Source organism: Anopheles merus, chromosome 2R (genome assembly GCF_017562075.2).
Source record: "Anopheles merus strain MAF chromosome 2R, AmerM5.1, whole genome shotgun sequence".
Classification (NCBI taxonomy): domain Eukaryota; kingdom Metazoa; phylum Arthropoda; class Insecta; order Diptera; family Culicidae; genus Anopheles; species Anopheles merus.
In genome coordinates, this window is record NC_054082.1 from 32,587,647 (window position 1) to 32,724,695 (window position 137,049).

The 137,049-nt window shown below is 41.4% G+C and overlaps 1 protein-coding gene and 1 pseudogene across 1 annotated transcript; one reads left to right on the top strand and one right to left on the bottom strand.

The window, feature by feature from the left end:
- Nucleotides 1-1,822: 1,822 nt before the first annotated feature.
- LOC121601398 (allatostatin-A receptor-like) lies at nt 1,823-64,420 on the bottom strand. The gene is made up of 5 exons (XM_041930218.1): nt 63,375-64,420; nt 25,638-25,907; nt 21,712-21,870; nt 12,353-12,588; nt 1,823-5,260 (listed from the first exon to the last, which is right to left on the bottom strand). Exons 1-4 carry the CDS (start codon nt 63,921-63,923, stop codon nt 12,487-12,489), a joined length of 1,080 nt encoding a protein of 359 aa, XP_041786152.1. The 5' UTR covers nt 63,924-64,420; the 3' UTR covers nt 1,823-5,260; nt 12,353-12,486.
- Nucleotides 64,421-65,286: 866 nt separating this feature from the next.
- Nucleotides 65,287-117,009, top strand: LOC121590664 (annotated as a pseudogene).
- Nucleotides 117,010-137,049: the final 20,040 nt, after the last annotated feature.

The window sequence follows — 137,049 nt, forward strand, 5'->3', positions numbered from 1 at the left end:
GGAGCATCCAGCGATTTTTGTACCAGGTACACTGGTAAAGTTCGCTCCACAAAGCTTTGAGTTTTTCAGTTTGTTTGGCGTGAGATGAGTGTTTTGAAGTTTATTGTGTTTGTTTGCAGCATTGAAATCACTGATTGATTGCTGTTTATTTATGATTACGAATGATAAGTGTCTGATTGAATGCTTCGAACGAAATTATTGTAACTCTTCATGTAAACAGCATATTTCCCTCTTGTTTGATAGTAAAACAACTCTTAAGTGACTTCATGACGCATACAATGACAAACAATTTCATCTCTCCATTCCATCATTTTAGCAATGGAAACACATGCATTTGAATAAAAGAATAGGCAGTACACAAAACAGTATTTTGCTATTGAATTTATTACAAAAATTTTCTCACCCATAAAGCATCCACACACGGTACAGCACAGCCAAACTCTTATATCGTGAGTGTACACCCACAGATTAACCCCCAAAATAGACCGGCGGCATTAACAACGTTTTCTCTACCGATGCTGAAGATTTATCTCAACACTTTGACCCAGCCTAGGGCAAACATCTTCCAATACTATTCGATCCGTTCTTGTACTCAATGGCTAGAGAAGAGAGCTCGACTAAACGCAGCACACCAAACACTACTCCGGAAGGTGCTGAGCCGGTGTGGAAAACGACGCGCTCACAGTTCTTGTTTGATATATTTGATCCGTTTTCGTATGCAACTTTGGTTTGAATTTTGTGTCCGGATGCTGAAATAAAGAAGGAAATTGACCTTGGAAAAAGTTTGCCTCCGTAGTCAGTTGATGGAACGGGGTGCACTGAAACATACAGCACTGTGTGCATGGAGGGGAGAATGCGGTTATGCTCATAAATAATCTTGTACGGCTGGCAGTTTACGTGGGACAGGTGAAGGGTAGGCGGCCCGCTGCGATTGGCGAAGTATGTGATCGTGAGAATTTCACTCTTTCAACTTCACGTACACATTCCCATAAGATGGTGCTATGTGTACCACGATAGCAACGCTGGCGCAAAACGTTTGCCTTGAGATGTGCGGGATGGAGACGCCTGGTGCTGGTTGGTGTTAAATTATGGATAAAACTTGTGATAAGCAAATGCGGCAAAAATCTATATCTAGTGAGGAGAAGTTTACTGTACCAGATCAAAAGCTTGTCTTGTGTGAAACTAGTTAGAAATCAATTAAATACTATAGTTGAACACCGTACCCCAACTAAATCTAAACACGTAACAGTCCCAACGATTTAAATGCTATCATTATTTTGTAGTGACAAGTGAATTATACGAATAGGTTCAGTACAAAAGGGTACAGTTACATCTACGGTTGAAAGTAAAAACAAAATAATACCATATCAATCGTCTTGCACAAATAAGCGAATTTTTCATTTTATTTATTTATTTATTCATTTCATTTATAACCGACGGACCATCCGACCGTGTCTAATCGGCAACCTTGTAATTAAATTAAGGAGCATATATACAGAACTCTAGTTATAAGCATAATTAAATATGACTTTGACGCAATTTTTCTTGAGCGTAGATGTAGACATACTAAATTCGAACAGATCTAACATTTCATAAAACTCGAGGGACATACGTATAATAGGATGTCCCTGGCTATGATTGTTGCGGGTGCATGGTACACGGAGATGTAAATTGGATAGTTATGCCTGGGAATTGATCTCTCCATTAAGGAGCCGGAATATGAAAATTTAAAATTTACAAATTACCTTCTATTTCTCCATCAATACTTTACCTTGTTCCTGGAAGATGACCCGAAATAAAAATGCAATATAAAAACCGACCGTGATGCTTTTTGGGCAAAGTTTTATTGTATCAACTGTTTGATAGACTTTAAAAATTGTTTATCGTACACTATTCAATCAATGAGCGATCTCTCTGATCGCGTTAGTTAATTTGACTTGGCTAAGAAAAGATTTTGTTTCTCTATCGAATCGGTTGTCCAATTTTTCAGACCCTGTACGGTTGCATTTGTTAATAGTTTGGTTGAATTGTTATTTCATTAGATCTAAAAAAAATCACTTTTTCCTTACAGCACGCGCAAATGGTTTCATTGAATGGTTGCATGCTGTTCTTGGGTCAACGCCTTGTCCCTTGTTTCATGGTTTGTTAGGAAATTTTCATTTCGATGATTAATTGAATTCAAACTTAAAAAGAGTCCCTGCGACTGGGCAAATTTGATATTGATTTTTGTATTTCTCGTTCAATTTTTACATCACATACTCATACGTTCACTGGAGCTACCGTACATTGGATTAAACAGGAGTGTATGTGCTGTTTAGTTTCCTCGCTTGCTGTTCACTCCCTGTATGAAAGTCGTTGAAGCGCTTCAACCGCAAAACCCAACAGCTGCCAGCTATGTTACATGCTAACCTAACGATAAATTGATAAAGTTTTGCTATACTGACTCGCATCAAACACACATTCGCCCATAATCCTCGACTCTGATCGTCCTGTATCATTTTTACAATCATTGCGGGAAGTGGGTACTGCTTTCGGGGTTTTTGTTTTATCTTCTATGTTTCGTACTACCAGTGCGTAAAAATAGCTTCAATAACCATGTCAAATTTCATTCAACTGTTTATAGTACGTTTATTTGTTTGTTAAAAGCCATGACCGATGTTTCATGATACTTTAACTTGGACTTTGTATGTTTGTTTTATTTTACATTTGTATTCTACTATGATTCCGCAACCTTACCTTTTTGCATGCTTTGAGACACTATACTATACTTAATATTATTCAAATTACAATTTTCGTTCGGATACATTTTCACAAAAGTTCTCCAACTCTACCAATAGAGACGGATCTCTTGATATCTAGCTGAACGTATTTACTGAAGTTTTATCACTCCGTCCACACGCACGCGCTGCTTTTTACCTCTAACGCTGTAATCAGTAGCTTCGTGTACAGCAGTGTAATTTACGTACAGCGCTAACAAAACATTGGCATTCGGCTCGGATACTGTAGATACTTTTGTACACACTCGTTTGCCGCATCAGGTTATTTTCTGCTAGGCTTTCCATTTGAAAAGCGTAACAAAAACACTAATTAGTACTTTTACCGGACGCTTACCAACTACAGCACTGATAAATCTACCCCGTTGATATCAGTGTGGATTTTGCTTTCAACCGGAGGCTTAAAGAGTGGTGTTCTGTGAAAAGGAGTTCATTGAAATGGTTTGCTGATTAGACTTTGCTATAAAAGGAAGTACCATGCAGCAGCTAGCCAGGGGATGGCAAAACAAACGACAAAACGACAGGAAAGCACATGGTTATTTGGAGTTTGCTTTTTTGAGTCGTGCAGTGCAGGAATTTCACGTATATTCCTTTTTTGTTCATCGAAGGACAATTATTTACGCCAATTTTTGGTTGGTTGATGGACGGGAAAGCTCACACTGCTACAAGTGCAGAAATACAAGCCCGGGTCCACGTCATGGAAGCTGCTTTCGGTGCCATTTTCCATTTTCGGGACGCACATGATGTTGTGTTGATATGGGTATTTTTGAGTACAGTGAGGAGTGATTTATGGCGTTCGGGAAACTCTGAACCACGCGTACATTAGAACCCAGCATGGCTTTTTTTCGATGCGTCCGTTACCCTTATGTGCGCCAGAATGGTGAGAAGGAACTTTGATAGCAAACTGTCACCGAAGTTTCCAAAATCCCTCATTTTGCAAAACCAAACGGCAAACAGTATGCGGACGATGATGATGATCATTTTGACGATGGCGATGTTGATGAAAATAGCTTTGCGACAGCTTTTGCTTAGCGAGCATGCACATATCGGGGCGCGTTTTAGAGACATAAACGTGGTGCCGGCCAAATTTCAGCATTAACTTTGCACAAATGCGGAATGCAGAGAGCATCAGCATACAATCTGGTACCCCTTTTTGGCTGGCGTTGTTTGCGACACTATTCTCTGTCCATACAGCGAGGCTGTACAAAGTGGTTTATCACGGATCAACGCGCCAACACGTGTACCGGAATGGTGTTGTGATCCGCTAGTACGCTTGGTTTGATTGATGTCACGTACTTAACTCAAACGGTGGCCTGAAACAAATCCGAATCGATGTTTGGTAGTCATCACGAGCAAAACATGGAGTAAGCGGCACAGGTGCTCCTACAAGAGTGCCAGACGCGAACGAAACATGGGAAATCACGGTATCCTTCACTTTTACGTCTCTGTTAGGTATTTTCATACGTAAACACAAACCATTGCTGCACTGGATCTTCGCAGAACACCGGTGGGGCTCATTTTTCCAGCCTCAGTCGATTGAAAGCAAAGTCACACCACAAGCAACGAACCACCAGTGCCTGTTACGCTATACATGCACAGAATAATTTTACCACGCAGTTCGTCGGATGTATGACGCTCTGCTCAGTAACTCATATTTGAGTCTTTAGTCTAGGAATTATGTTTTACTGAAATGGTAAATTTGAAACCAACTATCAATTATTTTCCTAACACCACGTCATTTCATGTACTGTACTGCGAGAAACAAGTCCGTACAGTGTTTTTTCATATTATGTTTTGGTTTTGTTCCCTGGCGCACGTACCAACCACTGCCGTTCAATATTGTTTGTCAAGCATTAGTTGCAATTATTTACACATAGAAATGTTCTATTTTACTTCGTTTCTGGTTGTTAGTCGAATGAATCGTAATTACTACTCATTAGTGGCGCTTCTAAATGGCTAACACCACTCACAATAGCCATAGCTCGATTTAGCTCTCATCGTTTCCCGACCCCAATGTATCCTGTATCAGGACTGAATATGTTCAGTTCGTTGCTTAACGTTTAATAACAATAGGAAACATCTCGGATAAAGTGGCTGATTTGTTTAATCTGCAACCATAAACTGCTTTCGAGTTATTGTAAATCGTTGTGCTTGTTTGCCGCAGCCGAACGGAACCCTATCATTTACACGCTTTTGATAGATCATTGCTAGCAGAAGGTAAAGTATCGCTTAAAAAAATAGTTGTAAACTTGTAAACAGTATCGTATTGTAACGATCAAGCGCATCATCATACAATACAGCTGAAAGTGAATAAAGTAAGACATTGGGCATGATATTGTGCTCATTTTGCCGATAACTATTAACGCATCATACGGTACCAAACGATCTGTTAATTACTACCGCTCATAATGAAGGTGATGATAAGAGTGATTATGGTAACGATTGGTTGGTTCGGTTTGCATTACTATTAAGCCATCGGTTTGAACCTGTAATTGAGATAGGAAAAATACAAAAGCAAGATTAATTATCTTTCAGCATTGATTATGCGACTTCACATGTTCAATGTTCTATCTCTTTTTTCGTTCTGAGAAAACACTCGCAAATATTTAATTTTTATTTCCGTGGAGTGTCAAAATTTAAACTTTCACCAACCAATTACTATTGCATTTGTTTTAGTGTCTTACTTTTACCTTATGTTTACCTTAGTTATTTCTACCAACCGGTTTATATCTTTACAGGGTTTACCTAGCCATTCCGGCAAGGTCAAAGCGTAATCGGTTACCGTAAATACATTCTCGGGCGACGTAAACTCTCAGTTGGACACTGTCATTTGTATTCGTGTCTTGTGAAGTTTGAATCGGGCATATTGCAGAATGAATGCGGCATACTCTGGATTATCTTGTTTTGGAGCCGTTAAAAAAACTTTATGGTTTGACTAATTTGTACGAATATTGACTATTTTTAAGTTAATCTACAAATAAAAAATAATTTAAGTACCTTATTACAAATCTTTTTGTGTTTTGTATCTTTATGTCAAGCCCATACACTGCAATATAACTTTATGTTTTTTTAAATAAATAATATTTTTGGTGCATAACTTAGGTGAAAATTTTAAAATAATGCATACTTAGTAAAACAGCACACAAACTACGTATTTTTAAATAACTTAATGGATCAATCCCATTGGAGCCACCGGTTTGATACCTTCAAATGCAGAACGCATTCTTACTGTACTTTGCCCGATTCGTACTTCACAAGGCCCGAATAGAAATCACAGTGCCCAACTCAAGATTTACGTCGTCCAAAAATTATTAACGGTAACCGATAACGCTTTGACGATGCCGGATTGGCTAGATAAACGCTGTGTTCGCACCCAAACGGTTCGCTCCGACAGTGAACTAGTTGCAGCGCGTGTGAAAACACGCAGCAGAAGAGAGAGAGAAAGAGAGAGAGAGAAAGAGAGATGGAGAGAGAGAGAGAGAGAGAGAGAGAGAGAGAGAGAGAGAAGTTCTAGACAAGTAACGGTTCTAGAACGTTTTGCATTTCTCTCGTGCGCTATCGAGTTAATGCTCTCACACCCACACATGTGAATTCTTAACAATTCTCTCGCGTGCGCGACCGGTCAAAAGCGCAAGCCAACGCAGAGAGGGTTATTGCTGGTTTAGGACTATCAAAGCAGACAGAAGTGCTGAGAAAGAATAAACACAACCAAAAAAAGCCCATCCCGTTTGGTACCCAATTCCTAGTGTTCAAGGAAAGAAAATCGGTCCTCCGTCAGGCTGAAGCCTCTACAAGCTTCAGCTCTTTTCCACCGGTTGTTTTCCATGAGGTGGAGGCCTTACAACCCTCCACTCTTCTTCTCATCCCTATTGGGGCAGTGCAGTCCCAACACCCTGTAAACATAACAACTCATTTTTAATACAAACCATGTCGATACAGCCAACTTCCATTACGTTGTGCTACTGCCATAACATTGTGGTGAAAGCTAACGACAAACTTTTTTCTGCTTATAGCACCCGGGGGAATGTTCCTTTGTTGATTTTGGAAGGACCACCAGCATCAAATTACTGAACTTTTATGGAACATTCTTCACTTGTTATATAAGCAATAGAATGGAGATGATTTAGCTAGAATAATATATAGAATAATTCTCTTACATTGCTATGATTATTTCATATTATTGTAATTTTAAATAAAATGCAAATGTGAGTTAAACTATCTTATGCTTTGCGTTTGACAAAAAAAGCAGAAAACGTTGATCTTTTGTTGCTGAAATCAACTCGTACTTATTTCAAATTGCATTCTACCAATGCAGCAATCAACGTTATCAATTCACTCAAAATAACTATAAGTTGTTTTCAATGTATAGTTGTGATTGTTTCAATTTTACAGAATTTTTTTTGAAAATTGTTTTCTGTTCTTTTGTTCGTTTTTATCTCGGGAGGATGAATCTTGTTGAAACACTGTCAGCAAATACTAGTGACACATTTACCAGAGAACAAAGCACACTGTACAGCTGGTTTGATATTGCCAGGTATCTGAGAAAACATTGACCATTACTCTTTGTATTGCCGGTTGAGTTCGTCGGATGCAAGCAGATGCAGAAGACATGAGTTTGCAGGCAAGCGAAAAGAAAGTAATAACTTCCGTCCGGTTGTTGATTTATATTCAACTTTCACTGTGCGGAACGTTTCATTTAAGGATAAGTTCCTGTTGATTTAATTAGACGAGTCATTTTTATAAAATACACGTCCAACCTGGCTTATTGCGTTAACTTTGTTTTTCTCCACACTTGATACGGTATAGAATGATTGAAGTTATTGCTTCACATAAAGGTATCGTCTGAACTAAAAAGTAATAAATTCTATTTCATAACACAACTCAACAGCATTGAAAACTTTCAACTTCGCTTGGTGATCCATCAGGATCTAGGTACGAGTGAGCTTTTCCACTCTTTGCCATGATGAGAGTGTTTGCTGCAGATAGTTTTCCACATACATGCCAGTAATGAACGGATGCAGTGGATCCATGGTTAAACTTTCTGATTTAATGAACTTGTCAATTTCTCTGTGAAATCGTTGAAAAAAAACCAAGAGAAAAGTGCTGTTAGCGAAAACCCTGTCGAAATCAATAATAAACAATAAAGTTGCTTAAAAAAAAAAAAATATATATATATATATATATATATATATATTTTTTTTTTTCTTCTACCATTTGATCGACGTCGTTGTTGTTCCTGGATGGTGCGTGTGATTCATTTGCCCGCAAAATAAAAAGCTTATGTAGCGTAACGTTGTGGGAGATGGAACTTCCTAGCTATCAAGCACGATTGCATATTTACTTAGCCTCATAGACCGCAGAAGCAAATGCGTAACCAGATCATGGACCGAAATTGGACTGTGCTTCGTATCTGCCCGGCAACGCCAGTTCATAAACTTTGATAAAGGAACACACAATTTCACTTACGTGCCATGTAGCCAGTAATCTTGCTCTCATCTCAAACCGGTTATCCATCCATATTAATCTAAGCCGGAGATGGAACTCACCAGTCGACCAGCTAAACGCCAGAAAAGTCCCGTGTCCCAAAACCAAACAGAAAAAAGAAAAGGGTCAATCATTACTGGAAGGGAAAAAGGCATCCTGTCTTCTCTTTATTACCAATACGCTTTCTTCACATTGCCGTTCCGTACGTGCGTCACTCTCGGCATTCCGACGACCTACCCTTCATCCTGCAGGCTACATCCTAGTAGCGTGCGTTCTGGTACAGCCAACGGCAACCTGAGCAACGGTATATCGCTACTCAAAGTATTGGAACTGAAATGTACCCAGCTCCTGACTGCTCCTTGCGTCAGTTTGTCTATTTTTATTTTGCTATAAACTTTTATCCAGTTCCGTTTGGTCACAAATTTTTCGTTTTAGTTTTTCATGTTTATGAGGGTCGACACTCTGATATTTCCGTCAGAGAGGGCAGACAGTAAAACTCCTAACATAAAACTGTCAAAAATAAGAACCACGAACCACATACCATTGGGAAATATTATTAAATAAAAAAATACAACATGGAAAATGGGAAAAATGTTTAAATATGAAGAAACTGTCGAGGAAAACTGTCTGCACGATGTGCTTTCTTTGGGGCGAATTCCATTTTTACACAATTTCTTTGAAGTTTTTTGACGTTCTTGATAAAAACGGAGTAAAAAGTGAGATGATTTTCCTCTACTTAGCTTTATAAATCACCGGATACACTCTTTAAACTATGGTTGAGTGATAGTTGAAAAGTCGCAGCATTTCTCAAGTCTACGCTTCTGCTTGTGAAAGCGTGAAATTTCTCTTGCCGTAATAGATAAAATGCTAGCCTGAAATGAAACCAGTCGTGCGTTTGTGTAAGTAAAACTTTATCCTGCCATCGAGTACACTGTACTAGGCCAAAAATACAATTTAATTTCAAGAGGTTGATTTCTTGAGAGCGGTGAATCACAGAGCAGGATAGAGCTATTGTTGATTAATTTGTCTCGTGTTATACCTTCTTCTTCTTTGGCTCAACAACCGATGCCGGTCAAGGCCTGCCAACACATTTGTGGGGTTGGCTTTCAGTGACTTATTGATTTCCCCCCATAGCAGGATAGTCAGTCCTACGTATGGCGGCACGGTCTATTTGGGGCTTGAACCCAAGACGGGCATGTTGCTAAGTCGTACGAGTTGACGACTGTACCATGAGACCGGCTATTATTATACCTTAATTTACGTTAATTACTTATACCTTAATTTACCTTAAAACCACTTTTATTTAAAATAACTTTCCAAGTTTACGTGTTTGAATTGTTTGCACTGACTCTCGCTTCTGATGCCTTCTATAAATGTCACTTTAAAATTAAAAATATCATGCACTAAACCTAACGACACTTACACATCAACTGAATTTGAAGTTTCATTTGTCGTAGTACACTCGACACATCTCATTGAAAAAATCTCAAAAATACCATTAAACTGCACCCAACAGTATGTTCAACACAAAACGTACTGCTCCCTGACAATTCAATCTATATTTAACTCACAAAACAACGAACACCACATGGAGATTTATGTGGATTGATAAAGCAGCTTTTATAGCAGCGTCAATAATATAGATACAATGCAGGCAATATTTTCATGAAGATGTTACTCTTGGAGCAAACTGTGCAGTTTCATTTCACAAACACACAATCACATTCAACCTATGAAACAATCGCAGTCAAAAGAATTATGGTTGTTTTGTGTCGATGGAATGCACTATAAAATTTGCCCGTATACGTATTTTATACACACAAAGCACGTTTTCATGAAATATTAATCAAAAATATAAATAAGCACCAAGTTTGGAGGTGATCTATGATTGTATGAATTGCTCTTTCGAGAACATGGTTTAAAAATCACAGTTATATCACATAAATCATAAGAATAAGTTTTAAAAGACCATAACCAAATGTTTACTCTTTTTGAATGGTCTAGAAAATGTTTGCCAAAAACTAAACAACTTTTTTCAGATAAACATTTGAATTGACTAAATTTTCCTTCACATGCATTTTGTCCCTTTCCCGTATGTTGAATGTTTGGATAGATGCTAGCAGAATGACCCTTTCTTAACAAAGCTCTTTCTCAAACGAATATCTGATGAAAAGCCTTGGGAATTTCCTTGCAAACATTATATTTTTTCTTGCCACAAGTGTATTAAACCACCGCATTGGCCATCCGGCCATCTACTGCCAACGGGGATGAGCCGGAGATGAGCAACCAAGAAAAAGAGACTTTCAACTTTTTTCTTTTTCTCCATAGTCCGCTTTCTATTTGTTGTAAGTAGCTTTGTCAGCTCTCGTTCAACGTTCATTTGGTTCCAGGAACTAAATGTTCCCACCACCCGCCAGCTCCGGTGAACCAGCTTATGACCGGAAATGAGAAAATGCTTTTAATTAAAGGACGGTCCAACCTGTGCACCAGTTCAATTAAGTTTCACAAAGCATTGTGACAGTGGAAAGTGCTGTGTCATTTGTCGACTGTGCCACTAAATGCATTGTGCATTAAGCTGTTGCATTCAAGCGTAATGTCCACGGGTAGCTTACCAGCTTTACTTGATAAATCGTACCATATTTGTATTGCTTATCCAACGTGCTCTATGGTTTGCTTCATTTATTATAATTAAAGAAAACATTTTATATTTCAGAAGAAATCACATAATAAAAAAATACATTCAATGTCAAACTTATCAGTCTTTAGTAGCTCACTCTCAGCAATAGAGCACAAAAAAGTAACAGTAAACAAGCCTTAAACCCTGATTAAAAATTAACTTTGAAATTGTTGTATTTACTTAGCTTAAACCTAATCTTACACAACCTCTAGTATTCACCAGAGTCGAAAGGAATGGACCTAACGTGCTTCCAGCACTTGACCATAGAGAGTTTATTTAATTTTGCCGATTTCTTGCTTGCTGCCTCACGCAACAGGGCACGAGAAAAGCAGTGCAAACATTTCTAGTCTTTACCAACTGTACCCCGAGTTCCATCACCCATGGGAATGGTCCCAAAGCACGGCTTGAATTTCTTAACAAAATTTCAGTCAGTGCGTTCCCGAGAGGGCTTTGTCACGCGTAAGGAGGAATGAAAGGGGACCTGATTTTCCCCTGAACTTCAAGCCTTGGACATGCATGTGGCTGCTACGAGTACTGTACAATAGATACCTGTCCTGGACTGAAACCCTCACCAGTTTCCCCTGGCACACCGTCCGTTGGTAAGTTGGTAAGAGGGCGTTCTAGATTTTTTAGACGTAATCAATTTTGACTGGCTAAGCAAAATGAAGAAACGGTTTAGGTGTTGCTAAAGTTTACATCGCAAAGTATTTACAATTTACTGGAAGGGAAACCTCAATACTATGCCAAAAACAGCAAAGGAGAAAAAACAATCACACACTTAATTGCAAACCTTGGGCTGGATCGCGTTAGGCCAAATCCGATTAATGGGTTTTCAAGGCGAGTTGATAATGAGCTTTCGTGTTTGGTTTGAAAAGTGGGTTCGTTTCTTTTTCCTGAGGCCCTATCCTAATTTTGATCCTAACCATAACTCACCCTCACAGCCAATCTGTTTTTCTGTTGTGTTTTTCCCCGGTCGATAGCGGTGGAAAGGTTAAATTGCTAAAATTTAACCGCTATGTTGGATGATTTATTGGATGCCGTATCGTTCAATTTACTTTGCGTGTAATTCATTTATGCTTCAACAGCTCTGCAAATATTTAGAAATTGGGCATAAATTCCATTTCATCTGTCTATTAGGCTAATCAAACAGTTTTATGCTCCGAATTTCGGAAGGAATCTTTATTTTCATTGGTTCGCATAGCTAATGATATGCACAAAATTCTTACTATTAATTAGACGATCCGTTTGATGTTCTGTATTTACGGATGCAGCATTAATTGAAGTCAAATTTCCTATGATGTTTCAGGCTTAAAACGTTATTTAAAGCTCCTCTCTTTACACTCTTCATGCTGATATAATCCAACACTGTAGCAACATATTGTGTTTCCAGCAATGAGCCAAACCCATAGAGGCTTACCGTTTCGTAGAAGCTTGTGCCGCTGTGCTGATGATCCGTCGAGGACAGGATAAAACGGAGACAGTGGGCTGCACTGTGCGAAAACAAAGAGTGTATTAAACGAAGGTGACGGACGTTTCCTCCATTGTTTCCGGTTATAAAATGTCTGGACAGCTGCCGGTTCGCGTCGTTTTCGTTGGCAGTGGCATATGTCGCTGGCTGCCCTGGCGGCGGCTCCCCGGTCCACAGTAAACAATCTGAAAATGGTACAAAAAAGACAGAACAAACACATGCACACAATAAAAAGTATAGTAAATCTCTCATGAGAGCTAGATAAACGAAAAGACGGCCGTTCGTCGAATGGTGGATGATCCCTTCCTGCACTCTTGAGAGGGATCCCATCAGTCAACAACAATGGTGGGTGACGTGATGGCGGTGATGCTCCCGGCGGATGGTACGTGATGGTTGTTTATTGCTGAATACTTTGCCGAAACAATAATCCATAATCTTGCGTGCCAGATCGTGCCCATGTGCCGCCTGCCTTACAAATCCCCCGAGCGTATGCCAGGGTGCGTTGGCAGAGTTAAGGGAATGGAGTGTGTGTGTGTGTGTGTGTGTGTGTGTGTGTGTGTGTGTGTGTGTGTGTGTGTGTGTGTGTGTGTGTGTGTGGTGTGTGTGTGTGTGTGTGTTTGTGTGTGTGTGTGTGTGTGTGTGTGTGTGTGTGTGTGTGTGTGTGTGTGTGTGTGTGTGTGTGTGTGTGTGTGTGTGTGTGTGTGTGTGTGTGTGTGTGTGTGTGTGTGTGTGTGTGTGTGTGTGTGTGTGTGTGTGTGTGTGTGTGTGTGTGTGTGTGTTTGTGTGTGGATGTATGTGTGTGTGTGTGTGTGAGTTTGTTTTATTTTTTGAAAGAAAAAAAGTATTACAGGTTGAAGATACATAGATTAAGAATTTCAATTGTAATATTCGTGCAAAAAGTAAAGAATCGAGGAGTCTATATCCTTAAGAGTCTAGTGTTTGTCGATCTGCATGTTTGGTGAAAGAATAATCTTAGTAAATACTGCCTTTCATTCAAGGACAAGAAAAGGTTACAGAAAAGTCAGTCAGTAAATGTTAAAAAACGAAGCGGGAAAATAATTTAATGCCGAACACGTTAAAGCCTTTTGGTTGTACTTTAGCTGTTGCCAAAAAATAAGTCCTTTTATTCCGCCAGTTCGTTTGTTAAAATCCCTCTGGCTAATCTTGCGAGTATTTTTATCCTACAACTATTCTCTTTTACAACTATTCTCTCTTTTTTCATCTCTTTTCCTCTCTCACCATGGTCGTTGGTCGTTGGAACCATCCTATTTTACTGTTGTAAGGGTCCAACAGTAAACATTGCGAAATTTAAAATGCATACAGGGTTTACACGATTATGAGTCAGTTCCCATAAATCAGTTTTTCAGTCAGCTCCCAACAGCTCATCACATGATTTATTCTACGTATCCCACATATTTTTGGTTCGTTCCCATAATTTATTGGTATTGTCCAATTGGATATCAATACAATTGAACCAAAAAATTCCGGGAAACGGTTAAACAACTGTGGGAACGCACCAAAAAATATGAGAACCTACCAAAAATTGATGGGAACCAACCAATATATTGTGGAAAACCCTGTATTACACAAAGAGGTAAAAACGATAAATGGTACGCAGCTAAAGCCTTTGCAAGAGCACAGCAATTTTGGTTTAAGCAATAACCGAACCGATTTTTACTATCGTTTCAGTCAAGTTTCATTTCAAATCAAACCTTCTCCCTCCAACTATCCATCACAATGCTGGTGCCGTCATTTTCTTAGAGTAAATCTATGTTCGCACAAGGTTGTTGGTTAAAGCAATGTTGAGCCTTGATGCATCCGGCCCATTCCAACAGAATAACCAGCAAAAGAAAAAGGCTGCAGCAAAATATTATTACATTCTCACGTCGAGAGTGTTGTTCTGAGAATTGTACTTCGTCGACTGTTTGTGGATGGCTCTCTAGTGGCATTCCGATGGGAAAAATGAAGACAAACCGCAAAAAACCACTGTCCCTAGCACAGAAGGATACAGTAGCAGAAGAATACAGGGTTTCCCACGATTTATTGGTTGGATCCCATCAATTTTTAGTGAGTTCCCATATTTTTTTGGTGCGTTCCCACGATTTTTTGGCCGTTTCCCAGAATTTTTTGGTCCCATTGTATTGATATCCAAGCGGAAAATACCAATTTATTATGGGAACGAACCAAAAATCTATGGGATACGACCAAAATATCGTGGGAACGCACCAAAAAATCATGGGATCTGACCAATAAATCGTGGGAAACCCTGTAATGATGATGGTGCAAAGGGTTTATAAGCAAGTATGCAATTAACTATGATGAGCATGGGCATGCGTAGAATGATGATGGTTGTGGTTGTGGTAATAGTATAAAATTAAATGTTTGAGAGCTTTTTGAATCTATACAATTGTTATGTTGATATTGTAGCTTGCACTGTAAGTGCGTACAACCATCCCTTGAATCATGAAAGCTTTTGATTTGGTTGCTCTTTTTTAAATTTATTTTGCTCTTCTTGTACTGTACGAAGCGCTTAGCCCTCAGCCAAACTATCGTTTCAAATAGAGACCGCAATTTTTTATGTTTACTTTTCAGACGATTTGCCAATTGTCGTTAAACTTTCTCCTGTGGCCGCTAATTACACCTCACCGTACCAAATTAACGACTAACAGTGTTAGTAGTCAAAGAGCGTACTTAGTTCCCAACGGAAGTACGATAAATAAATTTTCTTTTCAGAATTACTGCGGCATGTTCTGGTGCGAACTCAAATCGTAATAGTTGCCGCAGTGCACGCGTGCAGCATACAACAAAAACATTTGGACAAAGCATCCCACACTCATTCTGCCGCAGCAATCTGTTCCGTCGCAATCCATCCACCATTCCCACCGATGCTTTCTTTCACTCGATATAACACAAGGACGCCTTTTACCAGCGCTGCGTGTGCTATTTCATGTTGTGCGCCAATTGCATGTTAAGATGTGAAGACCGGTATAAAAGCAGCCACCACACAATCACAACCAACAACCAGGAACGCCAGCAGCTCGTGCAGCACACGTGTAAAGTAGAAGCCGCAGCAAGCGCAGCTGCAATTAGTTCACTGGAGCACAGGAGCCAACATTCTCATCAACGCGACCCTTTCCTCGTGTGACGGGTGTGCTCCTCATCAGACCAGTATACATATGCACATGTCCCAACGGGGGAAGTTTATTGTGTTGCGTTACAATAGGCAACAATTTTCTCGTGGGGAGCAAACAATAAATTTAGTCAGAGTACACTCATGCGTTCGAGTGCGCTGAGATACAAATTCACGTCGCTACGAAGAAACGGGAATGAGAAGCTTTAAAAATAAGTATCTCGAAGAAGATGCAGCAAGAAAACCACGGAACTCATTTTACGTGAACCGCGACCTTCTTTGTCAACTCGCGCAGTGTGGAAACTTATCATGAAAAGCACATGCACCAAGCGTATCAGTCTGCTTTACATTCCGATACCCTCACCGCAACAACTTGCTCTGGATCCTTCTTTATCTTTCTTGAAAGAGTTTCATTCGCCATCTGTTTGGCGAGCTTGAAACAAGCAACGAGATTGTGTAAAATTACCAGTACTCAACACCCAAGCTCGTAGTGCAAAATGGGAACGATGTGTTTTCGATACGATGTTTGCTGAGAAAGCTGCGCGCTTCTTGTTTGATACAATGTTATGAACTTTGTCATCTGCGCACGAACACATACATAGGAATCTGGTTCATCGTATGTTTAGCGGCGTAAAGGAGCTGTTCCATTTCGATTGAACGAGCGTGATGCGTGGTCTGGGGAACGGACGAGAAGGGCAGGCTGAGGAAGGAGCGAGAGGTGCGGTGTGAGAAGCAAACGGAAGGCTGTCCGAGTGGCATCTGTTTGGCGACAATTGTCTGGAACGGCGGCACCCGCAATTGTTGTTCGATCTCATCGACACCGGCCAGAATTCCGCGAAACCCACCGTAGAATGCAAGCGGGCGGCTTGTGTGGTCGGACGGACCAGAGAAGCGAGGCAAGCGAGTTGCTGCTGTTCGCCGGACCACGTTAAGGGGAAACAGAGAGGGAATGAAGAGATAAGGAGAGAGTGAGAGAAGAGAGGGAATTATGAAATTTATTTTGTGACCGAGTGGAGTGAGCAGTCTGATGAAAAACTCGAAAGTGTTAAGACGCAATTAATAAACATTGTGCGTACAGTTGAAACCGTGTCCACTGAGTTGAAACATCCGCTGAGATATCACAGGAGCGTTGAAACTAAATTGTTTTCTCATTGTTTGTGGAAAGTTAATAGGAAGACGAACCGGAATGAAAAAAAGTAAAATAAATCGCCACGATCCCAGACACATCATGGAGCATGTAACAAACTATTACAACTGATATTAACTTCACTCGTAGATGCATTTACAACTCCGGAGTAATCCGGAGTAATCCGGACTGATTCGGACTCGGAGTCGATGAGTCCGAGGGTTTTTCCGTGCGCACACCCTCACCCCCCCCCCCCCCCCCCCTGCTAAACAGTCCGGAGTAACTCCGAGTCCAACTCCGAGGGGTGCCGGAGTCGGATCAATCCGACTCCGGAAAAAATTGTATTTGCCCATCACTACTGCGGTCATCTTGAGGTAGATCTACGGCTGCATCACAAAACAAGCCAAATTGAAACCATCTTTCGGCAGGTTGTAGACACCCTGGAGCCTTTCCTACACTACTCAAACCACCAAAGTCCCTGACACACCACCGTCTACTCGTAAATAATCCAAACGATGCTGGTCTTTCCCCGCTGAGTGTGCCGGAGCACTTTAGTCGAGTTTTCCGACCGAGTGTGAAGGATAAATTCATTCCGATGAAAACGATTTAGCGAACCATCGCCACTTCCCACAACGCTCGAGCGACCTAAGCGACGGTCAAACCGTGAGGTCTCGTTTCGGCATTGTGTCACTACCGTTCTACGGTGGTTTTGAGCCGTGAGTGGTTGCAAGCTGCACACACACTGGCACTCGCAACCTACGTTTTGCCTGTCTGCCTTTTCTCGGGGCCTGCCGTTCTGCAGCAAAATGTCACGCCAACGCCACTTCAAGCAGCCCATTCGCCATGGTTTTAACATGATGGGCTCAGAAATGAGTCTCGTATTAAATATTTATCAGGTTAAACATCGGGTCCCACCAGTGTGGTTCAACGGTGTGCTCTGGGAGGCGGCCAGGCGGACAACGGTAGTCCGGGGTTGGTATGCAGGCAAGTGTCGGAAATGTGTCTTGCAGCAGCGGTGTGATGATGGTGATGGTGCTGGTGGTAGTGAGGATGATGAACAGATGGCCCTGCCTGTCGCTGTGCCTATCAACCCAAGCCCTCCGGCGACAGAGTAGACCAACTAATGGGAGAAACATTGACGGCGCAAGGTAATGACTCTCGAGAATGAGAAATAGCTTATCGGAAAGTAGGTCACTCAAAGACCACCATAACGTACGGGCGATCGCTTCGTGCCGGTGGAGTGCTTGCGATGCTTGTCTGTGTCACTTGGTCATAAAATCAAGTTCAAGTATGTTAAACATTCTCGAAACAGCTAACCACCAAGGGTCACTTGACAGCCAAAAAATAGTACACGTTCTGTTTTTTCCCACCTCTCATCCTAAACGATAATATTGCGAGTGGCTTTTATTGAAGTGGGAAAAATTCTGTAGCGTAACAACCACAAAAGTGTCGTCTTTTATTGCATGCCTTGGTAAGGGCTCATGGGTAACTTAAACTTTACCTCATTTGGCTGTAGCCATAATTGTTGAATTTTAGGAAACAAAGTACTAAACATAGCCTCACCGTTTCATTTCAACGTGTACATCTTTTCAGTGACATTGTTTTGGAAATATGTATTTCTTTTCGTGCGGGATACAAATTCACTCAAGTTTTGTGCTTATTTGACGGCTTTAAATGGCATGTGAGAAAAGGAACGAGCCCCTTGGTAGCATTCATCCATTTGACATTTTATTGCGAAAACGATCATACACTTCAGAACGTTGCCAACAAACTTTCCCTTCGATCTGGTGCGTAAGCTGTCTCGCAAGTTATATCAAGCTCCAACACATCGTGACATAGAAGTGTGACATTGAAACGCTAGCAAACGTATGGTATGGAAATCAAAGGTATATTTCAGTTGTGGAATGAATTTTGCCACGGATGTTTGCGTTGACATGGCTGCCACTTAAATGCTATGGAGTTTGGTAATGTGTCAGATAATTGAACGGGTTATTATTTTGGCCACAATCTTCCTCTGTATTTATTTGAAAGTCTGTAGATGTATGAAAAAATGATGTTTTTGAAAGCAATTTCATAATACACTCGATATATAACTTCAAAGGGTTATTTATGCTTCACAAAGGCTGTTGATTATTCGTCAGGGGTTATTCATCAGATGGGTAGGTTGAAAATCCTCTTGCAACTAGCTACGCACGGTATGAAACGAATGATCTTCGCCTACTCGCTGCATTAAACACAGCACTGCGCTCTTCGCTTTGCAACACGGCATTGCACACATTGTCACAGCTTTTCTACCATCATACGAATATTTCTCATTTGCCTTTTTCCTGGCACACAAAGACTTTGACCTTGGCTGGGAGCTCCCATGGTGTTGTGAGTAACGATAAAAGCGGCGCAGAACCTCCATCCCTTACCGTGGACGAAGAACATTTCGTTTTATCCTGTTCGTCGTTTGCATTAACCTTTAATCGTTCGGGAAATCGTTTCAAAACAGAAAGTGAGCTTGCACGACAATTTGCTTCGGGCTGGTACACCTCGATCCTGGATTTCCTTTGGGTGTGCGTCTGTATGCTTTGCCTTTTCTCACCTGACTGGACGCTCGCTGTTGTGCACTGAAAAGGTCTTCATCGTTTGTCCGTTGGATCGTTTCCCATTTTCCTAACACAAAATAAAATCGTACTCTCATCGTGTGGCAACGATTGCACAAATGCAACTGTTTCGAATTCCACGCCAATGCTGATGCATACTGTGCGGTGTCGGTGCGAGCAGTATGAATACACAAGCCTCTTTAGCCTTGGGTTGGCCGTCAGCCATGAATGCACATGACATCAGATGCATTGCATAATCTCATTCACATTCTGAAGTTGAAATATCTTGCAGATGAGCAGTGGTGACGCGTGCGGTTTACGAGATCCACACACGCTCGCTGTAAGGCAGAATATTGATGTCCAAAGTGATGGTACAGCGACTTTGTGACCTTTTGAATTGAAAAGAGGACCTTAGCAACTGGTTTGTGACTTTTGAACTTTATATGGAACTATGACCCATCAAAAACACACCGAACGGCAAACTATTCTGTTTATTATTCTATTATTTACCCCATTTTTATTTATCGTCTTCTAGGAACTTACCAGGCAAGCGTTTAGTACCTCAGCGCCCAGCTAAATTGCATCATATATCAACTCTGTACAATGACAGGCAGTAGCTGTTATCTGCTGTGGCCAATCGATAGCAACACGTGTGACTAACAATGAGATCAGGTCACACTTTTACGCACAAAGCGCTCTAATAAATGGAAATGGAAGCAAAAATGCCATACTGAATAGCTCAATTGAGATGGTGACAGAAACGATGATCAAAATCAAAGCCATTGCCAACTCGGCACCGACTCGAAGAAGTTTCACCGTCTGGTTGCAATCGTTTGATGTTTCGACTCTATTTACCCTCTCTCTCTCTAGCGCACATAAACAAAACGTTCGTTACACGGGCACCATCCGTAAGTTCGCACCTCGCAATGCCGTCCTCTTCCGCTGACCGTTTAGCAGTTTTCAAATAAACAATTTCCAACGGCCAGAAATACCGCAGAACCACTACGTGCGGGTAAGTGTACGACGTTCGTATGGTTTTTTTTTACTTTTCCCCTTAGCCATGTGGCAATCGTTCTAGATCACGTGCCAAAAATAGTATTTGGGAAATGATGATCAACTGAATCGGAATCGATGGAAAGCCATTGAGAGTAAAGCCAAATAATGAAGCCGAAAGAAAATTGCTTCTCCACTGCTGCACACTATCAATGGTACGTTAGTTTGTTTTGTTTCTAAACTTGAAAGTGCAATACGGTTTGAAAAGATAGACAGGCTGTGGAGGGGAGCGAAAGGTTGATAGGAATGTGTTGAGCTGTACACGGTGCAGAGATAATGATACAGAGCAAATCCAGTGCGGATAAGTCCAAACATAATATGATTGAGATGAGATGCCTTTCATCGATGCGAACTGCCATGAGCATACGTAATCAGAATGTCACCTCACACAACAGGACCGGAAATGAAATCACAAATGAAGCACTCTGCAGATGCATCCGCTCTATTCTTGCATGAAACAAACTACCGCTTTTCACATGTTCCACTCTCAGCAGGGAGCTCTAAGCTGACAATTGTTCTGACAAGCCATCCAATGAAAATCAGTCCACATTTCTACGAAGGAAAGCTACATAATTTCATTGGACATACGTTGCGATTCTATATGTCAGGCACTGCGATTTCCGCAATTTGTCATTCAAACACAACAGTCAACAGTTCGTGGCAAGTGTGTTGGATGCAAACATGATTGGAATTCGTCGTAAATTTAATATTTGCACAAGTTCTGGTGAATCTGAATGTATGCCAAGAACAGCTATTAGGATTTTGTATGTTTGTTCTATCTTTTTGAAGTAAAGATAAAGATTTTCATAAAAACCAATCGAACGGCTTGTTTCAGATGCTATCTAAAACTAAAAACCCTTTGTTCATTGTTGAAAACCATCGTGTTTACTTTTTCAGCTCCATTTGATACGGTTTGTGTTTTTTCGGCTAATGTAACATATCATTCCTTCAACTTAATTTAAAAAAAATCCAAGAAGCAAAGTAACATGAACATGATTGTCTATATTAACACAGTAAAAATCTTATGTACCTAGCATCTCATTCTTAAAGCAAATAAAACACGCCAGAAGTTTGTCACCGTTCGTTGTTGATAAAAAATATTTTTTAATGTTTGGCTTATTTTGGGTTTCATTTGATGGTAAAACTATGATCTATCATGACATGTTTAGTATGGGAAAAGGAATAGGATGAAGCACCACCAAAACATAATTGAATGACAAATGGCTCCCCGCGGTGAGATGACTAGTCACGACAACAAAATCACAGACAATGAATTTAACGATGAAAACACCACAGCTCTCTATGCCCAGTGCCTAATGCGAAGGGGAACCAACTGAACAAATCAGATCGATAGCGTGAACTAACAAAAAATAACCACTTTAACCTCAGGGTACCTTACATGTAAACCTACCTTACGAAATGCTTTCCGAAAGTTTTCGGACAGGAACGCATACAGCAGCGGGTTTATACAGGAGCTCGTGTATGCCAGCACGTGCGAGACGATTTGTAGTGAAATTTTAAAATGGGTGTCGGGTTTAAAGATGTCCACACTCTTTAGGACCAGGATGACCTGTAAACATGAAACAGAAAAAAGAGAATGAGAGAAAATTAATGAAGAGAAATTCAGACCCTTTAACAGAGAAGATGTCTTCTCATATGACGCCACGTGGAGAATTGCACAGAAATAAGGAGTGTCGTAAAAGTTGTTTTAAAGCTTCTCAATTCCACTTCCAACTGATGCTGAACATCAAACGATAACCGTTGATAGGGAACAGCCATGTCTGGTGTCGGTACGTCCGCTTTTTGGACAAATTACCATCTGCATACAGTTGTGTTGCGTTATCAAAAGCAAACCAACGTCCATAAAATAACACTCCGAACTATTCCAACCGCCCTTAGTGTAAGCTGCAAAGCAATTATCATTTTAATGAGATTGAATTTACAGCGCGATATGCAGTAACATGCTGACCCCATTTTTACATGGTGTCCGATGCATCTCGTTCTTACGAAGCATAAAATTGGGAAATTGGGATAATGTACTCTGGTACGGTAGAGAGCCGTCCCCCATGTCGAGAACTGCTCATGACGAGCCGGGATTGCCGCCTTACTATGTAACATGGCACGTGCACACAACGGCGATCGGTTTGCCAGACGGACAATACACACTCATGACACACATTAGGTCGTGCTAATTTACAGTATGAAAATGAAATGAAATGGGTTGCATAAATGCATGACCTGATTTCTGTCGTGACTGTAAAAAACTGGTAAAAACTAGTGTTTGTCCTAAGCTAAATTGATTCGTTCCTCGCACAGAAATAGTTCAAAGTGCAATATTTGGCTGGCTGGAGAAATAGCATGGAATATATAAATACTAAATGCAGTGCACTGACGGCTGCCTCTAAACCCAACAACAATAACCATACACACATACACACACAACCGTATGCAGATTATTGTGCCCATTTTGCAAAGCTGTTAATGGATCTCTGGTGCTCTTCCGTGCTATGATATCAAACGGAGTGTGCTACGGTGTCGTTTCGGAGCTGCATTTCGGATGGTGGTGATCATCCCGATGGTACCAGAACAAAAGAGAAAGCGGAACACCGTTTCACGGGGGCTGCATCCATTAGTTTACTTTGGGTTCAGCGAATCTTCTGAATACGTACCATTTCATTTTGTGGTCGAATGGTTGTTCATAGCCGAAATCAAATTTGTTTACAAGCTGTTTGCAAGTGGCGAGTCAGAACACACAGTACATCTAGCTGTTTTGCGATATAGGCAGTGATAACTTCGCTTTTATCGCAGCGTTAGAGCGTTCGACCATTGATTACAGCTTAGCAGCTCATGGCACAGATTTGTAATGATTTAGCTTAACGTTGCGATAACAAAGGGTTTCAAAGCTACTTTAATGGTTTTTCTTTATAATAGTTCAATAACGTTGATTTATTCCAAACTATTTAACAAGAATTCAAATTGATTGTGTTCTAAAACACCAACACGTTTGCTATATTAATTAACTTTATTTCAACGATCAAAGCACGTTTAAATCGACATTTGCAATTGATCATCGTTTGTAGTTGCATTTCTATTTGTGAAACATAAATATTCACCCTTCAACCATGGTAAGTAAATCATTCAATCAAACGCAAGTAAATCCCTTTGTAAATCATTAATAATGCAGACAACAATCGGTTACACAATTCACCGAACCTCCGCTGAATGATTATGAATTTTGCATCCCTTTTCGCTTTGTTCGTTCGCCTAACCTCGCCCACTGAGCAGTATCAATCAAATGAAATCGGGGTCAGTTCATACGTATGCCAGCACAGCTCGCCTGTCAGCATTTTGGGTCATCCATCAATCACGGCACCCTGATTTGATTCGAACCGTCACGCTACAGAGTCCCCCTTGATTTGATTTGTTACAATTTATTAAACACATTGCGTACGCGTTTCGTATCAACTGACCAACGGCCAGAGGGTCAGAGACGGGTTGGGGTATACACGCATCAAATAATGGGTAATGGTACGTCCCAAAGGTTGAGCCGACCCGACTGGTCAGCTACGGAATGTAGAACACATACCGGTTCCTGATACGGCCTACCGTTTTAGTATCCTACATTACTGACCCACACACACAAACGCACAGGGATGTAGGCTATTGAGCAATTGCATTGCGGTGCTGGTACTGGTGGTCTCGATGGTAGTGGTGACGTTCCTCGTTTGGGATAATGTTTGTAAAAACGACCCATTAAACGATGAGCTCAATAATTCCTATTCGCTAGGAATTCGGTACACTCGATAGTTCGTGAGGGGGGAATTTATGGCGTCATGTACGATCGAGCAACGATGCCAGCCATTTCATGGGTCAGTTTTTTTGTTGTACTGAAACCATGTTGATGACCCAAAGCCGGTTGTTCTGGTTTATGGATATGGCTGCAAGGAAAAGGGCACTGGAATGATGATACGGATTGCCGGCGTGCTGGAGTTGGTTGATAGAATGATGTAAAAGAATATTTTACATGATTGGCTTTTAAAGCAGCAGCACCGCGAGTGTGTACTGATAAGGTCTTTATGCTGCATGCATAATATGCATGAGCATATATGCAAGACAACAGAAACATATACAGATCAAGGTTAAAGTTGAAATATTTTAATTTGATGTTCGATAAATATTTTTATTGTCTTAATTATTTATTTATTTATTTATTTAGTCACCACAGTTATCTAGCCATGCTTGCTTCCATAACTTAATACTAGATTCCTAAATAATATAAAGTGGACTCATGAAAAAATAAATAAAAGCTGATTACAAAAATAAATTGTTAAAAATAATGAGAATTTCACTCGTCAGTAAAGGCTTCGCAAAGTTTGATTTAGTACATTTACGCTTACGCTAATATCGACAATGCTGGTAACAGAGCTATACGAGTTAATCATTCTCAAAAGTGGATCATTAGAACCAAATATCGTAGACCTAAAATCAGTACTAAATAAGACACGTTGCCTTAAATTACTACTAGGTGCCTAAAAATTAATTTGTTCTAGAATAAACGGGTCGTCAATGTAACCGTTGGTAAGCTTATGTATTAATGTACACTGTGCCGTCATTCGTCTATGCTGTAGTGAAACTAGTCCGAATGGTAGGTGTCTGCACGACACGATACAAAAATTTAGTTGAAATAGAAATGCCAATAAAACAAACACTTGCAAAGTTAAGCTATTTCTACATCCTAATAGTATTGCGATGCTTAAAACTAACGATATGGATTCTGGCAACGCAATATTCTAAAAAATTTAAAACAGTACGATGCAGAAGCCAGTGGCAATCGTGAATTGTTGATTGCTTGCTTGTAAAATGTTCAAGATTTCAATGCCCCTGTTTAATCCAATCTCCCCTTAGATAGAAACTCGCCCACAGCTTACCAAGCTTTGAAATAATTCGATACAACCCGATTCCACTGCTATTTTTCTTTCTTTCGCTTGCTATCACTTCGAATGTTTGTGACAGCATTGGATGGAAAATTCACGCCACAATTTACAGAACTATTTTGAAAATATACCTTCCAACCACTCCACGTTCAATGCTTTCTCTCGACTTTATCTTTGTAGGCAGTAATGCGGTAGCTGCTTGCAGGCAAAATCTTTAACAAAAGCTCTTTCTTCGCCTATTTTCATTCTATTGTCCAAAGCTGTGTAAGAGTGTTTGTGTTTCTACTGCCACCATTATGCTTCATTCTGCCTCCCCAAATTATCTAACGCCATGGCAACCTTCACACAATTGAAACCCCTTTCCACGTCCCTCTTGACCCTCCCATCAATCGCCCTCACTTACCTGTATGGGAAACCATAATGAAGCAAACGCTGCCACCACAATCACCACAAGACGGGTAACGCGCTTTTTGCCCTTCTTCGATTCGGCTGAGCGACCGCCGACCGAACTTCGCCACAGCCGGGACAGCATCCACATGTACAGGACGCTGATCAGTATGAGCGGGACCACGTACGAGCTAAGGAAGAACGCGATGTGGAAGGCGGCCCAGGAGGGACTATCTTTTTCGAGGAAGCCGCATGTCTCTATCTCCCGGTCGTGGTATTTGAACTTCTGCAATGGAAAAATGGCAAATGGAAAAGGGGAAACGATGAAAATGCGCATAACCATGATTTTGTATTACATATCTAAGAAAGCGCCATCATTCAATATGTTTCTTGGTAATTCCACACGAATCATTTGTAGTGAGCTATCTTCATCCCACCGGAGACATTGTGTATGCATTTTTTTTGTGTTTCAAACCACTGTGCTCCTCAGAAATTGCTATGTCGAGTTAAGATTCCGTAAAGAGAATTGAAACACGATTCATCCAGCTCAACCCATACTACTGCGAGCAATGCTTGTGAGCCTTTTCCTTTGTTTAACCCAGCGCTTCAACTTCAGGACCGCGATCCTAAAGACCACTTGGCTCTGAAAATACATTTGTCACGGCCCATATCCATAGAGAGCATATATTTTTTTTAATTTAGTTCTAAGTTTTTGTTAAAAAAATATGTTTGAATCTTATTCTACACATGCTTGTCAACTTTTCAATCTTGATTTTGGGGGAACAAATACACAAAATGTTTAATAAAAAGCTTTTCTTTTTCAAAAATAATTTTTTTTGCGTACCACGTCTTTCCACGCCATGAACTCTAAATGGTCCGCAGACCACAGGTTGGACAATACTGGTGTAACCCACGCAATTGACATGATCAACAATTTCTTTCGTAATACTCGTTGTTGTTTGCAAAAAGGAAGTGACACTACCAACGTGTTCCACAAGACGCATGGGCACATAACGATGATCTCAGCTGCGTGTGGTAACCATGCAATGTTTCGGTATTCGGTTGCTCTGACCTTTTTTTCTATATTTTACTCCTTTTTTCTCTGCTTTCAGTATTGCTGATGACGTGTTGCACAACAATAAACGTTATTATTTAACTATTTTGGACGCATAAACTCGAGTCGCGTGGATAATATATTATTATTATTATTATTATTATTATAATGATTATTATTATTATTATTACTATTATTATTATTATTATTTTTATTATTATTATTATTATTATTATAATTATTATTATAATTATTATTATTATTATTATTATTATTATTATTATTTTTATTGTTATTATTATTATTATTATTATTATTATTATTATTGTTATTATTATTATTATTATTATGATTATTATGATTATTATGATTATTATGATTATTATGATTATTATTATTATTATTATTATTATCATTATTATTATCATTATTATTTTTATTATTAATATTATTATTATTATTATTATTATTATTATTATTATTATTATTATTATTATTATTATTATTATTATTATTATTATTAAATCTGTACTCAATGGACAGTTTCTTAGATGTAAACTTAACTTAGCTTACAAACTAACAGCTTACAAATAACTCGACTATATCCTTGCGCAAATTTTATCTGTAAACGACTTTAGACACGCATCAAAATCGGAAAATTATAGACTTCGTTAAAAGCCCTGCACATAGAGATTATAGAGTCTCCTGAGCCATAGTTAGTTCGACGACGAGGGACATTAAGCAGAGGTCGCGGGCGTAGAGGGCCCGTTGGAGCATAGATGCCCAGTCGATGGAGTAGGAATGGACAGCCGATGTTCCCCGTTAGGAGACCTTTAACAAACATTTGCTGCGCTATACGACGCCTGTAGCTGAGTTTTTTTTAACTCAAGAATCTTTAGGCGTTCTTCATACGATGGATATTGACTGCCTGGTTGCCATGGGAGAAGACGCAAAGCATAACGGATGAGTATGTGTTGTATTGACTCGTTGTTGTCAACTCAACAAGATTGGTTACGGTGGATCGCTACAGAACAAAACCATGCTGCTGCTGGCTTACGCAGTGCTGTGACAATGCGAGTAGGTTAACATAAACTATTTTTTAGAATACTTTTGCACCTGCTCAAAGCGATGTGACGCCTCTGTAGTTAGATGCCCGTGTTTTATCATGTTTGCTCAAGGCTGTTTCGAAATGTGTCATCCCTTTTTTTCCTTTTTAGCGTTTGAATTTATTCTCGTATCCCTTCAGATATTTATTCCCAAATGCATCCTGCTTGTTTACTATCGTATAGACACCATGATACATTCATCCCATCTCTTTACCTCGGTTTAATAACTACAATCATCATCATTATCGTCATTATCCTCATCGTCATTACCATCGCTCAACCGGTGGACCGAATGGACTCGGGCCGGACTAGTCCCGGGCTGAAGGTCATGCCGGCGTAAATTAATCAATCAACACTTAATATATTTAATTATGGAGCAGTAGCTACGTTACCCCTAAAACTCAATCTTTATCACTTTGGAAGCAAACACATCTTTTCTCATTGGTAGCGGCCGCTCGATACCACCAGCAAAGGTCAGACAGCCATTGCCAGCTTTGGTTTTGGGTCGTTAATAAAAAGGGGACAGTCATAAATTTTAGCACTGTATTTAATATCTAGATCTGTTGTGGCAGTGCCCAAAGAGTCAATTCACTACGCATCTATTAGACTAAGACAGAGACTAAGCAGATAATGCGGTTATATAGAGGTGGTGGTTTAGTTTTCAATCTTCGCATATTGACTCGTCTAACCGGTTGAAATGGTTCGTTGAGGAAAATGCCTCGATAATAAATTCACCAATGAAATTTGGTCCAATTCTTATGTTAATTTTATAAATGAACCAGCTATTACAAATGGAAGAAGCTTCACTTCTTGACAGAATATAATGTATTTAACCAATAACTCCTAAACCCAGGTTAAGTATTACTCTATCATCCTCATTGGTCCCCAGGAAGCTGGTTCAAATGATTTGCGTCAGCTAGTATCCTTCTAGGGATTTCTTTGTATCAGAACGCATGTTTGCCTTCTATTCCCTTATTCCAGAACGTTTGGATGTTTTACAAAAAAAATGAAATGATATGCAAAATAACAAAGGTTCGTAGGATTTGCCATATGGTTTAAAGATATCCCAATCACGCAAACACAAACACGATAAACCCTAAGGTTTTCACTTCCGTTTATATGCTCAATCTCAAAGCAATGCATTGAATTTATGTGTCTCTTGTATGGGTAGGGTTTTTAAGATACGCAAATACAACATAAGCAATAATATTGCTAAGATCTCAATAAAGCCCTGATCACGTGAACTAAAAGCGTGTTCTGGGAAAGATGATCTGAGTCAGTGACTAGATTGAAATTGATTGTAAAATTTGTATTTCTTCTACCACAAGTTTCAAGTTATTAGTGCCTGACTGATAAGGTTTTCGCAGAATAAAAAACCTTATTCCTTAAACTAAAAAACAGTTTTTAAATTAAAGTCAATGAAGAACTTGAAAACAGTTTGATTTTATTTTTATAATTAACACATTAAAGACACATCGTGTTGCGGTCGTAATGTGTGAATATATTAATATCAAGGCTTATGATCTATTGGTATGTTCATTGTTTGCATAACTTTCTTCATGTAATTGCTTTTAATTTGATTGCATATTCAAGATTTCCAATAATTGGGTACCTAACTGAGTGAAAATGATGCATGTAAAATTATTTGCTTCGCTGTAAAAGCGTTTGATGATTTATTCAAAGGAATGATCACGGTCGGTTAGGCACCACGCATTTTTCATTTCCACGAAAAAACTTCCTCGTTTTATAAAATGGAAAAGAGTGGCTTTGAGGTCGTGTTGATAGTGCCTGCGAAAACCTCACCTACACAACAAACCCTCTACATGTTAAAAGGAAATGTGGTAAAATATGTAGGAAGTAAACGAACACTCATAATGGTCACTCGCTATCAATGGGCAGACAGACATTCTTCAAGTATTATTTAAGAATTGCTTAAAAACAAGAAAATGATGGTAGAAAATGGAATATAAACTGTTGTACTGTGATTTGTCAAACCGTTATTTTATTTTATCGCATCTAACAATAAAAATTCAACTATCGATTTGTTTGTAAAAACATGTTTGATCGAATTCTAATTGTTTACTACAAGTATTTTTCTTATATCTCATTAAATTGTTTCGATTGGTTGATTATCTAAACAGCCTTTTGTTTTGAATTATCACCAAATTGTTTCCCAAAACTCGTGATCACTTCAAAAAACGAATCTTTATTTCAAAATCATAATTCTTACTACACATTTCCAACACTGTCTCGATTTGGCTCAACCTGTTAAGACTATGGCATTCGATGGCACGAGTTCGTGCAGATTATCAGTCGTATTATTTACAAAGCAACAAGCGCTCAAGGACAGCTCGAATAATTCATACAAGAAACCCCAGATCACAATGTTAGTAAGATAAGGACGGACAGATATCCCCAATATGAGACAACTGCGTGAGCTGCCAAATAGGGCCAGTAAGGGAAAAGTTCGGCAAAGCTCGCTAAGCGAGGTCAAATAGGGTCAAGTAGATCAGCTGAATAGAAACAAAGCGCCATTGAAGACGTCGCTAAATTGCAAATTATTTACGAGAAAAGACAGACCAATTTTTCAACTGATCGGCGAAACCCTAAAAACGCGAGCAAAATTTACAAAAAATCTGTAACAGCAATTAAAATTAACATCTAGCCACACCCGTGGCAACAGCATTAGTAAACTATAATCATTATCATTATCTCACATTTCTTCATCAGTCGTTCACCAACCCTGAAGCAGAAACATTGCAAGAAGAAAAGAAGCAAATTCCACGAACATTTCTCGCTTCTGCCACGATCCGTATCGTCACGGAATTTCGAAACAGGTTTGATACTGCCCGTGTTAGTGCGAATCACGGAATTGAAAGCGAGATTCTTTTGTTGTGCTCCTCCTTTCAGCCAGATCCATCGATTCCGCACCGAATACGTATTGGAATGCTGAAACTTCATCAAATCGACACGTAATAACGTAACTTCATGGTGGTTCAAGGTGCCAAGATTCCTGCTGCCCCCACACCAAGGATGCCGACTCATTCAATTAACAAACACTCGCAATCTATTGTATGCTCCGAGCTCTTGGAAAATTGAATCTTTGGTTTTGGTCCCGTTTCATGTTTAGGCTTTGAAAACACTTCAAAACACACACAAACCAACCCTTAGCCATCAAAATAATAATTTCTAAGGGGATTGATTTTCAATTTCCCGTAAAATGGAAGCGGTTCACTGGGACCAATGAAGGTAGGATGCGCCATTTTTTTCCTGAACTCCATACAAAATACCCTTCCCGAACCTATACAGACCGATCCCAAAACAACAAAAACAAGGATGAAATAGGTGTGAAGCATACAGGAAGGAGCATTCGAAAACATCAGCAAACCTGAAACAGTTCATCTGGTCAGTGTCTTGTGTGTGGCAAAGAGCTTGCAGCTTGTAATCCTTTTTTCGAAGCTTGTGTGAAATGAAAGAAACAACATGAACCACAAACTTTCTGTTGTGTGTGATGCAATAGCAAAAACTCATCCATCCTCATACAATGCCCTTGAATGATTCGCTCGAATTCGAATGCTAACACCGATAAGTGAGGAATAGCTCAGCGCAAACACGATGAGTGCAGTGCCATGCACAACAGCATCCATGGTAACTGACACCGGGGTTCGATTTCACAACAAATACTCCTTTACAGTATGATACAACGAATCTCTTACGAAATAAATCACCCAGCTTACGATCGCGCACCTTCCCGGGCTGCTCCTGCATGTTACGGCTGTTCCAAGAGCGTTTCAGACTTATGAAGCGCAACTTGCTGGATGTGGAAGAGACCGGGAAAATACATACATGTTCGAAAACGAGCACACTCATCGAACGTTACCAACCCGGGGCCGGCGTAAATCCAATACTTCGACACGTCGCAACTATCAACGCAGGCGGATCCAGCAGTTGCGCTTAAAGTGAATGATGAGAAAATGAGAGGATTGTGGCTTGGTTACGCATAGCAAAGCGAAAAGATACACCGAGTAAAATACAGTTCATTCTCCGAACCGCAGAATTCAATCTTGTGCATTCTATGTGTGGATTGTTTGTTCTCTCTTTTTGTGCCATAGAAGATGGAATGAAACAGTGTTTGCAAAGCAGTAAAATAAAAACAATAATTTTACTCTACCAAGATGTGCCTAGAATGGGGCCTTTCAGCATCACTCAGCCCGTCATTTATAAACGCTCAACACACTCCCGAAAGATACATGGAACTAGAGAATTGTAACACGGACACTGGAGGCGTTGCTGAAGCTTACATTTATGGCGTTACACAAGATGCTTTCTGTCACGGTGTGTTGGCGTAGCAAGCGGTCGATGATGATTTTCCATTTAAATCGTATCCAACGTACTATGGAAAGACTTACCGCTTTACTGTAATTGGTTTCACACGAGTTTTTATTCCTGCTTGTCATACCTGCCTCAATAAACTATTTTCTTCTGACGTTTATCCATTGGCTAATTAGTATTTGCGGGCAGCTGAACCGGATCCCCGGGCGGATGTTTATTTACTACGTACACACCACAGGCCACACATGCAAGTCCTCAAGATGAGTGCCGTTTACGAACGTCATTACCATTGGGTGTATTGGATAAACTAATTGAAGCACCAGCAGCAACCAACTGGCTTCCTGTGTGCGCTGTACATTCCGAATGATGGCAGGTTACTGCTAGGTTGGAATGTCTATGAAATATTTGTGCTACTACTCAACGGTGAAAGTGTATTTACCTTCGAAGGATGATGTTATAGTGCTGATGATATTAATTGATACTTTACGGCTTCGAATCAAATATAACAGAGCGTATTTATGGGCGAATCTGGATGCGTCCGCTAGTTGCCAACCAGCCGGCATTGCTGCCAGTGCAATGAGTTCACATTGTTTCGTATAATTTGTGCAACATTTAAAATAACCTTTTCAAAAAATAATCTATCTTCATATTTCATATCACTCACGTAATCTGTACACATTTTTTTCAACCTCAAATAAAAACCATTGAAAGCTCTCCTTGCATTGGCTTCATTAATATTTTGCATTTTCACTGCAAGGTTCATAATGTATGCGAACATCAAATGAGCTTACCACTAAACTTATGCTCTCAAACAAATGTTCGCAAAAGTTTCCTCTCCAGCAGACGTAAGCTAAGGATGCACCGAACGTCTTCACAAGACCAAAGAGCCCTTTTGAGAAAACCGATGCCAAAGGTAGCAGGGTAACCGGCCTTAGCTAACATGCCAGGTAATATACCCTTCTAAAGTGTGGGTAACTCCTTCATTATCGCTTGGCACTCGCCAGAACTTGGCATTGTTTCTTAAAACACACTACCTGGCCTGTATAGGGCACATAAAGAGCATGTGCTGGTTACCGCTGTTCGTTCAGCTCATTCAACACGACACAACTGTGAAAGTGAGCACCATAAGAAGGCGCAAGTGTACGGATATTTGCAATGCAGATTAGCTAAACTCCATTTGTGCTCAAAGTATAAACGCAGTCATAAGTGAATTTTACAGCCCAACGTGTCCTTCAGCTAGAATACTTAGGGGACCGCATGGCTGAACGATAAAAGGAGTAACACGCGACAGCTCGGTAGCTTGGAAGCTTTAATAGAATTCACCATAATTTACTTGTGAAGAGCTTTCTCATAAATAACATACATCAACACCATCACCAAAGCATGCAGCAGGCGTACTTGAGACGCCGACGAACAGTGTTGGTGAAAACGCATCCTTTAGTAATCTCAACAACAACAAAATGGGCGTTTGTAAGGGTATGCAATGAAATGGAGAAAACTATGATAAGGCAGTCTCAGGCCGAATAGCCCTTTTAGTGATCATATCATCACACTTGACGACATAATGTCAATGGTAGACCGTTTATGAAGGCTAGTACAATTATGAGGCATTGAGTATATGTCTGACAGCATCACGATGAAGCAGTCATCGCGGTTCGAGCTGCTTATCGATTTACACTACTCATCACTTCTCGAAACTGTATCTACACAAGGCACAACTCACAGCACAAGATATGAAAAAATAAAAAAGAAGGCAAAACATTGTAGAAGGATTATAGAAGGCAGTGGTTTCTCCTACTTGTTTAACTTCAATTCTATCATTACCGAGCTATGCATAAGTGCGCCCAAACGATAGCCCTCTGGAGAGTTAGAAAATCGATCGAAATTAAATCTAACTACTCCAAAACTGAAGCCCCTCTTCCCTTCTTGGCCCTTAATTGTATCGATTAAATGAATATCACATTAGTGTCTACGCATTCCCTCGAAAACGGATAATAAATAATGGAGTAGGCGCAACACATTGTTGCGTGAGTGTCGCTCGTTTCGATCGCACCTCACATGCAACAGCACAGGTGAGGTGGTGGTTTAGATTGCATACCTCAAGCCGGCACTAATCACTAACTGTTGAGGTTCGCCATCAGACGCGTTTCGACTCATCGCATACGCCAACAGGACGCACGAAGCGAACGGCAATCGATACTAATTAACACAACGGCAGAATGAATGGGCCAAGGCATGTCCGAGTTAAGCCTCAAATTATACGTCGCTCCGGCCCCCTCCTCATGATACGGTGCTCGAACGTGCTCTATGGAAAATCAATTACCTTTTCTGTCGTGCACCTTCCCAGGATGACATTAATCGTTTCGTGTGACATCTCCAATTTAATAACCAGGGCAACAACGCTGCTATCTTGCCACGGCTTAAGCAACCACTCGGCAACAACGCACAATGTGATCGTGGGAAATACTCGTCCATCCTCTCACCCACCTCGGGAGACAAAAGATTGTTTCATTTCACTCTTGACATTTTGCTTGCTATGACCTTACTTAGTTACTTAGTTGCAAATCTGTGGTTTTTGCAGCCGGTCTTGACATTTCCCAGTCGGTTAGAAATCCCAAACTGCTTGAGGCATTGTGTAGGCCAGTAAATCACGCGAACTGAGAAAACACTCACTGTCCAATTTCCGGCCAGGATACTTCTACGCAGAATTTCCCCAATGGCCATTAGAACTGTTTCTTTCCGTCGTTACGTTCGTTAGTCCTTGTTAGCGTCGAGTTAAAAGTGAAGAAACAACCCCGAGTACATCAAGTTCGTCTCAGCCCTAGAGGGTCCCTCCCTTCCAATTTACGGCGTAATGGTGCAGAAATTCTATATCTCAGAGGCTGATACAAACAAACGATGCATTAGCTGGTGCGCTATGAAGCAAGAGAATCTCTAATGCATTCTCGCTTAGACTGTTTGTAGATAAACGATTACTTGTTACAAATCCCACACCCCATAGCTAGCCGTTGTCGGCCCTCAATAACAGCTCAGCATCTTATCAACCCTACCATGGCTGAAAGCCATCCATTACGGTAACTTTTGCCACCGCTATTGACAGTAGCCGGCCAAACTGTCGAAAGCTTTTTCCAATTAGCAAACACCTGTTGTAAGCACTTTCCGCTTAGCTCCAGCTCACCAGCAAGCTTAAACAAACCTTCCGCAGCTGATGCCTCGTCGTCGTCAAACTCTACTCTACACGTACTTACGATATTACTCGTCATCTTTGTGTTTTTCACTAATCTGTTTTCCCGAACCGAATCCCGCTTCTCCCAAAATGGATGGTTAATGCACCCATTTCTCAACCCGAAGCCTTTTTCACTAATAATCTGCTCGACCAATTTTCTGTAGTCTCTTTCGAACGCACCTTCAGCGCCTTCTGACCTCTTTCCCGATTCCACCCACCTCACACAAGTAAAATAAAAAAAAATCTTCCAAACGCCCTTACCCAACATTACGTCCATCGAGAACCAGGCCGCTTTTTATCATAGCCACACCTCTGTTTGCTTCCACGAGTTTGCATGCCACCTTTTTCATGTGGTTTTTTACTCTTTTTGTGTGTTCGTGTGTTGCTGTTACCAAGGGGATCTAACCAGCGTCTACTACTTAACCTTCCCAACACCTCTACCACTACCACGTCAGTCCGTTTCGACCCATTGTAACCTGCGAGTAAAGTACCTGCAACGGAAACAAAAAGCAGCAACGAAACCTTCGAATTTGATTACATTATGCCTAATTTATCTTGTCCCTGTTTTATTAGACGAACCACCCATTAATGCCAAGGGAGGGAAGAAAGAAGTGGTGCCAATCGTCTTTTTTTACCCGATTGGATGAAAATAAATGCGTTTCATTTTGGAAACAAAAAAGGCTTATTCTTTACGAGCATTATTGATGCTGTAGATGCTGCACGTGGTCCTGCAGAGCCAAACCTGTGCCTTGGGTTCTCGTTTCGAATGAAATTACTTACAGTAATCATTGAACCATCCCAGACAGATTTCCATTGAAGCGTAAACCAACCAATTGAGAGGCAGTTCGAATCAAATCGACTTTAATTGCGTTTCATGTTGTAAATTATACATCAATTTCGTTCGTGAGCTTTCACCAAATCGAAGCATGGGAATTAATAGTATAGCCGTGGGTTAATTTTCCAATGATATTGAATTAAATAACATAATTTTTTGTCCCAATGATTTAATCGTTTAGTGCTATCATTCCTATTCCTGGGCAAGTTGAGCACAAATTATTCGTCATGACAAGCATTTCCGGATTGGCTAGCGATCGCTACTATTTTTATCATGAAAAAAAGGACAAATGCTTTACTTCCGCGATCGCTAGCAGCTCAAACGCGTCCTTGGTGTGCAGATTCACGGTCCAAATGATAATGATCATGAACCGTGATTACGCGTCGGAAGCGCGTGCCTCGTTCAATCTCATTACCTTTCCAGAATGTGGTTCAATTTAATCAGCATCAGCGTTTCAGTTTTTCATCTACTGCACCGATAGTGCAAAGGCCGGTAAGTTCCGCGAAAGGCAGGCAGTGGTACAGGAGGATATTTTCAATTAAGATTCGCATCCATTCAAATCGAGCAGCAAAGAAATTTCCAGTAACACTCCCGGAGCAGATGTTTCAATCGACGGCGGGTTCTAATGGTAGTGCGATGGTGCCTTAGTAGATATCCGTACACAGCTTTTGATAAACTAATTAAATGCGTCTCAGTAATCAGACGGACGGTGGCTTCGGTAGTGTAAGTTCGCGAGAGCTGCTGTCGCTGGCAGCCGTACTTGATGAAAGGAAAGTCACCTACGTAGCACTCGTTCACGCCAGCGAGCATCACTTCACTTGCGAGGTATGTGTCAAGCGGGATACCACTACCACTTCATCAGCGCAATAGTAGCGAGGAAGAAGCCAATTTTGAAGTACGGAGAAGTATAGCCACGAGCTTAGAGCCATCGTCCCCGTTTTTGATCGTTCGTTTGAGTTGATTTTTTCCTTTCTTCTCTCTTTTCAATCTGCTATTGGATGTATTTAAATTAATGAAAAATTATAAAATTAATGAAATACTATCGCCAACCACCAATGAGTGGCGCAATCTTCATTGAATTCCAAAGAATTTCCAAACTCCCCCACTCAGCCAGGAAAATCAATAAATGCTCATTCAAATATAATTTCATTTGCCCGTCCAAACAACATCCGATCGCTCCGCTGGCGATGACAAACCGCGCTGTGACATTCAAAATATAGCAAGGCCCCTTCCGTTCATTCCATCCCCCAATGAGTGACATCACTACTTTGCGTAGCAAATATTTGTGATCATAAATCATTAATATACTATCTATTATTGTTCCAATGGCGTGACGACGGATGAGTGCCAAACGAGCGAGAAACACTATTCCCAGCCACATCAAACATCCTCGGAATAAATCGGCCATGGAAATGGGTTAATCGCATTATGAATGACGGAGCCAGAGCGAGTCGATCGTCTGCAGTGAAAGTTACGGTAACTTTTAGCGCGAAACTCCAGAGGGCAGGATTACTTATGCCCGCTATAATGAACTCATTTGCATGGTTTTTCCATACCGACTTCGAAGGCTATGAGCTGGTTGCTGCTGCCTTTGGCCGGTGCTTGCATCAGTGTACGGTGAACGGGTGAAACATTATGCAATTATTGGTGGAACCACTCTTTCATTTACTGGGAACGGAAAAAATACTCGAATGGATTTAAAGTGTTTCGGTGTCACGGGGAAAGGAGTAACTTTTTGATTATGTTTGTGCGGAAAATGTTATAAAAGAAGTTACGTATAATTTTCCACGTAAGTCTTTGCTATCAGGAGAAAACGTTAACTAATTCTATAAACTCACTACCAAAACGAATAGCGCAATGAGCTGATAACAGCCATTCTGTTAGCAAAATATGCTTAGCAACGCTTGTCTGACAGCATGAAACGATCGTGCCTTAATCATGTTTTCCTTTTTCCGGCGTAAAACCGTCATAAGCCAAACACGTGACTGACATTCAAATGGCGCTTTTCGTTTTCCGCTTTAGCTGCTGCGGCAAGTGTTGAGGATAAACCCTGATTCAAGCGAAACACAAGGCACAAAAATGGAGCTCTCGCAACAACCACCAACCGACTGGGTGGTCTGTTTTGTGCAGTGAAAAAAAGAAAAGCTCCCTCAGAAACGTAGACCAGTTTAATGCTGGTAAGAGACATTTTGTGCACCTTCAGCAAGCAGTAGAAAGCAAAAGCAGAAAAAGTGGCTTGAAAGTGCCATTTGCTTAAAACGCGAAGTAAAACATTTTCGTCCGATTTTACAAAAAAAGCAGGCAAGCAAACAAAAAGAGAGTGAACCGGAAAGCAACACAAAAAGTTCCCACGCTAAATGGTACAACGCTGTTTGGGCGCAGAAAGGCTTCCGTCTGTACTTGTCTCGTACAAACGCAATGAAACCCGGCGATAAAAAGTGCCGTAATTTATAATTTTATTGCCCCGGAAGTAAGCCGAAACCTTCGAAACGATTCTTAATCCTAATGCCACCGGCAGACGGCCAGGAAGTAAGATGTTTGCTGGATGATCCCACCCCACACCATACAGTCGACAGAAGAATCTATCGCCCCTTCTTTACGTGGATAGAAGGACAAAAGCGTAAAGAAATAGAAGGCTTCAGTGTGTTTTTTAGCTTTCTTTTCATGAGAAGCTTGGTTTTTCTTATTTCGGCGATGGAGAGATGGATGTCGAAACACCTGGTAATGGGGATCACAGTTGGTAAACACCAACACGCTCCAACCTCGTGCAAATTTTCCCTCGGGGAGTCATCAACGTGTATCGGATATGAATCAGCAATGTGGTGTGAAAACGATCCAAACGATTCTACCAGCCAGTGACCATAAAGATGCGATTTCCATTAGACGCATTTATTGGCCTCCTAATGCGGCTGCCGCTATCTAGTCGGAGCGTGAATCCGCTGACCAATCATCGATAGACTGATACGGCATTCTAGACACGTAAGCCACGTTCAGCAGAAAACAGAACAGGGCTCGTGAGGCGAACCGGGAAAACCTGTTGGATTAAGATTGTGTCGTGGAACGCTGCGTGGGGGTTTTGCTAAAGCTGATGAAAATCACTTTTGCTCGTTAAAAACTCTGGTCGAAGGTTGTACGGCCGTGGCTACGGGGAATGATGAATGTTACGCCGTTTGAATACTGAAAGCATAATAGGATTATGAGCTGTTTATGTGCGACACCGAAGCGAAGGTGTCGACCGCTGTACGACATTCTTTTGGTGGCTTAAAATATCAGCTTTAATCCCCAAGCGATGTTTAAATTTCGGTCTCTTGTTTACTTTTCAAATGGTCACAAAGTTTGGCAGACTCAACTGCTGCTCTTGAATTCCACGTTCTTTTGCCCGCTGCGGCTCTCTCTCTAACTTTTGCGATCTCTATGGTAGGCTAATCTCTCGTCGGCATCATCTCTTCGTTTTGGCGTTTTGCCGCATCCTATGATAATGCCATATTGCATGCTGTTTTGTAGTCGAGATCGCTTTCCGCCAACAGCCTTTTTCCTGGTCTTTTCCTGGTTAGCGACTCCAGCCACCAAATGATCACAAAGTCCTTTTTTTTAAAGAACGCCTCAAAATTGCACTGTTGCGCTGCAGCCTTCAATTCGATGACATAACCGTTCATCGATAAATTTCGTTGGTAGACCAAGCGAAAATTATATCAACCGCTCAATATCTTTATCGCTATCATTGAAACGTTCTGAACTTGGAAAACGAAAATCAGATTGAGGTCATCCACATGCACGCATGGTATCATGATGTATTAATTCTCCTAGATAACAGTGGTGCATAATTCAACTCGTCTGTTTTTGGGATGCAGAGAGGTTGTATAACGCCCCTACCACTATAACAACGCAAAATACCTTATCATCATTGTTACATCGTGCCTGTCTGCTAGCATGTAATATTTATTAGAATCTTAATTGCTTATCCTGTATCTGTCGGATATTCACAACTACACAACTTGAGTATTGCGTAGAGCTGTTCCGTGCTGGTAGAAAATACATAAAAGAAAAAAGTCTTAAATTCAGTTCACGTACGCCCCAAGCGCGCCTATTCTCTCGAGAAGACTAACAACGCACACTGCGAGCGAACAGTTCATTTCCTTGTGGCTTTATTGTTTGAACTGTGTAAAGTGTGTAGGACCGCCTCCCTGTGCTGGTGAAAAAAAAAAGTTTTTCTCATACTTACAGTTGATCTTGATCAGTAACGGTTGGGAGAGAGAGAGAATATTTGCAAATTTAATCCAAACCACTGGACACACTCTTTGTTATGGATGTTTGTTTTGGATTTACATCACCTACCACCGTATGCTGCTGATTGCTAGGGATCGTTCCTGCGCAATAAATGTCTGTCCGATATGAGCACACCAAGTTTGTTCAGCTTCGTGCAGGTTGAGCCCTTTATCGTTCGACACTGGCCATGGGGGTTGGGAACCATTTTCTGCACGATTTTTCTCCCTTGTAAAGTAAACTATTCCAACCAAGTTTCCTGTGCTGCATGCTGTCTCCGCCAGAGTAAACACTGAACGCTGCCTTGTGATAAAGTTACGGGAGGAGAGGCGCATCGGCGTGATGTGATCATGAAAGCACATGCTTAAAGCCTGTATTATGGCACGTTTATTTCTACTCACTGCATGAGAAGAAGATTGAGTGTAATTGAATACTTCTGGTAGCAAGAGTTCCCTGTATAACAGGCAACCATGTGAAGAATGTTGTCGTGCTTGAAATAGTTTTTTTTTTTTACTGCTTCCACATACTTTGTACTTCATAGTGTAAGCGTACCGCATAACTGCAACCATGTATCGTACAGGTTTATGCAGTGCAGTTGCAAGGCGTTGCGGACCATAATTATGAGGACGTGCGTGGTCGTTAAACTGCACGAGTTATAGAAAGGAGATTTGCATGGCATGATTGTTGTTTAATAGTTAACACACTTAGCAGTGCACAATTTCAATGCAGATTGCGAGAATACATGTTCAATTCGCATATTACACAGTTTGCTGCGCTTAGGATAATCAAACCACTTCTGATTATATTTTAATTCTTGACATTCAAGTTTAATTTTGCGATTTTTTTTATTGATGGCATTATTATGCCATAGCGGTAGCGAAGTTTTACCGATCAAAACTATCTGTATAGTGAACACTTTTCAAAAATATGTTCCCTTTGCCTTACCTCAAGGAATCATGTTTGTGCAGAGCTCTGATCAACACTGTAGCGACTCACGGTGAATCATTTATATCTAAATTGGCAAACTTTAATATTTTTTACAAATTCAGCGCAAAACTGTCATGGGAATTCACTCGAACTCACAAAGCACCATGCGCCTCCATGCATAGTACAAATCATTTTCATTTGCATAAGTTGGAAAATCAAAAAGAAAATAAAATTGAATTATGTTACTCTAATTGTAGTTGTCTTCAACCAATTTTCAAACTATATCTTTCATAACATAAATTAAAAACGGCAAAAGCAAAATAATCAACCATGAATGTTTTATGTAGCATCCATTCTTTGTTTTGCGCTATTAACAAACCATCGAGATACCATTCCATCGTTCCTTACCAAGTAAAAAACACAATACAATTTATAGCAAACTCCATAACAACGAACGCCAGTCGCTGAACGATAAATCAGCATAAAATTTAAACCAAACCAAACGATGATGAATTTACGATCGCACCCGTTCGCTTCCATTCGGGCATGGTATACCTTTACTTGTTAGATATGCTGTAAAATGTAACTGTCACGCTACACCACACGGCACATTGTATCGCAGCACTTTCACTCGACCATAAATCGGAAGGTGTACGGAATATTCTTCATTCTTGCATCGTCATCTTCGCAAAGCAATCAAAGTCACGTTTAGCTGTCTACCGGAGCGCTGGCTGTTGTTCTGGTGTCCTGTTCTAACGATTCTGCCACCCAACCAAAAACGATGACAATCAACAAGCAAGCACACGGAAGCTAAGTGCTTGGGCAAGGAAATGGAGCCACCACCAGCGAACGCTGTAGCTGTAGACCAAGAAGCAAAAACTCATCATTATTCTGCCAGGCTAGAGAGCAAATTGATTCCAATGCCTCACACCCCGTGCCACCAATCAAACGCTTCATTGAAAGCGCACCCAGTTTGCTTCATGCCGAGCCTTGACGTACTAAAACTGGAAGCAATTTTGAACACTCGTTTCTACATTCAAGCAAATACAGGCAAACATTGCTCATTTACTGCACCACCAACCCTAACCAATGATTTCTCAACGCAAAGCATAATTCTCATTACACGGTCACGAACAGTTTCTAGGCAAGAGAGAGGGACAGAGAAAGAAGGTAAAAGCGATAGGACAGCATCAACTGCCTGTTCCAACCAAGCAATTCATTTGATGTTGTTTGTTTTCTCTATTTCGTGGACCACATTTTGCAACATCATTCCGTCACCACTGACGCCACCACCACAACCACCAGCAAATACAAAATCCCATGCTCATGAGGGGTGTCTGAAAAAGGGCGTTCTGGGAGAAGGATCGGTGGTAAGTGGCAGCGTCCGCAGCGTCGCGTAACCGTAGCAGTCAAAATTAACAGCTTCGGTACACATAAATACCCCTCCGTTTTGCGTCCTCCGATCTGTGTCTACCTCTAGTCCACCGCATCAAATTTTTCCACATTTTGGAACGGAAACCGTAAAGGTTAATCTTCCGTTACGCTCGCTACGCTTCCGGTTGTGCTAACGAGCTGAAAATGTTCCATCAAATGACCGGATGAACTGGCTTTTTCCAAAGATGTGATTCAAGGCGCGAAGGGAGCAGAGTGTGAAAAACAACGCAGCACACAATCGTCGCAGAAAATTCTCCGCTGATGGATGTTTTCGTGCTCGCGCTCTTCGGGAGCTTATCACGCGGCGCTAGGATCAATTTCGATTGAAATATACTCGAGCGTAAAGAGAAAATCGGAATAAAACGAAATTTGTGCCCAGCGTCCCCCCGTCCGTACCGAGGTTGTAGGAATTTATGTTTATGCAAACGGATTTTGTGCCAGAACTCTCCACTGAACTGACAGCTCAGCAATACCGGCGAAACGAAAAGAACGTGTAAGATGCTGCGCTTCAAATACAAACAGATAAAATGTAGTACTTTGTGGATTATTGAAAAAAAAATCGATCCAACTTGGTGGTTACACACTCACAGCGCCATTCATCATTAAAGAAAACAAGGAACTTCAACCAATCTTTCAATCGCAACCCGGAGCCACTCGAAAAACACGATGCCTATTGACATCACAAAACAACGAATGCCAGCAAATTGAAAAATAGCGGAATGCAAATAACATGTCAACTGAGGTAAGTGCAAGTGTTCGCTCACAACAAAATATCACTGAAAAAGGGTAAAAGCATTATCCGGGCAAACATTAACCCAACCAGTTGAAGGGGTATGGAAAAAAAGTTATTTTTACAGATCGGGTCGAGAGTGGCCAACAAGGTTACAAACCGAGTCGAAAAATATGATACAAAACCGACACGCCAAAGGTTCTCGAGGTGGTTGGCCTCGAGTTGGTTGGCCTTATTTCTATCTATGGGTTAGGATTTCAGCGGCCGTTATTTTTTGTTTCATTCAGCCCAACACAGGCGCGGTAAGGCAATTTGACCAAGCGACACGCGTACCTTCAGGCGGGTGAAGGATTGGCCCCGTTTATCCGTCAGACCTATTACGGTTAGATGGAATCATGCATATCAGCTAGTTCAAAGGAATGCTGAAATATGCCCCAAAGGCTCAACGATTAAGAGAGAGGATGGCCAGCTTCTTTGAATCTGGGGCCACTTTCGTACGCACGCATCACACTCAAGCGAAGGAGAAGCAACAATAAAAAAAGGAAAGGAAAGGTCCCCAAAATGGCCGTCTTGAGTGTGTCAAGTTTTCAATCACCGACCCATTACCTTACCTTTTTTGTGATTCTTCGGTATCGACTGGGTGGAATGTTGTGTGTATGAGCGTCCGAAAACTGGTGACGACTTAACAGATTGCAACCTTCTGGCGTAACATACGGTCCAAACATATTCATGTCCCGTGTCCGTGCAACATTCACATTTACGCGTCAAGTGGCATCGACCGATCGACTCACCATTCACTCGGCAATCGAATCAGCATGTTCCAGATGGTTGAGTTTTGGGGGAAGTCACAGTGATTCGCCCCCATCATCCTCTTTAGGACCGTCTGTTAAACGTTTTCGCGTCAAGGTAGGTTTTTTTTCGTCTGGATGTGTGTGTCTTATTGTATGATATTTTCCTTTTGGCTTTGACAACTATAAGCTTTCTTCGGCTAACTGGGACACGGTTTCAATATATTTGGTATTTACATTTTCACTTGTCCAGCCAGCGAACCATAAATCAGAAAGCGTCCAATATGTGTCCCGCACATTCGCAAACAAACCATTTTGAGCGGTGTATTGCTACCAATTGGATTTTTTTTACGAAACTAGGAGGTGAGGGAACGTTTCCAGCGTCCTGAGTTATGAAATATTGGCTAGCAGCTCGGGGCGTTTTGTGTACCATTGAATATTCAAAGGCCGTTCTTATTTATTGCGACGTTTCTTGCGGAGAGCAAAAAAGTGCAATCGTCTCCACAAGAGACACAATAAAAAGACAACTTAAAGTTGAAAAAGCTGAAGATTATTCGCTTAAAGTATTTTGTATCTGTTACTCGCATGAATTCAATAAATGTTTCTCATATATAATGTGTTTTCATAAGATTTCGTTTGCTTGTATTGATTTCGGAGGCAAAGTTACAGTTCATGACAATGAATAATGGATCGGTTTTGTGGTACAGTCGTCCAATTGAAAGGCTTTAATAACGCGCCCGTCGTGCGTTCAAGCCTAGAATTAGCCATCCGTGGTAATCCATGGTGATTGTGGTGATCATGGTAATGAATTATACCTCGAAAGCCTAAATAGGTCGGCATGCCCGCGTTGTACGTGCATAATGTTAGTTAAGTAAGTTATATAAGTTGTACAAATCTGTTGAGACGATATCAATAGCACTCTTTTTTTCTCCCGCAGTAAATTATTGTTAATAAAAACAAGCGTTTTTTAAGCTATCTTTAAGTTAGAATTTTATTGAGAGACGCTAAAAATCCGCCACTTGTCTCGGGCTAAGGCGAAAGAGTGAACTTTGTTCTCTCCCGTAGCCCCAATCGTGAGCCTTCGGGAGTACTCGGCCCGATCTGTATTGGACGTTGTCCACACTAAGCATTTACCGCGCGGCCCTCTGTCGGCAATTACAGGGAACAACACCTTCTGTGCGAATCGGTTGTTAATAATTACATCATTTTACAAGAATAAGGTTTACATAAAAATATACAATCTAAAACATTATTTTGGTTATTAACCTTCTTCTTCTTTGACTCAACAACCGTTGTCGGTCAAGGCCTGCCTGTACCACTTGTGGGCTTGGCTTTCAATGGCTAATTGATTTCCCCCATAGCAGGATAATCAGTCCTACGAATGGCGGCACGGTCCATTTGGGGATTGAACTCATGACGGGCAAGTTGTTAAGTCGTACGAGTTGACGACTGTACTATGAGACCGGCTTAACCACTTTAATTAATAACCTTTTATTTAATTATTTAATGGATTTGGACCACCTTTCATTAAGCTCATGAGTATCCACTGTTGATGAACTACAGTTTATGATCAAATATGATAAATTTACTCTATTTTGTTGTAGCATTCTTTGCATCCAGGGACGTAGGCATTTATTAAACCCTCGCTTCTAGTATTTGCGTAACTCAAGAATAATGAAGCGCTACGCCGAAATCTTCACAATTCCAATAAGGATTATCTGTCATGTGCCTTTCGTGTGCAAGCATTCCTATTTGTTGATTGTTGTTTGCTGTGCAATCTTTTCTGAAGCGCACAGTACCCGCTACACTTGAACGGAAAAAAACAACACACACAACAAAAAACAATTTGGGAAAAGATTGACGATTTCCTCAGAACGGTACCACCATTATCTTTGCTTTCTCATCGTGGGAGCGCCGTTTAAGACTGGAACCGGCGTCTTCAAAAAAATTTCCAGCCACCTCCTCAACTAATCCCTCACACGCCTTGTTGCTTAAGGAATAACATCAAAAAACAGCAAGCAAACATTAACCTCGGTCCTGTATTTACCATTACACGCTGCCGTGCGCTTGCATTTACATTCACAGACGTCATTGGGAACGTCGTTGTTGTGGCGCATTAGTTCCTTTGAGACATCGTCGTAGATTTGATCGTGGGCAAATTAAAAACAAGAATAAGACCGAAAAATCTGCATTTGATTGCCCCAAGATAGTCCGTAACATGTTCCCAGAGACGGACGTGGGAGAGGAACGACAAAGCCAGGTAAGTGCGCCAAATTATTGGATTGTTTAAGGGTGGGAGACAGAACTTTCAAAACAAAATATGCACAAAACACACACAAACAAACAGCAATGGCAAAGCGCACAAGACGTTTAGGAAAACTCATTTCACATTTCCCCCTTTTGGAAAAGGATCCCTTTATGTTTGATGAGGATTTGCTACATAACATATCAAAAAGGGATTTGGTTTTGATCCGTTAAATCGAAATACCACAACCCATCGCTGGGAATGATCTGTAGAGGGGAAAGAGTGCAATCATTTCCCCGGTGTCACTTGGGAAAGCCCATAAAAGCTGCGACCAAGCATTGCCAGCAAATCGTCATGCACGCTGACGGAGTTTTGCGATAATTCGCAATGACAGCCGGTTGTCGACGACGAGCTGGCCAACGACGGGTAAGGGGTTCTTTTGACAGCCCGAGAATCGTCTGCGTATGTGTGTTTAGTTTAGTTTATTAAGTATTAGTTTAGTGTATGTGAGCGAGCTTTGAATAGGTTCGACTGAAAGTGAATTATCATAAATTTCAAATGTCTGTAAGCTGCGTTAGTGTGTTGACATTGTGATACGATTTGCGCTCCTACGCTGGTACAGGAACCAACACGCCGCCGTTACTGCTCAATTTGTCTAAGCGATGTATAAGTTCAAATGGATGGCTCTAGCTACTTGCAAAAGTCCGCGTGTTGCACACTGCAACAGGATTATTTCTTTCAGTCAAAGTAAATTGTTTTTATTAAAACAAGCGTTTTTTAATCATCGATATTTTTATTTGCGAAGCTAAAAATCCGTCGCTTGTCTCGGGCTTAGGAGAAAGAATGAAGTTTGTTCTCTCCTGCAGATTCGATCGTAAGCGTTAGGGAATACTCGGCCCGATCAGTGTTGAACGTTGACCACACTAAACGCGGGCCGTGTCGCCCTCTATTGATAATTACTGGGAACAACACCTTACGAGCGAATCGGTCGTTAATAATAATTAACACCGCGTAAAAGTTTTCTTCAGTGGCTTCAGTTTAAGCTCCTGTATGACACAAGAAATGACATCTTTCGATCTCAATATCACAAAAGGTTATAAATACGAATTGCAAATACTGAACAAATACTGAATATCTCAAAAGTATTTATTTTTATAGTATTAAAGTCTGTTTTGTAGATTAAAACGGTGCATTTCATAATAAAACGTAAACATCTTTTGTCAAATTTTAATAGCCTCTTCACAAAACCTCTAGGCCTTTTTGTTTCGTTTTGGTGCGCTCCTGGTGCGTGGGAACCGAAAATTCATTCCTCAAAAAATGGCTCTAATATTCAAATAACTTCGAACAACGGGACGCAACACCCACAGGGGTCATTCCTTCCACGCACACAGTCCTCACCGCATCGAGGCCGATGCTCGTCCCAAGTTCAGGCGATTGGGACGAGAGGTTTGCTTGTATTTGTTGTTTGTCCTGTTTGTGTTTTTTGCTTCTTTTATTATTTATGCTTGCTTCATGCTGCTTGCTGGTCAAAATGAAAATTTTTCATCGTTCAATGATCTGATCAGTTGGAGAAAGGCTCAATAGCAAAAACACGTTTCTGATCGTTTTACGCACCACTGCTTCCACAGTGCAAGTCATTCTGGGAATCATCATTTATTTGCAATGGAAAATTGACGTTTCACTAGCTTGCTTCCCACACCACGGCAGTGGCGACTGACCGATAATGCTTGTTTTCGTCTCAATTCAATTCGGCTGGGGAATGTTGCAAATTGGAAACATATAACTGCTTTATTGGAACCTTCCCGAATCACCTGAACCATTAAACGGATCAACGGATTGGTTTTGGATGATACTCGTTTTTAGTTCACGACCATTTTGAAATTTCCACCGATTGAGTTACAAATTTATCTCTGCGTTTGTTCCCTCTAGGATTTCATTTTTTTTTTGTTTCTCTTTTTTGCACTACAAAATGCAACTCATGCTGGCAATAATGCAAGAGAAGGTATTGGATTGGGGTCTGCTTTTGAAAAATGCAACCATCACTATATCCGCATCCTGCGTCCTACTTAGTTGACCTAGTTTGCACTCCCTCTCACTTACTCTAGGTATCTCTTTCTTTCATGCAGTGTAAGCACCAAGGATCATCGGCTTCCGCATATCGAACGCCACACCTTCTTCCGCCCGATTGACGACAGACTTATCGTGGTATGTCCTCTGACCTCAACGCCGACACACCCAGTCCAATGGAAAAAAAGAAAGAAAGATGGAGAGAGAAAGAGAGCAATGCCGAAAGCGTGTGTGAAGGGTGTTTGATTACTCGCACACGATGACGCTCATCCTGCTCACGTCCTAATGTCTTCCTAGGCCAACTCCGCAAAGTGTAAGTCAATACAGAGGCGATCTGAACTGTCGTTTCTTCCTGCGTATCCCCCGCTGCATAGGAAAGCGTAAAACTTCATCAACTCCGCACTGGGTCATGGACGCCGGGGCGAATCCAGTTAACGACAGTGCCAGGTCTCGGGACAAAAAATGAAGAATACAAATAGCAGCCAGCGTCAGAAAATAGCATATGTTGTCACCTGGTTGTGCTCCAATATCCCCTTTTCTCGTTGCTGGGTAACTTCCAGGTCGTGGTCTTCGTGTTCAAGCTGCTCCAAAAATTCAAACTTTGACGAACGTTATGTTTTGTTCAATTTTTCTATATTTCAATTTTTGGGCACGTTATATCAAAATGTGAAACGCCGTACATATCAGTAATGAATGATATTTCTCCCCAGAAGCGCTTGGTAATGATGTTTTAACAAGTTTAGTTATACACACGATAACTTAAGAGTAAGTAGGGGAAACAACTTGAGAGCTAACTTTTGAATTGCAATATATATTTAAAAAAGGGAAACATAGGAAATTAATAAAAATAATATGATAGCAACCACATCTATCCACGGTGATGATGAATATCGATTGCCCTTCCTCGTTCGCACTAACTATATAAATTAAGCTCGTATCGTCGAGCGTATCGGAAAACTCATTATCCGGGATTGGTTGTATCGACCGCGAGGGTTTTCTCCCCTTTTTTCTATTTTTTTTCCAGGTGATTTTATATCGAATTCTCTCGCCTTTCACCTAAAATGAATGATGGCCAATCGATGGGAAACGATTTGCTGCGCACTTTTTTGTTCCACTTTTCTGCACTCACTTTCTCTCTCTCTCTCCGTATCCTTCGCTCTCAACATTCGACATCTTTTCGAGAATGTGAAAACATACACTCATACATACACTTACTTTCGATTCCATCGGGATCCATTTTCAACAGCCAAACGTTTTTCAGCATTTGACCCAATACGTGGAAAATTGTGAAAAATATTTGCTTTTCCTAATGGTATCGAAACGAATGGCTGCCGTACCATGCCTACGTTTCCTTGGTTACCTTTTTTCTCCAATCATCATACGAACACGCTATATCACAGGAAAATGGTTTATCATGAAAAGGAATGAACCGAATAGACATACTGCCGGAAGGTGAGTCGACAACGAAACGGGGAAAGCCATCATGGACCAATACACGGTACTCGATTGCTAGAAACTTTCTGCCCTGTACTCTCGCAGTCATTAATAATATATTTCATCCTTCTTCTCGAATCGATACTGGCTGCATGCGGTGTTCACAAACCGATGCCGTTTGTGTTCAATTTTTAATAATACCTTGGTGTTTAATGTTTCTTTAAAAAAAACCTTCCTCCCAACATAACGGTACCAAAAGCACCTCAAATAATCTTTCTTCGCGCCGGAGACGGTTCAACGCTTTCTGTGCATTATTGAAAGATAATATTGCAATTTTCAATCTTGTTGCACCCGCGTCACCAAAATAAGTGCTTACGTTTTCCAGGCTGAACTTTCCCCCGGGGGTTTTAATGCTGCACATCATTGCTGCATAACATGAACGAGGCAACGCGGGGCCAGCGTGACGTCAATGCATCAAGCAGTCATAATTTGAACTAAAGGAAGTATTGTTGGCTCAAACATACACTTAACATACGCTCAAACATGCTTACTAGACGTTGAAATTTAAAAGTGGTTAAGCAATATGTTGATGATAAGTAACCTACCGAGTGACCGCACCCTCCACACAGTCTTCGGAAGGTGGGTCCAACCAACACTATCCAGAGCCGTCTGCAGTCGTACCAGGTCTGAGTTATCCGCAGTTGCGGAGACGAAGTTGTGCAGCTACGGAATTGGAGATGGAATCAAAGTTTACTGGAATCGACTGGAGTCGACGGGAGTCAGTGTGTCGGGGTAGAGACGGCCGGTGCAAGGATGCTACCGCAAAGTATTGCTGTCATCGCTGAGCGATATTCTTGGAAACAAAGGTCTGTTTCCAACAAAGGAGAACGCGCAAAGAAAAAGACAATAAGAAATGCCGCACTGTGGGCGAGTCCTACTTTGCACGACTTCGACTCTGTATAATTTCGACTTTGAATGAATCAGACTCCTGACGGACCTGATGGTTCTGATTTTGCTTAAGCCAGAAAGGGACTTACAATTATCGGAATTAATTTCCGGATTTTTAAGTAATTTACGCTCTGCCCGCCAGCTTTTTGAATGAGTATGTAACGCACGGCAAGAGAGCGATGCGAGCCACAATGTCTGGTGTGATTGATATCACTCTTTTGTTGGATTGCGATAAGTGGCATAGCACATATCGATCACGTTCTCTCTTGCTTGTCTGATTAGTTCTCAAGAGAATTATTTAGCGTCAGATACAAAGGTGATCGGAGAAAGAAATCGTTTAACGCAGCACTCCAATAGTAAAACACACACAGCCACACACACACACACACACCATCACTTCCGTTCATGGAACCATGTGGTTCCGTTCTATTCCTCTGCTACGTATAATCATCTTCCTCACGTGGTCTTTTCTCATTTCACCACCTTCTAGAACACGTCGAGTGATAATGAAACAATAAGCTCTTTAATCCAAAGATAACCATTCTCCTCCCCCTGAACAAACGAACGAGCCTGCCCAAATAATAATCACCCATCCTCTCGTTTTGATGCTTATCGTAGCACTTTAACCGTCCTCAATACTGCCAGTGGAAATTATGATTTCGGTATTACAAAACAATCCCCACACATACACACGTAGACGAGAGAGTGTTAACTGAGGTGTATGGATGGGACCATGTATGGGGTAGCGAAAGTTTATGGCCCTTTTCAATCGCGGAGTTTAATTAAAATAAGAGCTTCTTTATTAACCGCACAATATCGAAAGGGGGGACGCCATAAACGAAGCAAGTAATATTGTGTCAAGCAAGAACAAAAAATAAATTATGAGGCTTTATGAAGATGAAAAATGAGTCCCTCCACCTGCAATCTACTACCACCATCACTTAAAAGTCGCTGACTGGTTTTTTTTTTGAGCGCGGGTTTCGTGTCGATAGCGATTTTATATGTTTGCACCTACCGTGCATTGGGGAAGTTGGTTTTACTACCATCGTCACCACCACCACTGGCTGCCAGCACACTGGAAGTGAATTCAATATTGTGTAACAATAACGCCAAAAGGCATTTCCATTATTGCCCGCACCACGCTGTCAGAACTTGCCCGACTTTGCCTACTTGGGTCTTGTCGGCTAATTGAGGTCGCAATGTGCGCGTTCACGCTTGCACAAGTATTTTTAAAGCAGCATGAGTGCACCAATAACCGGTAATCGAAATTAATTCACTGCTATGCTCGTCCACAACCGCTTTTCCTCGGCAAAGACTTACTTCACTTCGGCAAGGAGATTTAGCGAGCGGAACCAACGAAGGAGTAACCAACCAAAAGCGTTCTCGCGCACAACGAGAAGCTACGATCGCATCTATTCTATGGAGCAATTTTCATGGCAGCAGGTGGCTCACATTGTCTATGAAAGCTTTGAAGTGAGAGAAAATGTGAGTTTTTTCCCTGATTTGTAAGCGATTTTAATAGAGTTTATTTCATTTCAATTTGTTGTTCGATAAGATAAAATAACAACGTCGTGTTGCTTTTGAACTCAACCGTTTTGATGCTTCCTCATAGCCACCACACTACCTATTCCTTTTGTTTGGCTGCATCGTTTTCAAACCTCATACAACCAAACCCATGAGGCACCTTAATGTGGAAATATAATACAATCCAATGCTTCCATCCGGAACCTCTGTTTCCCAATGGAGAAGGGACGCCGCCGTCAAGGCCAATGCAAGCAACGGTAGTTCACCGGCTGTTATGCTGATTACGGCACGATTACGATTCCCAATTGGCCAATTTTAGGTGAGGCTCAAAACAGTGGAACTAAACCAACCACCGCCACCTTCGACAACATCCGGAGAAACCAGCAAACCGACACAAAAATTAGGTTAATTTAACGACTCACCCTTCCGCGCCCATTGAAGGTAACGGTTCGCTTCGATACTATTTACAGTGGAAATGGGAAACAAAATAAAAACAGGCTTCCTCTTTCCACAAACGGATAAAAACACCCCACAATGACAGGCTGGAAAAGCGAACACACACCGCTCTTGGTTAAAAAAACTCTCTATCTCTTCATTCACGGCAAAAACTCAGCCCCGATGGCCCTTCTGAACCGACTCCTTTCCACAGTCCGCCTTACGTAATTCGCTAAAAAATGGAGGCGCCCCATGTTATTCAGACCTTTCTATTCCTTCGTTGCAAAGTTTGGTAACGGCTACTGTTATTTCATATTCTATCATAGCACACCTGTCTGGGATGAAATGATGGAAACTAAAAGCGAAGAAACAGCAAACCGAAAAAACGCGTCAACTATTAACAACGTAATCAGAGAACCACATTTGCCTGTGTACATCTTACTGCAATAATCTCGGACCCTCGTCCGAACTCAGGGATACGTTTTGGCCTCAATTCAACAGAGAGAAGGAAAACAAATAGCAAAGTAACGACAACTGAAAAGAGGCGCTCACAACTTAACTAAAAAGGATTCAGATTAAATCAACAATGGCAAACGTAGTGTGGGTAGAACGAGGAGGATGAGTTTTCAAAATGGATGTTTTTAAGAAATTTAAATGAAACCTACAAAAGGCTACAATACCGAACCAACAACCTTGCTACTATGATTTCAAAACGATTTTATTTCCTTGTAGATAAGTTATGGTCTGTTGACTTATGCAGCTTCATTATTAACAATGTGAAGTCGTAGTAAGGAGGTTTGAAGGTAATTAATAGACGACACAGACAGCATCTCGGTGAGCCAGATTCCAATGATATATAATCTGGCTTATGAGAATTTAAGGCAGAATATTGTCCAGCAAGGAAGTCGTTGCGATCTACAAATGCTACTTTCATACCATGTCCGCCTCGTATTGCACATCTCTTAAGGAAGGAGGGTTTTATTCACACAGCTGTCTCCGTCGGCCTTTTCGACAATTAGTACCATCTAATTAAGGGCTCTTATGGGTAGGTCAGGTCCAATGTACATTGTGCTCCTAAGATAGGTCTAATTTAAAAAAAATTGTAAAGGCGTAGGATGTATAGGTTGTAAAAATGTGTTCAGACGATGATGACTATGTAGGTTTGTTACAAAGAAACTAATACTGTGCACCTAAGCTGAATATAGTTAATGACTCGGAATAGCAAAAATGCAACAAAATATAACATGAATAAAAAAAGCCATATATGCACCAAATATTTCTATAAAAATAAAAACTTATCACGTGCTTTCGAAGGGAATTCCATTGATTCGTAACTTACGTTAAAATATGTACTGAACGATATGATATTTCTACAAGAAATTACAAAAAAATGTGTTGATTTATGTTCAATTAAATCATCAATCGTTCGATGCATTCAATTTTATATTATAGATTGTTTCGTAGTAAAAAAAAACATTTTCAACTCAGAAATCGAAATCAAACAAGCTCTCTCCGTTTACGCAAACACTCCAAATGAAATTGTCGTAACATAAAACCACGTGCTACTAAAATCTCAACATTACATTTAAAAACCCATCCAAATCTGCACACATACCATTTACGGAAATAGATTACCCTTTTCTGCCTAGTGCTGCCTCCTACCGCAACACATCGACAAGGACGCACACTGGTTTGGGATTGATTGAAGGTGCTTATTTATTTGTTTATCTGTAGAACACGCCGCCAAAATCGTGAAGCCGTATACCGGCGCCGCTCAAAAATGGCTCAATTTCCGGAGTATCGCCTACATCGCCAGCAAGCGGCCAAAATCCTCCTTCCGCGCCACCCTGCCAAACCGTGTCACATGCAATGGACGAAGCGAATAAATCACACCGATTAGAAAACTAGCGGCCAGAAACCAGTGCACTGAAACAACCGGCGTCGGCAACAATGGAGATTTATGGATGCTGAGCAAATAATAACTCACTCCGCTTGTAAAAGCAGAGTAAAGCACTGCCAGACACACACGCACTGACACACGCACTACTATGGAAAGCTGATTAAATTATTTGCTTGCTGTTAACCGTACATATCGATCGGTTGGAGAGCGTATGTGGAAGTGAGGAAGCAATCGTAATAGACAAATTGGCGAAAACAGCCCAAAAACAGCCATCCGGCAGACACATCTGCCGCTAGCCGGTTCATGGAAATAAACCCAGCAATTGGTACCATCGCTGAAAATGGAAAATGGAATCGGGTGAGAGTGAAGCGATCCATCGTGAGCTCTGATTTCCATGTATGTCGGGTGTATCGATTTCCTATCTAGTCGACGAACAGCAGAAGCTAACAAGCTCACCAGCCAAGATAACGGCCTGATGATGCAGCGCATTTTCACCCGAACTCGATCGTGCGTAGGTTACCGGCGTCTGGATGCTATTCCTAAACCATCAGCGCTGCCTCGTCAAAACACTCGCACTAACATGAACAATGCCATTGAAGCCCTAACATGAGCCTTGAAACCAGCTCAAACAAAGCAGAAGTGCCGGTTCGTCAGGGCGAATTAAGAATTATTATTTCATTATATCATTCCCAAGGCTTCACGCGATCGGCTGAGCCCAAATCCTACTAAGCCATACACCCAGGCTCTTTTTCTCCCCTTCTTCTCTCCCGGTACACTTGCTGAGCGGAAATTGCCCGGCCAACAAAAAAACTTGATTCTGAAGCAACTCGAGAAAGGCAACAGACCGAGAATAATGATTTCCGCTTCGTCCGATGGAGAGGAGGCGAGTTTAAGCGCAGATTCCTCCCCACCCGTGGGACGAAGAAGAAGTTTGTCCAGTTGTCGATGCCAAGATAATTCAACCGCCGGCCCCTTTTCCCATTCTCCAATGCGAAAAGATAAACATCCGGCTAATGGTAAGTTGATGCAAAGCCTGCAGAACAGAGAGTAAGATACCGAGAGAGTCAGCAACAGAAGCGGGGACACGCGTGGTAAGGGGAAAGAAAATATACACAGGAACAAAAAAAGGGAACCTAATTATTCGACAAGTTTTCTCAGCTTCCGGCCGAGCAAAGGGAAACATGCTGCCCAGAATTGCTTAGAGAGTGTAGCAAAGTGTTTAAGTTTCTACTTGCCGATATTAATTATACCCAGGAATAGAGAAAATGATAGAGTGATAGTGAGAGAGAGTAGGGCCTACCGGAAACTGGACCTTATAAGCAGCTTCGCGTGGGTAATATATTTTAAGGTCCTTCGTCGTCTCCCGCACCAGAACAGAGAAGATGAGGAAAAATAAAAAAACCAACATGGCATGATCAACGAAGTCAAAGGATAAACGTTAAAAATAAGCACCAATATAAACAAACTCATGCGCATACCATGCTAATGGAGCAAGTGACGGGCGGCAAGCGGCGTAAATTAAATCAAACTTTGCTTACTCACGCCACCGACACAAGCACGCAGTTTGGCGTTCTTTTCCGTCATTTTTATCCACACCACATAACACAGGGAGGGAGCAAAAAATATGACCACCACCGAGGGTCAACTGGTGTGTGTGAGGAGTAAATTTACCAAATTGTGAGCAGAATAATTGGAAGTTTCGGCACTGCCGGATGAACGCCAATTCCATGCAGAAAACGTTCGCCGAATTGAAGATTTTTGACCATCCTACGGCAGGGGTTTGGATTTTCCAGTCTTCTTCGTTATCTTCTTCGTTCTATTTATTTATTCCAGATTCTATTCAAGGGGCCATTTCACGACAGAACAGTGCTTGTCTATTGACAAGTCTGGCATGTATTTTGGTCGGGTAGGAGGACTCTCTTTGGATTGCATCTCAGCGAGTAACAAAAAATGGCGATACGATCCTGCAAAATGGTACATTCTGACGCCGGAAGGCATTAGGGCAGTAAAAGCTCACCGAAAAGAAGAGAAAAAACACGCACATTCACACACTCAAGCAAATACCAACCCAGCAATGAGCCCAAGGTCGGCCAGTGGTAGAGCGTTTTATTATCATCATTTTGTTTCTTGCACTGTTTCTCTTTCAGCAACATTAGGCATTACGCGCAAGCTTCCATAGTCCGTTGGTGGATGATATAAATACGGGGCAGGCTGGAACAATTTCCCGTTCTGGGTGGATGTAAAAAGCGTAAGCCTGCAAAGTGATCGAACGAGTCCAGGCTCATGTTGGATGAACGGAATTGTGAAACTGTCGCTGACATTTTGCTGGTTTTTTTTTTTTTTTTTTGGGAGTTGGGCCTTTCTTTTCTTTTTGGGTAATTTTATTTCGTAGATTCTTGAATCGTGTCTTCCCAAGGGTTCGAAAAGCCTTCGGATGTATAGCTCCATGAAGCATTTTAATGCGATCAAAACTAGCGAATTATCCTGCAGGATCGTTTCTCCTTCCCGCTCAGACTTAGTTGGCGAGCAGTTGGCGTACCTTGCCGCCTTGATGTATCGTCTCGATGATATACATCTTGGAAAAACCGTTTAAGATGATTTGGGACGCAATTCATTTGGTGTCAGTGGCTTACTAATAGCGAGGTAGGTATTACTATGTTTCAGTTAGATGCAATATAAAGATCTAGATCATAAAATAAGGATTCAATGAATCTTCTTATCAAAACTGTCAGGCTTGCAACACTGTATCTGCCCAAACAAAACAATTCCTCAAAAATTGGGAACCCTGCTAATGCTAACTCAATCATTCGGTATCATTACCGATCTAGAATAGAGTCGGACTGCAAACTTTTAGCAAACAGTTCGATAGAAAATTCAGAAATGTTTTGCGCGTTGGCTTGTATGCTCTGAAAGCTCATTTGATACTACAGGGAAGCTTAATAAGACGGGGGATGGTAAATCACTCTAAGCGTTCGATCGAGTCTTGCTGACAGTTTACGGCGTTCGCAATTATCATTCCACATTCCTTCGATCTGCGCTCGACCGAATCGCCGTCTCGGTTAGTTAGGGGACTGGATGATAACGGAATGGTCTTCCCGCCCACACTCTGCCCATTTCTGCTTGTTGAGAAGCGCCTTATGCCTTTCGATTCTGCACACGGACACTGTACGAACAGTTACCTTTGATCTAAAAGAAGACTCCTTAAGAAAAAAAACCATTCAAATCGGATTATAATCGCTACACTTACTTGAGCCCGGCCCTATCGAAAGAGCCACGGAGTGAATAACATTTGTTGGCCTAGAAAATGAACTACTGAACAAAGTTTCAATTTCGCCATTTGGATCGATACACTTTTCGTTTGGTTTTTGCTTCTGTTAAGTTTCTTGCTGTCTCTTGCTCCTAATCGCTGGCGATTTAAGCTCGATGTGAAATAAGGTGATTTCGCATAGCTTTCGCCGGTGCCTTTTCTATCCACCAAATTAAACAGCTAATTAGTATTCGCCCATCGAACAATAGCCGGCCGGTGCAGGATGTCAACGATTTTTCTACGATTTTCTCGTGTAAGATGGGGTGGTAGCTTTTTTGAAATGTTGTTGCTTGGCTGAGATTTAAATAAGCTTGACTGTCCATCAGTCTGGCTTTCTTCTCGCACCTGCGCACGGTGGGGCGGCCGGAAGTGTTCATGCTGCTAATCTGTGGACAACGGATGCCCCGGTGTTGACAAATTTCAATACACTTGGGTTTGTTCTCTGCCTCTTATTCTCATTAAAGACAACAACGTCCATCGCATCCAACCGTTGCAAGAAGATGGATTATGTTAATTATGATTGACTGGTAACAGGCGAATGTCGACATAATTTCATCAAACCAATCTCAATAAGCTGTGTGGCCGGTGAACGGAAATCAAATTATGTTCATGTTACGTGAGCACACGATGAGACGTAATATTGTACTTCTTCTGATCGATTTCGATAATACCACGCCTAATCATTCTCGGTCAGATGGAGTTTTGGGAGAATTTTGTCCTGTTGGTGGGGGGAAGGGTAGCATAGATAAGTTAAGATTTTGTTTATTGTATAATAATGTTATTCAAATCCCGTTGTACTGTCGTTAACTCGCACGAAATGCCCGTCATGGGTGCATAAGCTAAATGAATCGTGCTCCTAGTACGTAGGATCTATCTTTTCATACGATAGACCAATATCATCAACGTATCCAGATATTGTAGCATTTTATTTCAGTCAAACCGTTACCTTGAGTGAGCCACCTAACAAGCACAGCATGGCGAACTATTTCCAGCGGTTCCTGCACACAGCACCACTCCTTTTCCCACGCAATAACGCACCTGCACTTTCTCTATGCAAATCCAGCCAGCAAACTGTCGGTTTATGCAAACAATTTGCATTAATTGCAATACCTCAACTATTCCATATTCACCATCCCGGATGGTGCAAGGTCGCTCTCTCCCGCCATTAGATAAATTGTATTTCACAAGCCGAGTCCATCCGCAGAGCAGAGAACGTTTGATTCGTATTGTTTACTCATTCCTTAGTGGGTCCGGACAAGGGAACGAGCCGTTTATTGATACAACAACAGCAAAACAAATGGCCAGTCGCCACCTGCTGTTTCTTCTCTTTCGTGGAATATTTCTTCAACTGCATGCCAAGGATGCATGTGCAAGGTGCTTGAATCGAACAAGTTTTCCCTCGAATGGTATGGAAATTATACTTCACATAGTCACACACACAAAGAGACTATTCAGCAATACAAGAGCCGAGAGAAAAAGCGAATACAATCAAGCAAATGCAATTTCCATCACGATATCACCATTGATGGACCTGATTGAACCGAACAAAGCTCGCGTACATAGATGCGCCCGGTGTTTGTGGTTCTGTTTTCCTTGTGCAAATAGCCAAAGTGGATCAGTTATTTCTCACTCTCGTCCTGTTGTTGTCTGTGTTACCTCCTTTCTCATGTGACATAGCTTCCAGCAACAGAATATAATCCCATTAACACTTGAGCGACTAATGGTGCTGGTGTGTTACTCAGAAACAACTCTATTTCCCATGTACTTCAGGTGTTCGTTGACAGTGTGTGTTTGAGTGTGCCCGCCAATACGTGAAAAAGTACCAAAAAAAAAGTCACCGTTGAAGCTTGAACCAAATTCAATTATTTTGTAGCGAACGAGTTCATTTCGCGCGAGCTGGATAAACGAAAGCGAAGCACTGCATCGAAGCATACCCATTGCGCAAATGGCTCACCAGGCAGAGAATGCACAGATCGATAGGCGATGGGAATGAATTCAAAATAGAGTTCTCTCAGTGTACATGGCTGCTCTCCTTTCCAGGGATGCCTAAATCGCTCAACATCTTTTCGTCATGTCATATCTGTGCCTCCATCACGCTGTGTGTGCCCAAGTATGTAAATGCAGTCTTTTTGCGTTTGCCAGCCAGAACTAATTGGGTTGCCGCCCGTGCAGGAAGAGCTACACACACTCACACTCGAGCCATGCGTTCCTTAGCCTCGGCGAAGCACACGTATCCTGGAAACAGGGGAGTCTTTGATCTTGGAGCTCGAACTCGAATGTGACACGTGTGTGCATTATTTTTGGCGGGAAGACAGCGAGGCAGCGACTTCGTGCAGAGAAATTTGTTTTTTACTAGGTCTAACAAAATTAGACGTAAGCAGCAGGGCCAGCAGCATCGCGAAATACATCACATCAACAAAAAAAAAAATAAAAAAACCAAACGTTGTTGATTCGACTCGCATTAAAAACACGAGCATAGAATGCCATTAGTATCAGGCTAAGAGGAGAAAAACGAAGCAGAGATAAAAACCGCCCCTTGAATGTGTTCACATCTTATAGCACACATCGATTCAACAAAGTGTTTGTGCGCCACGCTAAGTGACGAATGGAGATTCAATAGCTTTTGCAGACACAAATCTCCATTCCGTTTTTTTTCACTTGTGTGATTCGTCTTCTTCTTTGTGCAACCTGCCAGTCAGCAAACCAAGAAAATACAACTTCGTTTTTGTGGGACGCGCTTAAGTGGAATTGTATTTTTCATTTGGAAGGGTATTTTCATCTTCTCAAAAGGGCGGCGAGAAGAAAGTAGTTTCAATGCATTATCTTAACGATCGTTTAAATAAACATTAAAATATTTGTATGTTTAAATAAACGTTTGTTTTATCAGCTCTGGCTAGTGTAATCACCGTGCAAAGTTTGGTTAATATTGAAAAACACCTAGGTACCTTCCCTTCTCTCCTCCATAAATTTGTCCCTAGTCACAGCCTCGGTTCCCGCCCACCTCTGCACAAACCAACTCACGTTACTGCGTATGGTCAAAACGATCGTCAATTCGTACGGCCAGTTCTTTGTGCATTGAAATCATTAAGTTACTATGCCGATTCGTTCGATTTTAATATATCCATATCTATATTTCCCCTATGATCCCTATCCCCTGTTTGTATAGTCTATAAGATTATATTATTAAGATTTTTTTTGTTAAGTCCTGGAGACGGACATCTTAATGAAATACAAATACAAAAAAAGTTAAGCAGATAGCTTTTGACGTCACCTCGAAACGGGTGAAAATGCTGCTGCTGCATTTATTTGATAAGTAAATGAATCCTTTTCGATCACTTTCGTATTATTCTCTTCCACACAACATAGACCTATAATAACATTTCATACTTGACCAGAATTGAGAATTGACCAGACATCAACAAATTGATCTGAATTGTGTCACTGACACCGAAAAGCGGCGGTTGAAACCAGAAATCGAACACTATTTTCACCCGACGCCGATACTCGGTACGGATTAATTTGTTGTTTTAATTATGCATAGTCTCACCGAGGACGAACCGGTGTGGGAAACGAAATGGCATACATATTTAAACAGATAATTAACATACCTCCGACCACACCACACCAGATAGCAAACGCATCAAAACAGGTGAGGTCAGAGAGGATCTTGTTTTGTGCTTGGCAGAGCAATTCATAATACTGACACGGCTTCAGAGGCTAAAGTAAGAATGGCGCAAATGCGATGCAAAAATTGCGTTGATGCAGTTGTACTAAAAAGGGTTATGACGCAGTTTGCGCACCGTTGGAACAAACAAATTGAACAACATTAAATCTCTGTTCTGGTGCATGCGGGCAATTAGTTGGATTGTCTTTTTCTATAAGCTTCTGCGTCTAGTCACAGCACATAACTCGTAAGTCGTGACATAACTCAACAAAATATATGAAGCTTCCTGTTTCCTAGATCAACAGAACCAAATACTAAGGTTGGAAAGTGCATTGCATCTAAATATTCTAGTAATTTTCTGCTGAATGTTTACTTTTTGCTCATCCCTACCATCACCACGCTTGAAGTGTAATGAGATTAGATTTTACCTCTTTTTTTTTGTTTCATTAGTACTTGCACACCGTGTCAATATGATATATTCCCTACCAGTACAATAACACTTTTTCCCAGCTCATATCGCTAATCAATGGCTGGTTTATGGCATCCTAAAACACGCCAAAAGTATTGTGACACGTTCGGTCAGCCATCCGTGCCAGATGGCATTACGACTTTTCCGTCTCCCGAGCTATCAGCGGTCGACGCGGTGACGGAATGGTGTCGTTTTTCTGGCGAATTAATGGATGGCAGCAGGAGGGCTGACAGTGATATAAAACACAAAACAAACCTGTTGTACGCAACCATCAACGATATGACGATATGTTGTGTCAGAGTGTGTGTTTTTGATGTATAGAAATAGAGAGAGAGACAGAGAGAGAGAGAGAGAGAGAGAGAGAACAAAACAAAGTTAAAGAGAGAGAGCGAGAGAGAGAGAGAGAGAGGGAGAAAAAGAAAGACAGAGCGAGAGAGAGAGAGAGAGAAACAGAGGGAGAAAATACGCACATTCCACAAATTGCATTCCATAAAAGACTGAGGTGTTCTGGTGCGTTGTTAGGTGTTGACCAGAGCGTAGCTATAACAAAGATTCAATCGTACGAAGTAAGTGAGAAAAAAGAGCGAACAAAAACACAAGCATCATTGATAAACAAACAAGTGGATTCCCATATTGCAGTCCTTGAGAGGGCGCGTAAACAAACATCACGAGACGAAATCAAGAATACACATAGAATGTGAATGATTGGCACACGCTTGAGGTCTGGCGTTATCGATTCACATGGAATCCGGATCGGGTGGTGGATTGTTGTGGAAGTCTCCTTTCCATGTTCGAATTGTAGTGTTTTTGTTTTGTTTTATCGTATGCCCCTTGCTAAATTGTGTGCCTGGTTCATTGCTCTTATCGGCTCCCTCTTGCGGTATCGGGATATGAAATTACAGGCCAATAAAAAAAATCGTTCCCCTATCGTAGCCACTTTGCTTTGCACAAATTCTTAAATCGCTAAATGCAAACTCTTCTATCCTTCTTGGTAGATGAATTGTGGTTATTTCGGGCTGACGATAGATCAAATATAAACGAGGAAAAGAGGGCCACTCTACTTACATTGATCCCGTGCGCAAACGACACTGGCAGTCCGGTGGTAATGATCAGCACCCAGAGGATCGTTATCGCCAGCACGGTATTTCGCTCCGTGCGTATGACCATGCTCGCGATCGGATGAACCACGGCCAGAAATCGGTCCAGGGACATCAGCACGAGCGTGTAGATGCTAGCGTGTGCCGTCACGACGATCAGGTACTGGACGCTCTTGCACCATAGCTCGCCGAACGGCCAGGACGCAAGCACGTAGTCGGTGGCAGTGAACGGAATACAGAACACGACAAACAGCAGATCCGCGATGGCCAGATTGATGATAAGCAGGTTGGTCGTCGAGCGCATCTGTGGGTTGGACAGCACAACCAGCACGACGAGCGCATTCCCCAGCAGCCCAGTAATACCGATAAAGCCGAAGAAGATCGCCACTATCGTGGAGACGATCATTTCCGTCTCGTCCTCGTGCGACATGGTTGGACCGGCGTCGGTACTGAACGCAGACAGATTGTACCGATTCGTCGCATCCATCAGCATCAGCGTGTAGTTTTCGCTTACCATTGTGATTGAGTTGTCGGTTCGATTCGATTTGTTTGTTTTCTTCTCACCTTACACTACACAGCTACAGACGCTCACACAGGCACGCACACACACACACACACACCCCACTCAAACACACGGCCAATTTCCCTAGCTCATTTTAGCTTCCAGTATTCTCCAAGAGTAAGCTCCACATAACATAAGCGATCACTCTATTGGCTTTAATATTACATTCAACGAACATCGGAAAAACCACCTAGAGCACATGAAGCAGCAGATGCAACAGGTTGAAAGTTAAACAAACCTCCCCATGCACCATAAATCACAAACAATGGTCGTAAAATTTTTGCTCCATATTTCATATTTCCACTTCACGCACACTTACACACTTACTATCACCATGTTGCATGTCGTTTGAACGAACGAACTCAACAAACTGCCACTTATAGGACCGCGGTTGGTGGAAATCACACTCGCACTAAAAATCACCGCAACCACTAGCAGCAGCGGATGTCAACCATGAACTGAAGCAGTCCCGTCTCGGAAAACCACCTTGAACCCGAACAGTGGGTACGCACGGGAGGAAAAACATCGCCGCCGACTCGGACTCTCTTGGTGAGTGAGAACCGTAGCACGATGAGAGAGCGCTTGGTGGTTCCAGCACGAATGGAAATTCTCATTTTACGCTCCGAAATGGAAACGCGTTTCCACCCTCCAGATCAACTGGTAGCGAATGTGATGCTCTTTCGTGGTTGCTTTGACGACACTGATACGGTGGTCGTTTTCATGAATGAAATCGTCAACACGCACACACACACACATGCGTTCACATGTACATGTAACTTTTTTTCGGTGGTGTCCGTGTCTATCGCACGCGTGACTAGCTATAGCAGTGGCATGTCAATCATCAGCATGTGGTATTTCCTTTTGGCTGATGACACCGTTATAGGTTCCAAAAGAGGTGTGAACGTACTCGACTAGACTCGTACTTTCGCAATCGATCTAAAATGCCTTTTTATGGAACGTTTCCGAAGGTGCCACAAAATGTGATTGATTGATAAGACGTTTTAATTGGGTATAACAACACTAAAAGGTGTTTAAAGAGTGCGGTAAATGTGTTGTTCTTAAAAGCAAATAATAATTATAATATTCGCATAACACAAGATTCTAAAAAAAGCTGTTCTATATACCTTTATTTTACGCCAAAAATCTAATGTTCTAGACGCCTCCATCACGTTACGTCCTGGTTTTATTGCCCTTTACTAAAATTTACAATAATCATTTGATAAAATAGATCACTAAACTAAATTATGTTATGGACAACGATTCAACAACATGAGACTAAATTTAAAATTACTAGTCATATTGGCCCGCTTACAGGGCTATGCATCAGATCTTCGGTAGCTTACACAATGTCAAGGGAGTACACAGCTATGACAGGTTGTGCTAGGTTTGAGAGACTGAGAAATAGTTTAAATAATTAATTCCAGCTGATACCATCAGTAGTTTTGCAATTTCAATAGCATCCAGATTTTTTTTTGCATACAACCACAAATACAAAAAAACACCGTAACGAAAACAAAATGACAATTAGAAAATGATGCTTTTTAGAGTCAAAAATTTATGAATTTGTGTACCAAAATTGAAGAACTGCAGTATATATTTCCAGTATATAGTATATACTGTAGTATAGAAACACAGTGCTGGCGATAACGATCCTCTGGGTGCTGATCATCACCACCGGACTGCCGGTGTCGTTTGCTCACGGAATCAATGTGAGTAGTGTGGGATTCGCCCTCTTATATTCTATCGTCTTTCCGACACAAACAACAATTCAGCACCCAGAGCACGGCCATTTAACCTAGTAGGTATTTGTGCAAAGCTGAGTGGCAAGATAGTGGAACGATATTTTAATTGGCCTGTAATTTAATATCAGGATTCCGATACCGCAAGAGGGACCCGATAAAAGCAAAAAACCATGGATATCATTAGGAAAGGGGTATAAGATAAGATAACAAAAACACTACAATTCAAACAAGGAAAGAAGACAGTCACAGTAATCAACAGCCCGATCCGAATTCCATGTAAATCGATACCGTCAACACCCGTGCGTGTTGCAATCATACCCTTTCTACGTGTGTCTATCTCGTGATGTTTGCTTCTACGGACACGGACCGGCCACGATATGGGGCTGCAAGGACTGAGTTTCGCTTGGGCTGTTTATTAATGATTCTTATGTTTTTGTTCGTTCATTTTTTTCTCATTTACTTTGTACGATTGTATCATTGCTATCGCTTTCCTTCGGCCAGATCACAATACCACGCACCACAACACCTCAGTCCAGCACGCCGACACGTCCGTGGTTGCGTACAGCAGGTTTGTTTTGTGCTTTATATCACTGTCAGCCCTCCTGCTGCCATCCATTAATTTGCCAGAAAAACGACACCATTCCGTCACCGCGTCGTCCGCTGATAGCTCGGGAGACGGAAAAGTCGTAATGCCATCTGGCACGGATGGCTGACCGAACGTGTCACAATACTTTTGGCGTGTTTTAGGATGCCATAAACCAGCTCATTAACATTGAGAGCTGGGAAAAGGGGGCGTCAGAGCAGAACGCGTGTTACGTTTGTTGCCAATTCTCGGAATGCAGGGCACGCATTACGAGTGTTATTGTACTGGCAAGCGTTTTATTTTATTGACACGCTGTACTAGAGAAACAAAATACAACGAAAAGAGATACAATCAAATTACACATGAAGGGTGGTGATGTTAAGGCAAATGGAAACATTCAGCAGAAAATCAGTAGAACATTTAGATTCGATGCACTTTCCAACCTTGGGATTTGCTTCTGTTGATCCAAAAAATAGGAAGCTTCATATATTTTGTTGATTTATGGGGCAAATTACGAGTTGTCTGCTGTGACTAGACGCAGAAGCTTATAGACAATGCCAATCCTACTAAATGCCTGCACGCACCAGAACGGGTTGAACCGACCAATAATCGGCTTTATTGGTAATTAATTTTGTTTAATTTGTTTGTTCTAACGATGCGCAAACTGCGTCAAAATCCTTTTTAGTACAACTGCATCAACGCAATTTTTGCATCGCATTAGCGCCATTCTTACTTTAGCCTCTGATGCCGTGACAGTATTATGAATTGCATTTCCGAGCACAAAACAACATCCAGTCTTATTTTACCTGTTTTGATGTGTTTTCAATATGGTGTGGTCTGGTCGGAGGTATGTTAATTAGCTGTTTAAATATGTATGCAAATTCCTTTTCCGCTCCGACTCGTGTTCGGTCAGACTATGCATAATTAAAATAGCAAATTGATCCGTACCGGCGATAGTAGTGTTCGAGTTTTGGTTTCAACCGCCGCTTTTCATTTGCAGGGTGTCAGTGACACAATTCAGATCAATTTATTTAATTTATTGATGGTCAATTCTGGCTATGTATCAAATGTTATTATTGGTTTATGTTTTTTGGAAGAGAATAATACGAAAGTCGATAAAAAAAAGGATTCATTTGATTATCAAATTACTGCAGCGAGGCATTTTTACCCGACAGTAAGTACCATCAAAAGCTATTTGCTCATCCCTTTTTTATGTTAAAAATGATCGTTAAGGTAATGCAATTGAAACACCTTCTCCCAACCGCCCTTTTGAGAAGATGCGAATAACCTTTAGGGTGCGGAATGGAAAATTCAATTCCACTTAAGAGCGTCCCACAGAAAAGGAGTTGTATTTTTTCTGTATACTGACTGGTAGATTTCCCGCAGACGAGGGCGAATGAGACAGCCAAAAGAGCAATGATTGAAAATTTGTGTCTGCAAAAGCTATTGAATCTCCATTCGTCACTTAGCGTGGCGCACAAACACTTTGTTCAATCGATGTGTGCTATAGGATGTGAACACATTCCAGGGGCGGTTTTTTCTCTCTGCGTCGTTTTCCTCTTAGCCTGATACTTTTACCGCGGCCCCTGTGCTAATGACACTTTCTTTTGCCGGTGCAGAACTCAAACTCTCGTCGGCTAATGATATTCTATGCTCGTGTTTTTAATGCGAGTCAAATCAAGAACACTTGTTATATGTTTTTTTTTTTTTCGTTGATTAGATGAATGAAGCGACCCTGCTGGCCCTGCGGCTTGCGTCTAATTTTGTTAGTCCTAGTAAGCAACAAATTTCGCTGCACAAAGTCGCTGCCCTACTGTCTTCCGCCAAAAATAATGTACACACACGTGCCACATTCGAGTTCGAGCTCCAAGATCAAAGACTCCCCTGTTTCCAGGATACGTGTGCTTCGCCGAGGCTAAGGAACGCATGGCTCGAGTGTGAGTGTGTGTAGCTCTTCCTGCACGGGCGGCAACCCAATTAGTTCTGGCTGGCAAACGCAAAAAGACTGCATTTACATACTTGGGCACACACAGCGTGATGGAGGCACAGATATGACATGACGAAAAGATGTTGAGCGATTTAGGCATCCCTGGAAAGGAGAGCAGCCATGTACACTGAGAGAACTCTATTTTGAATTCATTCCCATCGCCTATCGATCTGTGCATTCTCTGCCTGATGAGCCATTTGCGCAATTGGTATGCTTTGACGCAGTGCTTCGCTTCGTTTATCCAGCTCGCGCGAAATGAACTCGTTCGCTACAAAATAATTGAATTTGGTTCAAGCTTCAACGGTGACATTTTTTTTGGTACTTTTTCACGTATTGGCGGGCACACTCAAACACACACTGTCAACGAACACCTGAAGCACATGGGAAATAGAGTTGTTTCTGAGTAACACACCAGCACCATTAGTCGCTCAAGTGTTAATGGGATTATATTCTGTTGCTGGAAGCTATGTCACATGAGAATGGAGGAAACACAGACAACAACAGGACGAGAGTGAGAAAAAAAATCCCACTGGCTATTTGCACAAGGAAAACAGAACCACAAACACCGGGCGCATCGATGTACGGTTTGTTCGGTTCAATCAGAATCATCAATGGTGATATCGTGATGGAAATTGCATTTGCTTGATTGTATTCGCTTTTTCTCTCGGCTTTTGTATTGCTGTATAGTCTCTTTGTGTGTGTGACTGTGTGAAGTATAATTTCCATACAATTCGAGGGTCGACTTGCTCGATTCAAACACCTTGCACATGCATCCTTGGCATGCAGTTGAAGAAACAGTCCGCTAAAGAGAAGAAGCAGCAGTTGGCAACTAGCCGTTTGTTATGTTGCTGTTGTATCAATAAACGGCTCGTTCCCTTGTCCGGACGCACTAAGGAATGAGTAAACAATACAAATCAAACGTTCTCTGCTCTGCGGATGGACTCGGCTTGTGAAATGCAATTTATCTAATGGCGGGAGAGAGCGACCTTGCACCATCCGGGATGATGAATATGGAATAGTTGAGGTATTGCAATTAATACAAATTGTTTGCATAAACCGACAGTTTGCTGGCTGAATTTGCATTGAGAAAGTGCAGGTGCGTTATTGCGTGGGAAGAGGAGAAGTGCTGTGTGCAGGAACCGCTGGAAATAGTTCGCCATGCTGTGCTTGTTGGGTGGCTCGCTTCATTTGTCAGTCGTTTTGACAGCGTTGAAATTAGTTGTCTGAAGGCGGAACCGAAAGTCATATGGAGTGAAATGGTCATTCAAGGAAGCGGTTTTACTAAAATGCAATACTATAATATCTGGATGCGTTGATGTTAATCCATACAAGGATAGGATAGGTACTTCGTACTTCGAGCAAGATTAATAAAAGGTATGGACCCATGACGGGCATTTCGTGCGAGTTGACCACTGTACAATGGAATTGGTATTACATTGTTTTACAATAAACATAATCCTAATTTATCTATGCTGTCCTTCCTCCAACTGTCAGAATGAAATCTGCCCAAAACTCCATCTGACCGCGAATGATTGAGCGTAGTTTTATCGAACTCGATCAGAAGAAAAATAACATCTCGTCTAGTCGTGTGCTACGACAATGTGCCTGTAATTTCATTTCTGTTCACCGGCCACACCGATTATTGAGATTGTATCGATGAAATTATCTCGACATTCGCCTGTTACCAGTCAATCATAATTAACATAATCCACCATCTTCCACCGATCGGACTTTGTTCGCAAGCTCATACAGACAAGAGGAAAATAACAAGAAATTTGTCAAAACCGGGGCCCCAGATTAGCAACATCAACAGCGTACGCTTCCGGCCGGTTCAGTGTGCGCAGGTGCGAGAAGAAAGCCAGACTGTTGGACAGTCAAGCTTATTTAAATCTCAGCCAAGCAACAACATTTCAAAAAAGCTACCACCCCATCTTACACGAGAAAATCGTTGAAAAATCGTTGACATCCTGCACAGACCATCTATTGTTCGAAGAGCGAATGCTAATTAGCTGTTTAATTTGTTGGATGGGGATGGAAATGGCACACTCGCATAACAGAAGAATTAAAAAAACAACAAGTGTATCTATTCAAAGGCACAGTGTTCAGCGGTTCATTTTCTTGGCCGACAAATGTTAATTACTAGGGAGTATCGTCGATGGGACCGTGCTCAAGTAAGCGTAGCGGTTATAATCAGATTTTAATGGCTTTTTCCGATGGAATCTGCTTCTAGATCAAAGCTAATTGTTCGTACAGTCTTGGTGTGCTCAACGGAAAGGCTTAAACGCAGAAATGGGCAGATTGTGGGCGGGAAGACCATTCCGTTATCAGCTAACCCCCTAACTAAGCAAGACGACGAAGCGGTCGAGCGTAGATCGAAGCAATGTGGAATGATAAATGCGAACGCCGAAAACTGTCAGCACCGCACGTTCGGTCGAGCGTAAAGCTGCCTGAAGAAGCCATTTACCTTGAAATATTTTGCACAATAACTCATTCCAAGAAATGGTGGGTTGATGACTGTGGAAGCTGTATGGGTGACCCGATCATACCCTCTGAACGGTTTATCTTCCCTTATTTTCCTTGTACCATCAAATGAGTTGTGTAGCATCATAGCGAACGCGTGAAACGGTTCTCAATTTTCTACCAAATTGTTTGTCAAAATCATAGTTCTCTTGAATTTTGTTCTGTTCTTTCGAGTGATTGGATTTATTGGATTTCGAGTGTGCGGAATATTAGATGAATCATTAGTGTGGGCTGATAAAAAAAGATTCATTGAATCCTTAATTTATGATGTCTATTTTACTGATGCTTCAAAATGAACACCAACACGCTATTAGTTTGTCATATTATCACCACAAAATGATAGCAACTAGAACAAAACAAATAAAACAATGTGTCCCAAATTATCTTAAACGGTTTCTCCAAGAAGCACATCATCGTGTGAAAGCGACAACCTTCCTCGGCCTTTCGACTGAGACACAAAGAGAAACGATCCTTCAGAACAACTCGCCGGTTTTAATCGCATCAAAATGCTTCATTGAGCGGTCTATCCGAAGGCTTTTTGAACTCTTGGGAAGCCACGAGACAAGGTTCTACGTAATTATATTAACCAAAAAAGGAAGGCCAAACTCCCTAACAAAACCTCACCGCCCAGCAAAATGTCAGCGACAGTTTCACCATACCGTTCGTCCAACGACAACATTGTTACAGCGAGCCTCGTATTTACCTCATTCATCAAAGAACTGTGGAAGCTTGCGCCAAATGCCTTATATTGCTGAAAGAGAAACAGTGCAAGAAACAAAATGATAATAATAAAACGTTGTGCCACTGGCCGACCTTGAACTCATTGCTGGGTTGGGATTTGCTCTTGTGCGTGTGCGAGCTTTTTTCTCTACTTTTCGGTGAGCTTTTACTGCCCTAATGCCTTCCGGCGTAAGTATGTTCCATTTTCTCGGATCGTATCGCCATTTTTTGTTGCTTGCTTAGATGCAATCCATTGAGAAGGAGAACCCGACCAAAAGACATGCCTGACTTGTCAATAGACAAGCACTGTTCTGTCGCGAACGGCCCACTGAGTAGAATCTGGAATGAATAAATTTTCGACACGGTATTGGCGTTCATCCGGCAGTGCCTAAACTTCCAATGATTCTGCTCACAATTTACTCCTGACACACACCAGTTGACCCTCGGTGGTGCTTCCTTCCTCTCCTTCATATTTTTTGCTTCCTTCCTCTGTTGTGTGGTGGCACGTGATAAAAATGGCGGAAAAGAACGCTGAACTGCGTGCGTGGGTCGGAGGCGTGAGTAAGCAAAGTTTGAATTAATTTACGCCGCTTTCCGCCCGTCACTTGCTCCGTTTGCAAGGTATGCGCATGAGTTTGTTTATATTGGTGCTTATTTTTAACGTTTATCCTTTGACTTCGTTGATCATGCCATGTTGGTTTTTTTATTTTTCCTCATCTTCTCTGTTCTGGTGCGGGAGACGACGAAGGACCTTAAAATATATTACCCACGCGAAGCTGCTGATAACGACCAGTTTCCGATACACCCAACTCTCTCTCTCACTATCACTCTATCATTTTCTCTCTCTCTGAGAACAATTGATATCAGCAAGTAGAAACTTACACACTTTGCTACTCACTCTAAGTAATTCTGGACAGCATGTTTCCCTTTGCTCAGCCGGAAGCTGAGAAAACTTGTCGGATAATTAGGTTCCCTTTATCCTGTGTTTTTCTTCCCTCTTACCGCGCGTGTCCCTGCTTCTGTTGCTGACTCTCTCGGTATCTTACTCTCTGTTCTGCAGGCTTTGCATCATCTTACCATTAGCCGGATGTTTGTCTTTTCGGAAGAGAGCAATGGAGAAAGAGCCGACGGTTGAATTATCTTGGCATCGACAACTAGACAAACTTCTTCTCCGTCCCACGGGTGGGGAGGAGTCTGAGCTTAAACTCGCCTCCTCTCCATCGGACGAAGCGGTAATCATTATTCTCGGTCTGTTGCCTTTCTCGAGTTGTTCGGAATCAAGATCTTTTTTGTGGACCGGGGAATTTCCGCTCAGAAAGTGAACCGGGAAAGAAGCAGGGAAGGAATAGAGCCTGGGTGTATGGCTAAGCTGGATTTTAGATCAGCCGATCGCATGAAGCCTTGGGAGTGATATAATGAAATAATAATTCTTAATTCGCCCTGACGAACCGGCACTTCTGCTTCGTTTGAGCTGTTTTCAAGGCTCATGTTCGGCCTTCAATGGCATTGTTCATGTTAGTTCGAGTGTTTTGACGAGGCAGCGCTGATGGTTTAGGAATAGCATCCAGACGCCGGTAACCTACGCACGATCGAGTTCGGGTGAAAATGCGCTGCATCATCAGGCCGTTATCTTGGCTGGTGAGCTTGTTAGCTTCTGCTGTTCGTCGACTAGATAGGAAATCGATACACCCGACATACATGGAAATCAGAGCTCACGATGGATCGCTTCACTCTCCGCCACTTCCAAGATGGAACCAATTGCTGGGTTTATTTCCTTGAACCGGCTAGCAGCAGATGTGTCCGCTTTCCTCCCTTCCACATACGACCACTTACCTAACGATTGATATGCAGGACTAGCAGCAAGCAAATAATTGAATCAGTTTTCCCTAGTAGTGCGTGTGTGTATGGCAGTGCTTTACTTTACTTTCACAGCCGGAGTGAGTTATTATTTGCTCAGCATCCATAAATCTCCATTATTGCCGATGTCGGTTGTTTCAGTGCACTAGTATCTAGGCCGCTAGATTTCTAATCGGTGTGATTTATTCGCTTCGTCCATTGCATCTGACACAGTTTGGCAGGGTGGCGCGGAAGAAGGGGGGAGGTCGCGAGCTGGCGATGTAGGTGATACTCTGGAAATTCGGCTGTTTTTGAGCAGCGTCGCAGTGCGAAGACTGGAAGGTTTTGGCTTTGACTGCGTTTGCTACAGATAAATAAATAAATAACCACCTATAATCGATCACAATTCAGTGTGCGTGTGTGTCGATGTGTTGTGGTAAGAGGCCAAAAAGGGCAATCCATTACCGTTAAACGGTTTGCGTGAAGATTTTGATGATTTGTCAAGTCGAAACGAGATGTAATGTTACCGACGAAGGTCCGATATTATAGCAGTGAGATGTACGCAGGCAAATGTGGTTCTCTGATAATGTTGTTAATAGATGAAGCGTGTTTTGCTGGTGGTCTTTCACTATAAATTTCTACCATTTCAACCCTGGCAAGGATGTGTTGGTAGGCAAAAAAACAATTGCCTTTCCCAAACTTTGCATCCGTCCCATCCCTTGAAGGGATGGAAAGGATGGTTAGACATGGGGCGTTTAAATTATATCTTCATTTTTTTGCTAATAATGTACGACAGACCGACAAGGACTCTGTTCGGAAGAGCCTCCGAAGCTTTGTTTGGTGCCTTTTCCAGCCTTTCGTTGACGAGTGTTTTCAGCCGTTTGTGAAAAGAGGAAGCTTTTTTAGTTTTGTTTCGCTTTTCCTCTGTAAATAGTAGCGATACGAACCGTAACGTCACGGGCACGACAGGGATAGTCGTTGAATTAACCTAATTGTTGTGTGAGTTTTCGGGTTTCTCCGGATGTTGTCGAAAGTGGCGGTGGTTGGGTTGGGTTCCGCTGTGTTAGGCCTCTCCTCAAATGGGCCAATTGGGAATCGTAATCGTGCCTTAATCAGCATAACAGCCGGTGAACTACCGTTGCTCGCGTTGGCCTTGACGGTAGCGTCCCTTCTCCATTGGGAAACAGAGGTGCAGGATGGAAGCATTGGATTGTATTATATTTCCACATGAAGGTGCCTCATGAGGATTGAGAACGATGCAGCCAAACAAAAGAATTAGGTAGTGTGGTGGTTATGAGGAAGCATCAAAACGGTTGAGTTCAAAAGCAACACGACGTTGTTATTTTATCTGATAGTTAAACAAATTTGATAATGAAATAAACTCTATTAAAATTGCTTACAAATCAGGGAAAAAACTCACATTTTCTCTCACTTCAAAGCTTTCATAGACAATGTGAGCCACCTGCTGCCATGTTAATTGCTCCATAGAATAGATGCGATCGTAGCTTCTCGTTGTGCGCGAGAACGCTTTTGGTTGGTTACTGCTTCGTTGGTGCTGCTCGCTAAATCTCCTCGAGCAGGTGCTCCTGCATGAGGCAACGGGTTGGGAGTACAGTAAAATACTATTTGTTTTTCCGATTTTGTGTCTCGTTTGTGTTCCTTTGTTTGCTTGAAAGCATCTTACGCGCGTGTTATTTTTGCTGCCTACCGTTTGATGTGCCCACCAAGTCTTAGACGAAGGAGCTGTGGACGAGCATAAGATAAAATTAATTTCGATTACCGGTTACCGGCATATCCATGCTGCTCGAACAATGCTTAAGCAAGCGTGAACGCGCACATTGCAACCTCGATTAGAAGGCAAGACCCAGGCAGGCAAAGTCGGGCAAGACCAGGTCTGACAGCGTGGTGCGGGCAATGATGAAAATGGTTTTGGCGTTATTGTTACACAATATTGACTTTACTTCCAGTGTACTGGCAGCCTATCGTGGTGGTGGTGACGATGGTAGTAAAACTAACTTCCCCATTGCACGGTAGGTGCCAACATATAAAATCGCTATCGACACGAAACCCGCGCTCAAAGAAACCAGTCAACGACTTTTAAGTTACGGTGGTGGTAGATTGCAGGTGGAGGGACTCATTTTTCAACTTCATAAAGCCTCAGGATTTATTCTTTGTTCTTGCTTGCCGCAATATTACTTCCACCGTATATGGCGCCTTCCGGTTCGATACGGTGCGGTTAATAAAGAAGCTCTTATTTTAATTAAACTCCGCTATTGAAAAGGGCCTCAAACTTTCGCTATCCCATACATGCCTTTGACAGTGGCTGCTTATCGTATAATGGCTGCCGTGATATATTTAATCTTACGTTCATACACTTTAGCTAACACATTCTCGTTTACGTGTCTATGTATGGGTAGTCTTTTGAGAAACATAAATCATATTTTCTACTCGCAGTATTGAGGGTTAGTGTTTAAAGATAAACTTCACAACGAGAGGATGGGTGATTATTCTTTGGGCAGTCTCGTTCGTTTGTTCAGGGGGAGGAGAATGATTGTCTTTGGATAAAAGAACTTATTGTTTGTTATCACTCGACGGTTGCCAGCCCAGCCGACTCTGACTCCCGTCTAATTCGCTCGATTCCGGTCGACCTCAATTTCAAAACACTTTAACTCCGAATCTAACTCCACGTTGGAATGATTTCGATTCCGACTCCAACTTGGACTACAACTTAAACTCCAACTCAGACTCCGACTCCAGCTCGGATTTTGACTCCGGACTTCTCCAGATGGCTCCGGAAGAATCTGGAATGTTTGAAATCAGCCTGGAGTCAACTTCGGATTTTTGCCAACTTTATCCATCACTAAGCTAGTCAGTGTGCAGAGTGATTTTTTTTTTTTTTCAATATTTTCATTTTTCAATTTTGACGTCTAGCGACAAACATACACAAGCAAGTATGAATTTGTATGTGTGTGTGCCTCCTTCCCAGCGCACCATCTCTACAGGAACCTAGCCGAACAAACCAAATTTTTCTTTTGCCATCGGAAAGCAGCAGCTTGTTGATTTATGAAGTAACACTGTCGATGCAGAGTGAAGCAGGAACGCCTTTGCCTGCCTGCCAACCTGTTCGCAAACTTCATGAACTGTCCAAACACCATCCCAGAACGTGACCACGACCGGTTTTTGTGAAACTTTAAACGCTGGTGCTTTGTGGAACTGACTGCTCAATAAGTGCTTGATGCATTGACGTCACGCTGGCCCCGTATTGCCTAGTTCTGCTTATGCTGCAATGTTCTGCAGCAAACAAACTCCCCGGGAAAATATCAGCCTGGAAAACTTATGCACTTATTTTAATGCTCAGCACAGCACGATTGGGAACATTTAAATATTTTCTTTCAATAATGCACAGAAAGCGTTGAACCGTCTCCGGTGAGAAGAAGAATTATTTATGGCGCTTTTGGTACCGTTTGGTGGGGAGGACGGTTTTTTCTTCCAAACGAAACATTAAACACCGAGCTAATATTGAAAATTGAACACAAACGCCATCAGTTTGCGAGAACAGGAATTCGAATAGAGAAGAAGGAGTTGGTGCATTATTATTGTTTGCGAGAGTAGATACCAGAAAGTTTTAAGCAATTTTTAAGCTAGGCTTTTCCCCCTAGCTTTATAGACTCACCTTCTGGTAGTTTGGCTATAAGGTTTTTTTGTTCTCTTTTCCTGTCAAAGCATTTTTCCATAAGGAAACCAAGGAAACATTGGCATGATACAGAAGCCATCCGTTTCGATAGCATTAGGAAAAGCAAATATTTTTCACAATTTTCCTCGGAATGGGTCCAATTCTAAAAATCGTTTGGCTGTTGAAAATTGATACTGATGGAATGGGAAGTGTGTATGTGAGAGTAGGCACGTTTTAACATGCTAGAAAAGATGCCGTATGTTGCCAGAGAAAGAGAGAGAGAGAGAGAGAGAGAGAGAGATAGAGAGGGATAGAGATAAATAGTAAGGAAGAGCAATAGAGTACAGGAAAGCGAAACAAAACATACGCAGCTAATGGTTTCCCATCGATTGGCCATCAATCATTCTAGGTGAAAGGCTAGAGAATGTTTGTTTGGATTCGATACAAAATTACCTGGAAAAGAATAGAAAAAAAACGTGAAAAAACTCTTGCTGTCAATAAAGCTAGCTCCGGGTAATGAGTTTTCTTATACGCTCAACGATACGTGTGAAGCAACCAACCTGAGATTAATTGATGTAGTTAATGCTAGCGAGATTTGTGGCCACGTAGCGTAGATTGATAAAACTTTTTTTCGTATTTTTTATAAATCTTATGTTTCCTTTTTCTAAAAATATAATTCAATTTAAAAGTTTGCTCTCAAACAGTTTCACCTACTTTCTCGCATATACTATAAAATCAATCAAAAACACCATTACCATGCGCTTCCGACAAAAAGTTTCCCTCATAACAGATAAGTACGGAGCAATGCGTTTCACCTTTTGATGTAACGTGCAGGAAAAATGAAACGTTAAAAAATCTAACAAAAGTATAGCGTTCGTCAAAAGCTTGTTAGTCGGCGTCATAGCTTAAATGCAAAGGCCACGACCCGGAAGTTTCCTAGTAACGGAAAAAAGTGAGGTAAGGGCTCAACCCAGCGGCAACATATGCTATTTTCTGAAGCTTTCTGCACTTTTGATTGTATTTTTTCGTCCTGATAGCTGACACTGTCATTAACTGAAATCACTCCGGCGTCCGTGACCCAGTGCAGAGTTGATGAAGTTTTGCATTTTCCTGTAAGGTGCCCCAGGGGAAACGCAGGAAGAAACGACGGTTCGGATCACCTCTGCATTGACTTACCCTCTGCGGGTTAGTCTGAGAAAACATTCCTACGCGAGTAGGATGAGCGTCATCGTGTGCGAGTAATCAGACACCCTTCACACAAGCTTTTGTTCTCGTTCATGATCTTTCTGTGTCTCTTTCTTCCATAGGACGGGGTGTGTCGGCGTTGAGGTCAGAGGACACACCACGATAAGTCTGTCGTCAATCGAGCGGAAGAATATGTGGCGTTCGATATGCGGAAGCCGATGATCCTTGGTACCTACACTGATTGAGAGAAAAAGAGACCGAGAGTGAGTGAGAGGTAGCAAAAACTAGGTCAACAAAGCAGGATGCAGGATGCGGATACAGTGATGATTGCATTTTTCAAAACCAGACCCCAATCCAATGTTTTCTCTTGCATTACTGCTAAGATAAGTTGCATTTTGTAGCGCAAAAAAGCAAAAGAAAGAAGTGAAACCCTAGCTGCAAACCCTAGCTGCAAAAAAAAAAAAAAAAAAAACAAAATAAATTTGCTACTCAATCGGTTAAAATTTCAAAATGGTCGTGAACTAAAAGCGAGTATCATCCAAAACCAATCCGTTGATCCGTTTGGTCAGGTCGGTTCGGGATATAAGCTAGTGAAACGTCCATTTTCCATTGCAAATAAATGATGATTCCCAGAATGACTTGCCCTATGGAAGCAGTGGTGCGTAAAACGATCAGAAACGTGTTTTTGTTTTTGCTTTTTGAGCCATTCTCCTGCTCGTTATCAGATCATTGAACGATGGAAAACTTTTCGTTTTGACCAGCAAGCAGCAAGCAAGCAAAGATAATAAAAAAAGGAAAACACAAACAGGACTAACAACAAAAAAGCAATCGCCTGAAATTTGCTCGGAACCGGTGAGGACAGTGTGCGTGGATTGAATGACCTCTGTGGGTGTTGCGCCCCGTTGGTCGAAGTTTTTTGAATATTAGAGCCATTTTCTGAGTAATGAATTTTTCAGCTACCACGCACCAGGGGCGCACCAAAACAAAACGAAAGGGCTTCGGTTGAGTAAATGTGGCGCTTGAGGTTTTGTGAGGATCAGAGTCTGTGTTTTTGCTCTATCTCCTACACTGCATCTGATACAGCTTCTCGCCAAAAAGGATAACGCAGAAAAATGTTCCAAATGCTGTTTGGGGTAAATTTAGGGTAAAAAAGCATTAAATCGATTAAAAACATTTGTGCTGTTTCTTACTGCGCACACACAACCCATTTGTCCGATTACTGCTCTTGAAGAGACTATTAAACTTTGGCAAATGATGTGTACTTCTCAACATGAAACGCACCGTATTCGTCGCTGACAAAAAAGACGGATGAATATTTTCAAACAACAAAATCATTCCTTGAATAAAATAAAAAAAAGTTTTCCTTTGAGTCGTTGCTTGCTGCTTAAGTGCACGATAAGCACATTCGAGAAGTTCAATATTTACTCGTACATTCGAGATCATAAAGCACTGTGATATTGAAATCGAAAAAGTCATTTCTTGTGCTATTCGTTGCTTCAATTGATCCTACTGAACTAGGCTTTTAGGCGGGTATTTACGCAAGCTGCGGTGTTCCGGCTTCTATACCTGCGTACGAGCTCAAATCCTATCGCAATGTCAACACACTAACGCCAGATACACATTTTCAAAATTTATAATGATTTACTTTTGCTCAAACCCATTCAAAGGTCTCTCACACAGTCGCACACACACACAGACGATTCCCTGGCTGCCAACAAACTCCGTTGGCTCGCTCATCGTCAACAACCGACTGTCTTTGCGAATTATCGCAATACTCTGTCAGCGTGCATGACGATTTACTGGAAACGCTTCGCTGCAGCTTTTCTATGCTTTCCCAAGTGACATCAGGAAAATGATAGCCCTCCTGCCCTTCGTCCCCAGATCATTCCAAATGATGGGTTGTGGGATTTCGATTTAACGGATCAAAACCAAATCCCCGTTTGATATGCTGTTCCCCACATCAAACATCAAAGCGATCCTTTTCCGAAAAGGGAAAATGTGAAATGAGTTTTCTTAAACGTCTTGTGCTCTTTGCCATCGCTGTGTTTGTGTGTGTTTTGTGCATATTTTCTTTCCAAAGCTCTACCTAACCCCTAAACAATACAATCCTTCGGCGTGCTTATCTGGCTTTCTCGTTCCTCTCCCATCCCGTCTTCTGAAACATTTTATAGACCATCTTGGGGCAATCAAATGCAGAGCTTTTGGTAGCATTATTTCGGTCGTTTTCCTGTTTTTAATTTGCTCACGAATAAATCTACGACGATGTCTCAAAGGGTCTAATGCGCCACAACAACGACGTTCGCGATGTCGAATGTAAGTGCAAGCTCACGGCAGCTCAGGACTGAAGCTAATGTTTGCTTGCTGTTTTTTTTTCTTATTTTGTCCCTCAAGCAACAAGGCGTGTGAGGGATTAGTTGAGGAGGAGGATGGAGAGCTTTTTGAAGACGCCGGTTGCAGTCTTTAGCGGCGCTCCCACGATGAGAATGCAAAGATAATGATGGTACCGTTCTGAGGAAATCGTCAATCTTTTCCCAAATTGTTTTTTTTGTTGTGCGTGTTGTTTTTTCCTTTCAAGTGTAGCGAGTACCGTGCGCTCAAGAAAAGATTGCACAGCAAACAACAATCAACAAACTGGAATTATTTCAAATGAAAGGCACATGGATGTTTATCGTAATCGGAACGGTGAGATTATGGCGTAGCGCTTCATTGTGCTTGAGTTACGCCAATACTAGAAGCGAAGGTCTAGGAAATGTTAATGTCCTACAATGAAGAGAAGTTTACTACAAAAATGGAACATTAATCATATTTCAAGCATTAATTTTAGACTTTCATCAGTGAGCACTCATTAGCTTAATGAATGGTGGTTCAAATTTATTGAGTCACTAATTAAAAGGTTAGTCATTAAAATGGAAAATATTGAGAATGTTGTGGCCTATTTATATTTATGGAAACGTATTTAAAAAAAAATAATGTTTCTGTATCACTAGCAGCTTTACCTTGACAACCATACTAGAAAACGAAACCTTCCGAAAATACTTTGTAAATGAGAGAAATTCATAGTATTTCTGCGAGTTACCGACAAAAGATATTAACGCAAATAATCTTCAGCTTTTTTAATTTGTAACTCATATATTTCTTGGAGAAGATTGCACTTTTTTGCTCTCCGAAAGATATATCGCAATAAATAAGAACGGCCTTTTCAATATTGATTTGTGTAGAAATTGCCCTGAGCGGCTAGCACATATTTAATAACGCAGGACGCTGGCAAGGCTCCCGCCACTCCCAGTTGCGTAAAAACCCCAATTGAAAGCAATAAACCTACCGCCCGAAACGGTTTGTTGGGGAATGTGCGGGACACATATTGTGCGTTTTCTGATTTATGGTTCGCTGGCTGGACAAGTGAAAATGTAAATATCAAATATATTGAAACCGTGTCCCAGTTAGCAGAGGAAAGCTTATAGTTGTCACAGCCAAAAGGAAAATATCATACAAAAACACAAACTCATACAACCTCACCAAAGAAAAGCCAACCTCGAAGTGGAAACGTTTAACGAACGATTGTCTGCCCTGATGGGCAGCTGGGGATGAATCACTATAAAAGCCTCCAAAACTCAACCATCTGGACCTTGCTGATTCGATTGCCGAGTGAATGGTGCGTCGATCGGTCGATGCCACTTGACGCGTGAATGTGAATGTTGCACGGACACGGGACATGAATGTTACGCCGGAAGGTTGCAATCTGCTAAGTCGTCACCAGTTTTCGAACGCACACTCACATAACATTCCACCCAGTCGACACCGAAGAATCACATAAAAAGGGAAGGTAATTGAAGGAAAGGTCGGTGATTGAAAAGTTGACACACTCGAGACGGCCATTTTGGGGACCTTTCTTTTCCTTTTTTGTTGCTTTTCCTTCGCTTGAGTGTAATGCGTGCGTACGAAAGTGGCCCCAGATTCGAAAAAGCTGGCCCTCCTCTACTCTCCCTAGAATCATAGAGCCTTTGGGGTATATTTCAGCATTCCTTTGAACTGGCTGATATGCATGATTCCATCTAACCGTAACAGGTCTGACGGATAAACGGGGCCAATCTTCCCCCGTTCGTAGGTACGCGTGTCGCTTGGTCAAATTGCTATAACGCGCCTCTATTGGGCTGAATGAAACAAAAATAACGGCTGCTTAAATCCCAACCCATAGGTAGACCGGCCAACCGACTTGAGAGCCCTTGGTGTGTCGGTTTTGTATCATATTTTTCGACTCGGTTTGTAACCTTGTAACCTTGGCAGCTCTCGACCCGATTTTTATAAATAACTTTTTCGCATACCTGTCCAACTGGCTGTCCTGTTATTTGCCCGGGTAAAGCTTTTACCCTTTATCAGTGACATTTTGTTGTAAGCGAACACTTACACTTACCTCAGGTGACATGTTGCTTTGTAATGTCAAAGAGCAACGTGTTTTTCGAGTGGCTACAGATTGCTATTGAAGGATTGTTTAAAATTCCTTGTTACCTTTAATGATGAATGGCACTGAGAGTGTGTAACCTCCAAGTTGGACGGGGACTTAAGGTTCAACCGATTTTTTTATAAAGTTCAAAGTTCTACGTTTAATTTGTTTTTATTCGAAACGCAGCTTCCTACACTTTATTTTCGTTTCGTTGTCTTTGCTGCTGCACTTTCTGTTTAGTGGTAAACTCAGGCACAAAATCCGTTTGCATAATCAGAAATTCCCACGACCTTTATATGGGTGGGAGGACCGGTTGGCGTCAGCATCTTGTTGCACACTGGGCGGAAATTTCTTTTTTTCCGCTTTTCTCTATACGCTCCAGCACATTTCAATCGAAATTGATCCCACCGTATTGAGATACGCCCGAGAGAACGCGGGTACAAAACCAGCAAGAAGAGAACGGTCTCGCTATAGACCAAGCTTACCGCGTATCGTTCCGCGACGAATTGTGAGCCACCTTGTTTTTCGCGCTCGGCTTCCTTCGAACCCAGACTCATAAATTTTCAGCTCGTTAGCACAACCGGAAGCGAGCGAGCGCAACGGAAGATTAACCTTCCCGGTTTTCGTTCCTAAATGATGGTGCGGTCTACTAGAGATAGACACAGGTCGAAGGACGCAAAATGGAGGGGTATTGATGTGTACCGAAACTGTTAATTTTGACAGCTACGCTACAGTCTTGCCACTTACCACTAATCCTTCCTCCAGGACGCCCTCTTCCAGACACCCCTCACGAACCTGGGTTTGTGTATTTGCTAGAGGCTCTGGTGGTGGTGATGGTGTCAGTGGTGATGGAATGATGTTGCAAAATGTGGTCACCGAAATAGCGAAAACAAACAACATCAAATGAATTGCTCGGTCGGAAAAAGCAGTTCATGCCACTTTCTCTCCCTCTCTCTCTCTCTCTCTCTCTCTCTCTCTCTCTCTCTCTCTCTCTCTCTCTCGTTTACTTTCTCGCTTTGCTTAAAACTGCTTGTCACCGTGTAATAAGAATTTCACATCGCGTAGAGAAACCACTGTTTTGTGTGTAGTGCAGTAAATGAGCAATGTTTGCCTGTTTTTATATAAATATAAAAACAAGTGTTCAAAATCGCATCGCAATCAATTTGCTCACCAGACCGACAGAAAAATGATGAATTGTTGCTTCTGGGTCTGCACCTGCTGCGTTCGCTGTCGGTGGTTTCATATCCTTGCACAGGCACTCAAGCTTCCGTGTACTTCCTCAACAGATTGTCATCGTTCTTCATCTGGCACAGGTAGAACGGCAGTATCGTTAGAACAGTACACCGTCACAAGGCTTCCAGCGCTGCTCCAGTGGACAGCTAAACGTGACTTTGATTGCATTGCGAAGATGACGATGCAGAAATGTAGAATCTTCTGTACACCTTCCGATTTATGGTCGAGTGAAAGTGCTTCAATATACCTTGCTGTGTAAACTTGCGTGACAGTTAGAGGTAAAGGTAGACCACGCGCAAAAGGAAACGAACGGGTCGTAAATCGTAAAAAAATTACGAACGGATCGTAAATCATCATCGTTGGGTTTGATAAGCATTTTATGTTGATTTATCATACAGTGACCGGCGTTTGTAGTTACAGATTTTGCTATAAATTGTAATGTATAAATTGTATGGGATGGAAAGGTAGGATGGTGGCTCTGGAAGCAATAAAAAGAATGCATTTACACTTTACATTCATGGTAGATTTCTATTGCATTTCGTTCCAAATTTTGTATACTTTTTAAATTTTGTAGTCATGAAATCAGTAAATAAAGCGCCAATTAGAAGAAAGTAATTCAAAGTCATTTAAATCATGATTGTCTCAACCTTTGCAAATAAAATATGTTGGTGCATTACGGAGCCGCATGGTACTTTTCAACTGTTGGTGGAGACGCATGATACTTTGTTACTGTTGTTGGCGACATTTTGGTTTGTGAGTTTAGGTGAATCCACATGACAATTCTGTGCTTATTTTGTCAAATATATTGAGAGAATGCCATATTTGATACAAATTATTCACCATTGAATCTAAACTGCAGATAACAGCTTCACACTAAGATGAATTCTTAAGATAAAGTAAAGGGAAAATATTTTGTAAAAAGTATTTTCCATTTAGATTATTTAGATTTATAAAACATTGCTTGCAGCGTAGTGACATAGTAATAAAATCTATCAGCAAATCACAACCTTGAATATCAAGAATAACAAACTAATCGGTAGTCGTTAGCTTATCCAAAGCGCAGCAAATTGTGTAATATGCTAATTGAAATTGTGCACTGCTAAGTGTGTTAACCATTAAACAACAATAACGCCATTCAAATTTCCAGTCCGATACTCGTGCTATTCAACGACCACGCACGTCCACATAATTATAGTCCACAACGCCTTGCAATTGCACTGCAAAAACCTACTCGATACATGGTTGCAGTACTGCAGTACGCTGTTGAAGTACTATGAAGTACGAAGTAAGTGGAAGCAGTATAGAAAAAAAAACCATTTCAAGCACGACAACATTCTTCAAGGGGTTGCTTGTTGTACAAGAAACTGTCGCTGCTAGAAAAAATTCAATTACACTCAATTTTTTCCTCCCAGTGCTGGTTCGTTTCTCTTCCTTTATCACATGCAGTGAGTAGGCATAAACGTGCCATAATACAGGCTTTAAGCATGTGCTTCCATGATCACATCATGCCGATGCGCCTCTCCTCCCATTACTTTATTACATGGCAGCGTGCAGTGTTTACTCTGGTGGAGACAGCATGTAGCACAGGAAACTTGGTTGGAATAGTTTACTTTGCAAGTGGAGAAAAATCGTGCTGAAAATGGTTCCCAACCCCGATGCTCAGTGTCTACCGGTAAAGGGCTCAGCCTGCACGAGGCTGAACAAACTTGGTGAGCCTATACCGGACAGACATGTATTGCGCAGAAACGATCCCTAGCATTCAGCAACATACGGCGGTAGGTGATGTTTAGCCAAAACAAACATCCGTAACAAAGAGGTTGTCCAGTGGTTTGGATTAAATTTGCAAATATTCTCTTTCTATCAACAATCGAGCCCAACTGTAGGTAAGGGAAAGCTTACTTTACACCACCACAGGCGGTGGCTCTACACACTTTGCAGTTCAAACATGGAAGCTACGAGGAAATGAACTGTACGTTCGCAGCGTGCAATGTTTGGTCTCTCCAGAGGAAAGACGCGCTTGTGGTGTACGGGCTCACGTGAATTGGTATCACTTGAAATGTGTAAAACTTAATTCAGGACTTTTTTCTTCATCCCTCTTCTGCCAGCACGGGAAAGCTGTTCAAAAAGCTCGATTTGTTTAGTTGGGAACGCTCCACAGGTACAGGATAAGCAATTAAAATTCAAATGAATATTAGATGCAACCGGGCAGGAACAAAGCTACAATGATGATAAGGTATTTGGCGTTGTTATAGTGACGGGTCCGAGTTATGCACCCCAGTTATGTAGGGATTTTATACCTCATAATACCATGCGTGCTTGTGGGCGGCTCTGATCCATTTCGGGATTCCCTTGTGCATAACGTTCTATTTCTAATGATAAAAAATTCAATTAATAGATATCAGTTCGGCCATCACACCTGTTTCACAGTGGTTTCTACAGTACTCGATGGAACTCGCACTCGATTACTATCGTATCACCGCTACCATCAACCGTTCCTGACCATCCGACTACGCAGAACAACCACGTGCTCCGTATTTCCTATGCATGTTTGCATTTTGCACCCAACAAATTGGGCCGCAGCACCCTACTTCCTACATGGGAATGGCGGTGAAAGATGAGGCCAAAACAAAAGGTGCAGGCAATTTGTTGCAGCGCTGCAGCTGGCAGGGTGGAAATAATTAATTCGAAAAACAACATAAGCGGCACGCGGTGGCAGACAAACCACATAGGTGGTTTACATTCTGTTGCATAATTGCAGTAAAATGCAGTGCGGAACAAGCGTTGAGACGACGCTGTTTGGCTGACCTCATTTCTGCTGGCCAGAACGGAAGAGGGGTTGTCTCAGAGGAACTGTGTTCGCTTGCTTCGTTCGCTTGTTTTTATCAGTGCAACAGGAGGTTTGTGTTTCCTGACTCGTGAACAAGCGCACCGGTTCCGATCCGGCTGGTGGCGATGAATAACGGGTTCACATGCGTTAGCAAATTGTTATTGTTGATATGTGAATTTTTACTATGCAATCATTAGAAAAGAAATTAAGAGACCGAAATTTAAACATCGCTTGGGAATTGAAGCTGCTATTTGAGCTCCCAAAGCTATGGCATACAGCAGTCGATATCTTCGCTTCAGTGTCGCACATAAACAGCTCATAATCCTATTGCGCTTTCAGTATTCCAACGGCGTAACATTAACAATTCCCCGTGGGCTCGGCCGTACAGCCTTCGACCAGAGTTTTTAACGAGCAAAAGTGATTTTCATCAGCTTTAGCAAAACCCTCACGCAGCATTACACGGCACAATCTTAATCCAACAGGTTTGCCCGGTTCGCCACACGAGCCCTGTTCTGTTTTCTGCTGAACGTGGCTTACGTGTCTAGAATGCCGTATCGGTCTATCGATGATTGGCCAGCGGATTCACGCTCCGACTAGATAGCGGCAGCCGCATTAGGAGGCCAATAAATACGTCTAATGGAAATCGCATCTTTATGGTCACTGGCTGGTAGAATCGTTTGGATCGTTTTCGTACCACATTTCTGATTCATATCCGATACACGTTGATGACTCCCCGAGGGACACTTTGCACGAGGTTGGAGCGAGTTGGTGTTTACCGAGAAAGATACCCAATGCCCGGTGTTTCGACATTCATCCTACCATCGCCGAGGCAAACAAGGGGAAAACGGAGGCAAAAAGAAAGTAAATTTCTCAATAGCAAAAACAGCTCAAAACAACACACTGAAGCCTTCTATTTCTTTACGCTTTTGTCCTTCTGCCCACATTATAAAAGGACAATGGATTCTTCAGTCGACAGTACGGCGGAGGGTGGGATCATCCAGCAAACATCTTCCTTCCTAGCCGTCTGCCGGTGGCATTAGGATTAAGAATCGTTTCGAAGGTCGGCTTACTCCCGGGGCAATAAAATTATAAATTACGGCACTTTGTGTCGCCGGGTTTCGTAGCGTTTGTACGGGCAAAGTACGGACGGAAGCCTTTCTGCGCCCGAACTCTTTGTACCGTTTAGCGTGGGAACTTTTTTTTGTTGCTCTTTGGCCCACTCTCTTTTCGTTTGCTTGCCTGCTTTTTTTGTAAAATCGTACGAAAATGTTTTACTTCGTGTTTTAAGCAAATGGCACATTCAAGCCACCGCATCCTTCCGCGTGAAATTATTTTCTTTTGTTTTAGCGTTTAGCATTCTTTGCTTCTTCTGCTTTTGTTTCCCGCTGCCTGCTGAAGGTGCAAAAAATCTCTCTTATCAGCATAAAACTGAACTCCGTTTCCGTGGGAGCTTTAAGATTTGTTTCTCTTTTGGCTACACAAAACTGTCCGCCCAGTCGGTTGGTGGTTGTTGCGAGAGCTCCTTTTTTGTGCCTTGTGTTTCGCTTGAATCAGGTTGAATCAGGGTTTATCCTCAACACTTGCCAGAGCAGCTAAAGCGGAAAACGAAAAGTGCCATTTGAATGTCAGTCACGTGTTTGGCTTATGACGGTTTTACACCGGAAAAAGGGCTAGATGATTAAGGCACGATCGTTTCATGCTGTCAGACAAGCGTTGCTAAGCATATTTTGCTAACAGAATCGCTGTTATCGGGTCATTGCGCTTTTCATTTTGATAGCGAGTTTACAGAATAAGTTTACTTTTGCCTCTGATGGCAAAAACTAACGTGGAAAATTATACGTACCTTCTTTAATAACATTTTCTGCACTGATATAATTAAATGATTGCTCCTTCCCCCGTGGCAGCGATACAGTTTAAATCCATTCGAGTATTTTCCCGTTTCCAAATAAATGAAAGAGCGTTCCCATCAATAATTGCATAATGTTTCACCCGTACACTGACGCAAACACCGGCCAAAGGCAGCAGCAACCAGCTCATAGCCTTCGAGGTCGGTATGGAAATGCCATGCAAATGAGTTCATTATAGCGGGCATAATTTATCCTGCCCTCTGGAGTTTCGTGTTAAAAGTTACCGTAACTTTCACTGCAGGCGATCGACTCGCTCTGGCTCCGTCATTCATAATTGGATGAACCCATTTCCATGGCCGATTTTTTCCGAGGATGTTCGGTGCGGTTGGGAATAGTGTTTCTCGCTCGTTTGGCACTCATCCGTCGTCACGCCATTGGAACGATAATAGATAATATATTAATGATTTATGATCGCAATTGTATGTTACGCAAAGTAGTGATGTAACACATTGGGGGACGGAAGGTGCGGAAGGGTCCTGGCTGTATTTTGGGTGTAACCACGTGGTTTGTCATCGCCAGCAGAGTGATTGGATGTTGTTTGGACGGGCAAATGAAATTATATTTGAATGAGCATTTATTGATTTTCCTTGCTTGGTGGGAGAGTTTGGAAATTCTTCGGAATTCAATGAAGATTGCACCACTCATTGATGATTCATTAATTTTGGATGATCTGTGCCCTTGGAATTTGGCAGAATGGACAGTAAACACATCCAATAGTAGATTGAAAAGAAAGAAGAAGGAAAAAATGCAACTCAAACGTACGATCAAACACGGAAAAGATGGATCTGAACTTGTGGCTGTACTTCTGCTTCGAAATTGGCTTCTTCTTCGCAACTATTGCGCTGATGAAGTAGTAGTGGTATCCCGCTTGACACAAACCACGCAAGTGATCCAAGGTGAAGTGGTGCTTGCTGGCGTGAACGAGTGCTACGTTGGCGACTTTCCTTTCATCAAGTACGGCTGCCAGCGACAGCAGCTCTCGCGAACTTACACTACCGAAGCCACGGTCCGTCTGACTGCCGAGACGCATTTAATTAGTTTATCAAAAGCTGTGTACGGATTTCTACCAAGGCAAGTGCACGATAACAAAACTATTCGAACCCGCCGTCGATTGAAACCGGCGGTTCACGGTTTGGACCGTGAATCTGCACACCAAGGGCACGTTCGAGCTGCTAGCAATCGCGGAAGTTAAGCATCTGACTATTTGAAACGATCAAACTTGTGGCGACCGCAAGCTCAACTTGCCCGGGAATAGGTATGAATGCACAAAATAAGGATACATAATTGGAATTAAAGTTATATTCTTAGAATCAATTTCATGGAAAACTATCCCTCAGCTTTACCATTAATTCCGATGCTTCAATTTGTAGGAAGCTCACAAACGGAAATAATGTATAATTTACAACATGAAACGCAATTAAACTCGCTTTAATTTGAGCTTCCTACGACTAGGAGGGTTGCGCTTCAATGGAAATCGGTCTGGGATGGTTCAATGATTACGATAAGTAATTTCATTCGAAATGGACCCAAGAAAACCCGAACACAGGTCTGGCTCTGTAGGGCCACGTGCAGCAGCACCAGCATCAATAATGTTCGTAAATAATATGCCTTTTTTGTTTGCCAAATGAAACGCATTTATTTTCATCTACCTTACTACAGGCAAGGAAGGCCGAGTAGAACCGCTTCTTTCTTTCCACCCCCTGGGCTGAAAGGTGCATTCACACCCGAAAAGGCTCGTCCGGAGGAAAATGCTACTAACGAGTGGTTCGTCTAATAAAACAGGGACAGATAAATTAGGCACAATGTAATCAAATTCGGAGGTTTCGCTCTTCCTTTTCGCTGCTTCTTTTTTGTGCCCGTTACAGAAACATTACTCCCAAGCTACAATGGGTCCAAAAGGACTGGCATGGTGGTAGTGGTGGTGTAAAGAAGGTTAAGTGGTAGACGCTGCATAGACGCTCCCCTAGGTAACAGCAGCACACAAAAAAAGAGAAAAAAACAAAACAAAAAATGTGGCATTCAACCTCGTGGAAGCAAACATAGGTGTGGCTATGACAAAAGGTGGCCTGGTTCTCGATGGAGTTAATGTTGGGAAAAGTTTATCAGAAGGTATTTTTTCTTATGTTTGTGTGGGATAGGTTGAATCGGAAGCGAAGCCAGCAGGCTGCGAAGGTGCTTACGAAAGAGACTACAGAAAATTGGTCAAGCAGCTTATTAGTTAAAAGAGCTTCGGGTTGAGAAATGGGTGCATTAAACATCCATTTTGGGAAAAGCGGGACTCGGTTCGGGAAAACAGATTAGTGAAAAACACAAAGATGACGAGTAATATCGTAAGTAAGTGTAGAGTAGAGTTTGACGACGGCAAGGCATCAGCTGCGGAGGGTTTGTTTAAGCTTGCTGGTGAGCTGGAGCTAAGCGGAAAGTGCTTACAACAGGTGTTTGCTGATTGGAAAAAGCTTTCGACAGTGTGGCCGTCTACTGTCAATGGCGGTGTCAAAAATTACCGTAATGGGTGGCTCTCATCCTTGGTAGGGTTGATAACACGCTGAGCTATTACTGAAGGCCAACAACGGCTAGCTATGGGAAGTAAGATCGTTAGCAAGTTATCGTTTATCTGCCAACAGTCTAAGCGAGAATGCATTAGAGATTCTCTTGCTTCATAGCGCACCAGCTAATGCAGCGTTTGTTTGTATCAGCCTCTGAGATATAGAATTTCTGCACCATTACGTCGTAAATTGGAAGGGAGGGACCCTCTAGGGCTTAGACGAACTTGATGTACTCGAGGTTGTTTTTTTCTTCACTTTTAACTCGATGCTAACAAGGACTAACAAACGCAACGACGGAAAGGCACAGTTTTAATGGCCACTGGGGAAGTTCTCTGTAGAAGCATTCTGGCCGGAAATTGGACAGTGAGTGTTTTCTCAGTTCTCGTGATTTACTGGCCAACACAATGCCTCAAGCAGTTTGGGATGTTAAACTGACAGGAAAATATCAAGACTTGCTGCAAAAGATTTGCCACAGATTTGCAACTAAGTAACCGTTTCTATCGAGCAATATGTTAAGGGGGAAATGAAACAATCTCTTGTCTCCCAACGTGGGTGAGAGGTTGGAAGAGTATTTCCGACGATCACATTGTGCATTGTTGGCGAGTGGTTGCTTAAGCCGTGGCAAGATAGCAGCGTTGTTGCCCTGGTTATTAAATTGGAGATGTCTCACGAAACGATTAATGTCATCCTGGGAAGGTGGACGACAGAAAAGGTAATTGATTTTCCATAGAGCACCGTATCACAAAGAGAGGGCCGGAGCGGCATATAATTTGTGGCTCGGTTCGGACATGCCTTGGTCCATTCATTCAGTCTTTGCGTGAATTAGTATCGATTGCCTTTCGCTTCGTGCGTCGTGTTGGTGTAAGCGGTAAGTCGATAAGTGTGTCACGGTTGACCTCAGCAGTTAGTGATTAGTGCCGGCTTGAGGTATATAATCTAAACCACCACCTTACCTGTGCTCGATCGAAACGAGCGACATACACGCAACAATTTGTTGCGCCTAATCCATTATTTATTATCCGTTTTCAAGGGAAACCGAGAATGTGGTATTCATTTAATCGATACAAATGGTGACGAATATGGAGCTTTAATTCATTGGGAGTTCGATTTAATTTCGATCGATTTGCTAACTCTCCAGAGGGCTATCATTTGGGCGCTCATTTGAGTGGCTCGGTAATATCCGTCTTAATTAAATATAAATAAGTGAATGAAACCGTAACAAGTAACTTTCCAGAAACGGTTAATGGTGTTTTGCCTTCTTGATATCATCCTGTTTGTTTTTTATTTTTTATTTGACCAGTTCAAATCGATTAGCTGATCAAACCGCGCTGACTGCATCGTCGTGCTGCTGTCATCCGTATACTCAATGCTTTATTATGGAGCTCGCCTTCCGAACGGGTTAGCAATGACATTATGTCGTTTGGCGTGATGATCTGATCTCTACTCTTTGGCGCTTTGGGCTCTTTGGCGTGAGATTGCCTTAATGCTCTTCCCGCTTTCATTGCTTCCCCATTTGAACGACCATTTTGTTGTCATCGAATCTACTAAAGGATGCGTTTTCTCCCGTACGCCTCAAGCACATCTGCTGCCTGTCGTCGTGATGGTGCAGGTGAATATTATTCATGAGAAAACTCTTGACAAGTAAATTGTGGTGAATTTTATAAAAGCCTCCAAGCTACCGAGCTGTTGCATGTCACTCTTTCTATCGTTCAGGCGTGCGGTGCTCTAAGTACACTAGCTGAAGGGCAAGTTGGGCTGGAAATTTCACTTATCGCTGCGTTTATACTTCGAGCACAAATGGAGTGAAGCTAATCTGCATTGCAAATATCCGTACCCGTTCACCTTCCTATGGTGCTCACTTTCACCGTTGTGCCGTGTTGAATGAGCCAAACGAACAGCAGTAGTCGGCACATGCTCTTTGTGTGTCCTTTGTCGGCCAGTTGGTGTCTCTTGGGAAACAATGCCAAGTTCTGGCGCTAATGAAGGAGTTACCCTCACTTGAGAGGGGTATAAATTATGGCATATTAGCTGAGGCCGGTTACCCTTTGGCATCGGTTTTCTAAAATGGCTCTTTGGTCTTGCGAAGACGTTCGGTGCATACTTAGCTAGCATCTGCTGAAGAGGAAGCTCTCGTGACCAATGGTTTAAGAGCATAAGTTTAGTGGTAAGCTCATTTGATGTTAGCATACGTTACACCCCGCAGTGAATGTGCTGCATATTGATGAAGCCATTGCAAGGAGAGCTTTCGATAGTTTGGATTTGAGTGTGGGAAGAATGTGTACGGATTTGGCGTGTGTCCCACTCAGGAATCATTTAGTTTTTCTTCAATTAAAATAAATATAAGGAGAGCTTATTCCTTCGAAAAGGTTACTCGTATTCACTTTCGATTTAACAAAAAACGGAAACAACAGCTCAGAAAAAAATAATTTGCTTTAATTATATTACAATTTCCACGAAAATCAAAATTTCTCACGTTCATCAAATTTATAAATTATTAAATTATAAACCATAATTTGATAGTTGCTAAAATTACACGAAACAATGTGAACACCAGCAATGCCGGTTGGTTGGCAACTATCGGACGCAAGGCTGGACGCTATCCAGCAAGATTCGCCCATTAATCCGCTCTGTTATGTTTGATTCGAAACCGTAAGGTATCAATTAATACCACCAGCACTGTAACAAGTCTGCACAGCATCCTTCGAAGGTAAATACGCTTTCACCGTTGAGTAGTAGCACAAATATTTCGTAGACATTCCAACCGCGCAATAACCTGCCATCATTCGGAATGTACAGCGCACACAAGAAGCCAGTTGGTTGCTGCTGGTGCTTCAATTAGTTTATCCAATACACCCAATGGTAATGACGTACGTAAACGGCACTCATCTTGAGGACTTGCATGTGTGGCCTGTGGTGTGTACATAGTAAATAAACATCCGCCCGTGTTGCCGTGTACAGCTCATACCAGGGATCCGGCTCAGCTGGTCACCAATACTAGATTAAATAGTAGATTAGGTTCTCTGTTTTCGGTGCATGGAAAGGGGATAATTACAACCTTGCTAATGATATCCGTTAGTCTACCGCTGCTCTATGGCCTTTTCGAATTCAGAAGAAAATAGTTTATTGAGGGAGGTATGACAGCAGGAATAAAAACTCGTGTGAAACCTTCTACAATAATGCGGTAAGTCTTTTGATACTTCGTTGGATACGATTTAAATGGAAAATCATCACCGACCGCTTGCTACGCCAACACATGGTGATAAAAATCATCATGCGAAGCACCACAAATGTAAGCTTCTGCAACGCCTCCAGCGTACATGTTACAATGCTCCAGTTCCGTGTACCTGTCAGGAATGTGTTGGGCGTTGTACAATAAATAACAAGCTGAATGATGGTGAGTGGTCCCTTTCTAGCCAGATCTAGACGGAGCAAATGATTGTTTTTGTTATACTGCTTAGCAATCACTGTTCATCTCCATCTTCTATGGCACAAAAAGAGAAAACAAATAAACCACACATAGAATGCACAAGATTGCATTCTGCGGTTCGGAAATTGAAATATATTTTACTCGATGTATCTTTGCGCTATGCTATGCGCAACCAAGCCACGATCCTCCCATTTTCTCATCATTCTCTTTAATCGTCGCTGCTGGAAACGTCTGCCCTGATGGTTGCGCCGTGTCGGTAGGATGGTATTTACGCCAGCACCTGGTTGGTAACGTTCGGTGATAGTGCTTGTTGTCGAACATGTATGTAGTTTTACGGGTCTCTTCAACACACCGCACTATGCGCTGGAACGCTCCTGGAGTTACATGCAGCGAAAGAGCTGGCCGGGTAGGTGCGCGATCGTAAGCTGGGCGATTTATTTCGTAAGAGATTCGTTGTATCATACTGCTAAGGAGTATTTGTGTGAAATCAAACCCCAACGTCGGTTACCATGGGCTACACTGCAAGGTGGATGCTGTTGTGCATGGCACAGCACTCATCGTGTTTGCGCTAAACTATTCCCCACTCATCGATGTTAGCATTCAAATTCGAGCGTATCATTCAAAAAGATTATATGAAGATAGTTGGCACAACTGGAAGTTTGTGGTTTATGTTGTTTCTTTCTTTTCACGCAAGCATCGAAAAAAGGACTACAAGCTGCAAGCTGTTTGCTGCACACAAGACACTGACCAGATGAACTGTTTCAGGTTTGCTGATGTTTTCGAATGCTCCTTCCTGTATGCTTCACAGCAGTAGGGAGCAGCAGGAATCTTGGCACCCTGAACCACCGTGGAGTTACTTTATTACCTGTCGATTTGATGAAGTTTCAGCATTCCAATACGTTTTCGGTGTGGAATCGATGGAACGAATTGACAAGAGGAGCACAACAAAAGAATCTCGCTTTCGATTCCGTGATTCGCACTGTTGTGGGTGGTATCAAATCTGTTTCGAAATTCCGTGACGATACGGAGCGTGGCAGAAGCGAGAACTGTTGGTGGAATTTGATCCTTTAATAATTGCAATGTTTCTGCTTCAGGTTTGGTGAACGACTGATGAAGAAATGTTACGATATTGATTGTAGTTTGCTTATGCCATTGTTGTTAACAGGTTGAACCAAATCGACACAATGTTGGAAACGTGTAATGAGTCTCACGATTTTGCAATAGATAATCGCTCTTTTTAAGTGGTCACGAGTTTGAGGAAACAATTTTAGGATAATTCAAAACATTAAGCTCTTTAGATTACCAACCAACCAAAATAATTTTACAGAAAAACTGGATGGACATGAAGTAAAGAGTTGTGCATTGGTCTTAAATTTATAACCTATAATTTGATCCTTGAAGCTTGAATATCAAGTATACTAAACTGCCAAACAGATAATACTACGATAGTTCAAGAATCATTTTTGACCATTATACATTTTGTAATTATCATTATTTTGAAATGTTTGAAATAATATTTCCTGAATGTCTGCCTGCCCACTAACAGTATCTCATTTCCAATATTCGTTCACTTCCTACACATTTTACCACATTTCCGTTCAACCAATAGAAGGTTTGTATAGTAGGTGAGACCAATAGAAGGTGGGAATTCTTCCCTAAACAAAATCGAATTCACGAGAAAATGAAACCTTTTATTCATTTCATATGAATCGATTAAACCTGTTCATGGAAATGAAAAATGCGAGGTGAGGCCATTTAAAGTGTTGGTTTACGATTCTGTTGAATAAATCATCAAACACTTCTGCAGTGAAGCAAATAATTGTACATGCATCATTTCCACTCCATTTGGTACTCAATTATTGGAAAGATTAAATATGCAATAAATTATAAGCAATTCCATGCAACCCAAAGTAAAAACATTTGTGAATGTATGTAAATCGTACCCCGTCATGTTCATTTATTTACTCATAACGACAGAAAAATTATGTCTCTTTGTTGCATCAGTTATAAAAGATCCTTACAGTTTTTTTTTTTGATAAATTATCCATCGATTCGATTTTGATAACAAGTGTTAAACCAAAGAACATTCATGTGATTGATAGCCGTTAGAGGATGACGTAAATGTTTTTGACATTTTTCAACATCATCACATTGCGAGCCATCCAAAGCCAGTGCGAATGGGCAGCGTTTAAAAAGAAACGTGTTTTGATGAGTTGACCACAACATTGTGCGTGGCTATGGCACTAAATCGAATTGAATTTCGAAAATGCCTGCTGGTATCTTCTCCTGTTTACTTTTTCTTTTCCATCTATAGTAGAAGGCACTAGTAACTTGAATCTTGCGGTAAAAAAGGTAAAAAAATGAATTGAAAAAAATGATGAAAATTATACAATCAATTTCAATTTAGTCACTGACTCAGATCATCTATCTCATAAAATGCTTTTAATTTACATGATCAGGGAATACATCATATTCTGCCAGATAGTAAAGCTTCTTCCATTTATAATAAATATTTTAATAGCTGATTTATTTAACTTTACCACAACTTTAAACGATCAAAACGGACTAAATTTCATAGAAGAATTTATTATCGAGGCTTTTTCCTCCACGACCGGTTAGACGAGTCAATAATACTTCTATATAATAGCATTATCTGCTTAGTCGCTGAGCATTATTAAAACTGTTGCGACCAGTACTAGACAGCCTCGACACGATGCGTAGTGAATAGACTCTTTGGGCACTGCCACAGCAGATCTAGGTATTAAATGCAGTGCTAAAATTTATGGCTACCCCTTTTTTTATTAACGACCCAAAACCAAAGCTCGTGTAGACTGTCCGGTCACTACCAACGGGAAAGGATGCGTTTGCTTCCATGGTGATGGCGATCGAGTTTCGGAGGTAACGAAGTTACTGCTCGTTAATTAAATATATTTAATATTGATTAATTAATTTACACCAACATGACGTTCGGCGCAGGTCCATTTGGTCCACCGGTTGAGCGATGGTGATGACGATAATGATGATGATTATTGTTACTGATGCGAGGTAAAGAACTGGGATGAAGGTATGATGGTGTCTGCGCGTAACCATGTAGGATGGAATTAAGAAATGATAGCTAACGGGAAAGGAGGATAAGTCCTCACCCGATGATACGCTGGAAGGGAAGAAAATGGAATGAAACATACTGAAACAGCCTTGGGCAAACATACACTACCTGTAATAATGTGCCATTTTAAATAATAATGTTTTTTTGTGCAATATGCCATCAGTAATTTTGAAAGCAGAGAAGAAAGGAGCAAATCACAGAAAAATGTTTAGAGAAATCAAAAACCGAAACAATGCACACAGCTGGGATCATCGTCATGTGCCCATGCGTCTTGTAGACCACGTTTGCAGACTTTCACTTCCTTTTTCCAAACAACAATGGAAAGTAGAATTTACACGGTTGCAGTTCCATTGGTTTCCTTTACAAGAAAGCAACAGTCATCATGTCAATTGCGTGCGCTAAATGCTAAATAGATCTCACTCGTACGGGTTCAACTGAGTCGATTGTATTTCAATTCTCTTCATGGAAATCTTTACTCTAGAGCACATAGAGCACTTTTTATGAGATGTACAGACCACAGAAAAACCAATGCAAAAACAATGCTGTTTCTGAAGGGAAGGAGATAGCTCACTTTAAATGATTCGTTTTACATTACCAAGAAACATATCGAATGACGGCACATACATATGTAATACAAAATTATGGTAATGCTTATTTCCATCGTTTCACCTTTTCCATTTGCCATTTTTCCGTTGCAGAAATTCAAATACCACGACCGGGAGATAGAGACATGCGGCTTCCTCGAAAAGGATAGTCCCTCCTGGGCCGCCTTCCACATCGCGTTCTTCCTTAGCTCGTACGTGGTCCCGCTCATACTGATCAGCGTCCTGTACATGTGGATGCTGTCCCGGCTGTGGTGAAGTTCGGTCGGCGGTCGTTCAGCCGAATCGAAGAAGGGCAAAAAGCGCATTACCCGACTGGTGGTGATTGTGGTGGCAGCGTTTGCTTCATTATGGTTTCCCATACAGGTAAGTGTGGGCGATTGATGGGATGGCCGAGAGGGAAGTGAAGAGCTGTTTATATTGTGCGATGGTTGTCATGGCATTAGACCATTTTGGGGTGGAAAGAGCAATAGAAACATAAACACTCATACACGCAGCGTTGGACAATGGAGTAGAAATATTCAAAGAAAATGCTTTTTTTAAAGATTTTGTCTTCAAGCAGCTACCACGTTTCTGTCTACGAAAATGAAGCCACAAGAATGTATTGAATGTGGAGCGGTTGGAAGGTTTATTTTCCATTGACAAAATAGTCCCGTACAATGTCGAGTAAAACTTCCTACCAATGCTGTCACAAACATTCGAAGTGATAGCAAGCGAAAGAAGGAAGAATAGCTGTGGAATCGGGTGATCTCGAATAATTTCTGTAAGCTGTGGGCGAGTTTCACTCCGAGTTTAATTTAACTAGGACATTTAGAGCTTGAACATCTTACTTGCAAACAATCATCAATTCGCGATTGTCATTGCCTTCTGCATCGCTTTGCTGTTAATTGTGCGGGAAAATTGCGCCGCACTGGAGACTGGAGAAAAATTGTATGTTTTAAGCATTACAATACAATCACAATACGATATGAAGTTTTGGAAAATATCTTAATGTTTGCAGGTTTTCTTTGTTTTGGGGAATTTCTATTCGAAATCAATATTTATAAACGAGAATCTTAAATATGTTCTTATGTACCTTGATCTACATATGTTTCTGCTGCCAAGCGTATATGCTCATGAATACGATACATGCAGCGTATAGACCTAACCAATACACACTCGCCGTGTTGTTGATGGCCTAGTCGATCGTGTGTAACGACAGCATGAGATGGTTCTTTTAAATTCACTCTGTGAACCAATTCAAGCACGCCAGCAATTCGTATCATCATTCCAATGCCCTTTTCCTTGCAGCTATAGCCACAATCCAGAACAACCCGCTTTGGGTCATCAACTTGGTTTCAGTCCAACAAAAAATACCCCATAACATGGCTGGCATCGTTGCTCGATCGTACATGACGCCATAAATTCCCCCCTCACCCACTATCGAGTGTACTGGATTCCAAGCGAATGGAACAAAACATTTTTGAGCCCATCATTTAATGGGCTGCTTTTACAAACATCCAACCGTCACCACTACCACCAAGACCACCAGTACCAGCACCGCAATGCAATTGCCCAATAGCCTACATCCCTGTGCGTTTGTGTGTGTGGGTCAGTAATGTAGGATACTAAAACGGTAGGCCGTATCAGGAACCGGTATGCGCTCTTCATTCCATAGCTGACCAGTCGGGTGGCTCAACCTTTGGGACGTACCATTACCCATTATTTGATGCGTGTATACCCCAACCCGTCTCTGACCCTCTGGGCGTTGGTCAGTTGTTCCGAAACGCGTACGCAATGTGTTTAATAAATTGTAACAAATCAAATCAAGGAACCCGTAACGTGACGGTGCAAAACTGATCTGAGTGCCGTGATTGATGGATGACCCGAAATACTGACAGGCGGGCTGTGCTGGCATGCGTATGAACTGACCCCGATTGCATTTGATTGATACTGCTCAGTGGGGGAGATTAGGCGAGTGAACAAAGCGAAAAGCGATGCAAAATTCATAATCATTCAGCGGAGGTTCGGTTAATTTATGTAACCGATTGTTGTCTGCATTATTAATGGTTTACAAAAGGAATTACTTGTGCTTAATTGAATGATTTACCAACCGTTGCAGTGGGAATATTCCTGCTTCACAAATAGAAACGATGATCAATTGCACATGCCGATTTAAACGCCCTTTGATACATTCCGTTTGATATCATAGCACGGAAGAGCACGAGAGATCCATTAACAGTTTGGCAAAATGGGTACAATAATCTGCATACTGTAGTATATGGTTATCGTTGTTGGGTTTAGAGGCGGCCGTCAATGCACTGCATTCAGTATTTATATATTTCATTCCATGCTATTCCACCAACCAGCCAAATATTGCACTTTAATCTATGTATGTGCGAGGAACGAAACAATTTAGCTTAGATGAAAAAGGCATCAGTTTTATTTAATACATAGTTAGGAGGACAAACACTAGTTTTTCACTATTTTTGACAGTCACTACCAAAAACAGATCATGAAGGCTGACGAATCAAGTATGTGCTAGAGAAACAGGTGGAAAATAATCCTCAGAATACTGTAGAAAGCTTATTAATATAAATTATACACATTCAGTGTCTAACCCGCTTTAAAATTGCAGCTGCCAGCTGCTTTTATGCAACCCATTTAATTTCGTTTGCATACAGTAGATTAGCACGACTTTATGTGTGTCATGAGAGTGTGTTTTCTGTCTGGCAAACCGATTGCCGTTGAGTGCACGTGTCATGTTACATAGTAAGGCGGCAATCCCGGGTCGTCATGAGCAGTGCTCGACATGGTAGGTGGCTCTCTACTGTACCAGAGTACAGTGTCCATATTTAAATTTTATGCTTCGTAGGAACGAGATGCATCGGACACCATGTAAAAAGGGGGTTAACCTGTTACTGCACATCACGCTGTAAATTCAATCTCATTAAAATGATAATTGCTTTGCAGCCTCCACTAAGGGCAGTTGAAGTAGTTCGGAGTGTTATTTTATGGACGTTGGTTTGCTTTTGATAACGCAACACAACTGTTTGCAGATGGTAATTTGTCCAAAAAGCGGACGTACCGACACCAGACATGGCTGTTCGCTTTAAACAGTTATCGTTTGATGATCAGCATCAGTTGGAAGTGGAATTGAGAAGCTTTAACACAACTTTTACGACACTCCCTATTTCTGTGTAATTTTTGCGTTGTGTCATGTGGGAATGTAGCTTCTCAGTGAAATACAGTTTAGTAAATTTTCTCTCATTTTTTTATTCCGTTTCATGTTTTCAGGTCATCCTGGTCCTAAAGAGTGTGGACATCTTTAAACCAGACACCCATTTTAAAATTTCACTACAAATCGTCTCGCACGTGCTGGCATACACGAGCTCCTGTATAAACCCGCTGCTGTATGCGTTCCTGTCCGAAAACTTTCGGAAAGCATTCCGTAAGGTAGGTTTACATATAAGGTACCCCCTGAGGTTTATGTGGTTGTTTTTTGTTAGTTCCTGCTATCAATCTGATTTCTTCAGTTGGTTCCCCAGGAGCTGTGGGAGACATAAGGAGCTGTGATGTTTTCATCGTTATATTCATCGTCTGTGGTTTAGTTGTCGTGACTAGTCATCTCACCGCGGGGAGCCATTTGTCATTCCATTATGTTTTGTTGGGTAAGATTGTGGTACCAGCTTTGCCGAGTAGTTAGAAATTGTATAGCTTCAGTCTCTCCCCCGTTTGGATGAAACAATGTTCGCTGAGACTGTGGTTTATGGTTTGCGGTTGTTCTCATTTTCACTTGCTGCGATTCTTCTTGGGCGTGGTGCTTCATTCAATTCCTTTTCCCCACCAAACATGTCACGGTACATGCTATTTTTTCCTTTGAAAAAAAACGAATCTCGCGATAAGCCAGGATCGTAAACTGTGGCAATGTTTTGGGGTGTTTTCTGTTCTTAAAAAAGAGATATTAAAGAGAGTATAATACTTTTACTGTGTCAATATATACGTCAATATATACATTCATGTGTATGTTACTTTGCTTCTTGGAATTTTTGTTGACAACACATTTGTGCCTTCGTGAAATGTAAGTGTGTTTTGCAATCGGGTTTTGATTTTCTTACTTCGGGACAAAGAATGTCGCTTCAAATCGCTTCAAAATACAATTGTTTGCTTTGGAGTTTGTTTTAATGAACACAAAATACCTTTGCAGCGAGGCGAAGCTCATAGACTATGAGCAATGGTTGTTTTTTAAGGCTGTCTGTAAATCAATACATTAAGAAGAGATGTTTCCATGATGGATAACAAATGTACAGACTATGAATTACTCGCCCTAGGATATTAGCGGCTGTATGGATGTTACACTGGGTAGAATATTACGTACGGAAGAGTTTGTTCACTCATTTTAGTTCAACAGAATGTATTTTTTATGGAACAAAACCTTTTCCCTGTGAAATTGTTGAGATATTCGAGCATGGTACAAATAAATAACAAAGATTAAAATATTTACACACACTAGAACCTGTACCATTCAGAACATAAGAGATGAACTGCAAAACATCTTCATCAACCAACGTCATCAAACAATAAAGTAAAATCATTCCCATTTTTCCCTTTTTCTGTCTCTCAACTTGTATCCTCTTCCAAAGCAACTTCTGTGACATTCGAGGAAGCTGGGTAAAGTTTGCTCACGTGTTTTTGCCTTCGTTTGCGGCTCCTTCGTGTGATGAGTGTGTTTTCCGGTTGACGTGACCGGAAACAGAATTGATTTTCATCGATACAACTGGACCACCGAGGCTGGGGAGAGGGTCGATCGTTCGGTGTTAATTTGCATTTTGCAGCTTTTGCAGTTGGATGGAGCCTGTGTCAACACATGGCTTACGGATTGTAATTTATTGGTCAGTCTGCAAAGGGTCGTAAAGGGGGACGATTGCTTCAAGCAGAAAGTAATCAACTTGATCTTTGTGACAGGAGTGAAATGACACATTAGCCGATAAGACACAAACCGTATCGAATGGAGCTGACAACGCAAACAAGATGGCAATCGATGCTGAACAAAGGGTTTTGAATAACATCTGCAACACGCCGTGCGATGGGTTTTTATGAAAATCTTTATCTTTACTTCATAAAGAAACAAACATACAAAAACCAAATAGTCGTTGTGCCGTTCTTGGCATACATTCAGATTCACCAGAACTTGTGAAAAGATTACATTTATGGCAAATTTCAATCATGTTTGCATCCGACACGCTTCGTAGAAATGTGAACTGATTTTCATTGGATGGCTTTTCAGAACAATTGCCAGCTTAGAGCTTGTGGTGAATATACAAAGGTACAAACGCTCAACTTGAGGACATAAATCGGGCTCTGAGCCGACCACACAATCTCCCCACCATTACACGAATAAACGCTCTCTTCCATTTCACCAACCTAAGAGAACGGACGTGAGTAAAACCGCTACAAACTCATCATCCGAAACCCTACTTGGAAAACCCCCAAACTGGTGACCCCGACGTGATCGTGACCGAAAGTGAATTTTTACACGATTTTGTTTCCATTTTTTTTTTGGGCTGCCCGAAATGACGACACCCGAAACTGCCGTGCCTATCGAAGAGGAACAGGAGATCGCGGCAACGGGACCGCGAATCAGTTTCCCGACGTTCGATACAGAAGATGTGGAGACATGGTTCGTGTGTCTTGAGGCAGCGTTTTACGTGAATGCAGTGAAACTCGACAAGCACAAGTTTAATGCAGTTATTGTTGCACTCGGGTCTCAAGCCAAACACTTTCACTCCGCCATCGCAGTATGCAACAAAGCGGGCACAATCGGAAAATACGTAACGGTTAAGAAGGCCGTCATCGACCATTTTCAGCCCTCGGAGAACCAAAGGTTGACCAACCTTTTATCGGGCGTATCCCTCGGCGACCAAAAACCAAGCCAACTCCTGGCCCAAATGCGTCGAATGGGAGGAGACGATTGCCCTGACACCATACTATCCAACATTTGGTTGCGAGCGCTAACACCGACGATACGGTCAATAATAGCAGCAGTGCCATCCGCGTCATTAGACGAGCAAGCTACGATAGCTGACAAAATTATGGAAGCCCCCCATAGCAATGTCTTAGCAGTGAGCGCACGAGCCGACGGCACAAATCGCTGCCCTAGAGTGCAAAATCGAAGCCCTTTCGCAGCGTCTTGAGGAAGTGCTCGCAGTGCAACAACCTAGATCGTACGAGCATCGACCTCGTCTACGTTCCAGAATAAGAGAGCCATGGGGCAGACGTTCCCCCTCTCAACCACGCAACAAATCACCGCGCAGATGGATATGCTGGTTTCATTTGCGTTTTGGTGACAAAGCCGAAAGATGTGAGAAAGATCATCCAAATGATCATAACACTCGATGCATTTTTTTCGACGAGCTGATGCCAACACAACAAAAAAAATAGTTCGATTTTTACTCCCAGCAAGAGACACTCACGTAAAACCATCTCAAACATTCATTTCATCACCACATAGCGCAACACGAACTCAAATATTTATTTTATCATCCCATAGCGCACCACGAAGCCACTCACCATACACTGAACCACATATACCACCAAACGCAACACGTTCTGAAACACTCAGATTTGCCGAGAGCACCATCACTCACGGTGAGACACCACTCGCACCTGGTAACGCACACACCGTAGATCGACCTCAACCACACTCACCATCGTTAGCACCTACGAGAAGTGAAAGCAACACTAACACTAACTCTGAACAAATATGCCGAATACACATTACCGATAACATTTTAGGCCGCGGGGCCATGGGGATTCTCAACACTCATTTTCTCAAGCGCTCATGAGTGCTTTTGAGAAATCTCCGTTCTCAGCGTTTGTCGAATCGGAACAAAATTGGTTTTGAGAATCTTTGAGAATCTTTGAGAAAGTTGACGATGCAGCGATTGGCTACCTGAAATATAAGCAATTGTGCTATTTCTTTTTCGATAACCACTTTGGAAAATGTATTCAATATTTATAATTGAAACAGTTTAAAAAAACATGCGATCAAAAACATATTTTCTATTTAAAGCTCCAAATAAAACTTGAGTGGCTTTATCAGTTTTTCAGAGTGAGAAAAATTGATGACGGCCACGAGCTCGCGTCTGAGAACAAGTTTTGAGTGCTTGAGAAACTTAAATGAGTGCTTGAGAATGTTTTCTCAGCTTGAGAAAGCCTCGTGGCCCCGCGGCCTTACATCACCGTTTTTTAGTCGACACCGGCGCCGAGATATCGGTTATTCCACCAAATACGAAAGAGAGACTTAACCCTTCGCCTTCACGAAAACTTTCAGCCGCAAACGGCACAAAAATAGCTACATATGGGCAAAAAACGTTAAGTCTTGATTTGGGACTCGAGAGAAAATTCTCATGGACATTTGTTGTCGCCGACGTCAGTACGCCTATAATAGGTGCGGATTTTCTCGAGTTTTACGATCTATTAGCCGATGCTAAGAGAAAAAGATTAATAGACAACTCGACAAAACTCCAGATTCAAAGTACAAAAAGTCAAAATAAGAATACTATTTCAACAATTTGCATAAACAAACAATTTGCCAGCATAGTTGAACGATACAAAGACATCACAAAGCTGAACACTAAACATAAAACTACTAAAACGGTGGAACACCAAATACTCACTACTGGCCCACCTATTTTCTGCCAACCACGCAGATTGCTTTTAGATAAACTACAAGCAGCTAAAACCGAATTCCAATACATGGTAGAACAAGGCATTTGCAAACCGTCTAAAAGCAGCTGGGCCAGTCCACTGCACATGGTTAAAAAATCTAACGGTAACTGGAGACCGTGCGGCGACTACAGAGGCTTAAACGCGGTAACCGAACCAGACCGATATCCTATACCACACATACAAGACGTAAGCAATATACTACACGGCAATAACGTCTTTTCATGTATAGATCTGCAGCGCGCATACCACCAGATTCCTGTAGCAAAGCAAGACATCCCAAAAACAGCCATAACCACTCCGTTTGGCTTGTATGAGTTTAACTTTATGACGTTCGGGTTGAGAAACGCTGGACAAACCCTACAACGCTACCTACACGCAATATTTTGCGATCTCCCGTACGTTTTCCCATATATAGATGATTTATGCATCGCCTCGAGTAGCATAGAAAATCACAAAATGCACCTTGATACAGTTTTTAAACGCCTAAGAGAAAATGGTTTGGCAATTAACGCTGATAAATGCCAAATAGGAAAATCTTCCGTAACTTTCCTCGGTCATTTAATAACTCCGGAGGGAATTAAACCGAACCCATCAAAAGTACAAGCCATTATCGATTTCCCAAGACCGAAGGTTACAAAACAACTAAAAACATTCCTTGGCACGATAAATTTTTACCGGCGTTTTATCCCACACGCGGCTGCAAATCAGCACGTTTTACAAAAAATGATACCAGGAAATGTGCGAAATGACAATACTCCACTTAACTGGAACAAAGAGACAATTGATGCATTTGAAACCTCTAAAAAAGAATTGGCGAGTACAACATTACTCGCTCATCCATCACCATATGCTAAACTCAGCTTGTACGTCGACGCTTCGAATGTTGCCATAGGAGGCGCACTCCATCAGGTGGAAAAAAAAGGCATAACACCCTTAGCATTCTTTTCAAAAAAACTATGCACCAGCATGCTAAAAGCAAGCACGTATGATAGGGAACTGTATGCCATATATGAATCAGTTAAATACTTTCGCGATTTTCTTGAAGGACGAACATTTTGCATTTACACCGACCACAAGCCCTTAGTGACGGCGTTTCACCAACGTCCAGAGCGAGCTAACCCCACTCAGCAGCGACGACTGGCTTTCATTAGCGAATATTCAACAGATATTCGCCACATCCCTGGTAACGAAAACAACGTTGCAGACATGCTAAGTCGCATCGAAGCCGTCTCTTCCGATTCCATCGATTACGAAAAAATGGCAGAGCTACAGAGAATGGATAATGACATACAAAAATTCATAAGAAACCCACCACAATCTAGCTCAATTGTTCTGAAGGAATTGGAACTACCATCGAAAAAAGGTACACTATATTGCGACGTTTCCACACAAGAAATCCGACCACTAGTTCCCGAAGCACTCCGAGCACACGTAATTAAAAAAATACATGGTATTTCTCATCCCGGCATTCGAGCTACCACGCATCTCGTTTCACAACGCTACGTTTGGCCAGCCCTGAGAAAGGACTGTAAACAATTCGTAAAAAACTGCATAGAATGCCAAAGAAGCAAGATAACTAGACACAATTTCACCGAAGCAGAACACATCGAAGTACTACAACACAGATTCCAGCACGTGCACATGGATCTCATCGGCCCTTTACCTCCGTCCGAAGGAAATGCTTATTGTTTAACCCTTATCGATAAGTTTACGCGTTGGCCGGAGGCGATTCCCTTACCAAACATGACGGCTGATACCGTCGCACGCGCATTCGTCACACACTGGATTGCTAGGTTTGGTGTACCTAGCAAAATCACCACCGACCGCGGTCGACAGTTTGAAAGCGATCTGTTCAAAAAGCTTTCCGAAACACTCGGTATTGATCACCTCAAATCTTCTCCTTACCATCCTCAGGCAAACGGGCACATCGAACGAGTTCACCGCCAACTTAAAGCAGCTCTAATGTGCCACGATCGATCCAGGTGGACTGAGACACTACACCTCGTTTTGTTAGGAATGCGATCGACGTTAAAAGAAGATATAGGAGCAACCGTTGCCGAATTTACTTATGGTACTTGTTTACGCCTACCAGGAGAGTTTTTCGACCACAACAAAACGATAGCGAATGCAACGTGTGAATTTGTAAACAATTTGAGAGTAGTGATGAGGAAACTAAAGCCAACACAAACATCCAATCATAACACAAACAGAGGAGTTTACGTACATTCGAGTTTAGATAGTTGTACTCATGTATTTGTGCGAGTAGATAAGATCAGGCCATCACTAACACCTCCGTATGACGGTCCTTACAAAGTATTAGACAGGAACAAAAAAACATACACACTCGAAGTGAAAGGAAATAAAGCCTCAATCTCGATTGATCGGCTTAAGCCTGCATATGTAGATAGCGCGAACCAAGACAGCGAAGTAGAGAAAAACACACAGCAACACTCAGAGACTAAACGCATACCAGTTCATCAATAGCGCTACGGTAGGAATATTTACCAGCCAAGTAAATTTTAAAAGGAAGGGGGATGTGATGTGGTGAATATACAAAGGTACAAACGCTCAACTTGAGGATATAAACCGGGCTCTGAGCCGACCACACAATCTCCTCACCATTACACGAATAAACGCTCTCTTCCATTTCACCAACCTAAGAGAACGGACGTGAGTAAAACCGCTACAAACTCATCATCCGAAACCCTACTTGGAAAACCCCCAAAAGCTTCCTGCAGAGAGTGGAACATGTGAAAAGCGGTAGTTTGTTTCATGCAAGAATAGAGCGGATGCATTTGCTTTGGTGATTTCATTTCCGGTCCTGTTGTGTGAGGTGACATTCTGATTACGTATGTGTAGGGATCGAGAGCAGCCAGGATAATAAATATATATCATTGATTCGAATACGGCAAGTAACAATCATTTAATAATGATCAGATAATCAGATAAGAACATACAAAAATAAGTTTATTAAGTAGAAACATGAAAACAGTTAAGATAGAATAGCGATTAACGAAAAGTATCGGCGCATTCAAAATAAAAATCAGGCTAATCGCAGAGAGAGTGATACAGCGAGAGGCGATACATCCGTTCGTATGGAAATGTCAAAATAGGAGGAGAGGAGGATAATCGTCAGTCTTGTGATTGATCTTAGCAAGGATGGACGCGACTATTCGATTGGACGGAATAAAAAGTTGTCATTAATAAAAAAAAAAATTTCGGAAATCACCACAGTATGCTCATGGCAGTTCGCATCGATGAAAGGCATCTCATCTCAATCATATTATGTTTGGACTTATCCGCACTGGGTTTGCTCTGCATCATTCATCTCTGCACCGTGTACAGCTCATCTCATTCCTATCAACCTTTCGCTCCCCTTCACGGCCTATCTATCTTTTCGAACCGTATTGCACTTTTAAGTTTAGAAACAAAACAAACTAACCGGCCATTGATAGTGTGCAGCAGTGGAAAAGCAATTCTTTTTTCGGCCTGATTATTTGGTTTTACTCTCAATGGCTTTCCATCGATTCCGATTCAGTTGATCATCTTTTCCCAAATACTATTTTTGGCTCGTAATCTAGAACGATTGCCGCATGTCAAAGGAGCATACAAGCGGCATACACTTACCCGCACGTAGTGGTTCTGCGGTATTTCTGGCCGTTGGAAATTGTTTATTTGAAAACTGCTAAACGGCCAGCGGAAGAGGGCGGCATTGCGAGGTGCGAACTTACGGATGGTGCCCGTGTAACGAACGTTTTGTTTATGTGCGCTAGAGAGAGAAAGTGTAAATAGAGTCGTAACATCAAACGATTGCAGCCAGACGGTGAAACTTCTTCGAGTCGGTGCCGAGTTGGCAAGGGCTTTGGTTTTGATCATCGTTTCTGTCACCATCTCAATTGAGCTATTCAGTATGGCATTTTTGCTTCCATTTCCATTTATCAGAGCGCTTTGTGAGGAAAAGTGTGACCTGATCGCATTGTTAGTCACACGTGTTGCTATCGATTGGCATCAGCAGATAACAGCTACTGCCTGTCAACGTACAGAGTTGATATATGATGCAATTTACCTGAGTGCTGAGGTAGTAAAAGCTTGTTTGGTAAGTGCCTAGAACACGACAAATAAAAGTGGGGTAAATAATAGAATGATAAACAGAATAGTTTGCCGTTCGGTGTGTTTTTGACGGGTTTAAGAGTTGCAAATAAATTTCAAAAATCATAAACCAGTTGCTTGGGTGTTCTGTTTAATCCAAATGGTCACGCTGTCGCTGTAGCATCAGTTTGAAGAACAAGATACTGACTTGCAGCGAACGAGTGTTGATCTCGGCAGCCGCACACGTCACCAGTGCTCATCTGCAAGTTATTTCGACTTCAGAAAAATGTGCAATGTATCTGATGTCAAGGGCATTCACGACTGATGGCCACCCCAAGGCTAGAGAGATTCGTTGATGTATTCATACTGCTCCCACCGACGACATTATGCAGCAGCATTGACGTGGCATTCAAAACAGCTGCATTCGTGCAATCGTTGCCACACGATAAGAATACGATTTTATTTTGTGCTAGGAAAATGGGAAACGATTCAACGATGAAGACCTTTTCACTACACAACAGAGTTCGTCCAGTTAAATGAGAAAAGGTAAAGCACACCCACAGACACACACCCACAGGAAATACAGGATCGAGGTGTACCAGCCCGAAGCAAATTGTCGTGCAAGCTCTCTGTCTGTTTTGAAACGATTTCCCCAACGATTAAAGGTTAATGGAAACGACGAACAGGATAAAGCGAAATGTTCTTCGTCCACGGTAAGGGATGGAGGCTCTGCGCCGTTTTTATCGCTGCTCACAACACCATGAGAGCTCCCAGCCAAGGTCAAAGTCTTTGTGTGTCTGTAAAAAGGCAAATGTGAAATATTCGTATGATGATAGAAAAGCTGTGAGCAATGACGTGTTGCAAAGCGAAGTGCTCAGTGTTGTGTTCAATGCAGTGAGTAGGCGAAGATCATTCGTTTCGTACCATGTGTAGCTGTTTGCAAGAGGATTTTCAACCTACCCATGTCATGAGAGTATCAACAGCCTTTGTGAGGCATAAACAACCCCTTGAAGTTATATATCGAGTGTATTATCAAATTGCTTTGAAAAAAACATCATTCTTTTCATACATCTACAGAATTTCAAAAAAATACAGAGGTAGGTTGTGGCCAAAATAATAACCCGTTCAATTATCTGACACATGACCAAACTCCATAGCATTTAAGTGGCAGCCATGTCAACGCAAACATCCGTGGCAAAGTGTATTCCACAACCGAAATATACCTTTGATTGCCATACTGCATGTTTGTCGGTTGCCGTAATAATGTCTCATTTTCAGTGTCACGATGTGTTGGAGCTTGATATAACTTGCGAGACAGCTTACGCACCAGATCGAAGGGAAAGTTTGTTGGCAACGTTCTGAAGTGTATGATCGTTTTCGCAATAAAATGTCAAATGGATGAATGCTACCAAGGGGCTCGTTCCTTTTCTCACATACCATTCAAAGCTGTCAAATAAGCACAAAACTTGAGTGAATTTGTATTCCGCACGAAAAGAAATACATATTTCCAAAACAATGTCACTGAAAAGATGTACACGTTGAAATGAAACGATGAGGCTATGTTTAGTACTTTGTTTCCTAAAATTCAACAATTATGGCTACAGCCAAATGAGGTAAAGTTTAAGTCACCCATGAGCCCTTACCAAGGCATGCAATAAAAGACGACACTTTTGTGGTTGTGAAAAGCCACTCGCAATATTATCGTTTAGGATGGGAGGTGGGAAAAAACAGTACGTATACTATTTTTTGGCTGTCAAGTGACCCTTGGTGGTTAGCTGTTTCGAGAATGTTTAACATACTTGAACTTGATTTTACGACCAAGTGACACAGACAAGCATCGCAAGCACTCCACCGGCACGAAGCTGTCCGTGCGAGATCGCCCGTATGTGATGGTGGTCTTTGAGTGACCTACTTTCCGATAAGCTATTACTCATTCTCGAGAGTCGTTACCTTGCGCCGTCATTGTTTCTCCCATTAGTTGGTCTACTCTGTCGCCGGAGGGCTTGGGTTGATAGGCACAGCGACAGGCAGGGCCATCTCTTCATCATCCTCACTACCACCAGCACCATCACCATCATCACACCGCTGCAAGACACATTTCCGACACTTGCTTGCATACCAACCCCGGACTACCGTTGTCCGCCTGGCCGCCTCCCAGAGCACATGGTTGAACCACACTAGTGGGACCCGATGTTTAACTTGATGAATATTTAGTACAAGAGTCATTTCTGAGCCCATAATGTTAAAACCATGGCGAATGGACTGCCGGAAGTGGCAGTGGCGTGACATTTTGCTGCAGAACGGCAGGCCCCGAGAAAAGGCAGACAGGCAAAACGTAGGTTGCAAGTGCCAGTGTGTGTGCAGCTTGCAACCACTCACGGCCGAAATCCACCGTAGAACGGTAGTGACACAATGCCGAAACGAGACCTCACAGTTTGACCGTCGCTTTGGCCGCTCGAGCGTTGTGGGAGGTGGCGATGGTTCGCTAAATCGTTTTCATCGAAATGAATTTATCCTCCGCGCCCGGTCGGAAAACTCGGCTAAAGTGCTCCGGCACATTCAGCGGGGAGAGACCACCATCGTTTGGATTATTTACGAGTAGACGATGGCGTGTCAGGGACTGTGGTGGTTTGCGTCGTGCAAGCAAGGCTCCAGGGTGCCTACAACCTACCGATAGGTGGTTTCAATTTGGCTTGGTTGTGATGCAGCCGCAGATCTACCTCGAGATGCCCGCAGTGCTTCAATGTTGAAAAGTTTGCTGCTAGAATATCTTGTGAATTTTTCATTACAGTGACGATGCTTTTATGTCTTCAATACAATTGCTCAGGAAACATGGCATCATGGGTGGATAATCTTGGTCTTTGCCTAAACGCACAAATCACCCAATTGTGCCAACCGTATGACGCAGTTTTGTAAATCATCCATTTCCCATCGAATGAAGCTGTTGCATGTCTGCTGCCGCCTATTCGAAGCATGAATTGGCATACTTTTCTGTGTGGTTTGGTTTCGTTCACGTCATGAAACAATTCCATTATGCGATAGCTTGAGCGGCTTTTCTGGATTGCAATAACGGAGCGTTTCACGTTTAGGCACGCACGTAAAACGATGCAAACCTCGGCAGGTCATTTGTATTTGAGCGTTAATTTCTGTATTGTTTCATTAATACTGTTTGTTTTATTTACCACTATACAGTGTTGTTTCTATTTGTGATGATTGTAGTAGATATACATATGTGTGATTATATCATGTAACTAGGTGTTAGTGAGATCGGTGTTATGGTTCAGGTTAGTGTTCAATAAAAGCGCTCATGGTTCAACCACGTAAGAATGATATCCTTCCGAGTGTGGATTAAATCTAGCTCTGTTTTATTCAATAATCAGTTGAAAACATGCGTGTATGAGATTTACTTCTAATAAAACGCAAACTCCGTCCGTATCATACGGTACGAAAACGTGTGAAAGCTTGTAAATAGTCATACTCTGTTTCAGGCTATGTGTTATATTCCATCCATACTATCAAATCACATTGTTCTCTTGCCGTTTTGTGGTCATATTTTTAAAGTAAATGTAACATTGTTTTGTAAGTGAATCATTAAAAAGCATTCTGATACGATGGTGCGACAACTTCCTAAAGAAACCACGACCAATAAAAAGGGAGCAATCGAAAGACCCTTCTTCATTTTATCATTTGTCATATTTGGTGCAAATTGTCAGCAAACACAACTTGGACAGTTTCATGCCCATCGGGGACAGCGATAGCGTGCTGCTCGATGCGACAAATGGCATTGTGACAAATGCTGCAAATTCTATTGAATAGCAACTCGTCCTTTCGGAAGAACAGCCAGGTATTCAACGGAACTCGGCCTTGTTTCCAACCAGCCAACCAAGCTATCCGGGGAGATTTCATCTTCCCTTTGGTCCCGGCACCCTTGTCAAAGTTTAACTGTCATAGCGAGGGGTACTATGTCCCTGGTCTGCGGCGAACGATGAAATAAGTTGGATTAAACAAAAAGAACAAATAACAAACAAAACGATATTTACCAAACAGTATCGAAAACACTAGGGTCCGTGCTTCTGATCACTGTACTAAACACACAGTGTATGTACAGTATGTACTGAGACAAAAGGTGACACAGTTACATGGTTCATTATGTTCCCAGGATCGTGGCGATTTATTTTACTATTTTCATTCCGATCCGTCTCGCTGTTAACTTTCCGCACTCAATGAGAAATCAATTTAGCTTCAACGCTCCTTTACGTCGCTAAACATACGATGAGCCATATTCCTGTGTATGTGTTCGTGTTCATTTCGCACGTAAAATGACAAAGTTCATAAAATTGTATCAAACAAGAGCGCTCAGCTTTCTCAGCAAACCTCTTATGGAAAACGCATTGTTCCACATTTACTCCTTCAGCCTGGGCGTTGCGTAGAGTTCATTTTCCACAAACTTGTCGCTTGTTACAAGCTCGCCAAATAGATGGCGAATGAAACTCTTTCAAGAAATATAAAGAAGGATCCAGAGCAAGTTTGTTGCGGTGAAGGCTTCGGAATGTAAGGCAGACTGATACGCTTGGTGCATGTGCTTTTCATGTTAAGTTTCCTGACTGACTGTTGAGTTGACAAACAAGGTTGCGATTATGGGGTCACATAAAATGAGTTCTGGGGTTTCCTTGCTGCGTCTCTATCGCAGGACTTGCTGGTTTGTTTTCTTGTTTTTAGAGCTTTTCATTCCCTTTTCTTCGTAGCGACGTGAATATGTATCTCAGCGCACTCGAACAGCTGGGTTTGAGCACACCCGTCTCAAGAGGAAACTGTGCTCCAGTGAACTAATTGCAGCTGCGCTTGTTGCGGCTTCTACTTTACACGTGTGCTGCACGAGCTGCTGGCTTGCCTGGTTGTTGGTTGTGATTGTGTGGTGGCTGCTTTTATACCTAGCTTCTTATCTTAACATGCAATTGGCGCACAACATGAAATAGCACACGCAGCGCTGGTAAAAGGCGTCCTTGTGGTACAGCGAGTGAAAGAAAGCATCGGTGGGAATGGTGGATGGCTAGCGACGGAACAGATTGCTGCGGTAGATTGAGTGTGGGATGCTTTGTCTAAATGATTTCATTTTATGCTGCACGTGTGCACTGCGGCATCTATAATGATTTTAAGATCGTACCAGGACATACCGCAGTAGTCGTGCAGCCAAGGGGAAAAGAAAATTTATTTAACATAGTTCCCTCGAGCACTCAGTATGCTGCTAGATGCTAGCTAGTGTATTGGTCCGGTGAAGTAATTAGCGGTCACAGGAGAAGGGTGTTGAGTTGTTGCCAGAAGTTAACGACAATTGGCAAATCGTCTGAAAAGTAAGCATAAACAATTGCGATTTCTATTTGAAACGGTCGTTTTGCTAAGCGCTAAGTGCCTGAACGTACAGTTCATGAAGAGTAAAAGCAATTTAAACAGCAGGAGAAACAAAAAAAAACAGCTTTCAGGATGACTATAGCAATTGTATGAATTCAAAAGCTTTCGAAAGTTTTTTAATATTGAATTTCATTGACCGGCTCGAAGGATCGAACAGGGTTTTCAACATATATTTTGAAAGTCATAATAGAATAAAACCACAAAGGCGATAATTCAAAACATGCATTAATCAAACACAATGCATAACATCCATCCAGAATCGATTTTAAGCTCACTCCGTCACCGTAAAAAACAGAACAGAGATTAAATGATTTATTTCATCTACCATTTGTGTGAAGCTTGAGTGTGACTAATATGAATGATAAATTATTATCCCTTAAGAGTAGAATGGGATCAAATTGACAGCATAGGAAACTTATCTTAGTTTGCCTTCCTTACTTCTCTCCTACTCTAAGCGAACGCTGGTGCTGGCCTTGTGCAATGTGGTGTGCGGTGTGCGGCCTTGTGCAGTGCAGTGTTAAAACATTTTACTTTTATACCACCACCACCACCTTCTACGCATACCCATTCATCATAGTAAATTGCATAGTTGCTCATAAATACTTTGCACCATTATCATTATTCTTCCGCTACAGTATCCTTTTGTGTAGAAGCCGCTCTTGGTTGGGATTTTGGTGGTTTTATCTTCTTTTAACCATTGGAATGCCACTAGAAAGCTGTCCAAAAACAGTTGATGGAAGAAAATTCTCAGAACAACACTCGTGAGAAAAGTTTTGAAATCAAACTTAACCGAAACAATTGTAAGAATCGGTTCGGTTATTGCTTAAACCAGAATGGATGTGATTTTCAAGAATCTTTAGCTGCGTACCATTTATCGTTGAATCCTCTTTGTGTAATAAGCATTATAAATTTCTAAGAGTTCAGTAACTTACCTTTCTGTAAGCCTTTCCTATCCTTGATTGAAAGGCAGTATTTACTAAGCTTATTGTTTCAACAAACATGCACATCGACATACAAGTACTAGACTCTTAAGGAAATAGACTCCTCAATTCTTATCTTTTTGCACGAATATTACAATTGAAACCCTTTCTACAACCTGTCATACATTTTTTCTTTCAAAAATAAACACACATTTACTATTCCCTTCACTCTGTCATGCTGGGAGCATCACCGCCATCAAGTCATCCACCATTGTTGTTGACTGATGGGTTCAGCGAAACGGGGTCCTAATAGGGGAAAGGAAAGGAAACACCATGAGAGCTCTCATGAGAGATTTCGCTACCATTTCATTGTGTGCGTGTATTTTCCTGTCTTTTTTGTACCACTTTCAGATTATTTACTGTGGACCGGGGAGCCGCCGCCAGGGCAGCCAGCGACACATGCCACTGCCAACGAAAACGACGCGAACCGGCAGCTGTCCAGACATTTTATAACCGGAAACAATGGAGGAAACGTCCGTCACCTTCGTTTAATACACTCTTTGTTTTCGCACAGTGCAGCCCAGTGTCTTCGTTTATCCTGTCCTCGACGGATCATCAGCACAGCGGCACAAGCTTCTACGAAACGGTAAGCCTCTATGGGTTTTGGCTCATTGCTGGAAACACAATATGTTTGTTTGTTGCTGCAGTGTTGGATTATATCAGCATGAAGAGTGTAAAGAGAGGAGCTTTAAATAACATTTTAAGCCTGAAGTATCATACGAAATTTGACTTCGATTAATGCTGCGTCCGTAAATACAGAACATCAAACGGATCGTCTAATTAATAGTAAGAATTTTGTGCATATCATTAGCTATGCGAACCAATGAAAATAAAGATTCCTTCCGAAATTCTGAGCTACATAAAACTGTTTGATAAGCCTAATAGAAAGATGAAATAGAATTACTACAAGCTCAATATTTGCAGAGCTGTAGAAGCATAAATGAATTACACGCAAAGTAAATTTAACGATACGGAATCCAATAAATCATCTAACAAAGAGGGTCAACTTTGGCATCTTACACCTTTCCACCGCTATCGACCCGGGAAAAAACACCACAGCAAATCAGATTGGCTGTGAGGGTGAGTTATGGTTAGGATCAAAATTAGGATAGGGCTGCAAGAAAAAGAAACGAACCCACTTTTCAAACCAAACACGAAAGCTCATTATCAACTCGCTTCGAAAAACCATTAATCGGATTTGGCCTAACGCGATCCAGCCCACGGTTTGCAATTAAGTTTGTGAGTTTTTTTTCTCCTTTGCTGTTTTTGGCGTAGTATTGAGGTTAACCTTTCAGGAAATTGTAAATACTTTGGATGTGGCTAAAGTTTACCTAAACCGTGGAGATTGTATTCATTTCGGTTAGCCCGTTAAAATTGGATACGTCTAAAATGCAGAAAGTTTGAAGAAATCTAGTCCACCCACTTACCAACTGGTACGGGTGGTCAGGAGAAGCAGAGGGTTTCAGTCCAGGACAGGTATCTATTGTACAGTACTCGTAGCAATCCTACCCATGTCCAAGACTTGAAGTTACCTGATTGAGCTCTTTCATTCCACCTTCCGCGTGACAAAGCCCTTTCGAGTACGCACTGATCCACCTTACAAATCTTGCTGGATGTTACAAATTTCGTTTAGGATTTCAAGCCGTGCGCTGGGGTTTTTCCCATGGGTGATGGAACTCGGGGTTGAGTTGATACGGATTACAATTGTTTACACTGCTTTTCTCGTGTTAAGATGCGTGAGGCAGCAAACAAGTAATCGGCAAAATGAAATAAACTCCCTATGGCCAAGCGCTGAAAGCACGGTGGATCCATTCCTTACGCTTCTGGTGAATACTTGAGGTTAAGATTAAGTTTAAGCTAAGTAAATACAACAATTTCAAAGTTATTTTAAAGGAGGATTTAAGGTTTGTTTACAGTTGCTTTTTTTGTACTCTATAGTGAGCTAAAAAGTCTGATAAGTTTGACAAGGAATGTTTTTTAGATTTTTCAATTTATTCTGAACTATGAAATGATTTCTTTAACTATGCAAAATGAAGCAAACGATAAAGCCCTTTGGATAAGCAAGACAAATTTGGTACAATGTATCAAGTAAAGCTGGTAAGCTATCCGCGGGCATTACGCTTGAATGCAACAGCTTAATGCACAATGCATTTAGTGACACAAGACAAATGACACAGCACTTTCCACTGTCACAGCGCTTTGTGAAACTTAATTGAACTGGTGCACAGGCTGGACCGTCCTTTAATCAAAAGCATTTTCTCATTTCCGGTCATCAGCTGGTCTAAAAGAGCTGGCGGGGGCGGGAACATTTAGTTCCTGGACCAAATGAACGTAGAGTGGGATTAAGCAAAGCTACTTAAAACAAATAGAAAGCGGACTATGAAGAAAAAGGGTAAAGTTTAAAATCTCTTGTTCTTGGTTGCTCATCTCTGGCTCATTCCCGTTGGCAGTAGATGACTGCATGGCCAATGCGGTGGTTTAGTGCACTTGAGAGAAGAAAGCAGAAAAAAAGCAAAACACTATTTGTAAGAAAAATACCCTGAGTTTTCTCTAAAGATTCGTTTAAGAAAGAGTTTTGTTAAGAAAGGGTCATTCTGCAAGCATCTATCCAAACATTCAGCATACGGGTAAGGGACAAAATGCATGTGGAGGTAATATTAATCAATTTGAATGTTGATCTGTAAAAGGATGTTGAGCTTTTTTGCAAATTTGTTCTTGACCATTCGAAAAGCGTAAACATTTAGCTATGGACTAGTAAAACTTATTCTTATTATTTATGTGAGATAAATGTAATTTGTTAACCGGAGTTTTGAGAGTGCAAGTCATACAATCATAGATCACCTCCAAACCTGGTGCTTATTTATGTTTTTGCTTGATATTTCATACTAAACGTGCTTTGTGTGTATAAAATACGTATCCGGGCAAGTTATTTTGTATTGTTTATTCCATCGACACGAAACAACCATAATTCTTTTGACTTCGATTGCTTCATAGGTGAAATGTGATTGTGTTTATGAAATTAAACTGCACAGTTTGTTCCACGAGAAGCATCTTCATAAAAATATTGCCTCCATTGTATTTTTATTATTGGCAAAATATTGCTTTATCAATTAACATAAATCTCCGGGTGGTGTCTGTTGTATCATGAGTTTAATATCGATTGAAGAGTCAGGGAGCTGTACATTTTATTTTTAACAGAATGTTGGGCGTGGTTTAATGGTAGTTTTGAGATTTTTTTTATGAGATGTGTCGAGCGTACTACGACAAATGAAACTTCAAATTCAGTTGATGTGTAAGTGTCGTTATGTTTAGTGCACGATATTTTTAATTTGAAAGTGAAATTTCCAGTAGGCAATATACGCGAGAGTCAGTGCAAACAATTCAAACACGTAAACTTGTAAAGTCATTTTAAACAAAGGTGGTTTTAAAATTAAGGTATAACACGAGACTAATTTATCAACAATACTCTGAAACGTTTCCCACAATACTTTGTCCTGCTCTGTGATTCACCGCTCACAAGAAATCAACCTCTTGAAATTAAATTGGATTTCTGGCCTAGGAGAGCTGTGAACCAGTGTACTTGATGGCAGGATAAAGTTTTACTTACACAAACGCACGACTGGTTTCATTTCAGGCCAACATTTTATCTCTATACGGCTAGAGCAATTTCACGCTTTCACAAGCAGAAGCGTAGTCTTGAGAAATGCTGCGACTTTTCAACTATCACTCAACCATAGTTAAAAGAGTGTTTCCGGTGATTTGCAAAGCTAAGTAGAGGAAAATCATCCCACTTTCAACTCCGCTTTTTATCAAGAACGCAACAAACTTCAAAGAAATTGCGTAAAAATGGAATTCACCCCAAAAAAAGTGCAGACAGTTTTGCTCGACAGTTTTATAATTTTTAAACATTTTTCGCAATATCCATGGGGTCTTTCTTATATAATAATATTTTTAAATGATGTGTGGTTCCTGGTTCTTATTTTTGACAGTTTTTTGTTAGGAGTTTTACTGCCTGCATTCGCTTACGAAAAAAACGATAAATTTGTGACCAAACGGAAGTGGATAAAAGTTTATAGCAAAATAAAAATAGACAAACCGACGCAAGGAGCAGTCACGAGCTTGGTACATTTCAGTTCCGGTACTTTGAGTAGCGATATACGGTTACTCAGGTTGCCGTTGACTGTAAAAGAACGCACGCTACCAGGATTTAGGATAGCCTGCAGGATGAAGGATCGGTCGTCGGAATGCCTTCAGTGACGTACGTACGGAACGGTAAAGTGAAGAAAGCGTACGGGTAATAATAAGAAAAGAAGAGAGAGATTTTCTGTTTGGTTTCGGGGCACGGGACTCTGCTGACGTTCAGCTGGTCGACTGGTGAGTTCCATTTCCGGCTTAGATTAATATGGATGGATAGCCGGTTTGAGATGAGAGCAAGATTACTGGCTACATGGCACGCAAGTGAAATTGTGTGTTCCTTTATCGAAGTTTACTAGCGTTGCTGGCCAGAAACGAACCATAGTCCAATTTCGGTCCGTGATCTGGTTACGCATTTGCTACTGCGGTCTATGGGGCAAAGTAAATTTGCATTCGAAGGATATGAAGCTCTATCTTCCATTACGTTACACTTCGTAAGGTTGTTAATTTGCAGATGAATTGCACGCTTCATGCAGCAACGAAAATAATGTTAATTTAATGGTAGAAAATAAAAATATATTTATCTATTGTTGTTTTCAGCTAACTGTTTGATGTATTACCAGTTTTGACAGCAATTATGAAAGTAGCACTTTTTCCTAAGTGTTTTATAATATATCACTGCAAAACTTTAAAGTTCATTGGCTCAGAACGTATAACCATCGAAGCACTGCATTCGTCCATTTATGGTAAATGCGTGGAAAATTATCTCCTGTGATAGGGAAGAGGTTATGTGAAATTATAAAAATTTCAATCATTCTGTGCAATAACAACTGTGAAGCAAACGAAAGTAAATGCAACAGGCCAGTTAGAACAAAAATTTAATAAAAGTAACTCGTCTTATTGAATCAACTGAAACTTGTCCTCATTCGAAACGTTCCTCACAGTGAAAGTTGAATATAAATCAACAACCGGACGGTAGAAGTTATTACTTTCATTTCACTTGCCTGCAAACTCATGCCTTTGGATCCACTTGCATCCGACGAACTCAATCGGCAAAATCAAATTAGCTCTACAGCTTTCATTCTGTACTCTGCCCGATTCATACTTCACAAGGCCCGAAGGGAAATGACAGTGTCCAACTGAGAGTTTACGTCGCTCGAAAAAATATTTACGGCGACCAATAACGCTTTGGCCATGCCGGAATGACTAGGTAAACCCTGTAAAGATATTAACTACTTGCAAAAAATAACTAAGGTTAACATAAGGTGAAAGTAAAACAATAAAACAAAGGCAATAGTAATTGGTGAGTGAAGGTTTAAATTTTGACATTCCACGAAAATTTAAATTATGTATTTGCGAGTGTTTACTCAGAACGTAAAGAAAGATAGCACATTGAACATGTGAACTCGTATAATAAATGCTGAAATATAAAAAATCTTACTTTTGTTTTTTTTCGTATCTTAATTACAGGTTCACACCGATGGCTTAACAGTGATGCAAAGCGAACCAACCAATCGTTACCATTATCACTCTTATCATCATCTTTGATATGGGCTATAGTAGTTCACAGATCGTTTGGTACCGTATGAAGCGTTCATATTTATGGGCACAATGAGCCCAATGTCTTACTTTATTAACTTTCAGCTGAATTGTATGAGGGTGCGCTTGATCGTTACAATACTGTGCTTTACAAGTTTACAACTATTTTTTTAAGCGAAACTTTATCTTCTGCCAGCAATTACCGTATCAACAGCGAGAAAATGATAGGGTTCCGTTCGACTGTGGCATACTAGCACAACGATTTACATTAGCTCGAACGCAGTGTATGGTTAGAGATAAAACAAATCAACCACTTTATTCGAGATGTTTCCTATTGTTTTTAACCGTTAAGCAACGAACTGAACATATTCAGTCCTGATACAGGATACATTGAGGTCGGGAAACGATGAGAGCTAAATCGAGCTATGGCTATTGTGAGTGGTGTTAGCCATTTAGAAGCGCCACTAATGAGTAGTAATTACGATTCATTCGACTAACAACCAGACACGAAGTAAAATAGAACATTTCTATGTGTAAATAATTGCAACTAATGCTTGACAAACAATACTGAATGGTAGTGGTTGGTACGTGTGCTAGGGAACGAAACCAAAACATAATGTGAAAAAACACTGTACGGACTTGTTTCTCGCAGTACAGTACATGAAATGACGTGGTGTTAGGAAAACAATTGATAGCTGGTTTCAAATTTACCATTTCAGTAAAACATCATCCCTAGATAAGTCTCAAACGTGAGTAACTGAACGGAGCGTCATACATCCGACGAACTGTGTGGTAAAATTATTCTGTGCATGTATAGCGCAAGAGGCATTGGTGATACGTTGCTTGTGGTGTGGCTTTGCCTTCAACCGACTGAGGCTGGACAAATGAGCCCCACCGCTGTTCTGCGAAGATCCATCACAGGAATGGTTTGTGTATACGTGTCAAAATAAAAAAAGGAGAAGAAGTAAAATGAAAGGATACCGTGATTTCCCATGTTTCGTTCGCGTCTGGCACTCTTGTAGTCACACCTGCGCTGCTTACACTAAGCTTTGTTTGCACGTGATGACTACCAAACATCGATTCGGATTTGTTTCGGGTCACCGTTTGAGTTAAGTACGTGACATCAATCAAGCCAAGCGTACTAGCGGATCACAACACCATTCCGGTACACGTGTTGGCGCGTTGTTCCGTGATAAACTGCGTTGCACAGCCTCACTGTATGGACGGAGAATTGTGCCGAAAACAACGCCAACCAAAAAGGGGCACCAGATTGTATGCTGATGCTCTCCGTTTTCCGCATTTGTGCAAAGTTCAAGCTAGAATTTGGCCGGCACCACTTTTAGGTCTCTAAAACGCGCCCGGATACGCGCATTCTCTCTAAGCAAATGCTGCCACAAAGCTATTTTCATCAACATCGCCATCGTCATCATGATCATCATCATTGTCCGCATACTGTTCTCCGTTTGGTTTTGCAAAATGAGGAATTTTGAGAACTTCGGCGACAGTTTTCTATAAAAGTTCCTTCTCATCACTCTGGCACCATTACGCGTGGTTCAGAGTTACCCGAACGTCATAAATCTCTCTTCACTGTACTCAAAAATGCCCATATCAACACATCACCATGTGCGTCCTGGGAATGGAAAATTATATCGAAAACAGCTTGTAAAACGTGGGCCCGTACTTGTATTTCTGTACTTGTAGCAGTGTGAGGTTTCCCATCCATCAGCAAACCAAACAGGGGCGTAAATATTTGTCCTTCGATGAACAAAAACGGAATGTACGTAAAATCCTTCATTTATACTGCACGTCACAAAAAAGACTCCAAACAAACAATCCATGTGCTTTCCTGTCCTTTTGACATTTGTTTTGCTATCCTCTGATTAGCTGCTGCATGGTGCTTCCTTTTATAGCAAACTCTAATCAGCAAACCATTTCAATGCACTTCTTTTCACGGAACGCCACTCTTCAAGCCTTCGGTTGAAAGCATAAGCCACACTGATATCAATAGGGTAGATTTATCAGTACGGTAGTGGATAGTGTTAAAAGTACTAATAGAAGTTTTTGTTACGCTTTCAAATGGAAAATAAAGCAGAATAAAAAAAACTTGATGCGGCATACAAATGTGTACAAAAGTATCAACAGTTTGAGAGCCGAATGTCAATGTTAGGTTAGCGCTGTACGCTGTAATTACACTGCTGTACACGAAGCTACTGATTACAGCGTTCGAGGTAAAAAGCAGCGCGTGCGTGTGGACGGAGTGATAAAACTTCAATCAATACGTTCAGCTAGATATGAAGAGATTCGTCTCTATTGAAAGAGTGCGAAACAAGAGAAACTTTGGGAAAATGTGTCCGAACGAAAATTGTAATTTAAATAATATGAAGTATAGTGTAGTGTCTCGAAGGTTGCAAAAAGGTAAAGTTGCGGGAAGATAGTAAAATACAAATTTAAAATTAGACTAAAATACGAAGTACCAAATTAAAGTATCATGAAACATCGGTCATGGCTTTCAACAAACAAATGAACGTACGAGAAAGTGCTTGATTAAATTGGCCATGATTATTTTTATTTTTACGCACTGGTAGTACGAAAAACAGAAAAAATAAGACCCCGAAAGCTGTTCCCACTTCAAACGGCGCAATGATTGTAATGATGATGCAGGACGAGCAGAGTCGAGGAATACGGGTGAGTGTGTGTATTCAGGCCCAACCCGGTATGCACCCAAGTAGCATGCCCGCTGGTTTGATGCGAGTTAGTAAAGCAAAACTTTATCAATTTAACGTTAGGTTAGCATGTAACACAGCTGGCAGCTGTTGGGTTTTGCGGTTGAAGTGCTTCAACGACTTTCATACAGGGGATGAACAGCAAGTGAGGAAACTAAACATCACTTTCACTCCGGTGTTATCCAATGTACGGTAGCTCCAGTGAATGTGTAAGTATGTGATGCAAAAATTGAACGAAAAATACAAAAAAAAATCGTTGAGAGTAAACCAAAACAAAATAAACGAAACGATGAAAACGAACGTCAAAACGCAATCAAATGTCCAACCACAGTGCGTAAAAGGAGAGTTGTTTGTGTGTTATTTGTGGTTTTTTAAACCTTTTTTTTTAGTTTACAATATTCCACGTAAATATGCGTACATCACCACAACACAAACCATGCAAAACGAATGTATTCGTTGTGGTAAGTGTTTCAAAAGAGAACAATAAAAACAATTTTAAAGCACAATACTTCAGTAGGCAAGGCAAAAGCAAACAATACTTCCATACTAAAAGCGCTTTGCTAGTATTTACTTTACGAATCATGGGAAATCAATTTAGGTTTCAATTCTCCCAGTTTAAATGCAACCGTACAGAGTCTTAACAATTGGACAACCGTTTCGATAGAGAAACAATTTTTTTTCTTAGCCAAGTCAAACTTACTAACGCGATCAGAGAGATCGCTCATCGATTGAATAGTGTGCGATAAACAATTTTTAAAGTCTATCAAACAGTTAAGACTATAAACTTTTACCCGAAAAGCATCACGATCGGTTGTTCTGTTGCAGTTTTAGTTCGATGCAATTTCTGCGAACAAGGTAAAGTATTGAAGGAGAAATAGAAGGTATATGATTTGGAAAGTTATTATTTAAAATGCAGATTTTATTCATTATTGTGAAAGCATTGATATGATACCATTTTTAAACTATTGTTTTTCCATCGTTAATATAACCTGAACCCTCAGCCATAACGATACTTTATTTTTCGCTATAGGTTCCATGGTAATTATTGCCTGCAAATGACCTGTTCGCTAACAATCCAATTAAATAAACATAATGGAAAAGAAACAAATGGACATGGGAGTGCTTTATGTTGGGTATTTCAGAGAATCGTTAATAAACCCTTTTGATGAAACTGCCCATTATTGAAAAAAACCCTTTTTGACCCTTCATATCATTAACAAGTTAATACAAAATACCCATTTCATCTCAATCAGTGCGAATGTTACGTGTTAATATTCAGTTTGTGTGTGGTTCTCAACTGCAACTATCATCTTACACAACCTAGTGTTACGTGGATGCACTTAGTATTTGATTGATTTCGAGCTACTTTTATACCAGACAAGCTTTCGATCTGGTACAGTAAACTTCTCCTCTCTAGATACAGTTTTTTCCGCACTTGCATATCACAAGTTTTATCCATAATTCAACACCAACCACCAGGCGTCTCCATCACGCACATCTCAAGGTAAACGTTTTGCGCCAGCGTTGCTATCGTGGTACATCTCATAGCACCATCCAACGGGAATGTGTACGTGAACTTGAAAAAGAAATTCTCACAACCACATCCGTTGCCACTAGCAACCAGCCACCCATTCTTTACCTGTCCCAGGTAAACTGCCAGCCGTACAAGATTATTTATGAGCATATCCGCATTCTCCCCTCCATGCACAGAGTGGCGAATGTTTCAGGGCGCCCCGTTCCATCAACTGACTACGAAGGCAAACTTTTGCCAAGGTCAATTTCGCTTCTTTATTTCAGCATCCGGACGCAAAAGTCAAACCAAAGGTACATACGAAAACGGAACAAATATATCTAACGAGAACTGAGGGCGCGTAGTTTTGCACACCGGCTCAGCACCTTCCGGAGGAGTGTTTTGGTTTGCTGCGTTCTAGATCGTTCTAAGATCTTTGTTCTAGGCTGGGTCAAAGTGTTGAGATAAATCTTCAGCTACAGTAGAGAAAACGTTGTTGATGCCGCCGGTCTATTTTGGGGGTTAATCTGTGGGTGTACACGCACGATATAAGAGTTTGGCTGTGCTGTACCGTGTGAGGATACTTTGTGGATTAAAATTAATGTAATAAATTCAATAGCTAAATACTGTTTTGTGTACAGCCTATTCTTTTATTCAAATGCATGTGTTTCCATTGCTAAAATGATGGAATGGAGAGATGAAATTGTTTGTCATTGTATGCGTCATGAAGTCACTTAAGAGTTGTTTTACTATCACTCAAGAGAGAATAATAGCAGTCACATGAATGATTAAAATTATTTCATTCCAATCATTGAATCAGGTATTCATCATTCGTAATCATAAATAAACAGCAATCAATCAGTGATTTCAATGTTGCAAACAAACACGATAAACTTCAAAACGCTCACCTCACGCTAAATAAACTGAATAACTCAATGCTTTGTGGAGCGATCTGTACCGGTGTACCAATGTACCAAAATCGCAGGATGCTCCACTGCCTTGCCGAATGGAGACGATGTAGATCGTAATAAGATGTAAACATTCGAGCTCATATCTTGCTGTGTTGTGGAGAAATAATTGTGTGTGTACTGGTTCGTATGTGTGTCCGTGTGGATCTCCACCAACATGGTTCCGTCGATTGGAGGTGATTTATGAACTTTACCACCTCGTGCTATGGGGTGCATGATATATCACCTATAACCAGCAAACGAGGAGTTTTTACTTTTTCCTCTACTTTCTTAAGCTAAGCTACAAGCAGTGCAAGACAAACTACCAACCATGCGAAAGAAAGATTGAGGGTTTGCTCATGTTTATGTATATTTGGTACCCTTCCTTACCGTTTGGCGAGCCAACTCCTAGGTCAGACCAGTGTTCTTGGGAACCATTCTTTTCACGCGAGATTTTTCGTCAGCCCCTGAGTGAGAAAAGGTTCATGGATATCAGCCAATCGCGTTCTGCTTTAGAGGTAACTTAATCAAACACATTACAAAGTGACACAGGGATAATAAAGTTATAGCCGTTGACGGAGGCAATAACCTATAAAACGGTTTACGCTGACAACAGTTTGATAAAATGTAACAATCGTTTTGCTTTGGAAATCAAATGCATTAAAAATATACTAAAAAAAATTTGGATCCTCTATGGAAGCAGCTTACAACAGGTAGAAATTTGCAGTTAACCAATTGTTGGATCTCAAACGACTATTTTTCATTATAAAGCTTAATTTCCTGGAAGTATGGAAATTTTAAACCTTTTTTTTTATTTCCACGTTAAACGTGTTTGCTTTTGATTGATATGGACGGTATTGAACATTTTACTACATCAAAATTCATTTCATACAATGCGCCTTACCTGCGCGAGCATAATGGGCCATACATTCCAATTTGTAACTTTTTTCGTAGAATGATGCATGAAACGATCAAATGCTGCTGGTGGAGAATTCCGGTGCAGCGTCCAATATTTATAATGCAAGTAAATTGAGAAGGTAGACCTTAACGACTACGGGGCTGAAAACTCTGACTCCGGTGTTTGCAGCTACTAAGAGCCTGAAACCACCTGTTACACTGAGCATACTTGAAATGTACTGTAGAAGCCTTGCCATTACAGGAGAAGTAGTGAAGAAATATACCGCTGGTGATGTTGCCAAACGTGTTTTAACGTTGAAAGACAGCAATCGGAGCTGCTGCAGTAAGCAAACGATTTTAGTACAGTTCAAGCTAAAGTTAAAGCACCTTGACTATAGCCGGCTACAACCTGAGGAACAGTGAATAGTTAAGAAATTCCGGCTAAACTTTATCGTTGTTTTCCTTAAGCAAAGCAGAAGCAATTACACGTTGCCTGTGTTTAATTGAATGTAGATAATCTTTCGCTGTAACTTTTACTGTTCAGCGAATTGTCCAACGTTGTACGTTTAGTCGCACCATTTCATGCGGCACCGGCTTATTTGCTTCAAATTGTACAGCTTTTTTCTGATTTTTTTGTTGCTGAATCAAGGGATCTCTTTTTCTACGGAAACAAACATTGTGGAAAAGTTTCTTCGTTTGCACGTGGATCAAAATCGCCTTCATTCAGAGCCTAGGCTAGCCTGGTTTTTGTTCCATCTGTTTCAAACACTATCACTCCGCATGATAAGGGACAGCAATGTTGTGCTATGTTCACAATCGTACAAACTGTTGCGTGTGAACGCACGAAGAAAACTTGACGGAGGAGAAAAAAATGGTATGTTCCTTCTTTCGCCATAGAGTGACATGGAACTGGCCAACGCCTTACGTTACGTGCGTGCGTGACCGAGCACATGGGCAGCGTTTAAATGTTGAATGTTGAAACAATGCTGAAAAGAGAATGCTGGCGAACCATGTGGATGCCATTAATGGAACGATTAAGTTGGTGTTAAGACTCACTGTGCACAGAATGTATCTTATTTCAGGGAAAAACATTATCCGATAATGTAGAAACGGCAATGTACAACAGCTTAAGTAAAATAATCAATGACAGTCACTCGTGCAAATACGGAGCATTACCCATTCACTCATAAAATCAATATCTTGCAATACCGTAGCAAGGTGCAACCAGCGCTGTCGAAATCACTATCTGCACAACAATACCTGCGTGTTTGTATATGTGCGAAAGTTTGTACGAGAGTGGTGAAAGTTGTTCTTTCCCACAAACCATGCTGCGCGGATGTTTGTGTAGGAAGAACCAATTGTTTTCTCACTGCCGTTGTTCGCTTGACATTTTTTGCCTTGTTTTGTTTTAATTAAATCTCTTATCAGCACGAAACGCTAACGACAACATTGAGAATGGCACGAACAAATGCAAACAAAACCCCCTTATAACCATTGCAACTGACTGCAAATGACAGACGTGCAGACGCAAACACTCTCAACCAAGGAGGTGATGGCTTTCGGAACTGAATGGATGATAACGCCCGAACCCTGACTGCCCATGATGTGCGAGAAGAAAAGAAGTGTAGAGATATTGAGGATGCGTACAAGTGGATAATTCCATTAGGTTTCGCTTTGAATGCCAACCCCACAGGATGGCCTCGGCCGCTCTGGTTGCTTACTTCTGCGGTTTGAAAAAGCGTTGGCTTTTGCGCGCCACTACCACAGTAGGTCCCCTTCTTTGGAGAGTTCCACCGAGCCCACATTATTCCCACGCTTTTGGTAGAAAAACTGATTAAGGCTCAATGGGCTGAAGCCATCTGTTAACACAATGAAGCCAACGAGGATGATCGTTGACAGAACAAGACAACAACAATTAATTTGTTTAATTATCAGCAAACTCTCGGCTTCTGCGCTTCTGGCTTCTGCCTAGCAGAACGAAGGTCGCCGCAGCCTCCATCACCTCCGAAGGGGGAGAACTTATTCACCTACCAAACATTCTGACATAAGGACATATTCGCAGTAGCTGGCACACGGACTGTAATTGGTGTTAAAGTACATCAGTCTCAATGTTTGCTGAAGGAACACGTTAACGGGCAGACAGGGAAAGTGTGAAAATTACATCAAAAATATATAAAGCTATATTTATAAAAATATATAAAATATATATAAACAAGGAATTTCTGAGCAGCTATGATGCGTGAAGGGTAAAATGTTATATAGTATTTGAACTACAGATAGTTTTTTTTTAATTTTTTATTTTATCAGCATGACATACGAAATTCTAGTTCGGAATTCCATGTGTAGGTCAACCTATGCTTTTAACTTTACAGCTTAGAGGAAAATGTAGAGTTAAGAGAAGAATTTAGTTGTATAGAAGAAAGAAAGTCAATCCGTAAAACTGTTACATGTTTGTGGTGCTTCATTTTTTCGACTACTGTCCGTGTGCCAGCTGCGGGAAGAAAAAAGGGTCACCTAATGATATCGATTTCACCGTGCCCCTTGATTGTAAATGGCCGGAAAGCGTCCCTTGACCCTGGGATTTTTGCCTAGCCGCCCAAATGCGATCCCACTCGTGCGAAGCCATCACCGAGTGGTCCGAACAGTCTGGGGCTATGGATCAGGGACTTTGCACTGTCCTGCCCGTGTACCCTTATCACTCAAATTAACACATCAAATCAGCGTTCCACAGTGATGTTACTGCTGCTGCCAGGTTAGCAGCCGCACTAAAGCAGAAGCTTTAATTTGATGGCAACACTCGCCGGCGAAGATTCAAAGAACGTGGAAGCCGAGAGCACCGTGCATGTCAATTTCCAATCAAATAGTTAAATCCATCGATTGGATCGTAGATGAAACCTCCGCCATCGTCGCCGCACACCATTTCTCTCCTAATTTGGCACGATAGTGGAACGTGTCTGACACGATGGATGGACGCACACACACACACACACACACATGGACAACACTTTCGATCGAAAGATACAAAAATGAAGCGAGCGTATTTCCCTTTTCAAACGACCGTACACATTTCCTTTCCGTCAGTTGGTAGGAAAACCCCGAAAGCAGTGTTCATGTGTGTGTGTATGTGTGTGTATGGTTCAGGACGGGGGATGTTCCGTTGGATGTACCGATTGCTGCTCGATTCTCATTGCTGGTGGTGTGTGAAAACTGAATTTAGTACAAGTTGAGTGTGGTGGTTGGAAAACGTTTTCCACGAAACAGAGGATCCACATCAGATATAATGGTTGGCTGGAAGGTGTGTGAGTTTATGAGAGAGTGTGTCGAGGTGGAGTCACCGCAAAAAGGAGAAGAAGTTGTCTATATCATGTCTATGTCGATGTGCTGGCGGAACGAGCCTTGACACAGTATATAGTATGAAATACTGAGAAACAGCTGGGTAAGAAATTTGCTAAACATTTGAAGGGTTGCAAGATAAGCCATACGTGTTTTGTAAATCAGTTGGCGCGAGTTTTATGCAAACTGATGCGGAGGCGTTCGTGTTTGGCAGTAAGTTTTGTTACTGTTCTTGTTGCTAAAACACTTTTGGACCAGGGTGTTGTGATTCGTCTGTTACATGAGCAATGATAGGCCAACAACATTTTGATGTCTTGAAATGGTATAAACAATAAAAAAGGAGACGATAGGGGGAAATTTCCGCTTAATAGCTCTATTAAGACCCTAACAATAAAAAAAAATGTAATTAACATTCATTCGTATGTATTTTTTTTTTAATCTGGTACTAGTTTCTTCAATGATTCTTTTTAATTGAAAACATTTAAATATCTAAACATCATTAGAAAAGCAATGAGTGCTCTCGAAAAAGCAATTCATGTAAACTACATGCGTCAACGATAAGTTATTTATTTTATAAAGGGAAATCTTCTTTTAAGCAGGTTACCGCATTGAAAAGATCAATAAAACGATGGAAACTTACTCAAATTCATGATAAAACGCCTTCATGCCATCACGTGAGGCGTTAAAGTTTACATCTGCACACTTCCCCAAACTCGATTCTGCATCAGCGATTCAGCCGCACACCACAAAACACGCAGTCGTGTTTGCAATCCACTTTTGATGCTTATTTCGATTATTATCGTTATGATAAGCGAAACAAAGCTAGGGTTCGAGAAAAGTGTTGTGCGGGAATGCGATTCCGGGTAAACAGCAAGTCACCGTAACAAAATTGTGTGAGCAAAACAGCACACACTCATACAAACACATATTTAGATACACTATCCATATACAATCTGGTGGCGTCTGGACTAAAAATAGTCCAAATCTTGCATGAGGACACATTGAGCCAACGCCCGAAACGAATAGCGAGGAGTGGGGAGGACTTAAACGATGACAAAAAGCAAAGCATTTCTTCTGGGGTGTGGACAATTCACAAGCACAACAAACAACAGTGCGTGGGTAAAAGTGTTTGTGTATGTGTGTTGGTCTCCTTCCATCCCTGTCCGTCGCGTCGGGATGATATCATGTGAAGTGTCAGGAAAACAGATCAAAAGATATCGTGTTGATGGTTTTTTTTTGTATTTGTTTTTCTGTTTTGACGGCAAACAAGATGGAGAAAGTTGATGAAATACGGAAGAAAGCTGTTGATATAAAGTCTAATGCTACGCTACAGTGGAATTGCCCCGTTAAAGACAACTCTTAAGGCATGGGCCGATGGGGATAAAGTTTGCCGACGATATACAATCGATTAGTTGTAGTGTTTATCTACGAAATGGACACGTATCCATGTCCTTTTGAGGGTTTGATTTCGGTTAGGGTAAAGGGCCCAAAGCACTGTGGGCGATGCTGATCTTACGCTGCGCAAGCTGTTACACGAGGGGAACATCATATTGAAAAAAGTCCTTGAAATGGCGAAATAATTTGTTTTACGAACTTTTCTTGCTGAACAAAAACATACTTCCCAAAAGATTGTTGTACAAAATTACATACAAGCATAAGGAAGCTTTGGGCATGACATTACATTTATAGCGGCTACTAGCAATTATCGTTGTAATTTACATTATCTCGTTCAAATCAACGACTTCTCAATCTAAGCTTTCAGTGCCACGCTGTAGTGACAAGTCGACCATGAAAATAAAATTGAACGACACTACGCTGTACTACAGCCATGACGACGGTGGAACTTCCTCGTGCGTACAAACAGTATAATAATCGTTTCATTTTATTATTACATTATTCGTTTGCGTTCAAAAAGCGTAGATTTTTCTTACGATGGTGGTAGAACACAATCTCGGCGAATTCAACCACGTCTCCAGTTGGAAAAGATTCAAAATTGTTTAATCGCCTTGATAACTTATACAAAAACGCCGATTTACTGATAATAGACTAGACGAATTGGTGGGCATGCCCGGAAAATGAATGCACAATGGTTGGCACGCCCGGAATTTGCCAGAAGTAAATTATTAAAAACAGACCTTTAAAGCACGTTACAACAAGTTTGGGATTAATTATATAAACGAGCCATTTTGAACAAACCATACACTAATGGACCGGTGGAAGAGAATTTCCTACCATTTCCTGCTGGCGTTCCGGATGTTCCGGCCAGCAAAGCTGCCACGACCCACTAATGATGGGATCTAAATTTAATTTTACTCTCATCATTCGTGCCCAACATGGATGCAGAAGCATTGCGAGCATTTGATCAGGTTGCTTTATCTACCGGAAGAGATGCATCAAAAGCTATACATTGAGTAATTTTTAGCATCGTAATGTAATGTAATGGAAAATAATGTAAAATGTAATGGACCATAAACATCAGCTCTCGGAATATAAACGGGTTTAAAATAGCTTATCATCGTACTGTATTTTTTAAAGGAAAACCTTATCAAACAAGAAAGAAACTTTAATTTTGTTTTAAACACCACTTTTTTAAACATAAAAACAATTTAATACCAACATACTCCCCCTGTCCGCACATTGCCGCATGGTCTATTAGCGTAAGTTCAATAATACAAAGTAATTCAATAAAGAAAGTGTCCACTGTCGTTATGAAAACACGCCAGGTAGAGCGATACCAAAGCTTTATGTCCGGCTGAAAACCGTCCATCCGTCTAACTTTATTGAACGAAACACACCGATGAAATGCGGGAGCCAGTGCCGGAAGTTTGTTGTGCAATGGCACCTCGAAAAAGGAACTAAAAGCGATGTTGGTTGGCACCACCATAGTTTTCATAAAATGTTAGAAATTTAATATTGTTCGAGCACTAGGGAAGTCGGGCATTGGATGGTTAAATTAACGACCGATGTGCGGTCCTGCATCGCAATGGACACAGTTGAACGGAGAGCTAGGATCAAATTGGCGATAGTGGACAATAAAATTTACTGCCCCGAACCGTACCGAACAAAAAACACTTTAAAAGCTATTTCGATGACGCCATACAGCGTATCGTATCATCGTATCATCTGTTGGTTGTGGAACGCAGTATAGCGGGAATCAAATAGGTGTCATTTGAGCAACTGAGAAAAGGTGTTTTGTTTTACTATTTGGGCCCCAATATACCATACCAGCGGTTGCTAATAAAATTTGTGGTTCGTAAGTAACATTGGAAATGAGTATGAATGTATTGCTTTCACTTGAAGTTAGTCGCTTTCAGTTTATGTAGAATTTGTTATAGGATTTCGCGTGTCATTGGCTTAAATAAAAAGCCGGATGTTCACATTCTATGCAGCGCAATCAGAGTTCAGTTTTTGAGCCATGGTAGCAAATTGTCAAACATTGGTGCACCAAACCGCTTCCCATTCCATCTACCAAATCTAATAGCAGGTTTTGCGACACTTTACCGAATTGTTCAGTGATTCTTAACAAAAATCAACCGAGAAACCTAGACACCACTTTCACCACTCGTAACGAAATATAAACAAACAAGTCATGAATGAAAACAATATCAATTTAATCTGCCACGTACAGTGTGGAGCAGCCCACAGCTGCCCAAGCTGTAAGTTTTGAATGGCCTCTTCTTTGCTTACAGCCAAGGTGTATGTATTTAAGTAGCGGTAATCACTCCTGCGGGTGTGCGTACGAAAAAATCGAAATTGTTTTCTTCTTCTTCTTTTTTTATCTTTTTGAGGTTGTATCCCGGTTTGGTATACGGAGTCCAGCTTCCAGGGCCCTCCACCACTCGTCCGTGGTTGCGTTTTACTACGAACCTCTTTAATTTAGGAGCAGCTACTAAGGCTATATGTCCTTTTTTTCTTATTTTTTTCTTTTTGTCGTTTGATTTGAACTTTCGATTCGTTATTTTTGTCTCTGTGTTCTTTTTTCTGTATCTTGTGTTGTTATTCTGACTGATGGTCTTTTTATAAGTTAATGAGTTTATGAGTAAGGGTAGGATTCTAAGGTAGTTCATGTTGGATTATTTGAAAAAAATAAGTTGTTTTTAAACGTTATCCTATAGACTTAGATGAATTTTGTTACTATTTCCAAGATTTTGATGTTCGTTATTATCCATGCCTTTATGAAGTTTTATTCATTGAGTTTTTCTTGACAATATCTTTCTACTTCATACTTCTGTCGGTCAAACACTCTATGTGATCCTGTATTATGTTTATTGCAAATTGAACATGTTCCATGCTCGACAAAATTCATTTTCTGGTCAAAATTGTCTTGAAGCACATACGTTTTTAAACTGACACTTGCTGCGGCTATCACATTCCATACAGTTAATGCAACATCGCAGGAGCGAATAACATAACAAAACGAACATAACAAAACTGAAATGTAACACCTTTTTACATAGTTTTTTCGCCAGTCAATTTCGGCCAACCCATTAACGAACCGCGATCCAATGCAAATATACTATTAGTTTTCTTCTCCAGTACAGGAAAAAACATTACAATTGAAAATAAGGTTGTTTTATCAAAAATCAGGCAAAATATTTCATAAAACTCATCAAGTTTTTATTTCAAAATTGTCAAACACTTCATTTTGCACACTTAGACATCTTTTTTTATACTTATTTATAACAGTTAGTTTATAACAGGAGCACGCGGTTTTGAAGGAATAACATATTTTTAAATTTCACCTCTTGTTATTCTGGTGAATGTAAGTTAATAAAACGTTGACGAAATAAACATCCATTTTATAAAACAATTCTTGGGAATCTCTGTGAACGGAAATAAAACTCAAACATAATATGATGGAGGCGCCTAGTACTTTTTATTTTGCGCGTAAAGATATATGGAACCGTTTTTTTCTAAATCTCGTGTAACGCGAATATTATTCTATTCATTTGTTCAAAATAATCTAATTCACCGAAATCTTTAAACACTCTTTATTGATGTTATACTCAATTAAACATCTAACCAATCAATCACATTTTTTGACACTGTCGGCAACGTTCTAAACAGGGCCCGTACCTTAAGAATCGAGAGCGAAAGTCCGGGCCTAGTCGAGTAGTCAAGTACCTTCATACCTTTTTTTTTTGTTTAGCCTAGAATGGTGTCATCAGCCAAAAAGATACATCACATCCTGATGATTGACACGCTACTACGATCGCTAGACACGAGCACCACCGTCAAAAAGCTTTATGTACATGTACATTTAGCATGTGTGTGCGTGCCCATGATTTCATTCATAAATACGACGACCGTTCCAGTGCCGTCAAAGCAACCACGAAAGAGCATCACATTCGCTACCAGTTGATCTGGAGGGTGGAAACGCGTTTCCATTTCGGAGCGTAAAATGAGAATTTCCATTCGTGCTGGAACCACCAAGCACTCTCTCATCGTGCTACGGTTCTCGCTCACCAGGAGAGT

Coding starts and splice junctions, on each gene's coding strand:
- LOC121601398 (XM_041930218.1), bottom strand. CDS start 63,923: ATGGTAAGCGAAAACTACACGCTGATGCTGATGGATGCGACGAATCGG. Junction 25,908..63,374: donor CGTTTGCGCACGGGATCAAT/GTAAGTAGAGTG, acceptor TTTCCATTGCAG/AAGTTCAAATACCACGACCG. Junction 21,871..25,637: donor CATTATGGTTTCCCATACAG/GTAAGTGAGGGC, acceptor TCATGTTTACAG/GTCATCCTGGTCCTAAAGAG.